General features: G+C 31.1%; 15 protein-coding genes across 21 annotated transcripts; 14 read left to right on the forward strand and 1 right to left on the reverse strand.

The window, feature by feature from the left end:
* The first annotated feature begins 13594 nt into the window (after nt 1-13594).
* Nucleotides 13595-18206, forward strand: LOC114182489 (glycosyltransferase BC10-like). Its single transcript, XM_028069364.1, has 2 exons — nt 13595-14436; nt 17477-18206. Exons 1-2 carry the CDS (start codon nt 13708-13710, stop codon nt 18116-18118), a joined length of 1371 nt encoding a protein of 456 aa, XP_027925165.1. The 5' UTR covers nt 13595-13707; the 3' UTR covers nt 18119-18206.
* A 1024-nt stretch (nt 18207-19230) lies between these two features.
* Nucleotides 19231-23037, forward strand: LOC114181428 (probable U3 small nucleolar RNA-associated protein 11). The gene is made up of 9 exons (XM_028067880.1): nt 19231-19519; nt 19656-19842; nt 19915-20005; nt 20083-20174; nt 20271-20364; nt 20468-20547; nt 21584-21667; nt 22482-22581; nt 22673-23037. Exons 2-9 carry the CDS (start codon nt 19787-19789, stop codon nt 22763-22765), a joined length of 690 nt encoding a protein of 229 aa, XP_027923681.1. The 5' UTR covers nt 19231-19519; nt 19656-19786; the 3' UTR covers nt 22766-23037.
* A 9736-nt stretch (nt 23038-32773) lies between these two features.
* LOC114181401 (protein SAR DEFICIENT 1-like) lies at nt 32774-36941 on the forward strand. The gene is made up of 7 exons (XM_028067849.1): nt 32774-32969; nt 33132-33207; nt 33305-33857; nt 35199-35359; nt 35455-35652; nt 35769-35868; nt 36244-36941. Exons 1-7 carry the CDS (start codon nt 32869-32871, stop codon nt 36492-36494), a joined length of 1440 nt encoding a protein of 479 aa, XP_027923650.1. The 5' UTR covers nt 32774-32868; the 3' UTR covers nt 36495-36941.
* A 4600-nt stretch (nt 36942-41541) lies between these two features.
* LOC114182010 lies at nt 41542-46509 on the forward strand. The gene is made up of 4 exons (XM_028068749.1): nt 41542-41857; nt 41974-42256; nt 46191-46346; nt 46503-46509. The coding sequence occupies exons 1-4, from the start codon at nt 41542-41544 to the stop codon at nt 46507-46509; spliced, it is 762 nt and encodes a 253-aa protein (XP_027924550.1).
* A 1327-nt stretch (nt 46510-47836) lies between these two features.
* LOC114180346 (LEAF RUST 10 DISEASE-RESISTANCE LOCUS RECEPTOR-LIKE PROTEIN KINASE-like 2.5) lies at nt 47837-48766 on the forward strand. The gene has a single exon (XM_028066642.1). The coding sequence runs from the start codon at nt 47852-47854 to the stop codon at nt 48764-48766; it is 915 nt and encodes a 304-aa protein (XP_027922443.1). The 5' UTR covers nt 47837-47851.
* A 6219-nt stretch (nt 48767-54985) lies between these two features.
* On the forward strand, nt 54986-62013 carry LOC114182243 (26S proteasome non-ATPase regulatory subunit 13 homolog A-like). The gene is made up of 6 exons (XM_028069063.1): nt 54986-55235; nt 57775-58221; nt 59602-59682; nt 59786-59982; nt 60084-60183; nt 61510-62013. Exons 1-6 carry the CDS (start codon nt 55086-55088, stop codon nt 61693-61695), a joined length of 1161 nt encoding a protein of 386 aa, XP_027924864.1. The 5' UTR covers nt 54986-55085; the 3' UTR covers nt 61696-62013.
* Nucleotides 62014-65057: 3044 nt separating this feature from the next.
* On the forward strand, nt 65058-73581 carry LOC114181923 (LEAF RUST 10 DISEASE-RESISTANCE LOCUS RECEPTOR-LIKE PROTEIN KINASE-like 2.4). Its single transcript, XM_028068599.1, has 3 exons — nt 65058-66024; nt 72095-72130; nt 72251-73581. Exons 1-3 carry the CDS (start codon nt 65250-65252, stop codon nt 73348-73350), a joined length of 1911 nt encoding a protein of 636 aa, XP_027924400.1. The 5' UTR covers nt 65058-65249; the 3' UTR covers nt 73351-73581.
* A 1147-nt stretch (nt 73582-74728) lies between these two features.
* Nucleotides 74729-77293, forward strand: LOC114181927 (LEAF RUST 10 DISEASE-RESISTANCE LOCUS RECEPTOR-LIKE PROTEIN KINASE-like 2.5). The gene is made up of 3 exons (XM_028068604.1): nt 74729-74917; nt 75642-75674; nt 76129-77293. The coding sequence occupies exons 1-3, from the start codon at nt 74746-74748 to the stop codon at nt 77235-77237; spliced, it is 1314 nt and encodes a 437-aa protein (XP_027924405.1). The 5' UTR covers nt 74729-74745; the 3' UTR covers nt 77238-77293.
* A 7748-nt stretch (nt 77294-85041) lies between these two features.
* Nucleotides 85042-91210, forward strand: LOC114181925 (LEAF RUST 10 DISEASE-RESISTANCE LOCUS RECEPTOR-LIKE PROTEIN KINASE-like 2.5). Of its 3 annotated transcripts, none has more exons than XM_028068603.1 (5): nt 85042-85186; nt 87527-87562; nt 88995-90099; nt 90194-90268; nt 91119-91210. In XM_028068603.1, exons 3-5 carry the CDS (start codon nt 89012-89014, stop codon nt 91123-91125), a joined length of 1170 nt encoding a protein of 389 aa, XP_027924404.1. In that variant the 5' UTR covers nt 85042-85186; nt 87527-87562; nt 88995-89011; the 3' UTR covers nt 91126-91210. The 3 variants fall into 3 exon arrangements, with proteins under 3 accessions (XP_027924404.1, XP_027924402.1, XP_027924403.1); XM_028068601.1 differs by lacking the exon at nt 85042-85186 and adding an exon at nt 85199-86346; XM_028068602.1 differs by lacking the exon at nt 85042-85186 and adding an exon at nt 85201-86199.
* A 4199-nt stretch (nt 91211-95409) lies between these two features.
* On the forward strand, nt 95410-98910 carry LOC114181921 (LEAF RUST 10 DISEASE-RESISTANCE LOCUS RECEPTOR-LIKE PROTEIN KINASE-like 2.5). 2 transcript variants are annotated; one of them, XM_028068597.1, is made up of 4 exons: nt 95410-96253; nt 97242-97289; nt 97412-98533; nt 98640-98910. In XM_028068597.1, exons 1-3 carry the CDS (start codon nt 95470-95472, stop codon nt 98509-98511), a joined length of 1932 nt encoding a protein of 643 aa, XP_027924398.1. In that variant the 5' UTR covers nt 95410-95469; the 3' UTR covers nt 98512-98533; nt 98640-98910. The 2 variants fall into 2 exon arrangements, with proteins under 2 accessions (XP_027924398.1, XP_027924397.1); XM_028068596.1 differs by having other exon boundaries at nt 97412-98728.
* A 3984-nt stretch (nt 98911-102894) lies between these two features.
* LOC114181924 (LEAF RUST 10 DISEASE-RESISTANCE LOCUS RECEPTOR-LIKE PROTEIN KINASE-like 2.5) lies at nt 102895-109610 on the forward strand. Its single transcript, XM_028068600.1, has 6 exons — nt 102895-103027; nt 103142-103207; nt 103934-104044; nt 105761-106000; nt 106504-106566; nt 108361-109610. The coding sequence occupies exons 1-6, from the start codon at nt 102904-102906 to the stop codon at nt 109443-109445; spliced, it is 1689 nt and encodes a 562-aa protein (XP_027924401.1). The 5' UTR covers nt 102895-102903; the 3' UTR covers nt 109446-109610.
* Nucleotides 109611-112650: 3040 nt separating this feature from the next.
* LOC114181928 (LEAF RUST 10 DISEASE-RESISTANCE LOCUS RECEPTOR-LIKE PROTEIN KINASE-like 2.5) lies at nt 112651-114206 on the forward strand. Its single transcript, XM_028068605.1, has 2 exons — nt 112651-112689; nt 112821-114206. The coding sequence occupies exon 2, from the start codon at nt 113000-113002 to the stop codon at nt 113897-113899; it is 900 nt and encodes a 299-aa protein (XP_027924406.1). The 5' UTR covers nt 112651-112689; nt 112821-112999; the 3' UTR covers nt 113900-114206.
* Nucleotides 114207-115084: 878 nt separating this feature from the next.
* Nucleotides 115085-129542, reverse strand: LOC114181919 (LEAF RUST 10 DISEASE-RESISTANCE LOCUS RECEPTOR-LIKE PROTEIN KINASE-like 1.2). Of its 4 annotated transcripts, none has more exons than XM_028068594.1 (3): nt 128757-129542; nt 116334-116639; nt 115085-116242 (listed from the first exon to the last, which is right to left on the reverse strand). In XM_028068594.1, the coding sequence occupies exons 1-3, from the start codon at nt 129496-129498 to the stop codon at nt 115317-115319; spliced, it is 1974 nt and encodes a 657-aa protein (XP_027924395.1). In that variant the 5' UTR covers nt 129499-129542; the 3' UTR covers nt 115085-115316. The 4 variants fall into 4 exon arrangements, with proteins under 4 accessions (XP_027924395.1, XP_027924396.1, XP_027924393.1 ...); XM_028068595.1 differs by lacking the exon at nt 128757-129542 and adding an exon at nt 125181-125857; XM_028068592.1 differs by lacking the exon at nt 128757-129542 and adding an exon at nt 121097-122076.
* A 4301-nt stretch (nt 129543-133843) lies between these two features.
* LOC114181918 (leucine-rich repeat receptor-like protein kinase PEPR1) lies at nt 133844-137574 on the forward strand. Its single transcript, XM_028068591.1, has 5 exons — nt 133844-134128; nt 134965-135169; nt 135324-136136; nt 136265-136357; nt 136459-137574. The coding sequence occupies exons 1-5, from the start codon at nt 133919-133921 to the stop codon at nt 137265-137267; spliced, it is 2130 nt and encodes a 709-aa protein (XP_027924392.1). The 5' UTR covers nt 133844-133918; the 3' UTR covers nt 137268-137574.
* Nucleotides 137575-138621: 1047 nt separating this feature from the next.
* Nucleotides 138622-142430, forward strand: LOC114181922 (probable receptor-like protein kinase At5g20050). The gene is made up of 5 exons (XM_028068598.1): nt 138622-139006; nt 139647-139950; nt 140125-140946; nt 141036-141128; nt 141471-142430. Exons 2-5 carry the CDS (start codon nt 139761-139763, stop codon nt 142277-142279), a joined length of 1914 nt encoding a protein of 637 aa, XP_027924399.1. The 5' UTR covers nt 138622-139006; nt 139647-139760; the 3' UTR covers nt 142280-142430.
* Nucleotides 142431-143232: the final 802 nt, after the last annotated feature.

Below are 143232 nucleotides of genomic sequence, written 5' to 3' on the forward strand. Positions count from 1 at the left end.
GATTGTATAAATAAGTCAATTTAATTCATATGGGTTGAGTTAAAATAAAATTGGCTCAAAAGACTTATTTTTTTTGGATCAAAAATTTTGTAATATGACTCAACTTACTATAAGTTGATAGGTTAGAGAGTTGGCAACATTTTATCTTTTAAATTTTTTTATATATTTGTTGTAATACAATGAAAGTAAACTAACTAAATCTCCTTTTTTTTTATAATGATAAAATCAAAATGTTCATTTAATTGTCCAAATATTATTATGAAGATAATAAGTTAAAAATTAAAATATCAAAACGTATGTAACTTGACAAACAAATAAATTAAACATCAACATTATTCAAACATTATTAAATATTATAGTAATAAAAAGATCAAATTGTGAACATATAATTAGAAGTAGTAAATAATTATAATAAAAAACTTCTAAAATTGTAAAAGAAAAATAATAAAATGTTGTTGTTGGTAGGTTACGGATTAATCCACCTTCACGGTTCGAATTTATTAACCCATGAGTTAAGTGAGTGAGATTAAGTTCAAGCCACATTTAAATAAAAAATTAAAACTTTTTCAACCCAACTTGACTCGAACTTGTGTAATGAGGTGAGTCGACTCATGGGTCAAAAACCATTTTAATATTTTTGGTTGAAAATTTCATATCAACTACATATAAAATAAATTTACAAAATACGAGTGGTACAAATCTAACCTTAAAATGATCTTATAAAATTTAGTTAAATTGAAAATCTATTTTTTTAATAAATAAAAAATTTTAACCTAATAATAAATTTTCAAAAAAAATATTTAATAACGTAAAAACAGTATAACGTTTTATACATAAAATAATTACGTGGGTTGATTCTCAATAACTTATCCAAATTATAGATTAAAGTAATCGTTCAAACTCTATAAACACTTAAAAAAGTGTTTTGATGATTAGTGGAACTCAAACTCACATTACATAGAATATGAGTCAGTAGTCACTTCAAATGGGATAGAAGAATTGTGAGTAAGTTGAGATGAATATATCCTAAACACGAAACTCCAATTCATATTTTTACATCAGGTGACCTAACTTTAGAGAAAGTGCCCATAGGTATCTAATCTAATCATATAAATTAAGTTATGAAATAAACCAAATCATTAAAGGACCCATTATTTAGTTATACAAATAAACAAAGAAATAAATTACTTTATTTTATGAGTTTCAGGTGGGTCAGTGTGATTTAACTAAACCTCGATTTTGTAACCCAAAGTGAAACCATGAAACCTTTTTCTTCATCAAATAATCATTCATCAATTTGGGAAGGACTAAAATATTAGTCGCCACGATTCAAACGAAAGTGCTTTTTTTTAAGTGCGCAACACAGATTCTGAATATAATTTTTACAATAGTTGACAATTTAAGTGGGTGTAAACGAAACTCAACCATACTAAATTCAATCCTTATATATCGTAAAATGATTTTACTTTTAGTTAAATAAAGATATTTTAACACATTCTTTCATGTTCAAAATATAGTATCTTTATGCCAAGTACATCAAACATGTTTTTAATATATAAAAGTTAAAAGCTCTCTAAAGGCTTGATTAATGATTTGTTACTAATATTTAGATTTATAATTTATTTTGATTTGTATACAATTAAGTTTTAATATTTGTTGAACATAATTAATTTAGTTATTTTTTGTAAATCAGTATTCATGTAGTTTGAAAATGTCATGTGTAAAATTTGGAGTAATATTATATTTTGAAAGTGTTACATTTTAAAATATGAAAAATATTCAAATTTTTATATGTGGTACTTTTAAACTGTTCTATAAATATAAGAATCAAAGTGAAGTCTTAACTTATAAACTAAATTACTAATTAATTTTATTAAAGTGATTTAAAAATATAATTTTATTTCAACTTAATAAAATGTTTTTTAGGGTAGAGTTGTGATTAATATGTTGAACATCAAAGTTGACACTATTTTAAGACTTTAATAATCTTAAATTTGGAATATTAGTTCTAGAAAAACTTAGGTCAATTATTCTTGTTGCAATATTATGTTTAATTATTGATATTCTCTTTCAAAAACATTTTAGTTTTTTTTTAAATGAATATGAAAGGAATATTGAAAGGGATATTTAAAAAAATTAAAATGATCTTATTATTAAATAAAAGTTCTTTAAAAAGAACTTATTTGAAGAAGATAGATTACCAAAAATTATTTCATTTAAGATGGTAATTGTAATTTGCACAAAAAAATTTATATTAATTTAAACATATGAAGAATGGACATATAAATCTCTCTGAACCACACTCCGTTAATAATTCTGGAATATTTATTCTACTCTAATACAATACACAGTGTGAGCAATTCAAATATAAACTCAAGAATCTTATAGTAATTAAAGATGAACAATATAAAAACAAAAATTATACTAGAGAAAGTTTTAGATAACATTTAAAGTCTTTTACATATGAGTTAGCTCGACATTTATAAAGAATTATCTTAAAATATAGATTTTAAGTTTAAAGTTAACTTTACAAAACTACTTGTATGTATATATTTTTTTAGAGTGTGACTAAATATTTAAGATGGCTAGAAAATAAATAACATAATAGATTCAACAAATAATAAATTTTTATAAGATAAAATAATTTGTAATTTAAGTTTTGTATATATTTATATAATGTAATTTGACTTTATATCTCTAATCAGTGTGAAATCTTAAATACATTTCTTATAATGGTTCAAAAAATTTGAAATGTCTAAAATAAACTTAAAAAATGATGTATTCTTATTTATTAATAAAATAATTTATGTAAAAATATACCATTATTTGGTTTTATTTAAAATTTATTTTTTGAATTTTTTTATACAAATCTATTAAACTAATACTAAAAACATTTCTTTTAGGTCTTTTTAGATTACATCCCTTATACCGATAAATAAATATATATATATATATATATATATATATTTTATTTAACATGAAATTAAACATAATTTCATATCAACTTGACCCGTGAATAATATAATATATCTAACAAATAACAAATTTTATTAAGATAGATTTATAACGATTATCAAAAAGTGAACTTTATAACTTAATACAAAATTGAATTATAAATAAGATTTACAAATACTTATTATACAAATTTATCTTGAATCGATACGAAATTGCCTGCCATCTTCACTTTCATATTATCTACCGACTCACCAAACATAACATCATGCAACTACTTATCTATAGAATTTTTCAAAATCCAATAAGTATAATCCACGTATGGACAAAAACAAGAACCGTACAGATAATTATTGACGCAATTCAACGCTTTCTTTTTTTTTTTTCAACCTTTTGATGTTTCAATCAAAGAAATGCAAATGGTGATGGTCTGAGATGTTTTCCATTTGAGTTTGTCCCTGCTTCTGGACCTAACCACAAAGTTGCAACCCCTTTATGGATAACATGATTTATGATCAATGCACCGAAAGAACTTTGAAGTAAGTGTGCACCTCATCGATGCATGCAATTCCACTACAAGATGGAACAAGTCTTCTTCTCTCTCCAAATATATGGAAGATGAATCCATTTTACACTTACACTGAGTTCTACTATATACATTTTTGGTCTCTCGTATTGTTGCTAATGCAGAGATAAACCCACTAATTTGCGACATGGCTCATATCTTCAACTACAGTTAGCAACTTTCTCACACAGATTTATAAAGCAATTATGAATGGACAACTATAATATGACTCTCATTTTTTGACTTTCATCTATTATTTATTGACGTAACTTAATGTGAATCATTGATTAATATATCATTATCTTCTTTTAAAAGAATTAATAATTCACACTAAATTACGTCAGAAAATACAAAATGAAAGTTAAAATATAATTTTCTATTACGAATATGCTTTGTGGATTCTTTAGGATGAGAGATGTATGTCTCTTTAGTGTGCTGAGTGTGACTAGATAGGATAATTTTATCATCTCTTCCATATATATTATCTTTCTTTTTATTCCACTTTGAGTCTTGTTTTTCAAAGGGAAAGAAGCAGGAAATAAAGTAACAAAACAACGTACATGAACAGAGTACACCAATATTGGCACCGAATGTTAAGTAGTCAAACTACACATCTTATACTAAAAGGTTCAACAATTTCAAGTCCATTAAACTTCACACATTTATGCTGGTAGAGAGAAAAAAAAAATAAGTGTAAGAGAAAAAAAATAAGAGGGTGAGATATTATTCGAAAGAAAAAATTATTTGAATAAAAAAATGAAAATAAAAGTTATTTATTTATTTTGATAATGATGATAAGTATTATACATTTATTGCTATTAATTTAATAAATTATCATTAAAGTAATAAAAAGATATTTATAATCAATTATGAAAGTCTCGTTAATTAAAAAAAATAAATAAAAGAATATAATTGGTCATAGAAAGTTGAAATAGCCTTTTTTTCCTTATTGATTATATACATGACATAATTGATTATAGGATTAAAAAATAAAAGTAACGAGGTTAATTACACTTCACATATTACATATTAATTTGGTTGATTTGGTCCAAACCGGATCTCATATGTTTGAATATCTTAACTAATTAAGTTAACTCAACTCAATCCAACTTATATTGACTATACTTTACCCTTTTTGATTTAGCTTCCACTACTCGCTTAGATCTCACTTAAATTGTCCTAACTTAATTGAATATGGATTTGTCGCAATTTAGTTTAACAGTCTTGATTTGATTTAGATAAATGTGGATCCAACCGAGCTTAACATAACTTAAGTCCAAAACAACATAACATGTTAAGAACTCAATTGGACTAACTTTATATGAGTGTGACTTAATCTAACTTAACTTAAGTCTAACATAACTCAAACTCTGAGCTAAATCTTACTTAACCTAAACTAATTTAACTTAAATTTAACCTGAAGTTTTCAAAATGAGTTAAGCGATAGTGCAACTTGCATGACATATAAATCATGCCAAGCTAATCTTTCAAAGGGTGGCATAAACAAAAATATGTTTCTTAGCTTTGCCTATTTAGCTCAATGCATATATGGGTCAAGGTCAAATTTGTCCATAGACTAGTTGACTAACCCATTTATTTTAAAAAGTATACTAAATTGCACTTACAAAATATATTATTAAACATGATTTTTTATTTAATTATACATGTATGAGGGGTTTGAGAGGTAAATATAGTATTGAATAATGATTTTGACCGATCTCAACAAATACTTCAACCATATATATATATATATATATATATATATACTTTAATTAAAACTGCTAATTTTATATTAATATAAACTCTTATATGCTCTTCTGAATTTTTGTTTGTTTTAATTAAATATGGTATAAATGTTAGAATATATTAATATTAATATAATTGTTTCAAGTAATATTTAGATTATAAGATGCATATTCTTGTATAATACATCTTATTATTTAATATTAAAACTTAGGCTTTTGAACAATGATATATTATATATTTTTTTTATGGATAAGTCGTAACTTTTTTTAAAAATATTGATTAGGCTAAAAATATAATATACATACAGATAATTATGAATTATGTTTAAAAATATAAAACTTTTTTCACTTTTACTTTAAACGAATCAGATATGGATTTCTCAAGATCACGTTTAGGTTGTTATTTCATTAATAAAAAAATTATTCATGAAGTTCGACCTTAATTTGAAAATGATTCCGGATCGAAACTTGATTATTATATAACTTTTACACTTTCAAAATTATTGTTTTTAGTCTCTATTTTTAGACGGTTTTAAAAATAACAAACGGCATGCTACATATTATTTATTTACTTTTTATAAAATAAAAAAATAACATCGACTAAGCCGACACTTTTCACAAAAATTAAAAAAGAAATGTTTTTCGTATTTGAAATTTGAACTTAATTTGAAAATTATCTCTGGTCAAAATTTGATCCCTATTTATTCAAAATCACTGTTAATAAATAAATAATAATAATAATATTACTATTAATAATAATTATAATATTATTATTTATTTTATATTAATAATAATAAAAATATATAATAATAATAATTATTATTATCATTAATATATAATAATAATATTTTTATTATATATTAACATTGATTTTGAATATAATCGCAAGTTTCGATGAGAAATCAATTTCCAATTAAGTTTAAATTTCAAAAATAAAAAAAATATTTTTAATTTTTATGAAAAGTTGACGCTAATTTTTTATTCTATAAAATAAATTAAATAATACGTGATATACCGTTTATTATTTTTAATGCCGCTTGGAAATAAAAATAAAAAAATAATAATTTTGAAAATACTGAAAAAAAAACTAAATTTGACGATAAACCATTTCCAGATCAAATCAAACTTCGGGAGAAAAACATGTTTTTCCCAATAAAATAAGATCAAAGTTCCATTTAATATATGTTTTTTCATTAAAGTCTCCGAATCTATTCACACGTGAGATTGTCCACCCAACTTTTTCCAGCTTGTGATTGGTTCTTTATTCTGTGCTCTGTTTTTGGATGCTTCCCTGTATCTCTAACACCTGAAGCACGTTCTATTTCCAGAGCCTCATTCATTTACTACAACTACATATAACTTTTACAATTTTGTTACCCGATTAGATTAACGGTTGAAAAAAAAAAAAAACTCTTAAAATTTCTGTATTTCTGTGCATTTCAATAGAAAAACTTTAATATTTTAATATCCTAATCGATGCCCTTAATCCAATGCGTAATCTCAGTTTTGACTTGAATGCTTTACCAACCCATTAAACTTAATTTCTCTAAAACATATCCTTTTGTTTTGCCCCTTTTAACGAGTGGATGCTAAAGTCAAATGCATGGGAAAAAAAAAAAAAACCTTCACTCATACCAGTGAATGAAGACATTTTGATAGTATTTTAGGATTTATGATTTAGAATTTATGACCAAATAAAATCTTTCTATGGTGTTATGTGAGTTTTTAACGTTTTATTATGATTTAGATATAGCGTACACTTATAGATTAAATTGTGAAATTTTCTGTAAGGGTATTGGAATATTGTATTATACATCCAAAAAATTATATTGTAACATTTTTTAAAAAAAATTGAGAGACTTTAAACTTTTTTATTAATAGAGATTTTAATATAAAAATTCACACTTAAAAAGAGGAAATGGCAATGATGAAGCCCAGCCCAATGCAAAAGCCCAAATCTGTATACTGATGATGATACTTTATCATGACCATAATTTAGTTCTAATTAATGGTGGTTAACGAATACAATTTCTTGCTAATTTATTTAGTTTCTTTGTGCGTGCGGCACATTAAGAAGTGCTTGAAACAATGAATAATGATATTCGAAAAAAAAAACCAATAAAAATATAATAATAATAATAATAATAATAATAATAATATAAACAATGAGTTTCAATAAATAAAGCAATTCAAAATTGTTAAATTATACATTTTTTATAAATTTTATTTAAATACTTACCATATACAAAAATATTATTTAAATATTAAAAAATTGTATTAATGATTTTTCTTAGTTTGTATTTTGTTGATCTTACTTTTTTTAAAAAGCTTGTTAATATTTTTCAATTGATTTAATAAAATTATTTTTTGTCGAATAATATTTTTTTCATTTTATATAAATTACAATTATTTAACTCTGATATAATAATGTTGATCATTATTTGTGTTGATTTTTCGTTGAACTTTTTTTAATTGACATTGTAAAAATTAAAGCCAATTAAGATGAATATTTTTGCAATTTGAAAAAAATATTATGACAGATTATTAATAGAAAAAATAATATTCGTAACTATAATAAAAAAATGATTGCAAACATCAATAAATAGAAATAATTGTGATGAACGTGTATTGATTATCGATAATAATTCAACACATCGTAAACAGAACTAAAGTTCAAGTATTAGAACAAACATTTTATCAATCACAATCCTTACATAAAACTTAATATATTATTATCATGCCACCTTTATGTTTTTAAATTAAAACCTACTGACTCACTTTAAAAATCTGATAGAATAATAATGTTTCCTAACTATCCAATTGCTATGAGGTGCTTAAAAAGATGAAAATTATGGACAAAAGTGAGAGAAAAAAAAAACAGGTCTAAGGAGAAAATGAATGAGACTTTTCAATATTCAAATAATTTTATATTTACGAAAAACTTAAGTTTTTAAATATGGAGAAATTTAACTTTTTTAAAAATAATCAATAAATAATTCAATGAATTTAATTTAATATAGTTAAAATAAAAGTACAGAGAAATAAAATATTAATTTTCTTCTTCAATTCTTATTTATTTTCACAATTAATTCTGGATTTTAATAAATTTATCTTTCTTCTATTTTATAATAAATCGTTACCCTTTGAAACTCGCATTTTTTTTTAATTTGATACTTCTATCTCGTGTACTTCCCTCGTTTCTTTTTAAACGTTACATTTTAACATATTTTTATTTTCATTTAACTGTATTTCTAAAATTAAAGATAATATTAATTTGTTTTCAAAATTTATTTTCAAATATTTATCTAGTTTTTTAAATGCTAACCGGTGTAACAGTGATTAAAGAATCATTAATTTGTATAATTTTTTAGAAGAAGGAGCGAATGAATTTAAGTGAATAGAAGTGAAATAGTTTTTTTTTTTTTTTTCACTAATTTTCTCAAATTTGCTTGTATGACATGAGATCGTTCCGTTAATCATTATTTTCACTCGGCGTCAAAATCACCCGGTAATCTATCTTATATTTTTCTTTCAAATAGAAAATTAATTCAAATGAACAAAGCATAAAAGATTACGAAATATTATCACGAGAAGAAAAGTTAAACATTAATGCACTATGTAAAAAAATACATTATCATCAACTAATAATAATAGTTATTAATATATATATTTGATATAAATATTTCTTTGAATATTTTTCATTTTCAATTTTATTCTTTAAATAGCTGTTATTTTAGACTAAACTAACTATATTTGTTTTTCTTTTAGTAATTGTTAATTTAGATTTATTTAATTTTTATACTATCAAATTAATATTTTTTTTCTCTTAATTTCATATTGAGTTAATGTTTGTGAAATATAATTATTATTCTTGTTGCAATAATTACTTTCTAATTTATATTAATTAAGATATTTATTATTATATTAATAGGAGTTAATTTTTATTTAAATTATTTATTGTTATTGTTGTTATTTCTCATTTAATATTGAGAGGTACGTTAAGATTAATGTTGGGACCATTATTTTTTTATCGGTGTAAAGGGTTCAATATTATGTTGGTATTTTAATTTTTAATAAAAATTAAAATTAATCAATTTTTAAAATTTTAATCTAATTTAATAATTTAATTTTAAAATTGTGTGTATTTGATTTTTTTAATTAAATTTTATTAAGTTTAGTTAATGTTTTAAATGCATTTTTTTACAATATTTGAGTTGAAATTTGGGTCTAATTTAATAATTTAGTTTTAAAATGTATGTATTTAATTTTTTAATTAAATTTTATTAAGTTTATTTCATGTTTTAAATAGTTTTTTAACAATATCTGAGTTGTTTATATTGTTTGACATATTTTTACTACAATATTAACTAAAAATCATGTTTAAAACGTCAAATCAATTAAAAAAATTTGGTCAAAATAATTAAAAAACATGTTTGAAACGTCAAATTAACCTAAAAAAATTTGGTCAAAATAATTAATATTTGGATTTCTAATTTTCTACACTATTAATTTAATTTATTTTTTCGCTTTGCATTTTCCGGCTGGCTTAATTTTATTGAAATATAATTATTATTCTTGTTGTACTAATTACTTTACGATTAATATTAATTAAGATATTTATTATTATATTAATAGGAGTTAATCTTTATTTAAATTGTTTGTTGTTATTTCTCATTTAACCTTGAGATGTACGTTTAGATTAATGTCAGGACCATTAATCTTTTATTGGTGTAAATGTTAAATATTATGTTTTTTCTTTAACTTTTAATAAAATTGAAATTAGTCAACTTTTGAAGTTTAATCTAATTTAATTATTTAATTTTAAAATATGTATATTTAATTATTTTAATTAAATTTTATTAAATTTATTTCATATTTTAAATATATATTTTTTATAATTTTTAATTATTTATACCATTTGATATATTTTTATTTTAATATTAACTAAAAAATTTGTTTAAAATATTAAATAAATTTAATAAAATTTAATTAAAATCGTTAAATTAATCTAAAATTTCAAAAAATAAAAATTAATTTCAATATTTAATAAAAATTAAAACTAAAAACATACTTGATCTTTTTTAATATATTTGATGTTGTCACTTTTTTTTATATATATATTCTCGATTATTATTCTTTTCATCATTGGCATGGATGTTATTTTTGTGGATAGTTTCCTAAGATTTTCTTTTCATAATTGATTGAAAAATCTTTCGATCACCACACTAATTGGGATTATTTTTTGTCAGTATCAATTGAAAAGTTTTTTTATCTGACATTAACCTAAAAGTCAATGAAAAAACTCATCATCAGCATCGTAAAAGTTATATTAATCGATGCCAATCTAAATAATTATGGTGGAAATCAACTTATAATAATTTTATTGACATCAATAAAGAAAAAAATTTATTCAGTTGGTATTTTTTTAACAAATTTAGAAAAAGAATAACATACACCAAAATCAACTTTAAAAAGATGATCAGTAGTAATGTTTTTTTTTTTATATATATTAACAACTATTTGAGGTTTAAATAATTGATTTTTTTTTAATAATTTTTTTTTTTGCATTTAATAGTAATTAAGCTACTCTACAAAACAAATAGTAAATTTGAAATAATTTATTCAAACAAATTATTTGAAAAAAAAAATTCAAATTTATTTAAACGTATTAAAAATGACGAAATTTCCTACTCAAACAACAGGTAAATGATTTTTTATTAAATGATACAATTCTTTTATTATATGGATCAACTTTTTGAATGAATGAATTTTTCAGAGATAAAAATGAATTAAGAAAATTATTTTATGTAGTCCAATAAATTCAAGTTTTTATCTAATTATTTCTTTGATCTTCAAATTAAAAAAGCTCATTCTTTAGTGTTTCAATTTTGTAAAAGTATTATTTTTAGTTCGTAGGATTAATTAGACAACTTTTTTTACTTAAATTTAATTGATTGACATAATTTCTTTGAAATTCAGTAAATGTTTAAATGAGTTAGTCCTCTAAATTAAATAAGGAGCACAAATTCCTTTAGTCATCCAATTAAAAAAAATATATTTTTTTAGTCCTTCAATTCTCTGAAATTCTATACATGGTTAGTGGGCTTGGACGATGGTAGTGAAATTTCCTTTATAACATTAATCAAATTATTTAATAGAATCAAGCCTCATTGCACTACTTCATGACACTCTTCTACCATTTATATGTTATTATATAGTTGCTGCTGCAAAGTAAGTGGTGTTGTCACTTGGAGTCCCTCTAACTTGTTTTTAGAATTTAGGATTTAAGGTTGAGTTATCACTTTTTGTTCGATATATAATTAAGAATGAGATTAGTTTAAGAGATGAACATCTTTAATTTTGGAATACTGAAATGGGTTAAATATGCGCATCTTTAACTTTCAAATGAAAATTGAAAGTAGTCCAGTTTCGAAATTTTATTTCAATTTAGTCATCCAACCTTATAAACATGACTCTAGTCTTTTAATACAATTATGTTAAGTTTATTTCACGTTCTAAATGTGTTTAGCATTTGAGTTGTTTACACTTTTTGAAAAATTTACACTTCAATGTTAGCTCAAAAACATGTTTGAAATGTTAAAATAAACTTAATAAAATTTAGTTAAAAAGATTAGATTCACGCATTTATAAAGATGAAAGACTAAATTGGTTCAAGTTTCGAATACAGACTAATTCCTATTTTCACTAAAAGTTAAGAGACCAAAAACATATTTAATCCTTCTAAAATTAATGGTTATGTGTTAAGATGTAGACTTTTAGCCTAATTTAATTTTACAAAATCGCTTTGTAAGATGATGTTTGTATATATTGTGAATTAACTTCTCGATGTGAGATTTTCAACACATTTTTCTCACTATGATACATATATATCTATATATCTTATGCGTGAGACTAAACATTAATGAGTGATCTGATTATGATCGAATAGTGGGTGAAATAATAGACCTAACAAACAACAAATTTCGTTGTGATAGATTTTAACTCATGATTTTAATATCATGATAAGAATTGGACACCTAACTTAACCTTACAAAGCCAGTTTATAAAATGATTTTTGTGTTCATTCATATATATTGTGAAGTGAACTTATCTCTGGTCGATACGAGACTTTCACCATCAAAATCAATTGTTAATCATTCTTTTGATTTTAGTGATGAAAGGTGAGAATTAAAAAAAAAAAGCTTAATAAATTTTTAAAAAAGCAGGTTACTTAATTAAATTAATGTGTTAAATGATTATTGAAGTATTGTTTACCCATCTTCAATGCCATTAATGTGGATTAATTCCATGGATTAAAATTATCATTATGAAAATAAAAAAGCCACACAAATTAAAATTTGTAATCAAATGCACAAAATGAACTGTCCACATATTAAATGTTTTTAATAAATTCTTGAAAAATCATCAATGTCATTTAATCCCAATGACTAAAAATACTATGAATAACAAAATGAAAAATAAATATATAAAAAAAAACGTAAAATTGAGGATTGGTGGAGAAAAAAAAACTCCTAATTTAGAACTAAAATATAATAAAAGTTTTCTAGGTGAATTTCAAATAAATAAAAACAATACTTTAATGTAAGCTTTATATAAAAATATATTTTTTAGAATTGCAAAAATAATATGTATAGAATATTATTATTTTAACATCAAATTTTTACATATACTTCACATCTAATATTTTTTTACTCTTCGATTTCTATCTTTCTTTATAAATATAAAACTTATATTTTTAATGATAAAAATATCCCTAAATTTTGGTTGTCAACAGATTAAAAAAACATTTTTTAATCTGTATATCTCTTTATAACTCATATTAAAATAATACTTTATTAATAAGTAACAGGCAAATGATGTCATAATCAAAACTAACATTTATCACATCTATGATTTTGTCACCTCCATTTCAACCCCATTGAAATATAAAATAAAAAATTCCTTTTTTTTTTTACTGACAAAGCAAAGAACGAGTTAATTATAAACATTCAGTGACTAGTGCATTCATTTTCATTTTCACATAAGCATAATAATATTTGATGGCAACTCATATATACCTAATATGCTTATTTATCAAAGCATTAAATTAATATTTTCTGAGAAACAAACTTGAATGCATGTTTCATAACTGTTACTTGTATTCAGCCAAATAAAACGTTCCCTTTGTTTATCCCATAATTTATTGTTCCATTGCGTGTACAGTGCATACCCATTCACAATCTGTGAAAAAGAATACACCTTTTCTGCCCCCACCTCATGTAAACTACAGAATATATATAGGTATTGTTTTTGGATCAATTTAAGTATCTCTTTGAGTTCAGAATCAAGCATCATGAATTCTCTCTCTCTGTATAAAAACTCAACACACCATAACAGTGTTTAGAAGCTAATCTGCTTATTCTATCTCATTCTGAATCTCTCATCATGACAATGAAGAATAAAGAGCAACAAGGCAAAGGTGAAGGTTCATTTCTGAAACTCTTTCTTGCTCAACTAGACCTTCTCAACTTCTTTGCTCATGCTCTAGTTTTTGGTACTGGTTTACTCATTGGAATCACTCTCACTTTCTTTCTCAACAATTTCTCCTTTGTCAACTTTCAAATTCAACAATCCAATACCCTCAAACTGCCACCGTCACCACCACCATCACCACCACCACCGCCTCCGCCACCGCCACCGCCACCTCCGATCTCCTCCAACATCTCATCACCAATATCAGCAGCCACCCAGAAAGATAACCAAACCGTACCTTCTTCAAAAAACAACACCTCATCTTCACCCCAGAATAAGGATAACAAAACCGTACCTTCTTCTGATTCGTCCTCGGTGAACAACGCAACAAAGGTGATGAATTTCACCAGAATTGGGTTGAGTGAGTTCTTGAAGCCCCCCATGGCCATGCATGATATGAATGATGAAGAATTGTTGTGGAAAGCTTCCATGGTTCCCATGATTCAGAATCTCCCGTTCAAACAGACTCCAAAGGTTGCATTCATGTTTCTGACAAAAGGGCCTGTGATGTTGGCTCCTCTGTGGGAGAGATTCTTCAAAGGAAATGAAGGATTGTATTCTATCTATGTCCATTCCCACCCTTCCTTCAATGAAACAGTGCCTCCAAGCTCTGTCTTTCATGGCCGCAATATCCCTAGTAAGGTCAGTTTCTGCATTTTACCTCTTATCATTCTTAACACATGAAAAGTTATTACCTATTTCTCTGTTTTTTTTTTTTAAATATTTTTTTACTACGATAACTTTCTCTTAAGTTAGGTGTCATCTTTCAAGTGATTTTTCATTTTTTTTTTCATTTTTAATATTTCAAAATCACTTAAAAAATGATACCTCATGTTATAAAAGAAAGTTGTCAAAATTTAATTGTGAAAATATTATTGTTTTTTTTCTTTTTTTTCTCTCTCAGAGTCTCTTCACATTTCATCTGAATAAATTGACAAAGAATTGATAAAGGGAAATAATATACTTTAATTGGATGTTATAATTAGGAGTGTTTAATATTTTTTTAATACTTGTATTGAATTTTATAGTGTGATTACCTTAAAACAAGCAAGATTAATTCACCAATGTATCAAGATTGGCATGAACGTTTCTTTTATCTTTCTTATTTTCCCTTTTTAATTCATTTCATTTAAAATTCCGCGTTTTCCAGCTATGTTCGAGTTTTGAAATTAGCAAAAAAATTAAATAATTAATCAATTTTCACATCCTAAAAGGGTTCTTAAATCATGTTTACCATTTATGCTAGAAGTTGTCCTATTATTGATTTTGCCCCAAAAGAAGAAAAAAGGTGCAACTTTTCCACTGCTAATTTTTCAGTTTCATTTACCATATTACCTTTTCCAATTCCATTGATGTCCTTTAGGACTTTTTAAGTGCTCAATTGCCGAGTTAATAAAATTAAAAATGAATTATAATTATAATTTTTTTTATCTTTTAATTTATATTAAATTTGTTCTTATGTTTTAGAGAATTTAAATCATATTGCTATATATTTGAATTAATTATACTAATAATTTAAATATACTGAAGATTCAAAAGTACAACAATTTTTTTTTTCTTGAAAATTTTACTCAGAGTAATACACTTTTTTATTTTTAATTATAATTAAAAATATCACTCTTTTTTCCTCCCTTTTCCACTCTAACCTTGTTCTATATTTGTAGTTACGTGAAGCCCAAACTCTGTATTGGATAGAGTTTTTATTAGATTATTTGATCTAGCCTAGTCTAGATTGAATTGGATTAAGTTAGGAAACCTTAGTCTATCGAATTTGATTTAATTAGAAAGAATACAACTAAATCCTTTTATATGGAGTGTGTGACGATTATCAAACAAAATAAATATTAATAGAATATGTATTTTCAAGTTTCAGCTTGCATTAAAAAAAGTACAGAATAAATACTACTTGAATATATAGTTTAAAGTTTCATCTTCTATGAAAATTATATAAACATGAGTAATTGTCCACACAAATGTGTTATTATCTTGGCAATATTATTTGCATGGAGTTATAAGGAGTGAATTTTAAGTCTAACTCAACTCTACAAAACTATATAAACATGAGAAACTTCTCATGTTGCGTGTGTATATATATATATATATATATATATATATATATATATATATATATATATATATATATATATATATATATCGAGCGTGAGACTAGATATTAATAAATGGTTTGATAAAGACCTGATAGCGGGTGGAATAACATGTTTAACAAACAATAAATTTTTTTATAACAAGTGACACAATAGGTCAAACAGAAGTTAGATTCCTTAACACGAACAAATATCAAATCTTACTAGGTTAGACTTTAACTATGACTCTAATACTATGTTAAGAAGTGAATTTTAAACCTAATTCAAAAAATCGGTTTGTTAGGTGAGTTTTACATCCATTTATATATTTTTAAATCGTCTTATCTTTAGTCAATGTAAGACTTTAAAATATTACTTCACTTCATCTTTTAAGGAAATATACAGCATTATGCATGATTTGCTACAAATTATTTTAGGAAACTGCTAACTTGTGAAACACTTGTTCGCATGAACATGAACAATTTGTAATGTGTAATTAAGTTTCCATAGTTGCACACGTTCTTATGAATTTTCTGCAACATTGCTTGTCAGAAGAGTTTTGACGAAAGAACAACTCCAGCTAAAAGGCTGAAAAAGATCACTTCCAATGCCTTCAAATAAGATCTTTTGATGGCCTATAGTAGACTGACACAGCTTATGCTTTTTTCAATGACATTATTTTTTCCAATGAACTTCAATGTTTTAGTTAATATAATCTTTAACAATTCCAGTTTCTTTCGTTGTTAGCTAGTTATCCATTAGAATTCCATGTTTTTTGTCTGCATTATATATGGAGGTAAATAAATTTTACAAAACAGAACAATGTATAAGGTGTATTGAATCTATTGAATGTCCATTTTTGTTTCTACTTTTTGGTTGCTTCCAGAATTGGACAGTCAATACAAACTGGTCATACTTTTCTTTGATTCCACTCCTTTTGTACTTGCATGAAAAATTCTATTCTTCTCTATTTCCAGAACCAATTTATTCAAACTTTTCACAATTCCTTTCTTCATGTACCTAGTCTCTAGCATGAGAAAACGAATCCATGGACAGAATAAATGCATCTTTTTGCCATGTCATTTATGTTTAAACAATATAACACAACATGAACAACTTTAGAATCCAGCAGGTTTCCAAAAGTTAGAAATGGCAACATTTATACACTCTTTTAATTTCAAAATTAAATTAATTTCAACTTTTAAAACCGACTTGTAAAGCGAGATATGTAGTTATCGTAAAATCATCTTATTTCTAGTTGACATTAAATGTCTAATAGACTCTCTTACGCTTAGACATAAAATCAATAGTGCTCTGATACCGACTTAAATAGTAAGTGATATGATAGATTCAATAGACATAAAATCATCAGTGGTATGGTCTGATAGTATATTAAATAATAAAACAATAAATCTTGTTAAAATAAGTTTAGAGTTTAGGGTTTATGGTTTAGTATTTGACCACATTTTAAGAGGTTTTAAGAGGTTGACGTTAAATCTAAACTTAATCTTATAAATCTGACTTGTAAATAAAATTTGCATCCAGTTATATACGATAAACTGATATATGATATTGTGTTGGGACAATTATATATGCAGGAAGTAAGGTGGGGTGAGAACAGCATGATTGAAGCAGAGAGAAGGCTATTAGGCAATGCACTCCTTGATTTCTCGAACCAACGTTTTGTGCTACTCTCAGAGTCATGCATTCCTCTGTTTAACTTCAACACCATCTACACTTACCTGATGAACTCAACCAAGATCTTTGTGGAGGCCTATGATCAGCCCGGTGAAGTGGGCCGTGGCAGGTACAGGTCCAAAATGAGGCCCGAGATCAGTCTCTCCCAATGGAGAAAAGGGTCTCAATGGTTCCAAATAGACCGTTTTCTGGCCCTTCAAATAGTCTCAGACCATCACTACTTCCCAGTCTTCTTAAAGTACTGCAACCCTAATTGCTACAGCGATGAACACTACTTGCCCACATTTGTTAGCATCAAGTTCTGGAAGAGCAACTCCAACAGGACCTTGACATGGGTTGATTGGACAAAGGGTGGTGCTCATCCTACAAGGTATTACAGAAATGATGTCAACAATGAGTTTTTGAACAAGCTCAGGTTTGGAACATCATGCGAGTACAATGGTCACACCACAAATATTTGTCATTTGTTTGCAAGGAAATTCACCACTCATGCTTTGGATAGATTGCTCAGATTTGCTCCGAAGCTCATGCAGTTCAATTGATCTCTCTCTCTCTCTCTCCATATTCTTCTTTTTTTGCTTCTTCATACCCATTTCTGTGTTTTCTTATATATATATTTTTTGGGTTCAACATATACAGAATCACATTCAATTGTTAACTTCAGGGGTACCAAGAATCTCACCCTTTCTTTTCGCATACTAGTTTGCAGTAAAACCATTGAATTATTGATTTTATATGCTACTACAAATAAATATTGGCAAGTTTTACAAATTTACAAATTTACAAATTCGACACATGATATCAATACGTATATGTATAATGTATAATATGAAAATTGGGTTAAATATGTTTTTGGTCCTTCATGTTTCAGCGAAATTTGGAATTAGTCCCTCATCAAAACTTTTGATCAATTTAGTCCTTCATCTTTCAAAATGCGTGAATTTAGTCTTTTTAACCAAATTTTGTTAAGTTTATTTGACATTTCAAGCACATTTCATGATAGTATTTAAATTATTTACATTGTTTGACACATTTTTGCTTCAATGTTAACTTAAATACTATCATGAAATGCGTTTGAAACATCAGATAAACTTAACAAAATTTGGTTAAAAGGACTAAATTCACACATTTTGAGAGATGAAGGACTAAATTGGTATAAAGTTTTGATGAGGGACTAATTCCAAAATTCACTGAAATTTGAGGGACCAAAAACATATTTAACCCTTATATTAATTTATTAAATTAAATGTTAGATCTCTGATCGAATATATAATAAATATAAAGTTTAATTAGTAGATGATATCCACTTTTATTAGATATGTCAATTTGCTATCCATTTTTAGAAAAATGTCAATTAAGTCCCACTTTATGAAAAGAAGTCTCAATTAAATTTTTGATGAAAAATAATTATTATTGTCGTTAACTATATTAATATTTAAAATTACTTACAGGTATTGATAATTATAAAAAAATTTAGTGATAAAAATGATCAACAAAAAAATAACTATAATATTGTTATGAAAAGATAGTCATCGAGACACTTTTTAAAAAATCTCGAAAATAAATTTCAGAATTTCTAAATGCAAAAAGAAAAATGACAGGGGTGTAGGAAGTAATTTCCAAATTAAAATCATTTGGCCCGGGTGTTGACAAAAAAAAAAGGGACGCGCATCAGCCCTTCTCTTCTCTGACTCGTCACTCATCTCTCAGCCCTCGCGCAACAGTGGTGGAAGCAGGCCCCGGCGTGACTCACGGCGGCGACAGCAGCGACCAACCCTTCTCTCTCATCACATCTCCCTCATCTGAACTAAAGGACGCATTTCGGAACAAATCATCAGTGGTGGAAGAAGGCGCCGGCGTGACCCGCGGAGGAAGAACGCTAGTGGCGACGGAGTAGAAACCCACGGCGGCGGCGAGCAACCCTTCAGTCAGTGGCGCAAGAGGTTCGTTCAATCGCGTGGAATTTTCTCCCTTTTTCATCTGTTTACCTTCACATTGATTGTGTTCATTTGTTGTGTTGATTTCGGTATATGTGTTTTGTTTTGCTGATTTGGGTATTCATTTGGTCGTGTTCTGCAGATTTGGCTTGGTGCTCTGCTGTGTTGGAACTGCAGTCTATATTATAGTATTGTGAAATTGGAAGTCTGAATTGAACTGCAGTGTATAGTATTGTCAAATTGAACTGCAGCGTATATCATAGTTTGGCAAACATGTCCTCACTCCGAAACTCCATTCCCAGTCGTGCTCACAAAGAGCGTTCTCAACCGTGAGTCTCTTCTTTCTCCCAGTGGCTATTCATTCAATCACCCACTTCTAAATTTATTTTTTGATTCATTAGGTCAGCGAGGAAAAAATTCGGCTTGCTCGAAAAGCATAAGGACTATGTCCAACGTGCTAAAGCATTCCACAAGAAAGAGGACACTTTACGGGTAGAATTTCACTATCTCTTCACCAAATTCTCATTCCTTCCGCTTTAATTATTTTTTAATTTTTATTTGTTTTACAGAAACTAAGGGAAAAAGCGGCTAATAGAAATGAAGATGAGTTTTACTTCAAGATGGTTAGAACAAAAACAGTTGATGGAGTTCACAGACCAGAGTAATTGATGACTTGCTACATGGCCTTTTCGATTTTTTTGTGTTTTGTTGGTGCTGTTGTTGTGGTTGTGTTATATTTGCTTGTTGACTTGTGTAGGAGTGAAGCAAATAAGTACACTCAGGAAGAGCTTATGCTTATGAAGACGCAGGATATGGGTTACATTCTTCAGAAGGTTCAGAGTGAGAAAAAGGTGAGGGCTTTACTTTGAATTGTTCTCTTGTTTTTAATGGGGTTTTGTGCGAAATATTGTGACAATGGAGGTTTAACTGGGAAAGTTTTGGTCTTCCTTGCAGAAAATTGAAAGGCAAACTGCCTCGCTTCACTCTATTGATAATCAACCTGCAAACAAACATGTTTTCTTTGCTGAGGACAGGTACGAGTTTCTAAGCTATCATTTTGTGACCAGCATGGATTAATTTTTTAAAATGTTAATATGTTTTATTTTATTGGTGTACTTAGTTGTTGTGAAAGTTCTTATTTAGTTATGCAAAATTTAAAGGGTGATGTTTTCATCTTGTATAAAGCCCCTGATTTGCAACTTACTACTTGTTTCTGAGATGATAAAGTATGTTCAATATGACATTATGGCTATGATAAAAAAAATTGGTATGCAAAATTTAAAGGGTGATGTTTTTATCTTGTATTAAGCTCTGATCATAACTTCCTACGTGCTTCTGAGATGGTAAAGTATGTTCAATATGACATTATGGCTATGATAAAAAAAATTGGTTAGCAGATATTGTGACCGTGCGTGTAAATGTTTTTTGTTTATATATGTATATATGTATGTGTCTATATATATATATATATATATATATATATATATCATAAATTAGGATAAGTAGCTTAACATAAAACTATGTTTGTGGAAAACAGAGAAGAGAGGTAAAAATGATTTTATTTACTTATCAGAGTGCTATATAGGTACTTATACAGATTACGGTAACTATTTTTAACTGCTTTTCCTAACTTAGTTTCTGACACAGCACATTCAGTTGTAATTACATGATATATGTTACTTGTATACTAGCCACACTACACTCTTGTAAAGCTTATTCAGATAAAGCTAAATAGAGTTTATAAGATGTTCCTTTCCTAGCCCCACATTTTCATTTTTCAACCATTTTTAATATGTATGATTAACCATAAGATAAACCCAAACAAGCTTCATAGAAGTTTTTCCAAATGGTCCCATAGTCATGTTTTCAAGATATCTTCTTTCGGTAGTAAACTCATTTACTTTTCTCCAGCTATGTTGTGCCATTTTTGATTTATTGATTAACATACTACTTTTCTGCCTCTATTCCCATTCCCTTTCTTGCTCTTTATATTGTTATACTGTAGATGCCATCCTCATTCCACAAATTTATTCTGAGTTGCTAACTTTTTTAATTCTTGTCCATGTATAGGGAAGAGGCTAAAGAGTTACAATCAAGATATTCAAAAAGTGAAATTCCTTTTTCTATCGATCATATTCCTGCTGGCATTAAGAGGTACATCCGTACATTTGGCTTTAAAGGCTAAAATAAATTCCTTGTTGTTTTGACATCTTGTATGAGATTAAACATCTTTTGTTAAATGATATGCTTGACAATCTTTGATCAATTCTTTTATTGTTTTGTATGATGTGTTGTGGTAGATTACCAAAAGTTGATAAATGACTTGTCTCTACTGAAACTTTTTTCAGAATCTGTTGTGTGAAATTATTATTTGTTCTCTTCAATGTGCTTTAAGATTGTTAATTTTATTAAGTATCTTAATTTTGTTAAGTATTTTAATGCCGACAACATTAAGATGTTTTTGTAGTAATGTGGGTTCTGAGTCTTGGCAATCACGCCCTGGTCAGGACTAAGCTTGAGGATTTGATCATGAGTGACAAGTTCATTGTTTATTTATTTGCATGCCTTTCATTTTATTGAGAATTGGTCTTTGGGTAGGAATGATTCACATAATTTAACCCAAAATAGAGAGATGAATAACAATTATGGTCAGATTGATTGCTATTAGTTCTCTTGTATTTGGCTATATTAAATTGTTTGTGTTGGGTTAAATATGTTGTAAACCAGCTCACGAGTTGTTTTATAACGTATTAAAGATCTCGGCTAGAGATATGACCAAATTATAATATATATGTGGGTATACTTCCATTTTATCAAATCCGTTTTGTGATGTTGGATTAAGCTTAAATTCCAATTTTTTAAGATATTGTTACTTCTAGTCTGTTGTACCACCGTTACTTCCCCTTGTTCTCTTTGTTTGATTTGTAGTACCATATCAGTTTGATAATAAGTTACTTTTGTTATACAGGAAAACAGATCGGTCTTATAAAGAGTTGGAAGCAAGGAAGGATAGACTTAGCCAAATAGAGAAAATCTACATGGACATGGCAATGAAGAAAGAGTTGCAGGTATTGATATTTTGCATAGCTTATTGTGTGCACCTTTTTTTAATTCTTAGAAAGGTAGAATGCTCAGAAAGGATATTCCATCTATGAACAGAAAAATGGTAGGAAACGCAAACTAACTGAAGATGAGATTGTCTGTCCAACTAGTCAACCAGTATACAAGTGGCGTGTTGAAAGAAAGCGGTGATTTTCATTTCTTTTTTGCCTTTTTACTATTTAGCACAATGAAGAAGGAGATTTTACATGTAGAGGAAGCAACAACGTTCCTAGTAGCAGAATAGAATGTCATAGATGATTACAATTCGTTGATCATGTAACCATTTTCTTTACTCTTTTGAGTATTCTTCTTTGATGTTGTGGCGACTAAATTGTCATGTTATTGTGCAACTGTTCCATGTAACTGTCATAGTACCTTTCAGAAAAATAAATGAAATAAAGTAAATAAAAATGGAATTTATATTTCTTTATTCAGTTTTGTAGTCTTCAATCTTTACAATTCTATATTACTTAGCTACGATTATATTCTTCTAACTATCATTTTATTTTTACATTTTGACCATTAAAAGCAAGTACTTCAAAGAACATTTAAAGTCAAATAATTGCGTTTCCACTGACTATATATATACCTGGTCCAATAACTGTTGTGTCTATCTTCGTATTTTATTTGACTTATGTTTTGAAGTAACATTTTACTTTACTTTAATTAGAACTATTTCTTTAATAACCTAGTAACATTAATATCCTAAAATTAACTATTTGTTTATAAATTTGACTTTCACAGTACATTTGAATCAAAGTAATCAAATTAAACAAACTACTTAAATGCTTGTTACTACCTAATTATGTAATTTATTATTGATGGTTTGACATTTTCTTTCTCAGATAGATGTGATCTGACACGCAGGTAAATCTTTCAAAATAATTTTTAAGCATAATTTCATACAACAAAAGATTAATTATTTCCTCAAATTATAACCATGCTAATTTAATTTTGAATTTAATTATTTTTTTTCAATTTCTCGTAAGTTGTAAACGAATTACCAATATTATAAATTAAATTTCAAAAAGAGAAAAATTAAATTTTCAAATTTAATTTAAGACTCAAACAAGTATATTTGACCTTACGTAAATTAACGTAACGTGTCAACGTAGGCCAACCAATAAATGCATAAAATTAATGACGAAAATTAATAACGAAATTAATTATTTTTTTATAAACAAATAAACTGAATGGAGTTGAATTTAAGTTTAGCGATTGTATAATTTTTTATCAGGTATGAAGTATCAATTTAAGTATTTTCAATAACGTGAAGTCAATGGTATTTCATAAAACTAAAAAAGAAAGATATTTTTCATCAGAGTTGGAAAAAAACTCATTGAATTTATATCATTTGTTAATCGAGCCAGGCAAATTGAACCTTTCATGACACTAATTTAGGTTTTCTTATTATTGATCTTCTTTAAAAATTATTACATTGGTATATTTTTTTAAAATTATTAAATTAGTGTAATTATATTAATAGAAGGTAATTTTATTTTATATATACGATTTTATTTTATTTTCTTCTTATGCTGATTTTATAGTAGGCTTAAGTATACTTTGAATTTTGAATCTTCACAGAATTAGAGAATTTTAATTTTATTTAGGTAAAATATTTTGTTTTTTTGAAATAATTTTATAATAAAATGTAAGAGTTTTTTTTAGTGATTTATAATATTTTTTTCTTCTTGATTTTGATCCCCAAGAATTTGTAGACATTAATTTCCAATTCTTAATATTTCTTTCAAGATAGATAAATTATACTATTTTAAAAAATTTTAAAACTTTTTTAGGAATCACATGTCAACATCATACAACAATATTAACATTAATTTCTCATTTGGAATAGCTTTTTGTTCAAAACAATTAGGTAATCAATTTAGTGTAATATAATACCAAAGAGATTAATAATTTTTAATTTCAGAGACTAGAAAAGCATATCAAATCCTTTGTATTGACCATTTCTAGCAACTATAGTTATAATTGTAAACCATTCCAAACGTAGAAATCACACTACAAGTTTTTACAAGGGTTTTAAAACCTATGCATACATTTTGAAGTAACTTGAGAGCAAAATTTATAAAATTCAATTTAAATGGAGTTTGAACATGTTTACGACCAAACTTATACACTAATGATCAAATTTTATGAATTCTAGTTCACACATAATTGATTTGACAAAGTATACTCAAGTGTTTAATAAATGGTCAAACCCTCAATTAATTATATGTTCCATAAATGGTCAAACCCTAAATGAAATTATTCTTACACATTAATTATCAATCACATAAGAAAATGAATTATAATAATGATTGAAGAAAAACACTAATGCCGCGTTACGTACATGTAGCTTTATTGCAACATATTCAACAAGTCCAAACACGATGACTAAGACATTGATTAATACATAAGTTTGACAGTGTTTTAGAGACCATAATAGACCACAAAAGTTTTACAACGTTACGAAGAAAGTACTTGAAAGTATCTTCAAATTCCTTTGAGCAATTTGTAGCACATCAACGTCAATGGTCGTTTGCGACAAATTCTTCCGCACCATGCTGCTTCATATTTTCTGCGAAACCTTCCAGAAGACGTGTTTGTCACCGCGTAATTACCCTAGAATTTAGAAATCGAATTTATCGAAGATTCTTTATGTTTTTTTTTTTCTAGTCAAATTGAAAGACACTTATAACTGCATAATTTTGTGTGTCTTATGCATGTTCTTTTGACAAACTTTAATGGCCGGCAGCTTGTTTTATTCCGTGAGATTTGATTGGGAAGTTGAAGCTCCATAGAGTGGTGGACGTGGAAAGGAGGAAGGAGCCACCAATCTTCCTATTTTCCAAAAACAAATATATATATCAACTTTTACAATTTAAATTTTTTATGATAGAAAAAAAAATTGATATTTTATAGATAAATCATTTTCGGTGAAAGATATGGTGGACTACTTTAGCAGATTTTTTCTTTATAATATTTTTCATCAATAATATCTTTATAAATTAAAATTCCATTTAAAGAGATTGAGTTTAGTATCAAAGTGTTATGTTTAATTTAATATTATTAAAATATTATATTGATTTGAATCTGTCACGTTTCTATTTAACGTGGACCATATTTGACTTGACATGATCTTGGCCCAATCTGATTCAACTCTCACTAGGTTCAATAGAGGATAAATCCAACTCAACCTAACAATGTGTTCGAATCGACTTGACCTTATACAGTCCTGACTCAAATTGCCTTACCTTATTGAATTTTGCTTTGGCTCTACCTCAATCTGACTTGACGCTAACCCAATGTGGGCCCGAACATCTAAAGCAAACATGAATCCAATTTGACATAGCTCAATCTAACCAAACATGTTTCAATCTCACATAGGTTTAACATAATTTAAACTAGGTCACACTAGCCCTAACCTAGGCCCTTAACAACTCAGCCTGACCTGGACCCTGCCTAACACAAACTCAGTAGGGAAACTAATAATTGACATTATCATGTTTTATGTTTTGTTAATTTTTATCTTTTTTTGTTATTTTATTATTATCTTTTCAGGTATTTAACTGTTATTTAATAAATTTGGAAAAGATAAATATTTGGTTTATATTGTGTAAATAAACGGAGATCTCATATATTTAAGAAGATTATCATTAGAATTAGTGAAAATTACTAAATATTAAAAGAATATCTCAACAAAATTAATTATCGACCAAATTTATTATTTAAATTACAAATCAAAATATTTGAAGAATATATCAAAGATATAGAATACCTGAAGATTAAAAGATATATATTCAAGATATTCAATTAAAAAATCATGTACAAAGTTGCAGGCATCCAATTAAAAAAAAATATAATTAAGGGACTTGACAAAAGTCAAAACCAACAACCCTTCAAGCATAAAAGAAACCCCTTTTGAGAAAAAAAAAACCCTTTGGGGGAGAGAGGGAAAGAAGGTAGATGCGCATTCTGAAGACTAGAGCCATTCATCTTCATCATTATTCTAGTATCCAGAATGTTAAAGAGTAGTTATCTCTCTTGTTAATGGGGTTGGGTGTGATGTATTCTAACTCTTTGTGAATTTCACTATTTAATATATTCCTTTTCCATAAAAACAAAAGAAAAATAAATAAAATTGATTCGTTGTCGGGACTTGAACCCAAGTCTTTTGGGTGAGAGCCAAATTTTTATTTTTTCACTTCTGTTTTTTGTTTTGCCTTGGTTCTACACAATCTGACTTGACGCCAACCCAATGGAGGCCTAAACATCTCAACCAAACACAAACCAATTTAACATAGCTCAACCTAACCAAACTTGTCTTAGTCTCACCTAGGTTTAACTTAATTTAAACTAGGTCACACTAGCCCTAACCTAGGCACCCAACAACTCAGTCTGACTTGGAACTTGCCTAACACAAACTTAGTAGGGGAACCATTCAACTTAGTCAAACATGGGTCTGCCCCACCTTAGCTTGATATCGACTTGATTCTCGCTTACCTCAAGTGATAACGTTATTTTTTACCTTTTATTGGTATTAAGTTTTGTAAATAAAATCAACTTTTCCATAACTTTTATCTTGTTTAATCCTCAAATTTATCTTGTTTTTCCATTGTTTATATTTTAGTTGTTTTATGATTTTTTACCTCTAATATCTATTTTGAGTGTATGAAATAAGTCAATAGAAAATAATTTTAGTGAATGAAAAAAAGCTAAAACTAAAGGAAGTGTGATTGGACAAGAAAGAACGATTTTTAGAAAAATACATTCGCTAGGGAGAATTGAAATCGCACCAACGCTACAAACATGAAGAAGGAACTCACCTAGAGGGTTATATTGCCATGGAACGCACTCAAACGACAAAGAAACCACCATTGGGACCAGGCTAAGTCATTAGGCGAGCTGGCTGTGCACTAAGTGAAAATGACCATCTAAACTTACAATAATTCAGTTGCTACGCGAAAATATGACTCATCCAACGCGTTACAAGTTAGAGAATATCAATTTTTAGGCCTTGTTGGACGAGAAGGAAGCCGCTAGGTGAGAATGTCGACTCTGATACACGAATTTGGGTATTTAATCATATTTCTACGAGAGTTTTAGTATATTCCTTATTTTGCACAAAAAGAAACACATTGGATGTTGAGAGAGGCTCTTGGAGGCTGCTAAGGGTGTTGGGAAGCTCTCCCACTCTTTCTTGGGTCTCCTCCTTCATCCATGGTGATTTTTCCCTTTTGGGGTTAGAGAGAGGAAAAATGGTTACGATTTGGAGATGGAGACACGAATGACGTAATTGAAGCACGAAACAGGTGCCATGAACCTTGGGAGAGGAATTGCTATTACTTTAGGGGTCTAATTTCTTTCCTGTTCTTCAATTTTGTAAAACCCTAGGTTCTCCCTAAAAATCATTCTTTCTTGTCTAGTCATGCTTCCTTGAATTCTAACTTATTTTCATCCACTAAAATTGCTTCTTACTGACTATTTTCATACACTTGAAATAGAGATTAGAGGTAAACAAACATAAAATAACTAAAATACAAAACAATGCAAAAACAATTCACTAGTGCAGAATCGTGTTTTTACATCGCCTTATAGGCCTCAGTTATTGCGGAACCGAAGCCTATAAGGACGCGGTGGTATTTTTGAAATTTTTCGAACTCTTTTGCCTCGGGTCCCAATCCAATCGAAGCCTATAAGGGCTTTTATGCTTCGGTTATCACTCAACCGAGGCCTATAACATGTCAGAGTTCACCAAATTTTCAAAATTGCCATCGACAGCAGAGGGTTTGGCCTCAGGTGGAATAGGACCGAGGCCTATTCCACTTTATGCCTCGGTTATTAATTGAACTGAGGCCATATCCCTTATTTAGGGTTCCAAATTCGCGAATCCAACACTGTTCATCTTCATCCTAAACTCGAAGTTGTTGTCCCTCTCTGCGCGAACTCCACCACACTCCATCGCACCATTGCACTACTGTCCACCACAGCCACCACTGTTCTCCGACGAAGGTTGTCACTGATCTGTGCCACTTTGTTGCGACGTTGTGGTTATACGTCAACGGTGCAGGAAGGTGGGTTTGTTCCAGAAAGTTTGTGTTCGTGGCGGAGAAGAATGAGGTCCTACGCAGTTCAGGGGTTGTTGCCGCAATGGTCTAATGCGGTTGCTCCGATGAAGGTTCGAAGGTGCTGCTGTGGAGGAACTCTGGTTCGTTCCAGTGCTTCACTCGTGCTTTGGGGTTTCATGTTGGTGGCAAATGACTCGCGTTCTTCTGTTAGGCACGATCTGGATTGCTTTTGCGTTGAAGATGGAGGCAGCGTAGTGATCTCTCACGATTAGGGTTTCGAATGGTGGTGAGGTTTGTTGCGGTGGAGTTTGTGGCGAAATGGTGGTGAGGTTCGTTTGCGGCGAATGGTGGTGAGGTTCACTACGGTGAATCTCTAAAAATTTAGGGACTCTATGGCCTCGGTTTCTAGGATAACCGAAGCATAAACATGGATCTATGGCTTCGGGTCATACCCGAGGCCAAAAACCTTCACCTTTTGGCCTCGCCCCAATATGCTTCGGTTCGGAAACCGATGCAGAACATAAAAAATAACCGCTGCCAAAAGTCCTTCCTACACTGGTGATTCGACTTGGGCTTTGCCCAATTTAGTCTAACTTGGGCATAACTTAAGCCTCATTGACTATATCTGATTTTGTCTTAACTTTATTTGACTTGAAGTGAGCTTGTGTGGGCTATGCTTGAGGTGAACTACTTGATTCGACTCAATCTAAGTCTGGATTGACTTAGCTTGTTGTGCACCCAAGCTAACTCAATCGAGTTTTGTACCAACCTAACTTAGTATGATGTGGTTTGGCATAATCGACCTAATCAAGACTGATAAAGGTTTGGCCTAATCGAACTTGGACTTGGATTAGTTTTAAACCGATCTAACTTAACATGTGTATATCTCGGTCAAACTTAACATATTTAGCCTAAGTTATTGGTCCAATAAAACTTTATATAAACTGAACCCATCCGGTCCACCTTGCATAACTTTGGTCTAATCAAACGTAGCTACCGAGGGTTTGATTTAACCTTACATTTCATGATTTTTCTCACCTTTACCTAAATAAGTGTAAATAAAAGATTAAAAGGATGATAATCACATATCAATTTTATCAATTTTATACATAACACTTTGTTGAATTATTTGAAAGTTAAATTTACTTAAAATTTTTCTTTCCGATGCAAATCTTAAACATTTATATTTTGAAAACGTTTCATTCATCTGTATCAAAATTTCACGTTCCGTTCTTTAAATCTAAGCAACATTAATTTTGTTTACTTAAATTAAAAAAAAAAAAAAACTTTCATGAATTCATGATACTTACGACAAATCAAAAATAATTTATCGATTGATCTAAAACGATTTGTTGAATAGTTTCATTCATTTGTAAAAATTAATACATGTAACCTTATTTTATAAAATAATTTCAATCATTATGATTTAAAAATGATAGAGAAATATAAGCATTTAAATTGACGTATAGAGATTGATGGGTCAGTTGCATATCAACTTCGTTTTAAGTAAAGGACAAGGATTTAGGTTGCTAACGTCCATGATATTAAGTCACAGATGCTTCATTTAGACATAGAACATGATTTTCCATTTTTGCGGCATCAAAATCTGCATTCATATTTTATGTCTCATTATTTCTTGCTAGTTTGAGAACTTGTCAACATTTTCATGGTCCATGTGTTAGATTTCAACAATTATATTGGTCATTGCTGCTCGTACGGTGTATGGATTCAAAGCTGATAAATAAAAGAGATAAGCAATCACAAATATATTTAGGGATTAAAGGAGGTTACAACACTCCCCAAATTTTATCTCTAATAATTATATATATAAATACAGTAAATACTTGAGAGAGAATTTTCTCATTAAAGTTTTTTAGTATTATGTAGTCCCATTTAAGCATAACTAGCGAACACACAAGCGCGAGAGCACCTGTGTTCGTGTCTGCATTTTTTAAAATCAATAATATTTATTTTTAAAATATATATAATAAATTTTAAAATATTTGTTAAATAAAATAACTGTTAAAGAAATGTTTTTAGAATAACGGTCAAAATAAAAAAATTTAAAAAAAATGGTTAAAAAAAATAATTTTTAAAATAATAATTAAGGGTAAAATTGGAAAATGAAAAGTGAATACAAAAAGAGGAATCCCTTTTATATTTTACTAGCGTAACACAGGCCGTGTGTATACATTTTTTAAATATGCGTAATATTATATTAGTTGGTGATAATATTATAATGTTATTAAGTTAATATATATATATATATATATATATTAAAATTATATTTATTAAAAATAAACTGAAATATATCAGAACAAATAAAAGAATAACCATTGATAAATAAAGAAGAAGAGAAGAAGCAGAGACATCTGATTTTATAAAAAATTTGCAAAAGTAACGGTCAATTTTTAAAAATTTAATAAATTATTATATTTAAAGGGTAAAATCGGTATTTTGAAAAGTGGACACAAAAAGAGGAATCTCCGTTATATATTGTTATATATTATAGATTATAGATGACACTGTAATGTAACTGTCACGTCATATGGTTACAGTAAAATTTAATCTATAAACTTAATTAAAAAAATTTAAAATTTTGAAGACATAATATACCATATATTAGAGACTTGATTGAAAAATTCTAACTTTATCCGAGAGACTCAAAATATAATTAAGTTTATAATTTATTGGACTATGATACTTTGATAATTTGTTTTTTACAAAGTTTGACACTTTACTTATCAACACACACTAAATTTTTTTCTTCACTTTCCAAATCATATCAAACATTTATTTCATCCATTAAGATATTAACACATGTACATTGTCAAAAATTTGTTAGCAAAACTTTTGTTATAAATAATTTTCCTAATTTATAACTCACACACCGCGGTAGATGAATTATAATCATCATACTAAAATGTCTTTGAGTGTTTGCTATTATATAATTTATTTAGTTAGGTAGGAATAATATTATTTTTAGTGACCAAGAACAATTTCTCAATTTTTTTAATGTTTTGGTATGCTTATGTGTGTTCTTTAAATTAGTGAACTTTACATTTGTATATGGGTTCTGGTATCCATGTATACCTATTGTATTTAATTGATGAAAAGAAACCAAGGTATTAATTAAACTAAGCAGAAATAATTCATGAATATGGCAAGTTGAGTATGAATTATAATATTTGACATAAAACCAGATGTTCTAATATTGATGCATGGGGCCGCCATGATTTATAGCTAGAAAGAAGAACGTACATCACATCGAGTTAACTATAGAAACTGTTCTGGAAGTTGAAAACATACAGGACTTGAGTCCATTCAAAAGAAAGTTCAATTTTGTCTTCAAATAAAACAAACTCTGACAAGAACAATCTCTGCATTTTGCTGCAGTTCAAGTAAATTACAAGTGAATTTCTTGGTTTTTGTTTTCCTACGTGATTTTCCTCGCACAACGCGGTACACCCACAACACGCACACCATCGTCGATCCTTCCCAGAAACATGTCGTGTACCAAACCAGTACTAATACCCTTCTGTTCAAAGCAAAAGCCAAAAACACACCACAAGAAAACAAATTATATAAACAAAACAACAGATTTCAATAAATGATGAATTAATTATAGCTTTAGTTACAAATACTGTTTTAGGTCAAGTCTGAATATAAATTAATTTTTATAATTTTTCTAAAAGTAAAAGTTTTAATTTATACGCATAAAGTAATTGTAAAGAGTAATTTATTGAAACAAATTTGTGTATATAAGAATCAAATGATGAATGCCACGTCTTCAATCTTGTTTTTCTAATATTAATTCCTTAGAGAGAGGAGGCCCATGGTGACTTGCCCCATAGCTTGAGAGAAGTGAAAGAGATTGGTTGACTTTTTATGGCCCTTGAGATCTTGAATCTTTACGGCGAAATGGTTACATTACATCATATGTACGTACCATAGTAGACTACAACGTTTTGTTCGGGCTAAGTGCTACCCTGTTTCCTCCAATATTCCATGAAGCTTCGCTGTTGCTTTATGTTTATTGTTATAATAATAACAACACGCAATTATGGTATAAAAAGCGAAGGAACCTCTTTCTTTTGCCCTCCCCCGCTTCATTGCTTCCATTAACCACAAACACACCAACCAGTTTCACTCTCGATTAAGTCGATCTCATCAGATTCTTCACCAAAAATGGCTGCGAAAAGATTGTTCAATGATTCTGAACGAGACCCTGATGAGCCAGACGACAAACGGATAAGAAATAACACTGCTGCTACACCTTCTTTTTCTTCGTATGTACTATTTATACAGTTCATATATAAAGTATATCTAGCTAGCTAGGGTTTATTTGATCATGCTTGAATCTACTTGCTCTTTTCTCTACTCTACTTGATCCTTTTATGAGGCTCACTTTGTCTTATTTCTTAACTTCACTTTTCACTCTTCTCATGCAGTGTAATAGGAGAAGTGGTCATGATAAAGAGCTTTGAGAATCTTTTCACTGCATTGGAACCTGTGCTTAAAAGAGTGGTAGGTCATCAAGCTTCTCAATAAGTTCTTGGTTACTTTGATTCAGTCTCTGCAAGAAAATTGCCTTAATTTGTGTATTTGTTTTGTCCTTTGTCAGGTGGGTGAGGAAGTTGAGCGAGTTATGAGACAGTGGTCACGCTCCTTTACAAGGTCTCCATCGTTGAGACTCCAAGCAATGGAGCAGCCATCAAGCCTGCATCTATGCTTCAGCAAGAGGCTTTTCCTTCCAATTTTCACAGGTAGCAGGATTCTTGACGTTGATGAGAACCTCATCAACATAGTTCTGATGGACAGAAGCAACAATAACCAAATGGTCCCCACAAGTCTCCCTCATGCCATCAAGCTCGAGATTCTTGTTATAGATGGAGATTTTTCTCCTTCTGAAAACGAGGATTGGACGAGTGATGAATTTAACAGACACATAGTGAAGGAGAGACATGGGAAGCGACCTTTACTTGCAGGAGAATTGAACTTGATCATGCGAGATGGAATTGCACCAACTGGGGACATGGAATTCACAGATAACTCTAGCTGGATTCGCTGCAGAAAGTTCAGAGTTGCAGTGAGGGTAGCACCAGGGAGTAACCAAGGACTTCGAATCCGTGAAGGAATCACTGAAGCATTTGTTGTCAAGGATCACCGTGGAGAATGTAAGTTATGCATCAACTTTTATCTATCAAGTATCTTGTTTATACTCTTTCTACTCTGAAAATTCATTTGCTTGCCTTTCTTTCAAAACTTTCTCTTTCATTACTTGTCACTATGCATTTTTGTCATTCATTGTAACCAACTTTGGTGACGTTTTATTTTGTATTTTGTAAGATTATTATTAAAATTAGTGTGGATCACGATGACGAACTTTAGTCTATTATAAATATCAGATGTTCTTGTCACACTCACATTAATTTTAATGAACCTAGCTTGGTGCTTGATAAGCTTTGACCGTTGGTTCCTATAATATATTCGTAGTTCATATGAGCTACAACTACTATTGCTAAATCAGTTGGTGTTGTGTCACATAATTATTAGTCTGCAATATTGTACTTCATTTCTTCGACTCAAATAGGTTGTTGATAACTACTAGTCTGAAAGGAAAGTCTATTTCTCAGAGGAAAAGTCTCTTGATTCAATCACTTTTGTCTCGATTATCAGAATAGTCTATGACAAGAAATTTTAGTCTCTAGTGATATGTGCCTTAGAAATGACAAAACTGACTTTGACAGATCTCGTATCAAAAAACAAAATTGTCGTATACCATAAATTACATTACAGCATTTAATGATAACAGTATCAATCCAGAAGCTTAGTGCATGAACAAATCATATTATCAGCATACCAAAACTGATGTTAACCCTGTGTAAGAATTTGTAGTAACATATTTACACATATAATTACTAAAATCCTAATAGTGTATTGGTATGAAAGAACTCAAGATCAAGTTGATTGAGGTTCTATGTTTATTAATGTCACTCTAAAATAGTAACAGAGACATATTGGTTGTACCAAGTTATGGTCAGTCCAGTACTTAATTTTCTACTGTTTTGTTTGGACTTTGTTTTTGGACAACCCAAAAGTGACCTTTGGTCAAATACAAAGCTAAAAGCCTTGTGCAGCATGCAAAATAATAGTAGCTAGATTCTCAAGGGTCCCACCATTAGTGTGAAATCAAAAACACGTTATTGATTTCAAAATAATTGTGACGTATAAATATCTTCTAATTTTGTTTTCTGATGCGGATTATACCGATACTGATACCGATTTCTAGTCTCTATTTTGCAAATTGATGGTTATAAATGAGTCTCAAGTCAATGGTTTCAACTTTTAGGAGAAACCAGTCAAGCACGAGCCTAGTGGTTAATTTCTTTCATTTTTTTTGTATCGATCTAAAAAGCTTCTGCTAGTCCTGAAAGAAATTTATCATTCATATTTTATGTTAAGAAAACTGTCTCTTATAGTTCTATATACCTAACTTTGTTTTTATACTTTTGAAGTGTACAAAAAACACCACCCTCCAATGCTCGATGACGAAGTGTGGCGTCTGGAAAAGATAGGTAAAGATGGAGCTTTCAACAGAAAGTTGTCTTCGCAGGGCATAAAGACAGTTCAAGAATTTCTTAAACTAGCAGTTGTTGACACTCTCAAGCTAAGAAATGTATATATCTTTGCATCATATAACCTTTCAATAGTCACGGAGATTTTTCATTCATGAAATTTATTATTTTTTGTTCAATGTTTCTGCAAAACCAGATTTTGGGCGTGGGGATGTCAGACAAAATGTGGGAAGTGACAATGAAGCATGCAATGACCTGTGACATAGGAAGCAAGTTGTACATTTATCGTGGACCACACTTTACTATTTTACTGGATCCAATATGCAGATTAATTAAAGCAGATATCAATGGACAGACATTTTCCAACAGAGATCAAATCTCCCATTTGAACAAGGTACAATGAATCATCTAGGTCTCAATTTGTCCCCTTAATTTATATCTGGTTACACCCTTATGTTACATTATTCTCCTCGAATTCACTTCAGTGGATGTTGTTTTTGACAACTGCAGACCTATATAGACAAATTGGTGAAAGAAGCATATGCGAGATGGCCTAACTTGGAGGTGATAGATGCGGTTCTGAACGATAACATTGCTGTGTTAACTCAAGGTATATATATAGCTTCCTTTAACCTATTGTGAACTATATATAAGAGAAATGCTAGCAATTAATACTTCCTAAGAAATCTGACAGAATTTCTTTATGAACTTTTAGCTTTTATTTATTGAGATCTTTCTAGAATTTAAAAACTTGAACACATTTAGTAGCAGAATTTTTAGTTTAAGAACATAAATAGATTCCACAGGTAATAAACAAATTTGGATTCTCTGCTATGTTATTTTGTATTGATCTTCTGCTGTGTTTTTTGAAAATACACTTATGGATATTTATCAGTAAAAATTCTAAACTCTAGACTCGTAATAAACCTACATTTAGCAGCATTACCAGTAGTAACTGATGTTTTTGTGAACATAATAACTGTAGGTGATGAAACTGCTGTCTCAGTAGCCACATATGATCAGAATGAGTATTACAGTGGCCAATCTGCTAGCTATGTTGCAAATAACAACGCACAAATGGGAAGCTGTGAGTGGTCACTGAATCAAGGCTACAACACATTGGCGTTTGCTAATGGTTTTCCTTTTAATTTCTCAGCAACACAAACAGAAGGAGACATGACAGCTTCAGGTTCAAGCTCTGTGGATGTTGATGGTGCCACAACAAGGCAAAACTAGGTGCGTCAAAAGTTGCAGCACATATGTACATTATATATATAATATGTAGGCACCTACTTACTTACAATTATGTATAAGATCTTTATGTAATTCATGATGCTTATACATGCTTGTAAGTAGTGATTCCTGAATGATGTGTCCAAGTAAAAAGAAAAAAAAAATGAAGGTATAAGTAGCATCAATGGTAAAGTATTTTGAGTTTCTGCTGCATACATACATATGTATGTATGCAAATGTATATAGTATATACTATATAGGGTCTAGTATAAGCAATGAGGAGGAATGAAATCTGGCTTAGGATCATGTGAATGATTGGCATGGCTGCTACCTCCTGGATATGTTGTGTTTCTCTGTTACCAGATGTTAGCGATCACAAAGCAGTATGATGTGTTGTAAAATAACATCTATAATACTTGTTTGCTTTTATAGTTTTCCGAATTTTGGTTTTGGTTTGGATGTCTTGTTTTTTCTTTTTAATCTAAAATTGTTTTGGTACAATAATAGTTTTATATTATTTAGGATTCGAAGTTAATGATAAGTTAGATATACTTTTTCTTTAAAGATTTTTTTATACATATAATATTTAACTATGTTATTATTAATGTGGAACTCAAATTCATGTTTAGATTATTTTAACATTACTGAAAATTCATATTAGATTAATTTAAACCTACTTCATAATAATTGGATTAGAAATTGAAATAGAAAAGGAAAAGAACCGGAAATGTTTTATGAACGTGTTAAAATTGACTTCCAAAGATTACTGTCTCAAGTGTTATAATTTTATCACTTTCAGAAGCTAAATTTTGAAAAGAAATTACAATGAAATTTCCTTATAAAAATATTATGTAAATAACAAATGTTGTGGTTTATATGCACATTTCCTCACTTTTTAAGTAATGTCACATATTTAAACTTCGTATATGAAGAAAAATCCTGGCAAAAAATTATATTTTTCCATCATTTTCAACAAAGACAATATTGTCTTCTTCAATAATATATTTGATTGTGACATCTCATTTAATAGATAATTCTAATAAGCGAAGCATCACATAATTATAATAAAATCAGAGCATAAAAAAGAAGTATATAGGTGTTAACTATTACAGTCATCCATGATATACTTAGAAGAAAAGTTAGGACGCAAAACAGATGCCCATAACAAAATATGAAAAAGAAACCACAGGAAAAAGCTAAGACAATTGTTCTTCAAAAGGAGCTCTAAAACGAGCTAACACCAAACTGGACCAACTAAACAGCCTTGCTCCCACCATCACTGCGATCACCAGAGGTTCTCTCATCTGCTCACATCCATAAAATGATGATCATTGCAAAAGGAGAAAGCCACATACAAAACACACAAGCAAACTAAAGAGTAAGCTAGTGTAAAAAAATAATTTTGACATGTTATAGCAAGCAAATACTTAAAACACATCATACACATACAACAAGATAGGCATTCAACATGTGATAGCAAACAAACAAGACACTATGACTCAATTATCCAGATAGATATGCACTTGTGGTAGCCTCTACTGCTCTGCAGAGTCATTGTCAATGGGTTTCATCCTACCATACACAAGATTAGCCTTCAAACATCTAATGCCATTATCCTGCCAAAGATTAGGGTCTCCCGCTACTCTCACCACTTGAATAAGTCTGCTCTACGTGAGACTAACTGATTCTTTAGAGTTTCGGGATGCAATCCTTACTTGAATCCTTATCTTAATTATATACACTACACACTACCATGAGATCTCTCTATGAGACTCATGGAATTACATCTATCTCACCAGATTCATGTTCCTCATGCCATAACCATAACTTTGATCTCAAACATCCAAATCTCATGCCAAAACACCACTAACCAGCCAATCCATGACTTATTTCATACCAAGCATACCAATTTCAGTTCATAAAAATTCAAATAACACATGCATATTCACATACTTCATGCTTTAAAAGGGAAAATTCAACCAATTATGCAACCAACAACCCAAACATAAAAGAGAACAACGTTAGAGCGTGTCCCTACACCAGCCTCGCTCAAGCTAGGAGCCCTCGCTCAGGCGAGAGAAGTTGCCTTGTTCAAGCTACAGACTTTGGCTTAGGTGAGACTACAAACAAAGGGCCTGGAAGGTTTCGTGAGCTCTCGCTTAGGCGGGGCCTTCTCGCCTGAGCGAGATGGTTTGTCGCTCAAAAATGAAGTTCTCTCGCCTGAGCAAGTACTCAAACAAAAACCTGGACAAGCTTCTGCTATTCTCGCCTAGGCGAGACGAGCTCGCTTGGGCGAAAATATCAATTCTCTCCGACTATTCCACGCATGCAACACCAGAAACAACCAAACACATCCATATAGTTCATTCATACACGAGTACATGCATTTTTCAATCATTTTAAGCATACTAGATAGAGATTAGCAAATGGAACAGTAACCCAAGGGAACGAAATAGGGCTTGGAGCAACTAAGGGAGCTGGAAACAAACACACCCACCAACGTTGGTACAAAAAAAACTGAAATTACCGACGAAATTTTATCGACGGATATATTTTTGTCGGTAAATTTGAATTACCGACGGATTTTACCGACGGATTCTTAAATTTTAATTACCGACGGACAAATCTGCCGGTAACACAAATTTTATTTACCGACAGAAAAATCCGTCAATAATTCAAATTTTCTTTACCGACAAATTTATCGACGGATTTTTCCGTCGGTAAAAGAAGCGGGAAATTTCCCACCCAAATTTGAATTACTGATGGATTTTTCCGTCAGTAAATCCGTCGATACTTACATAACTCAAAATTTGTCGATAAAATTCGTCGATAATTTAATTTTTTTTATCGACAAATTTACCAACGGATTTATCCGTCGGTAAAAGAAGCGGGAATTTTCCCGCCCAAATCTCACCTTATATGAAGACGGGAAGAAGAAGAAAAGAAGAAAAAGAAGGAGAAGAAAAAGAAGAAGAAGAAAAGAAGGAGAAGAAGAAGAAAGAGAAAGAGAAAGAGAAGAAGAAGGAGAAGAAGGAGAAGGAGAAAAAGAAGAAGGAGAAGGAGAAAGAGGAGAAGAAGAAGAAGAAGAAGAGGAGGAAGAAGAGGAAAAAGGAGAAGAAGAAGAGGAAGAAGGAGAAGAAGAAGAAGAAAGAGGAAAAAGAAGAAGACGACGGCGGTGGCGGCGGCGATGATGGTAGCGACGACGACGGTGGCAGCGACCATAAATAAAAACGAAAAAAAAATTTAAAGAGGGAGGAGAAAGAAGATGAACAGTGCAACAAATTTACCGACGGATTTTTTGGTAATTACCGACGGATTTTTCGATCGATAATTACCGACGGATTTTTTGGTCGATAATTACCGAAGGATTTTTCCGTCGGTAATTACCGACAGATTTACTAACGGATTTTTCCATCGGTAATTACCGGCAGATTTATCGACGCAACATGATTTTCGTCGGTAAAATTTTACCGACAAGCATTTTAATGACAGATTTTTGACCGTTGATAATGTTGATTTAGCGATGGATTTTAACCGTCGATAATATCAATTTTTCTTGTACCAGAGTAAGGTGTTAGGGAGGACCCAAGACAGAAGTTTAACTTAACCGGAGAACTAATCAGCTTGGCTAGCTCGTAAGGAGAGGAGCCTATGCCCTAACAAAGCTCTTTACTGGAGAAAAGAGAGAGTGAGGGGGAGGAGCAATTTTGAAAAAAATAAATAAAGTGAGAGTGAGTGGGACGGGGGGAGTCTCAAGGTCCCTAATGGACTGGTTTTGGGCCCACGAAAAGACCAGGCCTGAAACCTCTTTAGGGCAAAAAAATGGAGCTTACATTGATATTTTTATAATCATATGTGAAAAAAAAGTTTATTAAGAAAGATATAATTGATCATGTAATTGGTGTTCTGAGCTTTAAATTGATTCTAAAAATTAAATAAAATTTCTAAAAGTTAAATTTTAAAAATATAAAAAATTTTAATATATAAAAAGTTATAAATAAAATAACGAAATTAATTGTTATTTTTGCAGAAAAAAAGTATTACAAAGAAGAAGAGTGTAATGAAAATGTATTTTAAAAACCTAGACAGTACAATATTAATGTTTACTTAAAACACAACGAGGATAAATATTTATTTTAAATTTATTTGAAATATAAATCAACCACTTCTCACGGTAACAAAACTTACAATAACCATAATAGAATAATTATTAGCAATTTTATATTTCTAGACATCTACTCAACAAAAATTTGCTTTGGTGAATGTTACGTTTACATGACTTTGAGAAAAGATAGGGTTCTTGACTGCACATTTTTCCAAGTCTTTCTGCTTTCGATTCTCTAATGGTCCCTACAAGTATGTCATTAGGCAAAATAACACGTTCCCTGTTTTCTGTTCTAATTTTTCTTCTTTTTTCTCTATTGGTTTATTTAATATACATGAAAAGCGTTGAGGAAAAAGATGCATTTTTTTACTTTGTTAGAGAAAAAAAAATTAAAAGAATGATACTGAAGTCTACAATTAAGAAAAAAATCATTATCCTTCTATTTAAATTTCAAACCCTTTTTGTTCTCTCTCACTTTCTCTCCACTACCAGAATATGTAAGTCTGGAGTCGTATTGTTTGTGATAAATTATGCGTATAGATCAGCTGGTTAAAAATTTACAGGCTTTGCTTTTAGTAACACTTCAAAAAACTTTAGAACCCTTGATATTATAATGCTTGTTCTATGAAATGGTGTTAATGTGTTGTGAACGTGAGATTTGGAAGTACCGAATAACATGATTTTCATTAACACTTTAAGTGTAAGGTACTCTTTGCTCTCACTAGGCACTGTCGCAGTTGCAGGCAAAAAATGGAACAAAAAGATGAAATTCATTATTATAGGTAATAAATTTTTCTTATACTTCTGCTGGCTCTTTTAATACTTATAACGAAATGTATCTGCTAACAGGTGTTACAGGTGCAGCAGTTGCAATTGTGTTGATATGTATAGCAATTTTCTGTCTAAGGCAAATAGTATGATGTAACAAACATGAAGTCCTTGACGATGGATCACCATGTCCTTTCACTCCTCACCATCTCTATCTTCTTCTTCTTAGCTATCTCTCCACAATCCCACTGCCAAGAAGAAGGAACCGATTGTAGCAGACCATACACATGCGGAAACGTGTCCAACATTTACTACCCTTTCTGGGGTCAGAACCGACCCAGTTACTGCGCCAGCAGTAAGCAGTTAAAGCTCAACTGTGAAGAAGATAACCAAACAAAATTTCAATTTGAGTCGCAGAATTTCACAGTGCTAAGGATCGATACATTGCATGACACCATGAGGTTGGTTCGAACAGACATTGTCTATGACGATTGTTCCTCGAACTTAACTAACACAGTAACACTTCTTTAAACTCCACGATCTTTGAATACCCCGAAACCATGCACAACATAACCGTATTCTACGGCTGTCCCTCTGGATTTTCCTTAGGTGGGAAGAACTTTACGTGCAAGAATGATAGAACTGAGTTTGGTTTTTATGCTGAGATGACAGAAGAGTTGTCGGCGAAGTTTCCTGAGCTTGAGAGATGCGAGCGCCGTATCCATGTGCTGATTTTCAGAGAATTTTGGGTGGAGTCTGATGGTGGAATAGACTCACTCCAAGAAGCTGCTTCTCATGGGTTTGACGTTTACTATAGTGGTGGTGGTGGATTGTGCAGATCTATGGACACTCCTGAGAATGCTTTGCATTGCGTGCTTCCCATTCCTAGTATGTTTTCTTTTCCCTATTATATATATTTAATGTCTTGTGGTGAAAACACTTTCTCACTCACATGCGCACATATTTTTTATTGATTTTTCTGTGCTGTCTTTTTAAATATTTTTTTAATATATTTTAAAATGTCAAAATTAGTATAATTAGTGTATTATGAAGACATAATAAAAAAATAACAAAAAAAATCAATAAAGAACCCAAATTCCATTATTCCTTAACATTTCTTAAACTTTTTTATTATCTCTAAATTTAATTGATAAATAAGTTTAGTGCCGACGATCAAACAATATTAACGATTTTCTAATAACGATTTTCTAATATAACAAAGAATGATGTCCCATGTGTATATTACATGAAACATGTGTCCATGTAAAAATATTTTTACAAATTTTGATAATGTCAACGTAGCACATCTCATTGGATAAAAGAAAAGTTTTGTGTGATTTTGAAAAGTTTTGAAATTTGTTTCTTATTATTTTAAATGTTATCTTTTAAGTAATTTTAGGATGGATATAAAAAAATAAAAAAAATAAAAAAAAAATAGAAAATTACTTAAAAAGTGCAATCTTAAATTATAAAAAAATTGTCAAAATTTAATTTATAAAAAATTATTTTTTTAAGAGAGAAATAAATGTTTGATGTGACTTAACAAACATAATTTGCAAAGTTTGTCAATTTTTTTTAAACTATCATTGTCCGTCCATCTTTTAACATGTCACATTTGTAAGAGTACTACGTTAATTCACTAATAAAATTAAAGATAAAAATAATAAGCTTCGACATAAAAAGAAAATCCTATAAAATTAAAAAATTAAAACAATATTCAAGCTTTAAAAAACTCATAAATATTTTATATTTTATTATATATAAAAAAATAAGATGCCTTATTGTTTACAAAATAATCATCAAAAATTTGTCCAATAAATTTAATTCAGTTTAAATATCTTAAATAATAGTTAAAATTAAAAAAAAAGTATACATATAAATATATAAAATAATAAAACTTATTACAAAAATTAAATTTTAATTTAATAAAATAAAATAGAATGATATATATATATATATAAATAATGTGTAAAATATTTTTCTTAGTGAAGTTAAAATTATCTAATATTAATTAGGAAACATATATTTCATTATAATCTTAAAAGTTAGAATATGATAAATTATTTTCAAATTTTAAACTTAAAAATAAGTAGATCGATGTGCAGAACAAAAAATAGATTTATTTTTTTTTAAATTAATAAGAGCGAAGCTTTTGTGAAGATGAAAACAAAAAAATTTAAACTTTGACTGCTAAAATGTTAATTGTTCAATTAGATGAATATTTTTTAAGATTTAAAGAATTACAAATAATAAATTTAATATTAATTCTTTGAGATGTGATGTAATAGAACATCGCAAATATGAAAATATCTCATGAGTAAAAAATAATTATTAAAAATGGTGTCTTTGAAAAATAATTAACCAGTTTACACGCACCATATTTTTCTAATTAGACGAGACAATTTCTATTGGGATGAGATGCAAATGGTGTAATGTGCATTCCACCGTCATTGACATGGTATTTAGGCTTTAGTTGCGGAAACTTTGGTAGATAATTTTGTCGTGTTAGAGAAAACATTGGGGTTAATTTGGTCTCTTGACCCAGATTAGAAAAAATTCAGTGACTTTTTAGGTGTTTGGAAAAAAAGACTAACTAAATAGTAAAATAATTAAAATAATTCTAAATCCTCCTCCAACATTATTGTAATTGATTCGTATATTAAATACTTTTACGTTTGCCAGATACTAAACATAAGGTAATATTATCATAATTCAGAATGTGATTAGTCGATACAGTATAAATTAGTATTTTATTATAATATAATATTTTATTAAAAATAATATTATATATGTAACTCTTAAGAAAATGTAATATCTATAGCTACATATATAAGCATGATTTTCTCTTGTACATATTCTATAAATTTTAAATTTATCTTTTATAATATTGTTAACTGACTTTTTAGTAGTAATTGCTATTAGAATGTCAAAATGCCCTATGCTTCATCCGCCAACACATCAACCCAATAAGGGATAGGTAAGGTTACAATTTTTAACTTATTAGTCGATTTTGCCTTAGCTTATCTAATTTGTTAAATTGACGGACAAAAGCGGGTCCGGTGTTCCATTTTGTTATATATATATATATATATATATATATATATATATATATATATATATATATATATATATATATATATATATATATATATTATATATATATATATATATATATATATTATTACTTTTATTTTTTAAATAAAAATTAAAAAGATTAATTTTTATATTATATTTTTTAAAAATGTAAATATATAATATTGTTATAATTTAAATTATTAATTATAAAAAAATAATCTAATATATAAATATAATAATTATTTTAAAATTTTAGAAAATATATATTATTAAAAATGCTTTAAATATTTATTTATAATTATATATACAAACAAAATCTAAAAAATTAAAATTAAAAATAAAAAATGGCAGGTCAGGCATGTTGCAACTTTTGATTGTTTTGATGTGACATATTAGCTTGATCCGATCTATTTTTATAGTCCAAAATGAGTTGTGTTGACATCTTTTATCACCTCTAACTACTATATTAATTTTTTTTAATTTGTCACTAGTTTCATTTTCTTTTCTCCTTTTTATTATTTCATCTAGTTTCTACGCTAATATTTAGTTACTTTTAGTTATTACTTTTAATTTTTTTGTTAAAATTTAAAGGGAAAAATATGTTTTTTTCTCAAGTTTGACCTAAATTTAAAAATAGTCCCTGATTGAAACTTGATCATTGTTTGATTCCTGCACTTTCAAAATTATTGTTTTTAGTCCATATTTTTGGATAATGCTAAAAATAATAATTGGCATGCACATGTTATTTAAATTTTTTTACAAAAAAAGAACTAGTGTCAGCTTAGCCGTTTTTTCCCTTTTTAGGTTAAATTTGAAGGATCAAAAATATATTTTTTTCTTTTTTACATTCTAAAATATAATTTCTATATTTTCAATCTATATTCTAAAATATAATATTTATATTTTAAATTAAACGTTTTAAAATATAAATAAAAAAATTATTTTAAATTGTAAAATTTAAAATGTTTTTGTTTAATAGAAAATGACCAACGCATCAATGGAGTGAGAAGAAAGGGAGGGAGGGATCACTGAATCGATGGGAAAAGAAGAAAGAGGAAGTGGGATATCGGTGGAGGAGAGGAAGGAAGGAAAGGGGTATCGCAACGGTATGGACAAATAGGTCATTCCACAAGTTTATAGGGTGGATAATGAAATCTATGGAGGTGCATGAAGGAGTGTTCCTTGGTCGTTTATAAAAAAAATGACTATAATTATTATTTCTATTTTATCCTTTAAAATAAATAATTTATTTACTTTTTAAAAAATAAAAATTATATTTACATATTTTCAATAAAATTATTTTGAGATTATTCTCTTTTTTTTTCTCCATTCATCAACCGTTATTTTCTCTTCTTTTCTCCATTCATTCCATTTTGCTCTTAATAAATATAAATTTATTTTGTACATTAATTTAATGATATTATAATATTATCATCTACTAATATAATATCATACATATTTAAAAATAAATATACAGAAACTCAAGAACACTTGTTTTGACACTAGTATATATAAAGTCTCTTAAAAAATGATTTTTTATGAATTTTGACGAAAAATTTGTCGGGAAAATATTACAAAAAATTGAAAAATTTACACAGTACAAATTTAAGGATATAAGTATTGAGTAATTATCTTTGGAGGATTTGATAGTTGGCATTAAGTTGTATATTATATGTGTAGCAATAGTTCAATCATCTATTTGTTATTCATTCTATGCACTCTAAACGATGGGATTTATGGTATGGACTCAGCACCGTCGCAAACTCCAACGCCAATGCCAACACCAATACCAACACCATCGCCACCTTCAACGCCAATGTCAACACCATCACCCCCACCACCTTCAACGGCAATGCCAACACCAACACCATCATCACCTCTTACTCCTTCTCCGTCAAACACCCCAGGTAAATCTTATGATGCTACTAGTATGTGCTCATCTCTCATGTGATTTAAATTAGTTTAACTAAAGTATTACTCTTTTCATTGCATTTTCATTGAGAATAACATTTTTCAATAAGATTATTAACAATGTTCTTATGCCCTCCTCTCCTTGGTTACAGGCAATAAGTGGAACAAAGAAAGGAAACTCATTATAGGTAATAAACACAATATCTTTTTATTTCCCCTTTCACTAGTTCTTTAATATTCAAAACATGTTTTATTCCACATGCTTAATGTTTAATAGTCAAGTTGATGCCTTTCTCTCTTTCTTTTATGAGTCTGAAATGAATACTTAGGGTTTAGGGTTTTCTCTAATTTTGAAATGAATACTTTCAATTTGCCACATTATAGGACACTATAATTTAGAAGTAGAAAAAAAATATAGGTGCTTTGAGGGTGTTTTCCAATCAAAATTAGAACTTAACCTTAAGAAATACAAAACTTGATCATTAATTAAGACATCAAAATTTTCATTCTAACTAATTTTTCTCTAACTTAATGTTGTTGGTATCTATGTCTAGGAGTTGGCAAACTAAGAAATGATTTTAATGTTTCAAAGATTATCGGTGTTGGTGATGTTTGTCTACAAACCAACATGGAAGTGCAGTTATGACTTAGAGGAGTCAAACATGTTCTAGATATTCGTTTTAATATGATATCGATGCATTTGTTTAATGATAGTTGTTATGATAATCACTTTGATCCTAAAAATTGGAAACTCGCTAAAGGTAACTTGGTTATGGATAAAGGGGAGAAAAACTCTAAATTGTAACTAATGCTTTGGTTGCTAAAGACAATGTGACTGCTATACATATATGGATGTATCTTTGTGGCATCGAAGGCTTGGCCATATAAGTGAGAAATGATTTAATTGCTTAGCTAAAAAATGTATAGTTGGATAAATGTTCCCATTGTATTTTACTATTTCTATTTATTGTTGTTGCTTTTTATAGATTCTCAATTTAAGGAAAATTATATCCGTTCCATTATCTGATATGTTGGTGGTGTTGTTGTTCTCAAATAAACGTTCAAACTGGTATACCTTTCTCCCATAAATAACTATGAGCAACATATATCACTAAAACATGTATAATTGTCTAATATAGTAACTACCCAATAAAATAGTTACATCCATACATAAAAAATACATATATATGAAAAAATAATTGTCTCTAACTTAATTTTTTTTTTCTTATTTCGAGGCTTAGTTTCATTGTACTGGCCTATCAGAAATAATATATCAAATGTTCATTTATGCTCATACTGCATCAATCTGCCAACAGGTGCTACAGGTGCAGCGATTGTTGGATTGTTGATATGTTTAGCCATTTTGTGTTTAATATACAAGCTATCATTGTGGCAAGGACATTTTGGGTTGACTACAAAAAGTAACCAAAACATTGAAGCATTCCTTAAAAACCATGCCGCTCTAACTATACAAAGGTATAGGTTATCAGAAGTCAAGAAAATGACAACCAACTTCAAAGTTAAACTAGGACAAGGTGGTTTTGGTACCGTGTATCAAGGCAAGCTATCCAATGGTATTCTTGTAGCTATAAAGATGTTGAACGAAACAAAAAAGAATGATGAAGAATTTATCAACGAGGTTGCCAGCATAAGTAGAACTTCTCATGTTAATATTGTCACTCTTCTTGGATTCTGTCTGGAAGGTCGCAAGAGAGTCCTCATTTACGAATTCATGTCCAATGGCTCCCTTGAGAAGTTCATTTTTAGAAAAGGCCCCGAAAGCATTGCACCCTTGAGTTGGGATATTGTTTTTCAAATTTCAATGGGTGTAGCTCAAGGGTTAGAATACTTGCACAAAGGATGCAAAACTCGAATTTTACATTTTGACATAAAACCTCATAACATCCTTTTGGATGAAAAGTTTTGTCCTAAGATATCTGATTTTGGGTTAGCAAAACTTTGTCCTAGAAATGAAAGCATCATTTCTATGTCCGAAGCCAGAGGAACAATGGGGTATGCAGCTCCAGAAGTGTTGAACACACATTTTGCAGGAGTTTCACACAAGTCTGATGTTTATAGTTTTGGAATGATGTTGTTAGAAATGGTAGGAGGAAGGAAGAACATTAATGGTGAAGCCAGCCACACTAGTGAGATATATTTTCCGAATTGGATACATAAGAGACTTCAGATGTGCACTGATTTAAGACAATATGAAGGGATAGTCCCTGAAGAGAATGAAATAGCAAAGAGATTGACCATAGTTGGTCTATGGTGCATTCAAACCTTTCCATATGACAGACCTACAATGAGAAGAGTAATTGACATGTTGGAAAGCAGCATAAATTCCCTGGAAATGCCACCAAAACCTTTGTTTTCATCTCCTACCAGATCAGTATCAGGATCTTCTTGCTCTTAATGAAATTAACTTCATTCGATATCTGATAAATCTTATGATTATTTTCATACTGTTGAACGGATCAGCCTTTACTTTTGTACTTTCGAAAATCTTGAGAATCATGTTGATTTCATGAGACAAATGTTAATAATTGAATGCAAAATAAAAGCAAGACACCGGAACCAGTTAATTTAGTGTACTTTATATTATGCATACTGTGTACAATGATGGTGGAAGTATGATTAAGTTTGATTAAATATTTCCAACTCGGAACAATGTGGCTTAAAACAATGAAAAGGGGTGCTAAATAAATGATGCTTCTATGGCTTCACAGATGAAATAGTATATCATGAATATATCAAATCAAAAATAAAATAGTATAAAGAACACAAGTAATAAAAAAAGTTAAAATAGAAAATAATTTAACGTTAGTTGCTCCTTTTCTTATTTCATATATGAAAACGAGATATTATTTTTTTTAACAATGATATTAATTTTTTTTTGTTCACATCCTTTAATTTATAAGGTGGCTTAGTGTAAACCGTTGATTGATGTATTATTATCTTTTCATTTAAAAGAATCAATGACTCACACTAAGCCATATCATCAGGAAATAAAAGATGAGAGTAAAAAAATTGAGTCACAGTGAAAATTTTCTTATTTTTTTAAATAATCTTCAAAAAATGATTTTATGAAACAATTTCTTTTATTCAAAACAGAGAAAATAATTTTCAAAAAATAAGAGTACTGTTAGTCGTCAACAGATTCTCTTTCTTGAGATATAAATTTAATGAAATAAACACATAATGAAGGAAGGATGAGAAAATAATGAAAGAAGATAGGCTTAAATACCTTTTTGGTTCTCATTTTCGTAGTGTTTGTTGCGGATAGTTCTTATTTTGACAGAATGTTTAAAATGATCTTCATCTCTACCGAATGTTTAAAATGGTCCTCATTTTCGCAATTCATGTTTTATTTGGTCCTTTTCTGTAACGCCCTTAAATCATTAACGGAGCATTGTACAGGTGACACAGTTTATATTAGGGTGTGTTATGTACTGTACAGGTGACTAATTAACGTTAATTTTTCAATTTAGGGGAAATTTTACAATTAGAGAAATTTTTTCATCTTTGTCTTTCTTGAGCTCGGATTTGCAGAGGAAACAGCTAATACTTGCCATTTCATCATTGGATTGCAGTTGCGCTCTTCATCTCAATTTTCCAATTAATCATCATCAACGAGGTAAGTGGGTTTAGAGTTTTCTGGGTTGTGTTTGCTCGTGGGTTAGGGTTTTCGTAATTCTATTTTTGGGTTTATTTGTCTTTCGATTCCAGATGCCCAAACTGCTGAGAATGCACCAACTGCTGAAACTGCTGAGAATGCACCAACGGTTGAAACTCAAACAACTCAACCACCAAGGAATGAAGTGGAGAGTCAAGCAACACCATTACCAACACTAGAAAAACCATCTCAGCAGTTTAGGATGAAATTACAGATTAGGAGGAGGAGGCCATGATAGCAGCTACAAACGTCTTAGTTATTTTTTGGAATTTCTTATGTAGAATTCATTATTGATGTACTGCATTTTGACTTTCCTTAAACTTCGTTCAGTCTCACTTTTGCCAAACATTGATGTAGTGCATTTTGATCAGGATGAATTAACGTTATGAATTTAACTTCTTCCAGACTTAGATCAATTTAATTTTTCCCAAGCTTAGATCAATATCACTTACTTCAATATGCTCTGATTAAGATGTCATTTTGAACATGTTGGGACTAATATCAACATAATCAAACTAATTCATTTCTTCATTTAACAATAGTACAAAATAGATTGGACTTTAAAAGATTACACACAATAACAGTATGAATAATACAATAACAACACAAGTGAACCCTATCACTAATTGCAGCCTCTTCTCAGCAACCTTCAATGACTTCTCCACATCATTAATTTGCCTCATTTGTGTCATGATGATGACATCCTTTTCATCAACACCACCATTTGAAAAAGTTGCAGCCCACATTATTGGAACCACCACTCTGTAAATCAATAAACCAAAAGTTAAAACCAATTTATTATTAACACAAAAATAAAAACAGATTGTACCCAAAATTTTCTACCAATATTCTTTGGAGTTCTGGCCATCCTCAAAGCTGTCATCTATCCGCAGCTACAACTCGGGATTAATCCATTTCTCGTTGAACCACCAACAGTGCACGAAGATTGAGACAGTAACATACCTATATAATGGGATTGTAGGAAGAAGAAGATTGCAGCAACACCAATTGGGAATGGAGGAACAAGATTGCAAAAACTCACCAACTGCCCAAACATTCCTTACCAAAACCCTATCTCACTTATTTATCCCCAAATACACACTTGTACAATACACGTAACACACCCTAATACAAATCGTGCCACATGTACAATGTTCCGTTAATGATTTAAACGGCGTTACAGAAAAGAACCAAATAAAACACGAATTGCAAAAATGAGGACCATTTTAAACATTCTGTCAAAATGAGGACCATCGGCAACAAACACTATGAAAATGAGAATCAAAAAGGTATTTAAGCTAAAAAGATATAATCCATAAAAAAAATAATAAATGACAGATTAATATATTAAAATGTCAATGAATACTTATGCATAAAACCTGTGGATTTGACCTAGTGGATGAAGATTATGTAAATAACAATTGTTGTGGTTTATATAAATACTTACCTCACTTTTAAGTTATGTCGCATATTTAAACTTTGTAGATGAAGAAAAATCGTGGCCAAAATTGATACTTGCATAATTTTCCACAGACAATATTGTCTTCTTCACTGAGAAATTCAATCCAGCTATACAAATTCTTTCTATTGGTTTATTTAATATGCATGAAAAACATTGAGAAAAAATGATGCATTTTCTTTTTTACTTTCTTAAAGAAAAAAAATGTAAAAGAAGGGGATTAAAGTCTACAAAAATAAATAAATAAAAATCACTTGCCCTTTTATTTAAATTCCAAACTTTTTTTGTTCTCTCTCACTTTCTCTTCATTAAATATGTAAGAATCGACTCGATTCAAAAAAGTCCGAAAGATAAACGCGTAATATTAGATAAATAAAATTGAATAAAATAAATAATTATAACCATATTCTAATAACGAATTGAAATTTTATGAATATTCAATTTAATTCAAATTTATATTTTAATATTTCTAAATTTGTAAATACGTTTTAAATTTTAAATTTTATTTTTAATATGATATTATTTTGTTAAAATTTAGTAGTAAATAATATAAATTCATAGTCTAGTATAATAATCATTATTATAATTATACAAGTATTTTTTTAAGTTAAAAATTTACTGTTTTTATGTCATTTATTTAAAACAAAAAGTATTATTTTTATTAAAAAATTAATTTAGTATAAATTAGCAATCCTAAAAAATCTGACTGAATTAATTGGGCTAACTCAAAAAATTAAAAGGTCAAATATAAATTTTAAAATATTGGATTATACTGTTAAAATTGGATTTGAATTGGATTAGACCTACCAATGTTCACCCATATTTTGGCAGTGGTTATTTTTGTCATTTTGCCCCGGTTCTAGAACCGAGGCATATTAGGACGAGACCAAAAAGGTTAGCATTTTGCTTCGGGTCTCAACCGAAGCAGAAGCTCCATATTCTGCCTCGGTTCTGCTGAGAACCGAGGCCATATGTGCTTCTCTGCCCATCTTCTCCACCAGAAACCCTAGGTAGTCACCATGGTTACACCACAACTCCGTCAACCACCGCCAGATCTGAAACTCAAAACGAAAGATCTGTAACCACTGCAGTCTTCTCCTTCATCGTAAGAGCAATTTTTGAATCGTGCAACCTCCATGTTCTTCATACACAAAAATGTGAACATCACACTTACATAAATGCAAACAAAAATCAACAATCTGCAGCAAATCACAAACCCTAAATCGCGTCTCCTCCTCTAAATCGCGAAACCACCTCCTTCGCAATGACAAGTTTCTTCACGCTGCCGCCACTACACGTCTCGCCACCATCAACGACAGATCTCCATCCACGCACAACACCAATCTACCATGCACCTGTAACACAACGAACTGATGCCCACTTCGCGAGCCCCAAATCGCACTTCGCCAAGCCAAAACACGAATGAGCCAAACGTCTAGTAGTTGTGAGTGGTTGGAGTGCAACAGCAGCAGTGGAGGTGGGTGGCTGAGAGAGAGAACGTGCACGCGAGGAAGAAGAGGAAAAAAGTGATTCGCGATTTTTGAACCCTAATGAACCTTTTGGCCTCAGTTCAATTTTTAACCGAGGCAGAAAACCGGTTTTTGGCAGCGGTTCAATTCCACCCGAGGCAGAAAACCGGTTTTTGGCAGCGGTTCAATTCCAATCGAGGCCAAAAATATTAGCCAACTTTTACGCTTCGAGTCTTCAAAATCGAGGCATATTAGAACCGAGGCACCGGTTTTCTAATGAACCGAGGCATAAAAGTTGAAAAAAATTACAAAATTGGCACCGCGCCATTTTATGCTTCGGTTGAGCGACAACCGAGGCCTATAACGCAAGTTAAAAGGCCAAAACTGCACTAGTAGGTATCTTTAAATTTTACCCTACGAAAGAGAGCACTATTTTCATGTTAGATCAAAAGAGAGAACAATAGGTATCTTTAAATTTTAAGTTGTAAAAATAATATTATTAGGTTAATGATCGCATAGGAAGCATTATTTATTTAATTTGGATTAAATATATTTTTAGCGAGTCAGTCCTGACCTAAATTTGGCCAAATTCAGTCGAGCTGGTCATGACCAAAATTTGGTCGAGTCGGCACTAGCCCAAATTTAGCTGTATTCGATCAAGTAAGTCGTGAATGAAATTTGACTATATTCAACTTAGTCAGCTATGATCAAAAATTGGCCATATTTAGTCAAGTCGGTCCCGACCGACAAATTTAGTGGAGTCAACCCTGAAATTTTGTCGAGTCGACCTTGGCCCAAATTTGGTCATGTCGTCCCCAACTGAAATTTGTTCCAAATCATCTAAGTTCATCCCATGCTGAAATTTGGCCTCGATAAAAAATCTGTCAAATTCTATGGTGTCAGCTCTATCGAAAATCTAATCCACATCCATTTTGGATCCAAATAATGGATGTGGATCCAAATTTGTGTCCATAGGGCTGACACCAAAGAATTTGACAGATTTGGCCGAATACTTCCAAATTTTGTCGAGGACCAACTGGGTCAAATCTCGATCGAGACCGACTTGACAGAATTTGGCCTAATTTGGCCAAATTTTGTACAAGGTCATTCCAACTCAATCAAATACGACTAATTTGGGCTAGTCCGTCTCAACCTTTAGCCTAACCTAACAAAAAATATAAAGTGAAAATTTGAATTGGATATTTTGGATTATCCATTTTGAAAATCTAGATTTCGAGAATACATATCCAATTCATATAATATATAAAATGTAGATTAGATTGATATCTAGATCTAATAAAATGGATTTTAAATGAATTGGATTTTTAATATAATGAATATTAAATGGATTTGATCATATAAAAAATGGATTGGATCATAAAAATTAGATTTTTTGTCCACCCTTAATGATTTTATTTAGTATTTCAATTTGCTTTAGTTTTTAAGAAAATGGTTAGTATTTGGTTCATTGATAATGAATAACAAAATCAATTTTTTTTCAAAGTTAAAACAACAATTATAATACAAATGTAAGAAATATAAAACTGTTTTGAATTATCAGTGTATGTTTCTTTATTTGTAACCCAAATTAATTTACACAACACAACTCTTCGATGTTTAAGTGACTATTACACAGTTGTTGATGATAGCTTGCATAGTTTCAAAGTAATTGTGTAGTTTTCTAGTACGAAGAGAGGAGGTTCCTTCCTCGTTGCTTCTCTTTGATTATAATGTCCATCAGTTTTTTTTTTTTCTTTTATTTCAATTGATGATTCAACGAGTAAAAGAGTTTATTGGTCCAATTTTTATACAATTTAGTTAATTTTAAATAGAAATAACGGTTGATATTAATCTATTTTATAAATTCAAATAATTGATATATGAATGTATAAAAGTAAAATATGCTGTCAAAATGTCACAATTGATTATGTGTAAATTGCAACAACAACTTATTGGTTAAATTATAAAAAAAAAAGGATTTATTTCTTTGAAAAGAATATAAGAAAATAAGAAAAGGAAAAGTAAATGTTAAATTTAAAAATACAGAAGAATATAAATCCAGAAGAAATAAGAGACAAACTACAGAGGTTTTCTATTTCGTATTTTGGGGTTCTTTCTCGCGTGAATCGCCATGGCTGCTCTGCAATACTTGGAATCGTTGCGCAATTCGCAACCTGAGCTCGCCGATTGGTACAATTCGCTAGCGGATCTGTATCAGAAGAAGCTTTGGCATCAGCTCACCCTCAAACTCGAGCAGTTTGTCGCACTCGCTGTTTTTCAGGTTCCACTCCTCTTCTTTGCACTCAAGCTGGAGTGTTTTAGGTTTGTTTTGTTTCGGCAATTGTTGGTTTAGGGTTTTAATTTGTTTATTTTTTGTTTCATTGTTGGTGTGAGTTCGATTTGGGAGTTAGGGGGGATGTGGTCTCGAGAGAGTGATTGTGCTGCTGTTAGGGTATTTTTTTGGGAGTTTGTTTATATTTTGGAACGTTTGGTTTTCGTTTGGGATCCGAAGACTTTGGGTGGGAAATGTGGGTGGGGTTGTTAATGGATTGTATTTAGGCTTTTGCTTGAAAGTACATATTTGGGCTCCTGATTTGGAGTTGGGTTTTACAGTTTGAATTGTTTGGATTTGGAGGGGAGTCATGAGTGAAGATTTTTAGCGACCTGGTATATTATTATATAACGTTTGGAACATGTGTGATACGGTTACCAATAGATGCCAAGATACTATGAACTAAAGAGCTCAAAGAATCTCAAATTGAAGGAAGTTCTATAATAGAAAGAACCTCGAGACTTTCTTGATATAGAGAAAAACAGAGAAGAAGAATTACAGTTTTCTATCAAAAGCAAGAGAGCTTTCACTTATGTTCACACTAACTATATATAGAGTTACTTAACTAGTAGTTAGCTGTCATCAACTAACTAATTTGGCTATAACTACTCAACTAACTACTAAAAATACAGACTCTAACAATGTACCCCCCTTAAGAAAATCCTTCTCAAGGATTACAAAAATGTGGAAATTTTCTTGGAAGATCAAAGTAATATTTCCAAGTTGCGTCTTCAGGATGATTTTTCCTCTGCACCAGTACTTTTGTCACTGCCTGTCCTCTCTTTTTGACAAAGGTTCCGTCAAGTATGGCTTCTGGTTCCTTTGCATACGAAATATCAGTAATATGGCTAGACAAAACTGAGGAATTTGTAGCATCACCAATGTATTTCTTTGGCTGATAAGCATGGTATACACTGTGCATTTGGAAAGTGCTTGGTAATTGTAACTTGTAAGCACTGCCCTGACGTTATCAATCACAGGAAAAGGACCATAGTACTTAGGAGCCAATTTTTCATCAATTCTAGTTGCTGCTGAGCCTTGCCTACAGGAATGAAGTTTCTAATAAATTTAATCTCCTACTTGAAACTGTCTGTCAACATTATGTGTATTGGCCAATTGCTTCATTCTGTCTTGAGCTCTCCTGAAATGAAACTTATGAACTCTTAGCATCTCTTCCCTTTTTGTAAGATTTCCGTCTAATTGCGTGGGGGGTTTTGTGACAAATCTTTGGGTCATTAATCTGTCCAACTTTGAGCGGGGATTCTTGCCTTTTATTCATAGTACGGAGGTTGCTAACTGATTGATGTTGATATTGGTGGGGGGATAGTGAACAATCTGCCTTACAAACATGGTAGATGTCTTCGCGGGGTATGGTGGAAGCATGGATATGGTTGAAGAAAAATATAGTATATTCATATTGGTAAAGATAAGAAATAAAAAAAATGTAGAAATTAAACAGAGGTTGTAGGGTAGTCACCAGAGATGGCAGTCAGTCTCTGGTTGGTAGTTGGAGATGGCTGTGAGAGTTGCTGGGGTGGTTCCGTATTGTACAACTCTGGTGCTGTGGTGGTCCATCTCTGGTGTGGTCGTGGTTGCCATAAATGGATGTAATTAGTTGCTGGGTGCAAGGGTATTGTGGTGCTGATCCATCTCAGGTGCAGTGGTTGCTGGAGATGCATGTGAGTGGCTTGGATGGTTGTCAAGCTTCGTGCAATTTTGCAACATAGTCCAGACGCCTTTCTTTTCTTTTGGTTTAAGGTTTTCGAACTAGTGGGCTGTTTCACTAATTGTTTGGGCGGTGGCTTGGGTTAGGTTGTGGGCCTTATCTTTTAAAAAATAGTTTTTGGGTGGGTCATGCAGTCCACCTGTATTCTATACATTTACAAGGTTTTCAATCTCTTTTAGGAATGGTTTGGGTTGGGTTGCACGGACCAGGCCATTCTTTTATTGTTTTAGAGTTTCAGATTGTTTTTGGGCTGGGTGTCATGACCCAACTCATTCATCTCTTTATTCTTGACAGGCATTTTGCCATGCCATTTCAGATGCCATGTCTGCCTTGCGTTTTGTGGCTGCCACAACTCACCATAAAAACCATCCACCCCATTGCCATTTCCTGGTGCCTGAGTGATTTCCGCATAGCGCTTCCATGGCCACTATTTAACAACATTGGTTGTTGGATATCCCAAAGTAGAACTTCCCTGACCACTTTATCGTCCAGTAATGCCTCTACTTAACTATTGCATATGATATTATGTTTGATTCCATTATGTTAGTCATGTCACTCATTCTTCTATTCAACTATTAACTATTATGTTTGATTTCGTTTTATTATTTATTATGTTGTACAGTTTGTGGATATTGCTATTTCCTTTTTGCTTCTAATATAATTTTTCTCTACCTTTATTGAATAAAATTCACTTTCTGGTGTGTATTCTTATCATTATTCATGTTTTTTTTTATTATAATTAGTTATTGCAAAAATTTTCAGGCCGGTGATGCTTTGATTCAATTATATCACAATTTCATCACAGACTTCGAGACTAAAATCAACCTTCTGAAGCTTGCACATTTTGCTGTTATAGTTTCTCGGCAGTATTCTGAAAAAGAAGCAGCGATTGGTTATCTTGAAGCAGTCATTGAGAAACTGCAAGCCACTAGAGAGCAGCGCATAGAAGAACCTATTCTTTACATTAAGATGCAAATAGCAATATTCAAGCTTGAGCAAGGTGACCAGAAGGAAAGCAAGAGACTCCTGGAAGATGGGAAGACTACACTTGACAGCATGACAGATATTGATCCATCTGTATATGCTAACTATTACTGGGTATCATCTCAATATCACAAGACCCGCCAGGAATTTGCAGAGTTCTACAAAAGTGCCCTTCTCTATTTGGCATACACATCAGTGGAGTCTCTATCAGAATCATTCAAGCTGGTGTGTCATCACAATTGTTGCAAATTTCCTTTTATGTTGTCTAAAATTATGGCTATTTACTTACACTGGTTACTTTTGAATCAATTTATGATTTGTATTGCAAGGGGAGATAGAAAGCCAAAAAAATCCACCATATAAATAGAGCGGCTTATGGCAGAAGCCATGGCTGACAATGTGTTTACACACACACACACGCATGTACAGATTAAAAAAAAACTGTAAAAGTGACAAATATATTAAAAAAACATAAAACTAAAACTCACAACAGTTATCTAAGTCTCAATCTCATGATTGTCATCACATAACAATAGGGCAATACTAAAGACACAATTGACTCATTGCAAAATAAATTCTCATCCCCTCTTCTAATCAATTTAATTGTTCTCCTTGTCATAAAAAGAGGCATCTCCTTCAGCTTCCACTCCTAACATTTCCAAGTTAATATTTGGCAATCTTCTAATTCTTCCTGCTCACTACTATTTTCTCCAATTGTTCGAGTAGAACCGCTTTGTAGTTTCTGAAGCTCCTCCTTTTCTTTTTATAGAAACTCTTTCTGATGATGTTCCATCTTGACCCTCTCCATTTGCAAATTGCATCCTTTTGTTTATTCATCAAACTCCTTATCTACTAATAGTGGATGGCGATGGCTGCCCAAACTTTTTGAATTAGGCAACACTGGTTGTGACTGTTGCATCTATGACAATTCTTTCTGAATTATGGAAATAGTATTTTCACTCAAACAAAATCCGTAGGGGAGGGGAAGAAGGAAGATGACAATGGTAAGGAGCTTGATAATCGGTGATGCTTTCCAAAAGCATATGGCTAGTAGGACTGTTTATTAATTTACAGGGGGTGAGAATGACAATGAGTGTAGTTTTCTGCACATCCAACTGTGGGTATTATGGAGTGATATTCTCTTGAATCACATTTTGCTCCTATAGTTACTTATGTATATGTGTGTATGTGGCTATATATGTATATATGACACGGGAGCACAAAGCTCATGGCAGCTGAAGTCCAGTTTTATGTTGCCCTGTGGTAATTGAAGCTAGTTGATGTGTCTAACCGTTCTTTATTTATGTAATATTTATCTATTATCTATTAAAATTTTAGCTTATTTTACTTTTATTTTGCAAATGTCATTGTGTCATCTTTAGAAAGAATAATGTGGAGGAGTTTGAAGATAAATCGATGCATTTTTTTTTGTTATAAAATTGAATCTTCATCTGAGGTTTATGAATACATATAGGTGAACTGTGTTCTCTATAAGGTATAAGGAGAGGTTAAGGCAGAGTTCATTGTGTTCTATCTCATTTATGGGTTTGTTTCTATTTGTTTGCAGATTTTATATGAATTAATGTTCTCTTTTTTATTTTATAGGATTTAGCATTCGATTTGTCCCTCTCTGCGCTTCTTGGGGACAACATCTACAACTTCGGAGAGCTACTTGCCCATCCAATAGTGAGTAATTACGTAAAAAATTTTGGAGCACCTTTTTCTGAAAATTCTGTTTCATCTATCTTTTTACTATGTTGGTTCACACAGCCTGTAATATGTTAAACAGATCAAGAGTCTTCTAGGGACAAAAGTGGAATGGCTTTACTATATTCTGCAGGCATTCAATTCCGGTGATTTAGTACAATATCAAGAATTGTGTCGGGTGCATAATGCTGCTTTAAGAGCCCAACCAGCGCTGGTTCAAAATGAACAGAAGTTGTTGGAAAAGATCAACATTCTCTGTCTGATGGAGATTATATTCAGGTGTATAGTTAATTACATTACATTGTTGTTACCTGTTGAGGTGTATTTAATAACCCTTTTTGTTTTCATTCCCAATTCAAATTGATTGCCATTGCTTGCAGTCGGCCTTCAGAAGATCGAACTATTCCCTTGAGTGTAATTGCTGAGCGTACAAAACTTTCCATAGAGAATGTGGAACATCTCCTAATGAAGAGCTTATCTGTAAGTTGTATAGGAAGTTCTTAGGAAAACATTGTAGAAAATGTTTGGTTTTCTTTGCAACCATTTAAAGTAGTACACTTTCAAGTGATGCATTTTTGCAGATGTGAAATAGCTTATGGTGTTCTCTTCTTATCCTTTTTATTGGTGTATATTATTTTCTATCATGACTTGACCTATAATGACAACTAATCATCGTGTTTTAAGTTTATATTCTGTATGGGAGTGGAGATATAAACTATAATCTATAGTTGTGGTTGTTGACATGTCCCTACGCAGTTGAAGAATTGTGTTGTGTTCATTATTACTTATAAAATGTATAGTTGATTATTTTGAGTTTTAGTTATTACGGTGTGATACATAAGCAACCCCTAGTGATGTATTTTTTCTATGCTGAAATTACCTCTTATCTTGAGGTAGTTTTTTTAAAGTGAGTGGTATGACCTCCCTGTTCAAACATGTTCAGAAGAGCTTTTGATGCTTGATTTCATTTAAGGAATACGTAACTTCTTGCCATATTGTTGGTTGTAGGTTGCGAAGTAAATATTCTGTTGACTTTTATTGTCTATTGGACAACTCATTGTAGTTATCATTTGCAATTAACTCTATTTTTGTCACCTGAAAATTAACCACAACCCATTGCTAAGAAGTGGGTTAAAATGGGACAATTGGTTGGTTTGGAGAGTTTAATTGACTTAAAGTGACGAAATATATTTGGTTAAAATTTTGTTGAGCATTTTCATCTTTTACTACGGTTTATAAATCTTGGGAAGTTTGCACGGAATACGTTATTTATCTGATGTTAGAAGTTTGAGAGATTATTTGCCACATATTAAAGTCCAAAGGGTTTGTCCCAGGTTGAAAGTTGAAATACTTTTTTGGCTGTCTGGAATTGGTGTTCCGTTAAAGCCAAAGCCACCTTTAGTCTTGCTTTCATCTTGTCCTTTCATTACCCCCTGAAGCTGCTTTAGACGTGGGATCTTTTTCCACATTCAAATAAATTTGTTGTTTTTACTTGTATATCTACACCTTTTCAGTGATTAAGCAGAAGGTCTTGTTTAATATTGTGGCTGTGGTTTAGAAATACTTATATTGCTCCATAACTGAATGTTTATTACGAGTACCCTAAGACATCATTCTGAATGTATTTACAGCATTATGTAATTTGTTTCAAAGAATTTTTGGTTGTCCATGAACTGTTCCAAGCAAAGCAATCGGAAGTTTCTTTACTGTAATGTCTGCATTTGAGAACTTCATTATTATCATATAGAGCTTCGGCAAATAACGTTTTAAAACCTAAAGCTTGAAAGTGAATTTCTTTATTTGCAGGTTCATCTAATTGAGGGTATAATTGATCAAGTTGAGGGCACAGTGCACGTTTCCTGGGTGCAACCAAGAGTTCTGGGTATTCAACAGATCAAATCCTTACGGGATAGACTTGACAGTTGGACAGGGAAAGTACACACTGCATTGTTGTCCATCGAGGCAGAAACACCCGATCTAATCGGATCGTGAATTTTCTTCTATTTATTTTCTGCCCTTTGTAACAATTTCTTAGGTTAAAGAGAACACATCCTTAGGCGACACAAGATGAGGAGACTTCCAAGTGACATGGTGCCTGGGTTTGTCTGCTGCTTTCTGAGTGATTGTACTTGGCTTAGAAATTGTTGGTTCTATGCTTACAAACTTACAGACATGGTAACTCGTCTCCACCCAGGCTGTTTTTACGCATTAGTGTGATGACAAACTGTATCTGGAATTTTCTTTGATACGTCCATTTTTATTGACTTTTTAGAATTATTTTTCATTGAACAGTCCCAAGCATTCACCTTCGTTCTTTTGCCCAATTTTATTGCTATTAGCTAATCTTTTGTCTATTATTCTAACTTCCGTTATTTGTGCGAGGCTGTTTTTTTATAATAGCAATAAAATGATGAATTGACACGATTGGTGATGAAGATGCTAAACAACACTTTGATGAACATACCTTTTTTCTTGTAGTATGAACCATATGTTACTAGAAATTCTCATGGAAACATTTGGTTGAACTGCTTTGCGGTATGAAAAACAATATTCGTCAAAGAAAGATTGAATTCGTAGAGGTTTTACGATTTCATTTCAAATGTGATAATTACGTTGATAAGTTAAACATGAAGTATTAACCTTAAGAAATATCAATCAAATCTATAATAGAGAACACAAATAGAAGAAATGAAAATTGAAGCATTGAATAAAAGATTATTAAAAGTCGGTGGAAATATGTTTAGATTTGGATGGAGTGAAAGAGGAAGCCATGGAAAGGATCTTGAAGAAAATCTATGGAGAAGACGAGAGAATTGCGCAGAAAACGGTGACTAAATAAAATGGTAAATTCTTAATGTAACGCCCTTTTAGATTTTTTATTTAAAGGAGGTTGGGAATAAATTCTGGTTTTTAAGTCATTTGAAATCTAGAACGTAAAAACGTAATATTTTGTTGTTAGATGAACTCCCTAAAAAGAGAATTGAGGTCAGTCAATGGTGGTGGGAATAAAAAGAAATGTGCAAGAGAGTTTATTTGAAAGAATGGTTCTTAAATTCATAATATTTTCCGTTTAAGAAGCCTCTCTCGAGGTATAATAGTGAGTAAAAATTATGAGAATGGAAAAATGTTAAAATTGCTTGAGATTACAAAGTGTTGAAAAAAGAAAGAAAAGCTCAAGATAGATCAAAATGTTAAGTATGGCTGGAAAAGAATATATGAATCTCAAAATGTTTAAAAAGAAGACAATTTCAAAGAATTTTGATTTTGAGAAACAGTTATCAAATGAAACAGATCGAGATTTGTTTTGAAATCACTTTTCTAAACATTTGTAATACAAAACACTTTTGTAAACACGCTCTGAAGCAAATGAGAATGAAGGAAATAATTTTGTCTTTTTATGTATTTCTTGATCTTTATTTCTTTAAAGTTTTTTCTTGCCTACCAGACTTTTTAGTTATACTAGCCAAAATACACACGCATTATCACATTTACATTTTTATTATATTGAAAAATATATTAATTTTATAATTTTTACAGTTTTATTCTTATCATGAATAATTAATTATAAAATAGAAAAGTAATATATATATATATATATATATATATATATATATATAATTCTGTAAAAGTAGTATTAAAAAATTCTGTAAACATTATTTAGAACAACTTAAAGATATAAAACTAATTATCTTAATGTCGCCCTGTTTTATTTTAACAAGTGAAAAAGAGATATTATTTTTCAAAACAAATTTTAAAAATGAATCTTAAAGAATTTTAAAAATAAAAACAGAAATAGATTTAAAAAAGAATGCTCTTTGTCTGCATTTTTTTTCTTTAGCTGCCACAGGAATATTATGAAAGTAAATACGAACAGTGCTATTTTGTAAAATCCCCTTAGCCTATCTTTGTAAAAGGCTAAAAGTAGAAGCAGCTTCATTTCCTTATATCTGAAGAGTAGTACATTATGAGTTCTTTCTAATAAAACAGGAAAAAGATTAAAATATAGTGTTTAGTCTTAGTGATTATTCAATCCGTTCACTAGGTTTGTTTGTCTTCAGGAGTCTTACATCTAATTATTACCAGTATAATTTTATCTTAATATCTCAAATAAACCTTTAATACTGACTTTTATAATCTAGACTAATCAGGTGGAATTTTAAATTTTAAATTCTGCATGTACAGTGACTTTACTCTATTTTATATCTTTTATATCAAAATTTCAGACTTTTCAAAGTTTGGTTCCATATCCTCAACACCATCATTTATTTTAATAGCCATCAACGTGGTTAGGAACTTCAATTAGTTTGACTTATGAAGAGATTGTTGTTGTTTTGTGCTTCATCTTTTTCATCACTAACAAACTAGGCCTCTCACAAGTTCTATCATGCCTCTTCCCCTGGTTTCACCTCCTTCTACCATCATCATCAACACCCTTTTCTTCTTCTCACTCTTATTCCCAATTTATGCATCTAGTGATGCTGAAGGGTACACAGCATGTGAGCCATTTAGCTGTGGGAAAATCAACAATATTAGCTACCCATTTTGGGGTAAGGACCAGCCAGGGTACTGTGGGCATCCAAAGTTCAAGCTTGATTGCCAACAAGACAACGTGACAATTGACATCATGTCACAGACATTCCAAGTCATTGACATGAATCAAACATCTAAGGTTTTGAAGATTGCAAGGTTGGATTTATTGGCTGACCCTTGTACTAATGATTATGTGAATGTGAAGTTGGATCCTGATTTCTTTAACTACACTTCTAATGATGATGCGTACACTTTGGATGATCTATTACTTACATCCATATATTTATCCGATCAACATGGTGATTCTTTGTCAAAATAAGAGACATTCGAACAACAATACCAATGACAACAAATTTATTTGTCATTCCTAAATAACACAAACTTTTTATGCATAACCTCTTCTCTCGATGTTCAACATTAATGTAGTTCTATACCTACATCTATACCCTCTTGCCTACATTCATAATAATTTTCATCTTTTTAACTTTGCCACAGTGACGCTTTCTATACTCTATGTGTAACCTCATACAACTATGGAATCAAAGACGTGAATTATGAATCACGGCAATCAAAAGTACTTTATAATCATCCCATTCAGTTTTGGTTGCAAAATTTCACATGATATTAATCCTGTTAGGATTTCAAGTATTTAACATCTCACGTTTAATAGAAATGAATAACATGAATTATATATGAAAAAAGTTCACAGGTTAGAGTTAGAAGTGTGAGAAGAAAAAACTCATATATTGAGAATAAATCATTAAATTCTTATTTTTAATGTGATAAATTATTGAAATAACCATTGACTTTAAAAGGGAAAAAAACAAAAAAAAAAAACAGAAGTAACCAAGAGAGTTTCTTCCCTAATTCTTTGAATTAGGAAGAGGTGGGGAGTAAAGAAAGTAAGAGGAAAGAAGGAGGTAGTTACGTGGGAGGAGTGTGTGTGTGTGTGCGTGTCAATAGGTTTGATTTATGAGAGAGGGTTGGGAGGGAAGTGAGAAGAAGTGTGTGTGAGAATGGACGATAAGCATAGTCACCTTCTTGCCTTCGCACTCACCGTCTCTTGCTTCTTCTCCATCGCTTTGCCACACTCCCATTCTCAACCATCGCCTTGTGCTGAGCAGTCATACCGGTGCAACATAAGCGTGTCCGCCATCTTCGATCCTCCCTGGGAACAGATTCCAGCCTCTCAATGTAACGGCGCCGACACATCATCCCTGCTCAGCTGCCATGTTTTTTATGATAATGTTCCAATTGAATCTCAAAATTTCACAGTGAAGGATATCAACAACACCGCTCACACCATGAAAGTCATGCTAACACCCCCTGTAACCGATGTCTGTTCTCCTCACTTTTTGAACTTCGATTACCAGACCTTCAACAACGCTCTGCTCCAGTATAACGCGTCAGTGCATGACATCACCATATTTGTTAATTGTCATGGAATCTCAAATTTCCCTTCAAAGCGCAACTTTACGTGCGATGATTTTCTGTATTATTTTGAGGAGGGGACGGAAGAGGAGATGCTCAACAGGTACCCACAGCTTGAGGTTTGCAAGGGACGTTTGTTCGTGGCTGCTGCCGCTCCTCTGGATCGTTATGATGATAGTGATGACGGAGCTAGAGTTCTGGAACAAGCTCTCAATCATGCGTTTCAGGTCAACTATGGTATTATTCCTGATGGTTGCACAAGATGCAGCCAAAGTGAGGGAACTTGCTGGGCATATGATCATGATGAACATGTAGTTTCATGCAAGTATTGCCCAAATGAATACTGTTCTCCCAAAAGAAGTAAGTCTTCTATCCTCGCCCTTTAATCTACTGTTATCATTTAACAACCACACATTTTTTATTCAACAATGAAGTTTGTTTTTCAAGTGTTTTAACCCCACCAACTCCGGAAGAAATTTCTGTGCTATATTGCAACTTAATATTAAAATTTATAAGTGTTTGTTTATGAAATTATAGATATATAATTTTCTGTCTTAGGATAAATCATATATCTTTTTGCAAGTCACTTTAGTTATAACCTTTGTTTTTCTAATGCATCTGCCTCTACCAGTAATCATTAAGAAGATGATTTTATTTATTTATTATTAGTAAGAGGCTTAATTACGATTTACTCTCGATGAATTTAGAAACTTTCTCTCTGATAAATTTGTATTATTTATTGAGTCTTTAAATATTTTTATTTTTTAATTCTTTTATGGAATTCCCACGATTATCTTGCACTCTCGTCTTCTCAAATATCGTGATATAACATTTTGTAATAAAAAATCGTGATGACAAGATTCTTCTTAAATATTCAATGTATTCGACTGAAATTGTTTTTAAATTTAATTAAAATAACAAAATTATAAAATTAAAAATACAAAATACAAAAATAAAAAATATGTAACTATAAAATTATGAAATAAAAATTATAAAAATAAAAAAAAATTCATAATTAAGAAATTATAAAATATTCAAATATAAATGTTTACAATTATAAAACTATAAAATTATAAAATTATAAAATTTTGAAGTTATAAAATTCTCGAATTGTAAATTTTTATTTTTTTAAGTTTATAATTTTATATTTCATAATTTTGTAGCTATATATTCAATATTTTTATAATTTAATTTATAATTTTAATTAAATTTAAAAATAATTTTTTGTTAAATACAGTAAATATTTGAAAAAAAATATAAACATCACAGTATCTTAATAAAATACAATATTGCAACACATTCAAGAAAGGTGACGATGCAAGATAACACTCACATCATAGACGTAAGGAAAATATTTAACTGTCAAGGACTCAATTAAAAAATTTTAAAATATTAAGGACTCAGTAAATTACAAACAATTATTAATGACTTAATTAAAAAATTTTTAAATTTATCGAGAAGATTCAAAACATAATTAAGTCAAAATATAATTAAGTCTATTATTAATATATTTTAAAATAAAAGTTGAAATTTATCTAAATAGGAAAATATATGACTTGTAAACTAAATATTATCACACAAGTCATTATGATTATATTTGTGATTTTAATTTTCGAGTAGGGAAAGGAAAATTTAATCCCCTAAATTTTAACATTTTCTATAAATTCAGACCTCAAAATCCGTTTATTATTATTAATACTATTATTACTATTATTACAACAATTATTACTTTTTAACTCAATTTTCAAAATATTATTAACAAAAAAATTTACTTAGTCTTAAAAGATAATTACAACACAATTAAAAATGTAGGTGTTTGTTAAAAAAAATTAAGAATTAATTGAAACAAAATTAAAATTCAGAATATATACATTTATATACGGGATAAAGTTTTAGATTATATTTTATGATATTTTTATCTACAAAGAAACTAAATTTCAAAAACTTAAATGTTTTTTTTCCTTCTCTGAATAAGCTCTGGTTTCTCGGCTTATTTATTTATTTTTCTACAAAATCAGTGCTGAAACGACATCATCCACTTATTCTGGTTTTCTCCCTCAGCCATAAAAACATTACTTGATTTTAATATATTTCTCTTTACAATTTACATATTCTTCGTATATTTTTAGCATACACATATTTACTCAAAAGTAACTGGGAGGTTTTGGGTACTTGCTCTTGTTGACCAGTCTTTCAAGTTGACTGCACATTATTCCAAGTCTTTGCTGTGTTTTTCTGTCTTGGTCCCTACAATTACTATTAGGTGGTTGTTGTGTCTTCTTTCACTTGACCGAGTCAACAAGAAAATGTTCAATTACTAAGTGCAGTGAAAACATATAAAAGATAATCAATTACGTTAAAAGTTATATAATCTGAATGATTTGATAAAAATAATTTAAGAATCGGGTTGAATATATTTTGGTGTTATAATTTTCGGTAAAAGTTAGAATTAATTTTTTTTTTCAAAATTTTTTGTCTAATTTAATCTTAAATTTTAAAAATGCATGAATTTAATATTTTTAACTATTTTTTTTAAATTTATTTAATATTTCAAACACATCTCATTTTTTATCAATAAATAAATAAATATATTAATAATAAACTTGGAGTGCTTTAACTCTTTTGACAAAAAAAAACTAGTTCATGAACAACAAATCCAAAGAATTTAGTATATAGCTTTAGCTACCAAGATCATGTTCATCTTCTTATAAATTTTAACAAAGAGCTTTATATAGCTTTATGTATTATTCTATACATACAGATAAAGTCAATAGATGAAGGTATTCCTTTACTCATTCATGTTCTATTTAACCTTCTAGCACAACATATCAACCTATCACGAGTTACATACACTCCTCTTGCATATTAAACATGCATGTAGAGAGGTAGTAGGTCCAATGAATTCCCTGGTAAACTTGTCCCTACACCTACTCATGATAGTTTGTTAGTTAACATTGAAGTGAAAATGTGTCAAATGATATAAACAATTTAAATATTATGATGAAACGCGTTTGAAACATCAAATAAATTTAACAAAATTTGATTAAAATGAGTAAATTCACGCATTTCTAAAATAGGAAACTAAATTTGGCCAAAATTTTGAAAAAGACTAATTTCAATTTTCACTTAAAGTTAAGAGAGCAAAAACATATTTAATCCAAAAAAAATGACAAAGAAGTATGTCTCATCGTTAAAACATACACATATACATATATTACTCCACCTTCTTTCTCCTCCTCAGGAAAATAATTCATCAATTATCACTTTTCGATTTTTTGGTCCTCAATTTTATTTGAACTTTTTTAAAAAAAAAATAGTTATTGGTTTTCCCAATTTTGTCCTTTAGATTTTTAAAGACATCCAATTTGGTCCTTTAGTTCTTTAAAAACATTCAATTTGGTCATTTTGGCTACTCATTGGTCTTTTAATTTTCAACCAACCATATGCTATTTCTCTTCTCCATCCACCAAGATCTTAGGTTCTTTCTTCTTAGACCACCATTCATGGTCAAGCAAAAGCCAACGAGTAGTCAAATTGAAAAAAAAATACTAGTGCAATTTTGGCTTTCTAACTCGGTTTTTATGCCTCAATTACAGAGGAAACGAAACATATAGGAAACAAAACATATAAACATGCAGTGACAATTTTGAAATTTACACAACTCGGTTATCCTAATAACTAAAACAGAAACCTCCATTCTGTCTCGATTGACAAAGATCCGAAGCCTAATACCGGTCAAAATTTTCAAAATTCCTCCTATTTTGAAGTTTTCAATTTGAATGAAAAAGGTTATGCCTTGGTTCTCGAGGACCTGAGGCATAAATTGGTTATTTGCTTCGATTTTATGTGAACTCGAGGCAGATAAGTTGGTTTAATCACAAAAAAATTATCTTTTTTTAATTTTTTTCTGCACTAAATGGCCTCAATTAGAGATGTCAACGGGGCATGTAGGGTGTAGGTAATAGCTTCACCATACCCTACCCGCTGGATAAATATACGCCCCGTACCCGTACCTATATTCGTCGAGTATTTGTTATGCGGGTACCCGCATAATTTTTTAATATTCACGGATATACACGGGTACCCGCGAGTATTTACAAAAAAATAAAAATAAATATTTAACAACATATTTTAATCATAAATTCAAATAAATACAGTACATAACATTCATAAATTTTAAACAAAGTCCAAATAACTCATTTAAATAGTGTTGAATGACAGTTTACAAAGAAATGATTTTTTTTAAAACTAATAGATAAAAAAATAATTCATTCAAAATCAATATGTTAATATTTTAATTACTTTTTTAATTTAAATTAGAGTATAGCGGGTACGGGTATCCCCGGGTACAGATTCTATGATACCCACCCCGTTAACATGCATATATTAAAAATACTCATACCCGTTACCTGCGAGTATCCCTTTCCTACCCGTTATAGGTTTTATCTGTGGATACCCGCTGATATGGATGTTTTTGACATCCCTAACCTCAATTGTGTTTCAACCAAGGCAAAATTGGGGTTTATGCCCCGATTTTACTTTTAACCGAGGCTAAATGGGGATTTATGCCCCAATTTTCAATTTAACCAAGGCAGAATGAGGTTTATGCATCGATTTTGAATTTAACCGAGGCAGAAGGGTTAGGTTAAAAAACTCCAAATCAGAAACATATTGCATTGTTCGTCTGCGAGACACTTCTTCGTTTTCTCTACACGTAACGACGAGACCACCACCACCACACCACGTTTTCCTTTCCGCCTCCACATCCACCCGTTGCGCCTCCACTGCCATTGCGTGATGATGAGAACCGCAGTTGTGCCACCACATTTGTCCGTGCATTGTGTGGTATATTTTGCATTTTTGTTTTTCTATTTGAATCCTTTTTTTTGCATATTTTTGTCCATTTTTTGTTACATTTTTGTTGTAGTGTACTAAGGTGATGATTGGTTTGTACATGTTCTTGTATGTTATCGAATTGTCCTACAAGGTATGATATTATTCTTCTTATTCTTGTTGGGATATGCTATGTCTTCAAGATTGGAATGTCCTTACCAAGTTTATAATTCACCACGGGGAGCGGGTACTTGCAATTATTCTGACACTCAAGTCAGTGATAGAGAAGTGTGACACTTTTAGTCATAACAAAGAGATCAAGATGTCTTTTGCCTAAGACTTAACTACCTTTTTATACTGACCTTTCATTAATTACCTTTAAAAGCGTTAGTGTTTATATTCCTTTATAAATGACAATAAATAGTATCTTGTAACAACTGCAATGTTAAGTGAGTTAATTGTCAATTAATGCATTGTTTGCCAAGTCCTTCCTCCACCCAATCTGGTTGGGACACACTCAACCTCGCAAGTAACGTCCCATATGACCGAGAACTACTCGGCCCTATAAGCCCCCTAGGCCTTAAATGAGCAGTTCAGCTTTACAAAGCATGCTAAGGACATGGTTGAACACTACTCAACCCTATAAACATTCCAAGCCTCTAGTAATCAACATGGTCAAGCACTACTCGGCCTTATGAGCACTACTTGCCCTTGTAAGCCTTCCAAGCTTCCAATAAATAACATGATCGAGTATTATTTGGCCTTATAAGCCTTCTAAGCTTCCAATAAGTAACATGGTTGAGTACTATTCAGCCTTATAAGTCTTTTGGGCTTCCAATAAGCAACATGACCAAGCATTATTCGGCCTTATACTATATCATACATATTCTTTAATTTTCAACTTAAATTTAAGATTATGATGATTTGTGAGTTGTTAGTGTTGTTAATTAGTTTTGGGATTGGTGTTTTATTCTCTTATGTATGTAATTGGTTTGAATTTGCTTTGCTTTAGTTCGTAAAGATTTGGCCGATGGAGATTATATTTTGATAGAAATTGGGTTTGTAATTTTTTACAGATATTTTCATTCTTGAACTTTGCTTGCTTTTCCAAATTATGCATGAAAGGTCATCCTTTTTTATCTCGCTTGGATATGACTCAAGCCTTAAATCAAAGCCAAATGATCAAAATAATTGCAGTCAAAACTCTTTCCTGCACAGATGAAAGGACCAAATTTAATATTTTTAAAAATTTAAAAAACTAAATTGAAAAAATCAATAATTAGATTTTTTTTAAATTCAAATGAAATTAGAGAACCAAATTAAGAATTAAACAAAAGATTTAAGATGTAGTATAACAATGAGAAAATTAAATACTACGGTAGAAAAATAGTTTAGATTGGACCCCAAATGCTTCTTTCCTCTGTCATAAATTTTAAGATCGTACAAGTGAAGTAGAAAGATATTATAACCTCTTCTAGAAGGTAAGTGGTTGTAAAAGTAGATCAAATGTTTTCTTTTTATCTAAATAATATTTCAACAAAATTTTTACCAACATTAGAAATCTGATGAATTCTTCTCTTCTCATCTACTTTTGCAGGAAATTGGGATCAAAAGAGGAAACTCATTATTTTAGGTAATATATCTAAATTTCTTATTATGATTTCCCATTCACTAGTTCCTTGAAGATTAGAGAATGAAAAAATTCCTCATAAGTAAATGTTCATTAATGTCTCTATAATGTATCTGCTAACAGGTGTTACAGGTTCAGCATTTGCAGCAATGTTGATATTAATTTCAATTTTGTGTGTAAGATACAAGTCACCAACCTGGCAAGCAAAATTTGGCTTGACTTCAAAAAGTAATCAAAATATTGAAACATTCCTTAAAAGTCATGGCCCTTTAGCTCTGGAAAGGTATAAACTATCAGATGTCAAGAAAATGACCAACAACTTCAAAGAGAAGTTGGGACAAGGTGGTTTCGGTGCGGTGTACAAAGGAAAGTTATCCAATGGTAGAATTGTGGCTGTAAAGATGCTGAGTGTATCCAAAACAAATGGTGAAGAATTTATGAATGAGGTTGCTAGCATTAGTAGAACTTCTCATGTTAACGTCGTCTCTCTTCTTGGATTCTGTTTGAGAGGTCGCAAGAGAGTTCTTGTATATGAATTTATGTCCAATGGTTCCCTTGACAAATTCATTTACCAAACAAGAGATGAAACACTTTCAGCCTTGAGTTGGGATGTCATATATAAAATTGCAAGGGACATAGCTCGAGGGTTAGAATACTTGCATAAGGGATGCAACACTCGAATTTTTCACTTTGACATAAAACCACATAACATTCTTTTGGATGAGAACTTCTGCGCAAAGATATCTGATTTTGGGTTGGCAAAACTGTGTCCTAGGAATGAAAGTATTGTTTCCTTGTCTGATGTTAGAGGAACAATTGGGTATGTAGCTCCGGAGATGTGGAGTAGAAATCTTGGAAGAGTTTCGCATAAGTCTGATGTTTATAGTTATGGAATGGTGCTGCTAGAAATGGTGGGAGGAAGGAAGAACATCAATGGTGAAGCAAGTAATACAAGTGAGATATACTTCCCACACTGGGCTTACAATAAGCTTGAGATGGACAATGATTTGAGACCAGATATGGAGATGTCAACAGAAGAAAATGAGATTGCAAAGAGGTTGGCAATGGTGGGTTTATGGTGCACTCAAAGGTTTCCTAATGATAGACCTACAATGAGCAGAGTGATTGATATGTTGGAAGGCAACATGGATTCGATTCAAATCCCACCCAAACCTGTGCTTTCTTCTCCTACTAGATCGCTGCCACAATATTCTATTTCCTGAAATTAAGTACACTATAATTGCTATATTTTCCAACTTATACTTTAAAATGAATCACTTTGTATATTTGTTGGCTCTTTTCCATCATCTAGAAAAACAAGCAGAATCTCATGTGACTGTTACAACAGGGTGTGAAAACTAGCCACCGATTGATTGAATAAACTCTTCCGTGTGTATCATTTACCTTTCATGATGTGTCATATTATTGAAATTGAAACAGTCATTGTTGACATAGATTTAAGTATTTATTTTCAGAAATTATGATTTATGATATAGAATTGTAGTTAATATAATTATGATGGCCTGAAACAAAGTCAATTGTTGCTGACTTTTGTAACCCATTAAATTTTTCCATTCAACAAATTCATACATTTTCATTTTTATTGAGGACATGTATATGTGTATTTTAACTTTTGCTGGTATCTGATACTATGTGCAGACACATAAAGGATTATATCATGTCTTTTAGAAAAAAAGATTCTATCACAGTAATTGACCAACCAAACATCAATACAACATTATCTACCCTATAACATGTTTACCAATGCTTCTACTGCATCTGCTAACAAGTTTTACAGGTGCAACAGTTGCAGGATTGTTTGGAAAGGAGACTTAAGGTTGACTACAAAGAGTAACAAAGGAAAACTATCTGAAAATAGTCATCTGGTTGTTAAGACATTGAATATATCCATAAAAACGGTGAAGAGGTTATGAATGAAGCTGGCAAGCTCTTACAGAACTTGTCATATTCGGGTTCTGTTTGTCATTTATGAATTCATGCCAATGATTCCTTTACTCTAAACCAGAAACTTACAAACAATAACTTTTGTAAATTTTTTATCTTATATCCTCACCTCATTCATATTCATTCGATATGAAACTCTTGATTTTATACTTGAATTTCTCATGAAAACTAGATAATATTTTTTCTTGGATGATAATCTTTGTACCAAAATATCAGATTTTGGAGTAGTCAAACTATGTCCAAGAAATGAAAACCTTTTTTCTGTCAGATGGTAGAGAAACAATGGCTCCACAAGTGTTGAATAGACTTTTATTTACTTATTTCAGTGGCTATTCTCTGATTACCACTGTAGGTTTTATCTTAATATCTCGAATAAACCCTTTTAATATTGACTTCTGTAAACTAGATTAATGAGGTGAAACTTTCATTTTATGATTTTGCTTCACATTTACACTATTTAATATCTTTTATTTCAAAATTGAAGAGTGAGAGTTTTCAAAGTTTGGTTCCATATCCTCAACACAATCATTTATTTTAATAGCCATCAATGTAGTTAGGAACTTCACAGTTAGTTTGACTTATAAAGATTCGATTGTTGTTTCGTGCTTCATCTTTTTCATCACTAACAAACTAAGCCTCTCACAAGTTCTATTATGCCTCCTTCTACCATCATCATCATCACCACCCTTTTCTTCTTATCACTCTTCTTCCCAACATATGCATCTAGTGATGCTGCAAGGTCTCCAGCACCAACACCTACACTAATACCCTTTTTCCCTCACTATTATTTAAAACTGTCTCCACCAGACTCTCCACATGCTCCCAGTATGTTTTCTTTCTTCTCTTCTTTTCATTGAGTACTCCTACTATAATCTTATTCTTTAGGATGCTGAAAAATCATATCTTCATAAATACCACAAACAAACAAGTGAAAAATCATTTTCTAGTTAGCAGCATTCCTTCCTCCCAAATCCACCATAACCTTATCATCTTCATAGCAGTAGCTAGTTGTTTAATGCAGTATATTTGTAGTTCCACTTAAATAACGTTTTAGAACCCAAATAAATACAGGTCTAGTGTTTAAACGAAGATAAAGCAGGTGTTGCTTTAAAGATTTGATCAATAGTGAACAGTACAAATTCAAGGTGGCAATTATAATTGTAAATTTATAATGAAAATAACTGTTTTTGTAATTCAAATTTGTTATACAAATTTACTGAATAATCTCTGGGAGGTTTGGATGAGAAAAACGTTGTTGACCTGATAAGTTTGAGAAAAGCAAGAGTTGCTGACTGCATAATTTTCCAAGTCATTCTGAGATGGTTCCTTTTTCACACCTTCACTTCCTTTCTCCAGCTTTGACCATGTCAATAACCAAACTAACATCATCCCTCAACTTTTCTCTGCAACTCTTTATTGCTTTCTTTTTGTGCTAACAGATTAAAAGAAATCACGTCACATTAATCATTCTACTTTCAATATATGTCATTATTCTTTGTATAATATATCCCTTTAACTACTCCCCTTCTACTTTTCCTCGATGTTGTAGGTAAATCAAGTTATTTGAGGAAACTCATCATAGGTAATAATCAAATTTCCTTTCATACCTATTGTTCGTTATGCTTCATACGCACACACTCTCACACACATATACCAATCTTAAAAATCTAGGGGTTTCGAAAAAGCTTTTGTGAAAGCTTTGGAAAAAATAAATATGTTTTCCATTTTCCCAGTTAAAGTTGATGAATATGCTACTTTATATAAGATTTTGATAATGAATTAAGCCTTACATCTTGTTTGGAAAATAACGTTTGAAATTAACAAATACAAAATTAACTATTGTTTTTTTTTTTCTTCTCATCATATCTAAATAGTTGAGTTTCCCAATATTGGAAATTAGTTTCATTTTTCTAATTCTTATTTCCTTGGGTTTTACTTTTTATACTCGTTTTAAACTAGTAAGTATTAATTTCTGAAAGGGAGTTTAAATGTTTCCTAATTTTCCTAAGTCTTCTAATATATATATCTATTAACAGCTCTTACCGGAGTAACAATGGGAGTATTCGTGGTATGCCTCATAATAGGCTGTAGAAAATATATGTCATCAACAGGAAAGTTAAAATTTCAAATGACTAATGAGCAAGATATTGAAGTATTTTTAGAAGATCATGGAACTCTAGCACAAAAGAAATACAGATTTTCAGAAGTCAAGAAGATGACCAACAACTTCACAGTTAAACTGGGTGAAGGTGGGTTTGGTGTTGTATACAAAGGAGAGTTATGCAATGGTTACCATGTGGCTGTAAAAATATTAAGGGCATCGAAAGGAAATGGCAAAGACTTTATGAATGAGGTTGCCAGCATCAGTAGAACTTCTCATGTTAATATTGTCCAACTTATTGGATTCTGTTTGGAAGGAAAGAAGAAAGCCCTTATTTATGAATTCATGCCTAATGGTTCCCTTGACAAGTTTATCAGTTCTAAGGGACTAGAAAGCACTCCATCCTTGAGTTGGGATAATCTGTTGAAAATTGCAAAAGGGATAGCCAGAGGACTAGAATACTTGCACAAGGGATGCAACACTAGAATTTTACACTTTGACATAAAACCACATAACATTCTTTTGGATGAGAACTTTTGTCCCAAGATATCAGATTTTGGGCTTGCAAAACTTTGTCCTGGGAAAGAGAGCATTATTTCCGTTTCAGATGCTAGAGGAACAATAGGATATGTAGCTCCAGAAGTGTGCAACAAGCATTTTGGTGGAGTTTCACAAAAATCTGATGTGTATAGTTATGGAATGATGCTTCTAGAAATAGTGGGAGTGAGGAAGAATGTTAATGGAGAAGCCACTCAAACAAGTGAATACTTCCCAGATTGGATATACCGGAAGCTTGAGCAAGAGCAAGAATTGAGAAGTGATGGTGTGATAGGCACAGAAGAAAAAGAGATAGAAAGGAGAATGATTGCAGTTAGTTTGTGGTGCATTCAAACGTTTCCGAAGGATAGACCTACTATGAGTACAGTAATAGATATGTTAGAAGGCAATGCGGATTCTCAAGAAATTCCCCCAAAACCTGTTCTTTCTTCTCCCATACCTGCATTGGTGGCAGAATGGACCACTAGTTCCTTGCAGTCCGAGTAGATCTTAAAAGTTATTTTTTTCAAAAGATCACTCAACATAATTATGTTGTTGTACAATGTCTCAAATCAACATTTAGTATTGGAATCAACTAGAATATTAATTTCATCTTCATATGTATCAGAATGTTTATAAATTAGCATGAAATTTTGAATTTATATATATTCAGTGCGGTCAGGGAACACCTGCAACTGGACCAAACCACTCTTGCCCCATTCTCTGATTTTCCATGTCCACCTCACGAACTTACCAATCTACACTTCCTATTTATTTTTTCAGGATTTTGTCAGACAGTGTTTGTCTAGATAAATGAAATCTGAAGCTTCATAGCAGTTGCTAGTTGGTTAATGCAGTATATTTCTAATTCCACTTAAATAATGTTTTGGAAACTACTTTCATTGTGTCGTAGACGTGGAGGACCCAAAAAATACAGGTCTAGTGTTTAAATAAAGATAAAGCAGGTGTTGCTTTAATGATATGGATCAACAGTAAACAGTACAAATTCAAAGTGGCTGTTATAATTATAATAAAAATAACTATTAATAATTCAAATTTGTAACACAGATTTAGTGAATAATTGTAAATTATTCTCTGGGAGGTTTGGATGAGAATTACGTTGTTAACCTGATGATGAGTTTGAGAAAAACAAGAGTTGCTGACTCCACATTTTTCAAAGTCAAGCTGAGATTGCTCCTTCTTCGCACCTTCATTTTCCTACAACTGCTCTTCAGTAGGTGTGAAAATGTTTGTTCTTGGTCAATGACCTATACATGTTCGGTTGGTTCTTAAGTGGATATTTACCAAAGTCCCACATTGAATAATATAAAGAAGAGAAGAGTAGCAGAAAAATACTATAAAAGTAAAGAGTTGGTTTTCGAGTTGTCACCACAACTCAATAGGTCTCTTGGGTGTATGGAGGACTTGGGTAGTTGTGTGTCATGGGAAGATTTACAATTTTTGCCAGAAAAATTGCACTAGGAATAGGGATGGCAACGGGGCGGGTACGGGTATCATGATCCCATCCCCATCCCCATAATAAAAATTCATCCCCAAACCCAACGGGTATACAACTTTTGACCCATCCCCACCGGGTAACGGGTATTTTCTTATACCCATACCCATACCCATTTTTTTATTGTTCCATATATCAATTAAATATTTTTTATAAAAAAAATTTAAAAATCACACCAACGGAATCATGATACTATCAAAATATTTAATATTAAAATAACATACTCTTTTTGATTTTCATGATGTCAAATATTAAGAAAAATATTATAATAGTATAAATCTCAAATTAAAGTATCAAATAACAACTAAATAAAATTCAAATAATTATATAAAAGCTAAAAAATTACACATTACTAAAATTTTATAATAACCAAAATATTTATTAATTTTACAAATGATCAGTGGTTTCATTTGCATTCGATCCACCTACACATAGAAAAAAAATGAAAAATTAGATATGATATAATAATTGAAATTGAAAATTTTAATTACTAGAATATAATGTACCTTCTTCATCAGATTCATTTTCACTCATGAGAACATCTTTTCCTTTTAATTTTTTAACACCTACAAACACCAAATGTAGAATATTAGATGAGAATTCACAAAAAATACTAACAAAAAATATTAATAAATTTGAGTAACTTACCTAGATGGTTTGAGTTCCATATCCAACTTCTTGTACACATCAAAGCCTCTATAGTAATATGATGAAGTCGACTACGGTGAGAAGTTAATATCTGACCACCAGTACTAAAAGCAGATTCAGAAGCTACAGTTGTTATTGGAATAGCTAAAACATCCCTTGCAATTGCTTGAAGGGTTGGAAACTTTAACCCATTTGTTTTCCACCATGATAGGATATCAAATTCTTGTGTAACCGGCAAATTATCTTCTTCCAAGTAATAATCCAACTCTGTTTTCATAACTGTAGTTCTAGATTTTTTCTTTTTTGCCATAAACTCTAAAAATTCATTCGCATCATTATCAACATCCTTTCCCAACTCCAATGATGTAGCTCTATAAGAAGAAGTTTCATTCTTTTTTGATTGATATTCCAAAACCAAATCATAGCACATTTGACGAATCCTACTAAGTTTCAGATCAAAATCATTACCATACAATTTATAAAAATAATATTCTAACATGTCCATCTTGTACCTTGGATCTAAAACTGAAGCAATTGCCAATATATCATGAATAACACTCCAGTAACTTTCAAATTTCTTTAACATTTGTATTGCCATATTTTGAATGGTTATCTCAGGAGATTTAACCCAATCATTTATTGCAATCTTGATCTCACAAATCTTTGGGAAAAAGATGTTGGCAGTTGGGTATTTGGAGCCAGAAATGATTTCTGTGATGTCATTAAATAATTTTAGCCTTCGACAAACATCCTTTGCAAATTCCCACTGCATATCAGTTGGCAAAGAAGTGTATTGAGCTTCACGTTGCTTTAACCTAAAAAACACATCCTTATAACATATGGCAATATCAAGCATCTTGTAAGTAGAATTCCATCTAGTTGGGCAATCCAAACTTAACTTTTTAGTGAAAGAAATTCGCAATTGTCTAGCTGTTTCCTCAAATTTTTCCATTCTTTTAGGAGTTGCTGTCCAATATGCTACACTTTCTCGAATTTTTTCCACCCCTTCTTTTAGGACGGCTAACCCTTCTTTCACAATCAAATTAAGGATATGTGCTGAACAATGCATATGAAGCAAAGACCCTTTCTTAATGAGTGTGTCCAACTTCAACTTATCCTTAATTTTTTCAATCATGCTATCATTTGTGCTTTGTTCCATTCTTTGTTTCTCCACCAAGCAGTTTCTTGCAATAGTTACATTTAGCTTTGTATTTTTCATCAACTTTTATCTTTTCAAAGTGTTCCCACACAACACTTTTCAATTTCCCTTTCTCAGGCTCTACTTGTGTTGTTGAATGTATTTCATCATGAACTTCTGAAGGTGTTTGCGTAGATGGATTCAATGGAGATTGACTGTCATTATTGGAACTTTGAAAGGGAGTTGGTTGTTGTGAACACTGTGGTGGACTTGGTACCTGCAAATCTTGATCTCCTGTGCTCATTTTCTCTAGAAACTAACATACGTAACAAAAAAAAATCAAACAAAGTAAAAAGGTTAATTTCTTTTTTAACAAAATATAAAAGGAAAACCAATAATCAAGTTTAAAAATATTTCAAATATTTTTTATACTATTAAAAATTTATATTATACCACTTAAACGAAATAGCACAAATAACAAAATTAAATTAATAATAATTCAAATTTAAACATAGATTCTTCATCTTTTGATCTTGAATTAAATTAAGGATTTATGCAATTGAGCACTTAAAATTGAGAATTAAACATTATCATGAAACAAAAAATAAATAATAAATAAAATTATCATAAAGGAGTAAAGATAATTAAATGTGTGACCCAAATTTGAGAATATCCATTTGAACATAACATAACGGAAAAAAAATGTATAATTAAGATTATGATAAAAGGAAAAGTACCTTGAAGATCTGCTTAAACCTTAAAGAACAAGCCAAACAAGTAAAAGAGAGTAAAAAAGTGTATAACCAAAGTAACAAAAAGAAGAGCTACAAAATAAGAGTCAAACATTTTCATGAAAATAAATAAATAAATAAAGATAATCAAATATGTAACCTAAAAATTATTTCATAGAATGAAATTGAGGAACACCTATTTGAACATAACCATGTACAGAGAGTAAAAATTATGTAATAAGAAGAAGAAAAATTACCTTCAAAATTAAATCTTGAAAAACAAACCAGACAATTGAGAGAGTAAACAAAGTGTATAACAAAAAACAAAGAGAATGAGAAATATGTTATATATATATATATATATATATATATATATATATATATTATATTATATTATATTATATTATATATTATATTACTATGTATATATATATATTATATGTGTGGATATCTTATGTTTATATATATATATAATTATTTATATATATATTATATTATATTATATATTATATTATTATTATTATTATTATTATTATTATTATTATTATGTATATATATTATATGTGTGGATATCTTATGTTTATATATATATATATATATATATATATATATATATATATTTTTATAGATATATATTTATTTTAAGTATATATTATATTATATTATATAATAATATAAATATAATAATATATATTATATTATTATGTATATATATTATATGTATATGCGTAGATATTTTATGCTTTTTTATATATATATATATATATATATATATATATATTTCTTTTAAATTTTTATAAATTTGTAATGTTATAAATTTGTTTATAAAAGATCTCACTAGTTAAATGATTAATTTTTTTTATACGTATATATTATATTATTATGTATATATATTATATTATATTATATTATATTATATTATATTATATTATATTATATTACATGTATATGTGTAAATATATATATATATATATATATATATATATATATATATATATAAAAGTATATTTTATTTATATGTATATATACTATATTATATTATATTATATTATATTATATTATATTTTATGTGTAAATATATTATTTATTTATATATATTTTTTAGATTATTTAATAAATTATAAATAGTTTAGTAATTTAAGCGGGGACGGGTATTTGGGCGGGTATATATATATCCCCATCCTCATCCCCATCCCCAATTGAAAATTTCGGGTATTACCCATACCCATATCCATGCCCAGTCAAAGCGGGGATTCCCCGTCAAAACGGGGACGGGTTCGGGTGATACCCACGGGCACGAGTTTATTTGCCATCTCTAACTAGGAAGGTTTTGCAATTTTGGTCCACAAAAAATTATGGTCCACAAAAAATTACACTATGAAGGGTTTGCAGTTTTGGTCACAAAAAATTGCACTATGAAGGGTTTGCAATTTTACTTTGATAATACTTCTTGTTGTATTGTGGATGTAGGTCATGAGGTGCCAAACCACGTTAAATTTCTTGTGTACTTTTATTTATTTATTTTTCTGCTCTTATTTATGGGTGCTTGATGAGATTATTTTTTAGTGCATGATTTGCCGACATGTTCCTTTTGTCATTCGAGACATCGATCGAGGAATGACTTCTTAACGTAAAGTTTCCATCTTCAAAAAGAACCATGTCCTTTCACATGTGAATAAAAAAGAATTACAATGGCAGGAGGATTTCCAAAAGTCTCATTTACCATGTTTTTGTAACGTGTTAAATGAGTGTAAAAATGTGTCATATAATGGAGGCGAAAAGAATAATGCTTCTATAGCTTTGATTTATGTGAGAATGGATGAAAAGCATGATCACGTCCACAGCACGCCCCTTGTGTTTGCACTCACCTCCTGCTGGTTGCTGCTGTGCATCGTTTTGGCACACTCTCAACCATCACCGCCACCGCCTTGCGCTGAGCAGTCATACGAGTGCACCGAAAACGTGTCCACCATCTTGGATCCTTTCTGGGGACAGAATCCACCCTCTCAATGTAACGGCGGCGATGCATCATCTCACCTCATCTGCTATGGTGTCTATGAATCTAAAAATGTCACAGTGAAGGATATCAACCACACCACTCATACCATGAAAGTGATGCTAAGACCCCCTGTCAACCATGTCTGTTCTCCTGACCTTTTCGGCAGTTACGACAACTTCAACAACACTCTGTTCCTGTATAACGCGCCACTGCATAAAATCATCATATTCGAACATTGTCCTAGAATCCCAGATTTCCCTTCAAAGCGCAACTTTACGTGCGGGGATGTTCTGTATTATTTTAAGGAGGGACACAAGGAAAATGAATTGATGGTCAAATACCCAATGCTTGAATATTGCAAGGGACGTTTGAACGTGGCTACTGCCGCTCCTCTGGATGGTTATGATGATAGTGATGACGGAGCTGGAGTTCTGGAACAAGCTCTCAATCATGCTTTTGAGGTCTCCTATGGTGTTCTTCCTGGTTGCAGAAGATGCAGCAAAAGTGACGGTAGTTGCTGGACATATGATTACAATGCACAAGTAATTTCATGCAAATACTATTGCCCAAATCAACACTGCTCTCCTCCCAAAAGTACTAGTAAGTCTTTTATCCTCTTTTTTCCATTTTCCCTCATTTCCTCTCACATCTCACAAATCATTGCCACAAAATCCCCAAAAGCTTGTGCTTTGGCATTGTTGGTAGTATATCAATTGTTCTTACTCTGGTTCATGCACCCAAAGACTCGTGTTTGAAAATAATTTGAAAGAGTTTCTTCTAATTAATCTTTAATCCAACAAAAACGCGTTCAAAGACTTAACACAAGCTTATTTATAATTTATCTTCCACACAATCAAAAAATCAAGACATCAATTATGTAAAATCAATTGTACGAAAATTAAATAATGAATGGAGAGATGATGTTAAAAATGAATAAACAAATTTAGGAATTAAAAAAAAAAACAAATGAGGAGATTTGCATAACATGTTAGATGATCACTATATTCCCTTGTAGGGCAATCAAACTTTGAACCGTAAATACTCAAAATTTTAGAAAATCCAATTCTCCTCCTGAAACTTTATCCTTATTTTTTTCTTGAACCCTTTTTCCTTTATTCCTTCTCAACCTCTTATACAATGTCATCACTGATCTCTTAAAGTCTTTCTAGCCTTCATCTCTTTTGAATATTCACGTCAATCGGTACCAGGTTGGCGTTTTACCGATGAAAAAAAAATTATTTCACATTATTTAACGACTATTTAATAATTTATATAAAAATAAAATAGTTTTAACAAAAATTAACTTTTATATATTTTTTTTAAAAGTAAATAATCATGAGAGATAATGTCAAAAGATAATAAAAAAAATCAAATTACCAGTCTCTTTTACCAAATTGGGTTACAGTGGCCTAACACCACAGTAAATGTATTTTCCTTCTTTTATGGTACGATACATACATGAACATAATTTTCTGCTTTCTTCTACGTTTGATATTTTTGAAGTATCAAAATTGCGAAGCAGACTTTGATTTCTCCACTTATTCTTGTTTTTCCTAATAATCACCCACTATTTTGGTTTCCCCCATAGTAGTCACAAAATATTAATCAATTTTAAAATATTAGTCTTTAGTGATTTTATAGCTTTTAGTCATAACATAACCAATATCATAATATCATGACTATATCTCTAAATTGTTACGTGTTCAAATGGAGCTATATACGTACGGTTGCATTCAGACATGAAAACAATATCAAGGTAGTCTGGGTTGCGGGTTGGTTCCAAGTCGAATCGATGTAGAATTGATTTTTTATAACAAAATTAATACGTGTTTAATTATCAAAATTAATTAAAAGTTAAAAAATTACGTTAAATGAAAATCAATTAATTCTTATTTTTATATTGGAGAGTTGATTTAATGGAATCAATTTTTCAACGCTGAATCAAACTGGATTGAACAACTACATTAATGTGCATTTCATAAATTGTTTTTCTAATTTGTTTTGTAGGGATTGAAGTTATGGTTCCAAAGGACAAAAATATTGATTTATATCATAATGTTTAAAAACTTCTAACTTAGAATTGATTGATTAATTAAATAATGTATTATTGCATGTATATGAAATTCATGAATGATTGATATATATGTATTGTTTATTTATTTATCTATCTACCTGCTGTGTCATGATGTCACCATTGCCAGGGATGATGCGGTTTTCCATTTGTGTTGATGCTCTTATTATATAACTACAAAAACTGAAATCTGCAATCTTCCATGGGAAAGTACTTTTACCTACTTTCCTTTGTGGACGTTCAACTTTTGACTAGTAATAACGTGGTATGGACAAGCCCACCATGAAACTACAAAAACACCTTCAACAAGTTCTCAAAACTGCTATTCACTTGTTTAGGAAAGCAAAGATAAGGTGTTCACCTACTTCCTTGTGTTTGTAAACGAGCCAATAACTGGTTATCTATTGCTTGAACTTTTGTTTTGTTTTCATCTATTTTTTCAAGCTTCAATCATAACCCATTATAAAATAGTAGCATGTTTTCGTGTAAGAATTTCCACAGTACACACCTACCAACGACTTTGAAGTTTCTTCTAAATGCCTGCCTTAGATTCCACATTATTACTCTTCTCTTCTCTCCTCTTCATTCTTTTCAAATCCCCATAACCAAATGATCCTTCCAATCTCCTTCCATTACCTTAAGCCTCAACTATGTTTTATTACCACAATCTTCTTTTTGGCTACCACTGTTCTATCTTCTAATCCAAAATTTAAGGCCTGCACACCAAAAAGTTGTGGAAATGGCCCATCCATTAGGTATCCTTTCTGGATTTCTTATGAACAGGAATCATTTTGCGGCTATCCCCACTTTGAGATCACTTGCATGGACGAAAATCCAATTCTCAGAACTCCTAGTTATGATTTTCTAGTGAAAGATATATCTTATTCTAACTCCTCTTTTACTGTGGCCAACATGGCTGCCTATGAGGACAATTGTCCTGTTCCCTTATATAATTACACCTTTCATCAAACTCCTTTTACCTACAGTTCAGAAAATTGGAATCTCTCTTTCTTCTACAACTGTACCACAGAACCCATAGATTACCCCACTTACAAAGTAGATTGTGCTTGAAATGCTTCACATTATTCTTTTGCGGTTTTTCATAGGGAGGCACTAGAGAACAAAAACTATTCCTTGAATGAGTGTCAGTTTATGGTTAATGCGCCATTTAGCATGAATGCTTCTGTTAATTTCACTGGCTCATTGAGAATGAATTACATTGAGATTTTGAAGATGGGGTTTCTTTTGAATTGGACTGCACCTGATTGCGAGTACTGTGAGAAAAGTGGTGGACGTTGTGGATTTGATGGCAATCAGTTTCTCTGTTTCTGCAAGGATAAGTCCTACTTAAAAAGTTGTGGTAGTGGTAATAATATATTTCGAAATACTCTGATCATTTTTTTGGCTGTTCATTCAGATCTCTGTGGCGCTTCTGCTCCTTTCATGTTTTATTTCCCCATTCCCTCTTTTGGGTGCAGACGCAATTTCAATTCTACAATGCCATTCCAAATAAGTATACCAGAAATTTCTGTGCTATATTGCAACCTAATATTCAATCATTCAATAAAGTAGTGTTTGTTTATGAAATTATGGATATATAATTTTCAATCTTAGGATAAATCATATATCTTCATGCAAGTGACTTTAGCTATAATTTTTAGTCAGCCTTTTTGTTCTCTTTTTTTCTTTTCATGCCTCTACCAGTAATCATTAAGAAGAGGGATTTTTTTCACTACTAATATATTTTAAAATAAACATTGAAACTTATCTAAGATAAGAAAAAAAAAAAAAAAACTGGGAGGTTTCAGTTAGTTGCTATCTTAACCATACTTGGAGGTTGACTGCACATTTTTCTAAGTCTTTGCTGTGTTTTTCTCTCTTGGTTCCTACAATTATTAGGTGGTTGTTTCTGCCTTGTTTCACTTGACCGATTCAACAAGAAAAATGTTTAATTATTAAGTGCAGTGAAAATATATATAATCTGAATGATTTGATAAAAAAAAGTTGACAAAGAAGAATGTCTCATCATCCTTAAAATTAGTTTTCCTTCTTTCCTCATTTAACAAAATTACATATATCACTCCATCTTCTTTCTCCTCTTCTGGAAAATAATTCATTAGTTATCACTTCTTGATTTTGTGTTATTTTCGTTTGCAAATATGCGTTTGTAATGTGTTTATAAATTGTCAAGTCAGGAATTGGTTCTGTTTAAGCACCAGATTTTAAAACAAGACTTGAAGATGATGCATCTCTTTGTATTAGAATTGTCATAATCAAAGTGTTTTGATTTGTCCTAGGAAAGTAAGACCTCAACTTGATAGAATGATTCCCTAGGATTTAGTTCTTTAGTTTGAACAGAAGTTTATAATCTAGAATAAGCATTCGAATACTGTAAAATGATTGTAAGTTTTAATGTTGAAATCCAAGATTTAGAATGTACTGTGACAATGAGAAAATTATGCACAAAGGTAGAAAAATCATTTAGATTGGACCCAAATGATTCTGTTCCTCTGTCATAAATTTTAAGATTGAACTGTAAAGTGAAGTAGAAAGATATTGTAATTCCTCTTCGAAAAGGTAAGTGAATATAAAGGTAGATCGAATGTTTTCTTTTTATCTGAACAAATATTTGAACAAAATTTTCACCAATATTAGGAATCTGATGAATTCTTTTTTCACATCTACTTTTGTAGGGAATCGGGACCAAAAGAGGATAATAATTATTTTAGGTAATAAATCTAAATTTCTTTTCATACTTTCCCATTCAATAGTTCCTTGAATATTTATGACAAATATATACTATTGTCTTGTGCTTTTCTCTTATCTCTTCACAATTATATAGTCATAATTATTGAAACAAAATATTTACGTGTATCTCTGGTGAATTTAAATTATTGCTTAATAGTTTCCATTAAATATTTATTATCGATCTCTAAGAAATTTTCATAGGGTTTGAATAATTAAAGTTTGTTTATATTTAAGTACACTAACCATAACTCTTTCTTTTTATATTTATATTTGAGATTAGAAGAAGAAGAATAGAAAATGAAAACATTTCTCATAAGTATATATGTTCACTGTTATCCCATTGTATGTGTTACATGTTCAACAATCGTAGAAGTGTTGATATTAATTTCAAGTCTCTGTGTAAGATAGAAGTTGTCATGGAATTGTTCGTTCCTTAGGACAAAACAAGATCACAAATCTGAAAAATCGAGTCAAGTCGGACAAAAAGTCGAAATGAATGAATTCTGAAGGTTGAGTTGAGCCTGCCTAAATTGAAGGACTAGGTGAAAGTCAAGTATAGCCTGTCGAGATTGAAGGTCGAGTCAAAATAGTTCGGATCGAAATGACTTTACCTTCGGGTCAAGTCTAGAAAGCACGGGCCAAAGGTCGAGTTGAACTTGTTCGGGCTAAAGGTGGAGTTGAGGATGCTCTAAGCCGAGTTGACTCTGGTTGAAGAATGAGCTAGGTCAGCCTTGGCCAAATGTTGTAGAGTTGGCCTTGGTCGAAAGTTAAGACGAGATGACTCTGAACCGAGACGGTGCGGATCGAAAGTCGAGCCTAGCCGCCTGTGTCACAGGTCAAGCCAAGTCAATCCGGGTCAAAGGTCGAGTCAAGTTAGCTCAGGCTAAGTTTGACCCAAGTCGGTCCTAGCCAAAGATTAAATAAAGTCGACCGGCGCTAAATGTCTAGTTGAATTGGCCAAGACGTAAGGTTTAAACCAATCTACCCACGAGCATAATCTATTCGAATCGGCTAAAGTCAAATCGATTGAGATTGTGTCGAGGTCGAATCAATTCAAATTGACCTAGGTCGAGTCCGTTGAGGTCAAGATAAGTTAACTAAGACTCAAAGGTAGAGTTGAGTTCACCGTAAAATATAAATTAAATTGTTTTATCCAAATAAGAAAATTGAAATGTAAAATATTTCTATTACTTCATCCAAACTAATTATTTAAGAAATTCTATTCAATTACAAATAATTCAATTATTAGGAATTTCGATTTATTGTTGAAATTTTTCGTCCAAGGTAAGTATTCTAATTCTTATTTCTTTAGGTTTTGTTTTTCATACTCATTTTAAACTAATTAACATTAATTTCTAGAAGGGAGTTCAAATGTTTCTTTACTCCTAATTCCTCTTATACATCTGTTTACAGGTCTTGCAAGTGCAGCAATGGGAATGTTTATGATATGCCTCATAATAAACTGTAGAAAATGTATGTCATCAATAAGAAAGGTAAAATTTCGGATGACTAATGAGAAAGATATTGAAGTATTTTTGAAAGATCATGGAACTCTTGGACAAAAGAAATACAAATTTTCAGAAGTCAAGAAAATGACCAACAACTTCACACTTAAACTGGGTGAAGGTGGGTTTGGTGTTGTGTACAAAGGAGAGTTATGCAATGGTTACCGTGTGGCTGTAAAGATATTAAGGGCATCCAAAGGAAATGGAAAAGACTTTATGAATGAGGTTGCCAGCATCAGTAGAACTTCTCATGTTAATATTGTCCAACTTATTGGATTCTGTTTGGAAGGAAAGAAGAAAGCCCTTATTTATGAATTCATGCCTAATGGTTCCCTCGACAAGTTTATCGGTAATAAGGGACTAGAAAGCACTCCATCTTTGAGTTGGGATAATCTGTTGCAAATTGCAAAAGGGATAGCCAGAGGATTAGAGTACTTGCACAAGGGATGCAACACTCGTATTTTACATTTTGACATAAAACCACACAACATTCTTTTAGACGAGAACTTTTGTCCCAAGATATCAGATTTTGGGCTTGCAAAACTTTGTCCTGGTAAAGAGAGCACTATTTCCGTTTCAGATGCCAGAGGAACAATAGGATATGTAGCTCCAGAAATATGCAACAAGCATTTCGGTGGAGTTTCACAAAAATCTGATGTGTATAGCTATGGAATGATGCTGCTAGAAATAGTGGGAGTGAGGAACAATGTTAATGGAGAAGCCACTCAAACAAGTGAATACTTCCCGGATTGGATATACCGGAAGCTTGAGCAAGAGAATGAATTGAGAAGTGATGGTGTGATAGGCACAGAAGAAAAAGAGATAGAAAGGAGAATGATTGCGGTTAGTTTGTGGTGCATTCAAACGTTTCCAAAGGATAGACCAACTATGAGTAAAGTAATAGATATGTTAGAAGGCAACATAAATTCTGAAGAAATACCCCCAAAACCTGTTCTTTCTTCTCCCACAACTACATTGGTGGCAGAATGGACCACTAGTTCTTTGCAGTCTGGGTAGTTTACCTCTTATTTTTTTTAAAATAATCACTGAACATAATTATTTTGTAGTTTTAATGTCTCAAATGAATGTTTAATATTACCGGTGCAGCATAAGCGTGTGCGCCATTTCTGTGAACAGATTCTACCGTCAATGTAACTGTGGCAACCCATCATACCTGCTCAGGTGACATGCTCCTTATGATAGTAATGTTCCAGTTGAATCTCACCCAAAAACCAAAACAGAGTGGAATAACATTTTGTAAAGAATTTAAAAGAGGTTTCCTTATTAAAAATTATGAGCATAAGAGTATTTTATATATATCTTCCTTCTCTTGTTTTCATTAATTACTCCTACTATAATCTTATTTTTTTGGACGGTGAGAATCATATCTTTATAAATACCAGAATTGAAAAATCACGTTAAGGATGCGAAAGGCCGCAGAGTTATAAACACCAGCTTCTTAATAAGCGTAAATAAAATCATATCTGAAAGGTGGAATCAAACAAGTTATTCATCCACTCTGGCTTAGGTAGGCAGGTAGAGTTTCACATTCTAGATTCGGAATGGAATTAATAATTTGGTTTGCTTGTTAGGAAGAGCAGTTTGGTCAGAATAGTTCCGTTTCATTTTTTTCCTTCATTCTGTTCACAATTTTTATTGTATAGGTCGAACTATTGAAGTCTGCGTTATTGAGACGCAGACCAATATTTTTGTGCTAATACACACTACTTTAAAAAGAAATTAAAAAGAAAAAAAAAATCGAAGTGGTGTAGTTAAGTACAACTTCAAAGAATTTATAAAGTGGAAAATGTAGAAAACATACTTCATATAGTGGAATATCTCCTTACAGTAATTTTTGCAAGGGACATATCTCGGGGGTTAGAATACTTGCATAAGGGATGCAACACTCGAATTTTTCACTTTGACATAAAACCACATAACATTCTTCTGGATGAGAACTTTTGTGCAAAGATATCTGATTTTGGGTTGACAAAACTGTGTCTTAGGAATGAAAGTATTGTTTCCTTGTCAGATGCTAGAGGAAAAATGGTGTATTGATGAAGGATTGACCCCAACCAAAGATGGAGGCACATGCTTAAGAAGACTAAGCATGTTTAGAAAGGAAGTTCATTAATCCTTCATCCCTTTCATTTGTGTTTGTTATTTTTGATTGCCTAAGTTGACTTAGTTGAATCAACTTTAGTTGACTTGTTGACCTTTGACTAGGTTTGACTTGTTGACTATAGTTTACTTGAATTAAGCCAACATGCTAATATATGTTTATTTGCTTTGTAGGTTAATTAGGAGTAAGAAAGCAATGCTAGGTGGCGCATGGTGATTGGGGAGCATAAATGATGTGGATGAGAGAGTAAAGCAAAGGCATAAAGCATAAAGTAGAAGGCATAAAACAAGTGTACCTATACCTATGTACCTTTGGTCTCCTTTCTTTTTAGCACACTTTGGCCACTTTTTGGAGACATATGAGACACATTCTTTGTCTCCTTTTGTGCTAGAACGAAATTAGCCTTGCACACACCATAGTTGGCTCTTTTGTCTCTCATTTTTGTAACCTTATTTGACCTAGTTTCTAGAAGCTAGGGTTAGGTTTTTGTAGAGACATCCTTAGGTATCTTTTATTTGCTTAGAGGCCCCTAAACTCTTCTATATAAGGGGTGCTCCTAGACATGTAAAAGAGTTGAACATTTTGAAGTAAAAACACTCTTGTGTCTCAACCATTTGTGAGAGTTTCCTCCCTTGGGAGTGAATATTTTTAAGCCTTATCTTGCATAGCAAGTGGCGGCACACATCCACTCATCTTCAAGGTTTCCATGGCTTCTAGCCTAGTCTTGTAGTGGCGTGCTTCTCACATTTTTACCATTTCTTTCCTTTCCATTTTATGTTTTCTTCTTCCTTTAATTGTTCTTGGTTTTCTATGGTTTATGTGCTTTCCATTTCCTTTTTGTTTGAATCAATCCATCATCTTCTTCTCTTGAGCTTTGTGAAAGGAACCTTCACATCTAGATAGCTTGCTATCTTAATGTCCAGTGGAGATTTCACTTAGCTTTCTTAATCAACTCACACCATATTCAAAATTCTAAAAGGGAACAAGATATCCTTCATCAGGTATGTAGCTCCAGAAATGTGGAGTAAAAATTTTGGAAGAGTTTCATACAAGTCTGATGTTTATAGTTATGGAATGATGCTGCTGGAGATGGTAGGAGGAAGGAAGAACATCAATGGTGAAGCAAGTAATACAAGTGAGATATACTTCCCACACTGGGCTTACACTAAGCTTGAGTTGGATGATGATTTGAGACCAGATATGGAGATGACAAGAGAAGAAAATGAGATTGCAAAGAGGTTGGCGATGGTGGGTTTATGGTGCACTCAAACGTTTTCCTAATGATAGACCAACAATGAGCAGAGTGATTGATATGTTGGAAGGTAGCATGGATTCCATACAAATCCCACCCAAACCTTTGCTTTCTTCTCCCACTAGATCACTGTCAGAACATTCCATCTCCTAAAATTAAGCACACTACATATTTGGTAAATTTCCCAACTTATATTGTAGAATGAATTGCCCTGATGAATTGCTCTATATAATTGTTAGCTTTTTCCTATCATCTAGAAAAACTAGTTGAATCTCATGTGACAATTACAACAGGATACGAAAACTAGTCACCAGTACAAATTCTGAACTCTTCATGTGTTGCTTTGATTTATGACTATGTGATGGTATTATTTTAATTACAATTATGTAAAAATGTTTTAAACTTTAAACTGTAAAAATAAACTTACATCAATTTAAATGAGATGGCAATGTGTACTGTGTCACATCAATGACGAATAGGTCGAACTAGTCCACATAATCCATAAAAAAAAAAGTATCATATTTTCATCTCTAATTTAGACACGTTAATTCTTACTATTTATTAATAATTGTTAATAAACACTTGTAGTATTTTTTTTAAATCAAATTATTAAAATAAAGTTATTAGTGAACGAAATATTAATAATTGAAGAATTGTTTAAAATTTAATTTCATATATTTCTATTTTTTATATTTTTATTTGAAATTATAAAGTTGAAATTATTTCTAAAAAAAATATTTTTTTAAAATTTATATTTTGATACAATTCTTTTGAATTTACTTTTTAGAAAAACTAAATTCATTCCCATTAATATTTTAGTAAGTAATTTAATTTGAATTATGCTTCATAATTTTTGTTATAAGCTTATTTGAAAGATTATATATATATATATATATATATATATATATATATATATAATACTTTTTCAGATGTATCCAATAAACAATAGACTGAATAATAGAACAAATATTTTAAACAAGAAACAAGAGGAGTAACATATAAATTAGGTATCACAACATAGATTAGATTATGTGGATCGGCTTGTACGATTGCAATAAAAAGTGATAGATGGATTGAGTATGATGAATCGCTTAGGTTTGTTAAGCATAACCCGTAATCCATTTGGACCATCAATAGGCTGGCCGGTGGTCTGTATAACTTACATTAACGTAAATTTCTAAAATTCAGCAACAATAGAAATATATCATGTGTTTCTTCTAATCAACTTACTCATTTGTATTTTTTCTCCATTTAATCAAAAGTATCTCGTTTATTCGTATCGTGTCTATAGAAAAATAGTTGTCTCATTCAAATTTCTTTCCTTTTTTTAATGCAAGTCAAAATTATTTCTATTTTTAAAATATTTATACTTTAAAATTAAAAGTTATAAAATTGTAATATTACTTAGTTTAAAAGATAGACTTATAAATTCTTTTACTAATTTAATTAAATAAAAATGAAGTTATTAATATTTTTCTCCTTATTACTCTTTTTACGAGTCTTCCATAAATTTTTTTGAAGTCTTTCTTGAATATACTTGTTTTAATGGACAAAACAATGTGTTGAGATTAAAGATGACAAAACGGACTAGTCTAACCTATTTTGATCAAGTCCACCCGTGACTCGTTAAAATTAGATCGAATATATTTTTATATTCATTGTATCATCTAACTAATTCAATTTATTTTTATCATATCAAACCAATACATCACAAACTTTTTATTTCTTTTTTTTTTTTTCAATCTAAACGACTTCATTTCTTAATCCGTGATCATCATCTTCCCTTTGTTAGCGACAATTAATAATAAGCTTTCAAGGGCCTGCATATATAGTGATACCTGTGCCTTGGTGATTTCATATCAAAACTTGGAATTTTGGTGGAAATAAATGTGATAGCAATTGTTACCTAAACAAGTCACATTACCCTTTTATAATTGAAAAAGAAAAAAAAAAATAAGTATAAGACATTGAGCCTTCACCCCAAACAACTACATGCATCGCCTTCTCCCATATTTATTTGGATGCTCCACTCTTTGTGTGTAATTAATTGGGTGGGACATTCTAAAAAACTTACTATCAAGTTGAGAAGAACTTAAGTTTATTGAAAAAATATCAAAGTTAGGTTTTTTTAGAAATATAATTCAAAGTTTTAGTAGATAATAAATTAATTGGAAAATAATTCAAAAAGTTAGGATTTTTTAGAAATATAATTCAAGTTTAGAAAAAAAAACCTACTATCAAGTTGAGAAGAACTTAAGTATATTAAAAAATATATTAAACACGGAAAAAAACAATTTGATGAAAACATTGAGAATGAAATTATAAAATTTCTTAAAAACTATTTAAAATTGATTTATATATATATATATATATATATATATATATATATATATATATATATATTACATAAAATTACCACACTTCATAATATATTTGAACAATTTAAAATATGTGAGGATATTTTTGTTTTTTATTTAATGATAAATAATTAAAGTCATTAGATCGTAGATTTTTAAAAGAAAAAAGCTTAAAGCTTGAAAAATCTTTAAAACATTTAATTTGTTGGATATCGATAAATTTGATTTATTTTCAAAATTAAAGAAATTTTAAGTTTGAAAAATAATAAATCATTTAACATTCTTAGTTATATAAAAAATAATTTTTTTAAATAAACATATAATTTATAAATAATATTAACAATTCTAGTGTAAGATTTTTTCAAAGCTAAAAAATAATAAAAATTTATTTAAAATTAATAATGTCTAAAAAATTAAATGAATTGTTTGTATTATTTATTAAAAAAATATTAAATAAAATTAATTATGATAATTAATAAATAATTATACATAAAAAAATTAGAAAAAGAAATTTTAAATAAAATATCTAATTTTTTTTAAGTTTGTCCTCGTAAACTCTTGAGTAGCCCGGTTTGGTGGGAGGAGAATAGTGTTTCTATAGCTTTGATTTATGTAAGGGAGGGATGGGAGGGAAGTGTGAACAAGTGTGAGAATGGATGGTAAGCATAATCTCGTTCTTGCGTTCGCGGTCACCGTGTCTTGGTTGTTGTCCATCGGTTTGCCACCGTCCCACTCTCAAACACCGCCACCACAGCTTTGTGGTGAGCAGTCATATCTGTGCAGAAAAAACATTTCCGCCATCTTCGATCCTCCCTGGGAACAGATTCCAGCCTCTCAATGTAACGGCGCCGACCCATCATCCCTGCTCAGCTGCCATGCTCCTTATGATAGTATTAAGGTTCCAACTGAATCTCAAAATTTCACAGTGAAGGATATCGACAGCGCCACTCGCACCATGAAACTCATGCTAAGACCCCCTGTCAATCATGTCTGTTCTCCAAACTTTTTTCACAGCTACCAGTACTTCAACAACACTCTGCTCCTGTATAACGCGCCTGTGCATCAAATCACCATATTTGAACATTGTTCTACAATCATATTCGTAGATTTCCCTTCAATGCGCAACTTTACGTGCGGGGATGTTCTCTATTATTTTGTGGAGGGATACCCATACGGAGACCTTGAATCAGGTTGCAAGGGACGTTTGCAGGTGCCTGCTGTCGCTCCTCTGGATCGTTATTATGATACTGATGACGGAGCTTCAGTTCTGGAACAAGCTCTCAATGAAACGTTTATGGTCTACTACGGTATTCCTGATGGTTGCAGAAGATGCGGTCAGAGTGACGGAAGTTGCTGGCCATATGTTGATGATGAACATGTAGTTTCGTGCAAATACTATTGCCCAAATCAACACTGTTCTTCTCCCAAAACTAGTGGTATGTCTTTTCTTTCTCTTATCTCTTAAGTGACTTTCATTTTTAACTTTCATCCTTTACAAATATTGATTTTTTTAAACAAACAATAATATATTAATGAGTGACCATATTAAACCACTCAAAGAATTAAAAAAAAATTCACTATTAAATTTTCACAATTTTTTCTTATAAGTGTTATTTTTTAAATAATTTTTCATTTTTCTATTTTCAATATTTTAAAATCATTTAAAATATGTCATGTAGTAAGAGAAAATGATTAAAATTTAATAATCAAAACATCTGATAAAAAAAATCATAATAGTCATTTTACTTTTCTCTTTTTCCGTATCTTTTCATATCTTAGGTATCATTGCCCAAATGAAGAGTGTTCTCTCTCCCCAAATCATCCACTTATTCCGATTTTCCCATCAAAGTTTCAAAATATTATTTGATCTTAAAATTACCCTTTAGAATTTACGTAACAGGCACTTCTAACTCCTCTGTGTTAATAGATTTTTTTGAGTAAATTTTTTTTCGCATACAAAATACAAGCGCTTAAACCAAAGTAAATATAAGTATTAATTAATAAAAATTAATATGCTATATATAAGGAGAATAATTATTAGTTCATATATTTTGAGCTTACACATATTCACTAAAAAATAACTGGGAGGTTTATTTCAGTTACTTGCTTTCGTTTACCAGACTTGGAGGTTGACTGCACATTTTTCCAAGTCTTTGCTGTGCTTTGGTCCCTTACAATTTATTAGGTGGTTGCTTTCAGTCTTGTTTCACTTGACCGAATCAACAAAAAATATATTTAATTATTAACTGCAGCGAAAATATATAAAACACTACTAAAATGGCATCGGGAAGTAGAAAGATATTGTAACCTCTTCCAAAAGGTAAGTGATTGTAAAATTAGATTGAATGTTTTTCTTTTATCTTAACATTATTTCAACAAAATTTTCTCCAATAATAAGAATCTGATGAATTCCTCTTTTCGCAGGTACTTCTTCGGGAAATTGGGACCAAAGGAGGAAACTCATTATTTTAGGTAATAAATCTAAATTTCATTTTAATTATACTTTCCCATTCACCAGTTCCTTAAAGATTAGAGTATGAAAACATTCCTCATAAGTAAATGTTCACCGTTGTCCCTATTGTATGTGCTAACAGGTGTTATAGGTTCAACAATTGCAATAGTGTTGATATCAATTTCAATTATGTATGTAAGATACAAGTCACCAAACTGGCGAGCAAATTTTGGCTTGGCTTCAAAAAGTAATCAAAATATTGAAGCATTTCTTAAAATTCACGGCCAATTAGCTCTTAAAAGATATAAATTATCATATGTCAAGAAAATAACCAACAACTTCAAAGAGAAGTTGGGACAAGGAGGCTTTGGTGCGGTGTACAAAGGAAAGTTATTCTGTGGTAGTCTTGTGGCTGTAAAGATGTTGAGTATGTTCAAGAAAGATGGTGAAGAATTTATGAATGAGGTTGCTAGCATCAGTAGAACTTCTCATATTAACGTCGTCTCTCTTCTTGGATTCTGTTTGGAAGGTCACAAGAGAGCTCTCATCTATGAATTCATGTCCAATGGTTCTCTTGACAAATTCATTTACAAAACAAGAGATGAAACACTTTCGTCCTTGAGTTGGGATATTATATATAAAATTGCAAAGGACATAGCTCGAGGGTTAGAATACTTGCATAAGGGATGCAACACTCGAATTTTTCACTTTGACATAAAACCACATAACATTCTTCTGGACGAGAACTTTTGTGCAAAGATAGCTGATTTTGGGTTGGCAAAACTGTGTCCTAGGAATGAAAGTATTGTTTCCTTGTCAGATGCTAGAGGAACAATGGGGTATGTAGCTCCAGAAATGTGGAGTAGAAATTTTGGAAGAGTTTCGCATAAGTCTGATGTTTATAGTTACGGAATGATGCTGCTGGAGATGGTGGGAGGGAGGAAGAACATCAATGGTGAAGCAAGTCACACAAGTGAGGTATACTTCCCACATTGGGCATACAATAAGCTTGAGTTGGAGAGTGATTTGAGACCAGATATGGAGATGACAACAGAAGAAAATGAGATTGCAAAGAGGTTGGCGATGGTGGGTTTATGGTGCACTCAAACGTTTCCTAATGAGAGACCAACAATGAGCAGAGTGATTGATATGTTGGAAGGTAGCATGGATTCCCTACAAATCCCACCCAAACCTTTGTTGTCTTCTCCCACAAGATCACTGTCAGAACATTCCATCTCCTGAAATTAAGCACACTGCATATTTGGTAAATTTCTCGACTTATACTCTAAAATGAATTGCTTTTGTATAATTGTTAGCTTTTTCCGATCATCTGGAAAAACAAGTTGAATATCATGTGACTGTTACAACAGGGTGTGAAAACTGGCCACCAGAACAAAATGTGAACTCGTCATATGTTGCTTTCATTTTATGACAATGAGATGGTATTATTTTAATTATACAATTATGTAAAAATGTTTTAAAGTTTAAATTGTAAAATTAAACTTACATCGAACGGGATGACAATGTGTAGTGTGTCACGTCAATGTAAATGGGATGACATGCTAATTATCATATTTTCATCCCTAATTTAGACAGAAATTTATTGTCTTATATTTTATTTCTTTGCTTTGTGCTAAAATTTCTAAGTCATCTCTTTTGTATGCATTTAGGATGGATTAATTATTATAGTTTTCTTTTGGTAACTTAGACAATGTTCTTTCTTATCATTTTGTGTTCATAATTTAACTTTAACATGATTATTTGTTGGAGATGTTAATATTATGTTTACTTAACTTATTTTAATTTTATTATTAATGATAGATTCATTTAATTAACTAAGATGTGAAACCATTAAAATAATATTATTATTACAATATTTGTATATTTTTAATTTATTAATAATATTTTACATATGCAAGCTTATCCACAATCCCGTGAGTCATGAGATGCACCAACAAAATTGAATTCTAATCTAGCGAAGATTGGGACGAACCAAAACGAAATAAATCAATTCCATTACAGTTCCTAAATTTAAATAAGATAGTTTATTATTTTACTAGAAATAAGATATAAGTTTTTTATATTACCTAAGAATTTATATGATTGAACATGTGCAATTGAAAATCACATATTTTTATGTGAAAAAAATAAATAGTGGATAAAAATATAAAAATTGAGTAAATCAGACATAAAAACTATTCAGTTTGTTGTAAATGATAATATACAATTAAAACATAACCGTACAAATGTTTATGAAAAGAGAAAAAAAATTGAGATGTGAGTGAGTCTCGTGTATATTTAATAAAATGAATTTTAAATGACATAAATTAATTTTTTTTCCCATCCTTACTTAGTATTTTCATTGAAGAAGACAGCAACAGTTACCTAACAAGCAATACTACTCTTTTATTACAATTTTCCAAATGAACCATTTCTTCATATGTGATTGGCTATTCCAAATAAATAAGTGACTCCATTACTTTCTCCAATATAAATTTGGATGGTCAAATGTTGGGGCAACATCTACTTGGGTCATTGTAAATCAACACTGAAACTTATAATTACTTTAGACACAAAAAATAAAGTATGGAAGACATATATTGAAGTAAGCTTAGAGCTTATGAGAAGACAATTATAAATAACACCTTTCTTTTTAATTTTCATTCTGTATGTTTGACAAATATATATCTCAATGGTCCTGTGTTTGAGGTGGAACTTCAGATTTACGTTCCTCGTAAGGGTGACTTTTCAAGCTTTGGGGAATAATATAACACGTGTAATTTTATCATCAGCAACCGTTCATACAGCTACTTCACACCAATGCAGGAAGGAGATTTGGCAACGATTAATTTTGTCACTTTGCACCGATTTCAGAACTAAAGCATATTAGGACGAGATTAAATGGGTCAACTTTTGGCCTCGGGTATGAACCAAAGTAAAAATCCCACATTCTGCCTTAGTTCTTATGAGAACCGAAGCCATATGGTGTGATACCTAGGTTCTTCCACCACCTTCAAACCACCATGGAAGCCACCGTCCATCTTCGATTCACCGAAAACCACCACACCACTAGGAACCTCCGCCACTCGCACCTTCACGCATCAATGAGTCCACTATCGTCTCCCAATAGTCACCGAAGACAAAACCACCAACGTTCACCACAAATTTGCGCCATGAACAACAACATTGTGGATTGTAGCAGTGTTCACGAGGAAGGAGACCCAACGATACGACGTGGCGGTGCGAGGTAGACAAAGTAGCAGTTCTATGGTGGCGTGAGTGGCTGGAGCGCTGCAGTAGTAGGCACGAGGTGCGACAAGAGAAATCGCAGGCACGAGGAAGAAGAAGAAGAAGAGAAAAAAAGGGATTCACATTTTTGAACCCTAACAAAACTTATGGCCTCAGTTCAATTTTTAACTAAGGCAAAAAACCTTTTTTGACACTTATTCAATTTCACCAAACATCAACCTAGTGGCAATTTTGAAAATTTGGCCAACTTTTTTGCCTCGGTTCAACTTTTAACCGAGGCAGAAACCCCTTTTTGGCACCAGTTCAATTTCACCCGAAGTCAAATATCACCCTAGTGACATTTTTGAAATACTGATAAACTTTTTGGCACCGATTTTCTTATAACTGAAGCAAAAAGGCGTTTTTTGTTTCGAATATATTCTAAATCGAAGCATGAAACTTTGAAAAAATTACAAAAGTGTCATCATGCTATTTTATGCTTCGATCAAACCACAACCAAGATCTATAACACGAGTTATATATATATATATATATATATATATATATATATATATATATATATATATATATATATATATATATATAAAACTGGTGGTTCAAGTATATTTTATCATTCTTTCTTCTAACTTAGATCATTGAAGCTCTCACAACGATGACATTGCTTTTTAAGTAAATATTGTAATTAAAATGAATTCACTATTTTGAAAGTTAAATCTATAATCCATCTGCAATCAAAGGACACTTACATACATAATCTAAGGTCACGTCTTATAGCTTTTTATGAATCCAAAATTAACACATGTGTACCTAACCTCAAAATTCTTTCAGATAGAGGAAGTTATCCCTTTCAGTAAAATGAACAGTTTAGTGCCTGAGGAAAGAATAAATAACAAAAAACTCACACTACCTCATAGATTTTGACTTTTTTTTTTTTTAAGAAAGGGGAGGATTATAGTATTTAGACTTCTATTTATATAGGTTTAGAGACCAGCATCATGCATGTCATAACATATCTTAAAATTGATCATGAAATTGAATGAAGAGAGGGAAGAATGATTTTGTGGAAAAGTTACTACTTTTGGAGCATCATAACTGGGCATTGAAAAGGGGTTTTATCTTACACAAGCCTCATTTATTTAGGGTTAGATTCCTGGATGTATATGAAACTAATTAAACTAAGTTTCCAAAAAAAAAATATATATCTCTCAGTTATTAACTCATAACTCTGCTACTATACTTGATTTAACAGAGATCAAGTTAACCTTTGTGCAAAGTGGAACTTATTTGTGATTAGTCAGTAAAGGATATCAACGTTCATTTGTACTTAAAACAGAAACAGAGCAATACTCTGTTGTAATTGTATTCTCAAAAGATTGGTAAAGTAGATTCACGTCCACATGAAAAACCCAATTGAAAAGGAAAAAGGTTTTTTTACAATACTATAACTCTTTACAGGAATAAAATTAACAAAAATAAACTTTTGTATTTTTAAAGAAAAAGAAAACGTAGAAGCCAGTGAAAGATAATATAAATGGATAAATAGATGTAAAAAAGTTTGTAGGTTCAAAATACTATTCTCTATTTCAAAAGAAAAACGTTTTGAAAAGAATTTATTGTTTCAGTTTCTATTTGCTTGCATACATTGAATTATCAAAATAAGTTTCTAAAACAGTGTTTATGCCTGATAAAATTAGACGATCAAAAAGTGTAATTCAGAGGTATAAAGTATTTTTTTGAAAATGTAGTTATTGTAAAAGATATTTTCAATTGGATCTAATTAAAAAAAAAGAGTATTTATGTCAAAAATGTTTTTTTGAATATAATTTTATCTTTTCAAAAATTAAATGTGATGAAAAAAAAACGAGATTAATTAATAATGATTCATTTTTGTAATAAAAATAATTCTAACCCAAATTTATATAATAATAATAATAATAATATCTTGGGAGAAGGTCGTCAATTACGATTGTTAACCTAGCCAGAAAAAAAAATAAAAGAAAACTTGAGTTTGATATTTTGTTTACATCTGAAGAAAATTCAGGATACCTTCTAATTTGATCATTGACTGGTTAAAACGTAGATAATGGATCGAATCGAATCCGTAAGTTAGGAACTTTTGACAGAATTTATTTTATTTATAATGAAGAAGTAGCTGTATAATTATCACGGTGTTAATGAAATCGGAAATAGTTAATAACGATTTGACTTGGTCGGGAAAAAGCCAAGAGTGTGGCCCTTCTTTCTCGGGTTCTTTCCAGCTGGAGAGAAATTTTCATATCTTTCAACTTTTTCACACATCAAAATGTAGACATTATTGGATCTTTTCGAATTCTGTGACCGAGGAATCTCCCATTAAAACGTAAGATAGGTACTTAGCTCTTTCCTATGTTTGCAAATGCATTGAAACTAAACATGTTCCGCAGACTCACTCTCTTCTTTCTGTTCTCTGCAACACTTCTTCTTCCAACTGCATGTCATGTGAACTGCAACGCTTCGTCTATGCTTCTGGGTAAGTACACATATATCAGAAGAAATTAATCGTACATTGATAGACATAGGTTTTTCTTTTCCTTGATTCAACTAGACTAAATTAAAAGCATGTTATGGATGGTACTGGTTGCAGGTCAAAACCATTCAAAAATCGTAAACAAAGTTGGTGATGTCTTCACGGGGTGTGATGATAGAAAAAGTGAGTACCTTTATATATTTTACGCAATTTTAATTATGCATCTTCAGTGTTTATTCTTTTCTAAATACATAAAGTATACACATTTTACCTCTATAATATGGTCAAAGAAAGGGTCATGTAGTAATGTTAATGAGTCCCAGCCGACAACTGAACAGAGTGTTGATTCATTGTTTCACAAAATTTTCTATATATATAAGATTGAGAAGTGGAATATTTCTCTAAAGTTAGTGAAGGTGCAGAACAAAAAGTAGAATTAAGTAATGAAGGCAGGGTGAAAGAGGGAGGAGAGTCGTGAAGAAAATAGCGTGGGTATGGTAGAAGAGGTCACAAACAATTAAATTGATTCAATTTAAATAAGAGTAAACTATATTTAACTTTTTTAGAGATAGTTAAATGAGTAAACAGTGTATGCATAAGTAATTTTTTTTTTTTTCATTTGTTCTAATAGCTAACGACAATGTATAAATTAAATTAACAGAGAGAAGAGCAACATTTTAAGAATTTAATAAAATAATATGGAATTTAAATATTTCTTAAAATAGTCATATATATGTTTTGTTCTTTAAATAATAAATTTTAAAATGAAGTTGAAAAGTATAAAAAATACTTAATGTAAAAAATATTACAAGACCAGAAAATTAAAATTAAAACTAAAATTCTTTTAAATTTTACCCATAAAAAGTGTGTTTAAATTTATTAATAGATATGACTGTTGATGATAAACAGATTACAGCAGCAGCAGGTTCATGGGTAATAATTCTGCCTACGTGGCACGCATACTTAATGACGTGTCACAACATGTTAGTATTAATAGCACTACTACTACTACCACCGTGGGTAAGTATTCGTCCTTTCATATTCATTGTATTATATTAATATTTAGTCAAAAATACATTATATTAATATTAATATTTAACGATGTCTTTGTAAACGACGTTGGTGCAAGTATTTACACTTTAAAAATTAACAAATTTCTCAAAATTATCTTTAAGCATTTAAGCTTATCAATTATTAATTTATCAACTACTAATCAAAAGAACAAAACTCTATATGCTTTTGATAGCGAATTTGTGAATTTAAGTTTTTCTCTCGTTTTAGTTTTTGATAAAAATTTATGTAAGATTATATTTGACACATTACTTTAATTAGTTCGTAACCTTTTTATTAGCCAAAAGAGTATTTAACCTATTACTAGTAGTCATGTTTGATAAACAATTTTTCTTTTGACTAGTTTATAATATAGGTTAAAATACTCCTTTCATCCATGTTTTTGTTGAAAAATCTCAAATAGGTCCTAAGATTTTTTTTAGTCTCAATTAGGTCCATATTTTTGAAAATGTGTAACAATTAGCCCATTCCGTTAGTATGATGTTAACGGTGTTAAGGATATGCCACGTGTCAGCTCCACATTTTTTTCATTTTTTTTTAAATTTTTTTTAATTTTTTTTTAAAATTTTTTTATTTTCTTTTTGAAAATTATTCATGCCACGTGTCACGTCAATATTGTGCCACGTGTCACGTCAGTAAGATGACACGTGTCAAATTATTGTCTGAATCTCAAATTGGTCCATATATTTGTTATTTTTATTACATTTCAGTCCATTTTTTTAAAATTTTTTAAATATATTTATTTTAACCTTTTACAAAATTGTTTTAAAATTTTATATTTAAATTTATAAAATTGTTATTTTTAAACCAACTCTAACATTTGTATATAAATTATTTAAAACAATTTTGTAACAAGTTAAAATAAATATTTTAAAATTTTAAAACAAAATATAAAATAAACTTAATATTATTAAAATTGTTTAATAAAGTTATCATTATAAAATTTATATAAAAGTTAAATTTGATCTCAATTTGGAGAAGATGAAATTGAAAATTAAAAAAAAATGGACTAAAATATAATTAAAATAACAAATATATGGACCAAATTGAGATTCAAACAATGACTTGACACGTGTCACCTTACTGACTTGACACGTGGCACAATATTGATGTGACACGTGACATGAATAATTTAAAAAAAATTAATTAAAAAAAATTTAAAAAATTTAAAAAATTTAAAAAAAATTTAAAAAAAATTAAAAAAATTTAAAAATTCAAAATTCAAAATTCAAAAAAATGAGGAGCTGACACGTGGCATGTCCTTACCACCGTTAACATCATACTAACGGGATGAGCCTAATTGTTACACATTTTCAAAAATATGGACCTAATTGAGACTAAAAAAAAATCTTAGGACTTATTTGAGATTTTTCAACAAAAATATGGACCAAGGAAGTATTTTAACCTATAATATATTTTTAGAATTACCCTAAAAATGATATTTTAAAACAGTAACTTTCAACCGAACAGAAATAAAATAAATTGGGTAACTTTATAAGAGGAAATCAATGAATAATCTGAGTAGTTAAACTATCATCTTTCCTTTTATTTTTGTTGTTGTCTATTCTAAATATATATTTATATGTATATCTTCAACAATTATTTGTTGAAGAAAATGATATAAGTGTATTAATTAATAATTTTGAAACATAAACTGCTGAATAGTTTGCAACAATACAAGTTGTGTTACCAACGAAACAACACACACATCATCGTCACCGTCGCCAGTGCGGTTTTCATCACCGCCGCCGCCGCAGTTTTCATCACCACCGCCGCCACTGCGGTTTTCATCACCACCACCGCCACTGCGGTTTTCATCACCACCACCGCCACGTTCACGGCGATCACCACCAATTTCATTATCACCGGCACCAGCATTAGCACCAACGTTTTCTGGTGGTTCAGGTATATTTTATCATTCATTCTTCTAACTTAGATCATTGACTTACAACGATGACATTGCCTTTTAAGTAAATATTGTATTAAAATGAATTCCTTCGATAGTGGAGGAAAGAAAGGTATTTTTCTAAATGAATTTGAAATATTTTATAAAAAATTAGGTTCATTTCATTAATAAAATTTAAAAAGTTAAGATAGTAGTTGAATAAATTAAAATTGGACTATTTAAATTTTATTAAAAAAATAAGAATGACTTTTCTTTTGTACTTTTAAATTTTATGTGATTGGGATTTGTACTTTTTTGTTAACTCAATTTTTATTGGAATTAATGTTATCAATTTGACTAACTAAAAATGAAACATTATCAGTTTAGTCGGAGTATCATAATTTTTATTTTTTTTTATAAATGTTAGTAAAAATTTCACTTAAATTAAGTCCATCATATTTATTTTTTTAGTTTCACTGCTTATTTTATTTTTATTTTTTACTGTCACTGCTTATTGTCGCAGATTATACATATAACACAAATAACCACCGGGGCACAAGGATAATTATAATTATTATTATCATAGGTAATAGATCCACTATCCTTTTATATCTTTCATTTGTTTTATTTAACCCCAACAAAATGGGTTTATGTCTTCATTATAATGAAAAGTCCAAAAAGGAAAGGTGAGCAATGAAAAAGATGGAGATCCAAGGAGAAGGTAAAATCGTCCAAAAATCATAACAATCCCAAAAGGTCTTCAAAATATATTTTTCTCGTTAGAATTACCAAAAAACTCTAGAAGAAGTAAGAAGAAATAGCCAGAAAAAGCAACCAGAAGAAGTAACAAGAAGAAAGAATAAACAAGTTAAAATTGTTAAATCGAAAGTATTATCTAGATATTTGATAAATTATCAACCAACTATATTTGTCAAATAGTTTTAAAAATAATTATATATCTTCAAATATTTTTAGATATTCATAACCAGTATAAAGACAAATGATGTTTATGATTATTTTAAAGATATTTGAGAAATTTCAGCAACCGAAAATATAAAGTTCAAGTTCAATCAAATCTTATATAAAGACACATAGGGGAAACATAAAAAACAAGTGAAACTTCAGAGTTTAGGAACTCTTAGAGAGACCTAATTTCGTCCTCTCTCTTCACCTTCTCTTTTTTATTTTGATGTTATTTTTATTCCATGGAGGGTTAAGCTTTTAAAGTTGGTTTCATTATAATCTTATTTTGTATTCTGAAGTTAAATTAAAATAGTTTCCTTGTTCTTTTGATTATTATTGTGGTTTTCATTTATTGGTCATTTTCTTCTTAATCAAATAGAAAATATTGATTTTAAATCTATATACATGCTAATCATATGAGTTGTAGGATTTTTAAATTCAAATGAGAGTTTACTTAGATTTTATTTAAAAACTTTCATGTAATTAGAAAAGTTTTTATCAATAATTGAAACTTTATTATGATTAAAGGTAGTTTCTTTAACTAAAACTAATCAAGATTTTACTATATCTAATTATGTCCATTCCTTTGTTTTCTCAACAAATAAAAAACTTAATTATTCAAAGTAAAATCTTGACTAATTTTAACTAAAGTGATTACCTTTAATCAAAGTAAAGTCTCAATTATTGATAAAAATTTATTTAATCACATGAAAGTTTCTAAATAAAATTAAAGTAAAGTGTCAATTAATTTTAACTCATATGATTAACATGCATATAGATTTAAAATCATTATTTTCTATTTGATTAAGAAGCAAAAGACATAGATAAGTGAAAACCACAACAATAATAAAAAGAATAAGAAAATTATTTTAATTTAATCTCATAATTTACGATGAAATTATAGTGGAACCAACCTTAAAAGCTTAGTCCTCCATGGAATCAAAATAAAAGAAGAGTGTGGACAAAGAGGACGAACTTAGGCCTCCTTAAGGGTTTCTAAACCCTAAAGTTTCGAGCTTTTTTTTTTTCTGCTTTCCCTTTATCTTTATATAGGACTTGATTGGACTTGAAATTTATCTTTAAAAATATCTTTAAATTTCTAAAATATCTTTTAAATAATCATAAGTATCATTTATCTTTATAGTAGTTATGAATATCTAAAAATACTTGAAGAAATATAGTCATTTTTAAAACTATTTGACAAATATAGTTGGTTGATAATTTCTGATATAATTAAATAAATTAATCACTTAAAGATATATGATAAATTATCACCATTAGTATTTGCACTAATTTTCCAAATTAACTATTTGCAATCTCCTCTAGTTATCTTTTAAATAATGTTAATTTCATATAAAAGATGAGCATGTTATAAAAATATATCTATGGTTTCTTAATATCCTATATTTCTTAACAGGTGTTGTAAGTGCGGTAATTGGAGTATTTTTCTTCATACTATGTTGTCTTAGACGTAAGTCTTTAACTCGACCAATCAAATTTTGTTTTACCACAAACAATGATTCAAATGTTCAAGAATTTTTAAGAAATCATGGAGCTATAGCACAAAAAAGATACAAATTTTCAGAAGTGCAGAAAATGACTAATTCATTCAAAGTTAAAATTGGTCAAGGTGGTTTTGGTACAGTATACGAAGGTAAGCTGCTCACAGGTATCCCGGTGGCTGTAAAATTATTGAATGCATCCAAAAGAAATGATGAAGAGTTTATCAATGAGGTTGTCAGCATCAGTAAAACATCTCATGTTAATATTGTCACACTTCTTGGATTTTGTTTGGAAGGCTCCAAAAAGGCTCTCATATATGAGTTTATGGCTAATGGTTCCTTGGATAAGTTTATCTACAAAAGAGAGCAAGAACCAGAAACAATTACATCTTTGACCTGGGAGGATTTATATCAAATTGCAATAGGAATAGCTCGAGGGTTGGAGTACTTGCACAGGGGCTGCAGTACTAAAATTCTACATTTTGACATAAAGCCGCATAATATTCTTTTGGATGAGAATTTTTGTCCTAAAATATCAGATTTTGGACTAGCAAAGTTGTGTCCCAGGAATGAAAGCATTATTTCTATTTCTGGTACAAGAGGAACAATGGGATATTTAGCTCCTGAAATGACCAATAGACATTTTGGTGGAATTTCACAAAAGTCTGATGTGTATAGTTATGGAATGATGCTACTAGAGATGGTAGGAGGAAGGAGGAACATTAATCCTAAAGCTGATCATACAAGTGAGATATACTTCCCACATTTTGCATACAGAAGACTTGATGTGGATAATGATGTGAGACCATATGAAGTGATGAATGCAGAAGAAGATGAGATTGCAAAGAGAATGAGTGTAGTGGGCTTATGGTGCATTCAATCACTTCCAAATGATAGACCTACAATGAGCAGAGTTGTAGACATGTTGGAAGGTAACGTAAATTCCTTGGAAATGCCTCCAAAACCTTTGTTTTCCTCTCCTACTAGATCAGAAACATAATGAAGTTAATATAATTGTATTTGTGTAAAATCTTTCTAGTTATATTCTAAAAAGGATCACTCAACACATTTGTTTAGTATACTTTTATGTGTTTGTTAAATTGCCACTAATTAATTGTTGAAGCTAGATCAATTGTGCATAATAGCTTTCTTGTGACAAGCTAAATTGGAGGGGATATATGATAAATTGATATGAGAATTATTTCTTCAACTATTTTTCTTTTCCTCTAATCAATTTTATTTATCTTGATGAATTTTATTTATCCTAGTTATTTTTCTTCATAATCAATAGCTTTTCCCTATGTGAATTTCAAATGTATGTGATGTGAGAGTTTTAAATAATAATATTTGAAACAAATAAAAAAAGAATGTAAAATATTTAATTTAGAAAAAAGAAGTTGACTCAATAAAAAAATTAATAACTCTTATAAACATGGTTTAAATACTCTTTTAATTTATTCAAAAAATCAACTTCTTATATCTACTTTTAAAATGGTTGAATTTAACCTATTTATTTTTGTTTAAAGGATTACTATTATCATTTCCCCTAAATCAAGTTGGTGGAACCTTTCTATGTCACGGTTAAAAACTGTAACTAAATAATTATAACAACTAAACGGTCACCTTACAATTAATTAAATTTCAACAACATATACGGAATAATTATAATTAATAATCATTAAAATTTAATTATCTATTTTCACTTTAACATTCTTACACGAACACTAATTTTATTATTATTATTATTATTATTATTATAATATATTGTGACATCCCATTTTAAATAGAAAAATTCTACTAAATAAAACATCACATAAATATAATGTAAATTAGAACACGAGATGTATAGTATAAAGGATTTTACAGTCATCCATAATATACTGAAGGGGAAGCCAAAAACACTACACGATACCATGAAAACAGAATTCAAAATGAAACAGTTGTCCCCAAGGTTGCTCATAGAGCAAGGGAACCATAAAACAAAAATAGTTCTTCAAAAGTGAGCTCAACAGTGAGCCACATCCAAACACAAGGTCTAACTACACGACGACATCTCCACCCCCTGACGACCAGCAAGGGTTTCCATATCTGCTAATGTATGTTCCAAGACTAGGACCTCCTGCCACTCTCACCACATCAATCATTCTACTCTACATGAGCGTGAACATTTATTAGAGTTCAGGATACCTTCCTTTATCTAAACATCTCCTTTATCAAGGTATATACTAACCACATCATCATCAAGAGTTTTCCTTGAAACTCTTTTATCAACCACATTTCACACGCCATCTCAAGCATTATTATCTCATACCAAAGCACCACCAACCATCCAATTCATGTTTCATTTCACACTCCATACAACAAAATCTCATTTTCATTTAATCTCATACAAAATATGTTGTCCTTTCTACTTCCATGGCTCAGCTCCAGTACTATGACTCAACTACATACTTGATATTTTCTTTTATATTCACTGCAAAACATTAAAATATCATTATAATTCATAAAACTCCAATTCTCGATACCTCAATCTGTATCTTAAGATAGTGCCAAGTTTAAACTAAAAATCTAGATGGATTATGTAATAATAATTACATCTAACTGAAAAAAAAGGTACATTCATTTGTAATTAACATCAGTATTTAGTATTATTTGAAATAGAAAATTAACCTTCCGAATAAGTCATCGGAAAATTAAGAAGTGTACTATATTCTTATTAATTTAATGAAGTCTTTGTTAAGAATCAACCATTCTAAAATTTATGTTATTGGAAAAACCTGTGAATAATTTATAGTACAATAGACCCAGAAAGGAATGTGCTTGTAAGCATGGTCACATAACACGACGAACAATTGATTTATAAGAAAATGACAATAAGGTTTGAAATTAGGGTAGTGGTTATATAGGTTAAAGTTATTATTTATAAGAAAATGACAATATGCTTTCTTAATATCCTATATTTCTTAACAGGTGTTGTGATCGTTGTAATTGGAGGATGTATCTTCATACTTTGTTGTTTTAGACGTAAGTTTTCAACCTGATTGATCAAATTTTTGTTTTATGACAAATAATGATTCAAAAAATGTTTTATTAGAAAATATCTGCATGTTATAAAAAGATATATCTATAGTTTCTTAATATCTTATATTTCTTAAGAGTGTGACTATTATAATTGGAGGATGTATCTTCATATTTTGTTGTTTTAGACGTAAGTCTTCAATCCAATTGGTCAAATTTTGTTTTACCACAAACAATGATTCAAACGATGTTTCATAGAGAAGATCTCCATGTTATAAAAAAATATCTATGGCTTCTTAATATCTTATATTTCTTAAGAGTGTGAGTGTTGTAATTGGAGGATGTTTCTTCATACTTTATTGTTTTAGACATATGTATTTTTCATAGAAAAGATCTACATGTTACAAAAGGTATCTATGGTTTCTTAATATCCTATATTTCTTAACAAGTGTTGTGAGTGTTTTAATTGGAGGATATTTCTTCATACTTTTTTGTTTTAGATTTAAGTCTTCAACTCGACTGATTAAATTTTGTTTTACCACAAACAATGTTTCATAAAAAGATCTGTATGTTATAAAAAAATATTTAGGGTTTCATGATATCTTATATGTCTTAACAGGTGTTGTGAATGTTATAATTGGGGGATATTTCTTCATACTTCCGTATTTTAAATGTAAGTCTTCAATCTAACTACTCAAATTTTCTTTTGCCACAAACAATGATTAAAACAATGCTTCATAGAAAAATGTATGCTTGTTATAAAAAGATATATATGTTTTCTTAATATCTTATATTTCTTAATAGGTGTTGTGAATGCTGTAATTGAAGGATGTTTCTTCATACTTCCTTATTTTAGACGTAAGTCTTCAACCTAACTGGTCAAATTTTGTTTTACCACAAACAATGATTAAAACAACAGTTCATAGAAACGATCTGTTTGTTATAAAAAGATGTCTATGGTTTCTTAATATCATATATTTCTTAACAGGGGTTGTGAGTGCTGTAATTGGAGGATGGTTCTTCACACTTCCTTATTTTAGACGTAAGTCTTCAACCCAACTGGTCAAACTTTGTTTTAGAACAAATAATGATTCAAACAACGGTTCATAAAAAATATCTGTTTGTTATAAAAATATGTCTATTGTTTCTTAATATCATATATTTTGTAACAGGAGTTGTGAGTGCTGTAATTGGAGGATGGTTCTTCATACTTCCTTATTTTAGACGTAAGTCTTCAGTCCAATTGGTCAAATTTTGTTTTAGCACAAAAAACTATTCAAATATTTTTTTCATAGAAAATATCTACTTATTGTAAAAATATTTTTATGATTTCTTAATATCCTATATTTCTTAATAGGTGTTGTGAGTTCTTTAATCGGAGGATGTTTCTTCATACTTTGTTATTTTATACGTAAGTCTTCAACCCGACTAGTCAATTTTCTTTTTCCCCAAAACAATGATTCAAAAATTGAAGCATTCTTAAGAAATCATGGAGCTATAGCACAGGAAAGATACAAATTTTCAGAAGTGAAGAAAATGACTAATTCATTCAAAGTTAAACTTGGCCAAGGTGGTTTTGGTACAGTATACAAAGGAAAACTACTAACGGGTGGTCCTGTGGCTGTAAAATTACTGAATGCATCCAGAAGAAATGGTGAAGAATTCATCAATGAAGTTGCCAGCATTAGTAGAACATCTCATGTTAATATTGTCACGCTTCTTGGATTTTGTTTGGAAGGACCAAAAAAGGCTCTCATTTATGAGTTTATGGCTAATGGTTCTTTGGATAAGTTCATCTACAAAAGAGGGTCAGAAACAATTGCCTCTTTGACCTGGGAGAATTTATATCAAATTGCAATAGGAATAGCTCGAGGGTTGGAGTACTTGCACAGAGGCTGCAACACCAAAATTCTACATTTTGACATAAAGCCGCATAATATTCTTTTGGATGAGAATTTTTGTCCTAAAATATCAGATTTTGGACTAGCAAAGTTGTGTCCCAGGGATGAAAGCATTATTTCTGTCTCTGATCCAAGAGGAACACTGGGGTATTTAGCTCCAGAAATGGTCAATAAACATTTTGGTGGAGTTTCACAAAAATCTGATGTGTATAGTTATGGAATGTTGGTACTAGAAATGGTAGGAGGAAGGAGGAACATTAATCCTGAAGCTAGTCACACAAGTGAGATATACTTTCCACATTTGGCATACAAAAGACTTGAGGTTGATAATGAAATCAGACCGTACGAAGTGATGAACACAGAAGAAGATGAGATTGCAAAGAGAATGAGTGTAGTGGGTTTGTGGTGCATTCAATCACTCCCAAATGATAGACCTACAATGACTAGAGTTGTAGACATGTTGGAAGGTAACATGAACTCCTTGGAAATGCCTCCAAAACCTTTGTTTTCTTCTCCTACTCGATCAGAAACATAATGAAGTTAATATAATTGTATTTGTGTAAAATCTTTCTAGTTATATTGTAAAGAGGATCACTCAACACATTTGTTTAGTATACTTTTATGTGTTTGTTGAATTGCCACTGAAATAATTGCAGAAGCTAGATCAATTGTGCATGATAGCTTTCGTGTGTGTCTGATAAATTCACATGAGAATTATTTCTTCAACTACTTTTCTTTTCCTATGATGAAGTCTATTTATCTTATGAATTTTATTTATCCTTTGTTCATTCTGTTATTTCTCTTCACAATCAATAGCTTTCTTCTATGTGAATTTTCAAGTGTCTGTGACTAAAATTAGAGTTTTAAAGAATAATATTTGAAACAAATAAAAAAAATGTAAAATATTTAATTTAGAAATGTTTAGATAAAACGTTTGACAATGATTTATTTATTTTTAACGTTACGCTTGAGGATTTCAACTTTGGAATTCTTGGAGACGAGCATCCTAAGTAATTGATTAATTTTTAAACTTAAATAAAATTTAGAAATTTAATAGATTATTCATTTTTATTTTGAATATTTAATAAATTATTTTTTAAATTAAGTAATTAATTAATTCTAAACATTTATGAAAAAATATTTATGTATATTTTACTGCAAATATTATGTTTTTTAATTTATCTTTGAAATATTTTTGAATTTTTCTTTTGACTTCTTTCTTTTTTTTATTTTACCCTGATAATTGATACATTTTTTCTCATATAATATTGCACATTAAATAGGTAACAAAAATGAGTGGTGTATAAAATCATTAAATATTAATTAGTTTAAATATAAAAAATAATTAATCATTATATTAAATTAGACATTATTATTTTATAAACTAAAGTTATTTATATAAAAAAAATTCTATTACTAATAGAAATTTATGATTGACTACTATTAAAATCTAAATTAGTCTCAAATATTAGTTATCAAATTTTGAGAAATAATGTTATATATCATTTTAGACACTAATTCACGTAAAAATCGTATAATATATGTTTAAAATTATTAAAGATCGTAGTTTAAAATATTCATTATTTAAAATAAAAAATACTCATATATTAATTCCAATAGGTCTAATTTTGACATGTTTCTCCATGTAGGAGGGACATTTATAGTTTTCATAGACTCGAATGAAAAATGGTGCTATAGGTGTAGGGAATACATTTTTAACTAAACCAAAACAATTTAATTATATATAGCTATATTTATTTAAAAAGATGAAATTTCATACCCAAAGCAGCTTTGCAATCTATATTTACATCTCAATCTTAAAACTTATCCTCATTAGAAGATGACAAAATGAAGACTGTAACAGGGTGGATGCTGCCAGTGTGATGTTAATAACTCTGCTGACATAAACTTGGACAACGTTAATCAGATCAAAGTGAGAAAAAAAGGTCCTCTTATCCACTAGTATTCGGTGTTGTTGTCTTGCTCATAGCATTAGAATCAGGTGATGGTGGAGGAGGGTCATCCTTCAGCAACACAACAACATCAGAAGTGCTTGAGATATCCATTACCTCAGGCTGGCTTTTGCTCTTCCCATCACTCTGTATATCCTTCAGAGTCTCCGCCACTTCTTCCATGGAAGGCCTCATCTCTTTGGAACTCTGCAAGCACTGAAATGCTAACTCAGCCACAGCACTGATCATTTTCCTTGCCTTGAAATCTGATTCAAAACCAATGTTTGGATCCACAAGCTCTTGCAGTGTCTGATTGTGAATCTTGTTAATGGCCATGTTGGCCAAATTGATCTCATGTCTATGCCTTGTGATATCAACAGCAGGAAGGGATGATATCAGTTCAACCAGCACCACTCCAAAACTGTAGACATCACTTTTGTTAGTAAGCTGGTAACACTCGTGGTACTCTGGATCCACATAACCTGGAGTTCCTTGTGGAGCTGTTGAAACATGTGTGACATGGTGTGGGAAAAGACGCGAGAGTCCAAAATCTGCCACTTTGACACGGAAGTTGCTGTCAAGAAGAATGTTGTTGGTTTTAACATCTCTGTGGATGATGTCTCTGAGATGAAGAAATTTCAGTGCACTTGCAGTTTCCACAGCAATATTCATTCTGATATGCCAAGGGAGTGTTCCGGGTTTAGATCGTTGACCATGAAGATGGTCTGCAACAGTTCCATTGGGAATGTACTCATATACAAGGAGAAGTTCACGACTGTGGCGAGAGGTGCATCCGTATAACTTCACGAGATTTGGATGATCTATGCGAGTTAGGATTTTGATTTCGTTCATGAACTGTGCAACTCTCCTGTAGTTGTTCTCATACAACCTCTTCACTGCAACAGAACGGCCATCTCGCAGTTTGCCTAGACAAGAAACATAAGAAAGAAGCAACCTTTGTTAATGTTCATTCAAGGAGCAAAAACGACAGATATAGTATAATCTGCATGTTCTTACCAAAATACACTGTCCCAAAGCCTCCTTCTCCTAGTTCTTTAGATGGGTCAAAGTAATTTGTGGCCTCTTCTAGTTCTTCATAGGAGAAGAGATGAACTCCAGGTATAATGCTTTGGGTGAAGCTTTGACTTCCCTTCTCAGTGTCTTTTGAAGATGGATCAGAAGAGAGGCTCCGAGATTGTATATATGACATTACATAACTATTCTTCCTTCTACGAAGACAAATATAGACGCAAATGCCCAATATAAGTCCCACCACACCAGAACAAACACCTATAATGATTTTCCGATGCCAATTCAATTTGTCTGCAAGAGATACAAGGGAAAGCAAAGATGGGTTAGCATTGTGGCAATTCAAGGACGATAATATAGTAAACATAAACACACAAACACATACATATAATTTCACCAAATGCCTCAAGAAGAAAGTACGCGCTAAGGGTTATGGTATGATAAAATTGCATAACATCCTTATGAGAGGCAAAATGGGAATTACCATAAAGTGTATGCTGCATTAGTATCAGACAACTTAGAAGTTAGCCATACAGTACTTGTTTAACGGTTCAAATTTATGATGACTACTTGTTTCTAACTGAGTATAGAACCTGGTCCGTTTTCTTAAAATCCGAGTATAAAGAATACTCAATTTCAGTACATTTTCTGCATATAATGCTTGACATGATAAAGATATCATCACATTGAGATAATGACATGACTATACGTAGCTGAGTCTTTTCATTAGACAGTTAATAATTATATCAAAAGAATTGCACAGCTGATTTGGTTACTGAATCTACAACATACAAATAGTTCTCGTGGCTATTAGTGTGGCTAGACACATTTATGTAAACCAAATACATATATAAATTGTGAAACCATCATCATCTGATCTATGAAGATACTGTAGCCAAAGTTCTGGCATACTTATTTGGCTAGCATATTCTGAAATGGCATTGTAGAATTGAAATTGCATCTATACCCAAAAGAGGGAAATGGGGAAATAAAACGTGAAAGGAGTAGAAGCGTCACACATATCTGAATAAACAACAAAAAAAATGATCAGAATATTTCGAAATATATTATTACCACTACCACAACTTTTTACGTAGGACTTATCCTTGCAGAAACAGAGAAACTGATTGCCATCAAATCCACAACGCCCACCACTTTTCTCACAGTACTTGCAATCAGGTGCAGTCCAATTCAAAAGAAACCCCATCTTCAAAATCTCAATGTAATTCATTCTCAATAAGCCAGTGAAATTAACGGAAGCATTCATGCTAAATGGCGCATTAACCATAAACTGACACCTATTCAAGGAATAGTTTTTGTGCTCTAGTGCCTCCTCATGAAAAACCGCAAAAGAATAATGTGAAGCATTTCTAGCACAATCTACTTTGTAAGTGGGGTAATCTATGGGTTCTGTGGTACAGTTGTAGAAGAAAGAGAGATTCCAATTTTCTGAACTGTAGGTAAAGGGAGTTTGATGAAAGCTGTAATTATATAAGGGAACAGGACAATTGTCCTCATAGGCAGCCATGTTGCCCACAGTAAAAGAGGAGTTAGAATAAGAGATATCTTTGACTAGAAAATCATAACTAGGAGTTCTGAGAATTGGATTTTTGTCCATGCAAGTGATCTCAAAGTGGGGATAGCCACAAAATGATTCCTGTTCATAAGAAATCCAGAAGGGATACCTAATGGATGGGCCATTTCCACAACTTTTTGGTGTGCAGGCCTTAAATTTTGGATTAGAAGATAGAACAGTGGTAGCAAAGAAGAAGATTGTGGTAATAATACATAGTTGAGGCTTAATGTAATGGATGGAGATTGGAAGGATCATTTGGTTATGGGGATTTGAAAAGAATGAAGAGGAGAGAAGAGAAGAGTAATAGTGTGGAATCTAAGGCAGGCATTTAGAAGAAACTTCAAAGTCGTTGGTAGGTGTGTACTGTGGAAATTCTTACACGAAAACATGCTACTATTTTATAATGGGTTATGATTGAAGCTTGAAAATATAGATGAAAACAAAACAAAAGTTCAAGCAATAGATAACCAGTTATTGGCTCGTTTATAAACACAAGGAAGTAGGTGAACACCTTATCTTTGCTTTCCTAAACAAGTGAATAGCAGTTTTGAGAACTTGTTGAGGGTGTTTTTGTAGTTTCATGGTGGGCTTGTCCATACCACATTATTACTAGTCAAAAGTTGAACATCCACAAAGGAAAGTAGGTGAAGTACTTTCCCATGGAAGATTGCAGGCTTCATTTTTCTGTAGTTATATAATAAGCATCAACACAAATGGAATACCACTGAGGATGAAAACCACATCATCCCCAGTAATGGTGACATCACTATGACATTGCAAATAGAAAAATAAATCAACAAGCTATACATATATTAATCATTCATGAATTCCATATAATTAATCAACCAATTCTAAGTTAGAGGGTTTCAAACTTTATAGTATAAATCAACATCTGTGTCCTATGATTAGAACAAATTAGAAAAGCAACTATGGAATGAACAGTAATGTAGTTGTTATATCTACATAGATATCTGAATGCAACCGTATGTATACAGCTCCATTTGAATAGATAACAATTTCGAGATATAGTCATGTATGCAAATATTGCACTAGGGGGAAACCGAAATAGTGGATGATTTTATCTGTACAACCATATTTTAGGAAAAATAAGAATAAGTGGAGAAATCAAAGTCTACTTCGCAATTTTGATACTTTAAAAATCTCAAAAGAAGAAAGCAGAAAATGATGTCCATGACAGTGAAAGACGTGTTGGACCACAAAAGAAGGAAATGATCTTCATTTGCACACAACAACTCTGTTCAATAAAGGTTTTTGTTGACGAATATACAATTACTTCATAACTAATTATAATAATATTGATATCTAAGTTAATAAATAATTTTTAAATTTTATATTATCAAATTATTATTATAATAAATGTATCAAATAGTTATATATGTAATAAAAAATTTCAAAATATTATTATTCACTTAGTTTTCAAATCATCACTTATCCGATATGAGCTGCTAAATTAGAAACTATATTATTAATGAAAAAGTTTTCCTCTTCTTAATGATTGGTGTTACATGCACATGCATTCGTAAAATCAAAGTAAAAGAAGGAAAAGTAGAAAAAGGATGGATCATACTTTCTTGTCGTGTATAATGTTAAGGATGGGTCCCAATAATTTTAGACCACCAAAAAAAAAAACGAGAACTAAAAGTAAGACCACAAAATATAGCTAATGTGACTGCCAAGTGTTTTACAGCCAAAAAACAACACAGATATATATATCATTTATGCTTAGAATGTGAAATATATATCCGTAATAATTTCATAATAGATCAAATTTTGCCCCTCTTAAAAGGATACACAGGAAATTTTGTCTTGAGTTATTCTCTTTTCCATGTCCTTTGTTAATAATTATATATCTTACAATAATATATGCACTATATGCATGGCAGTATAATATGTCTGAAATTATTGGGCAAACAATTTTTAGACACATGAACAATCAGAATTGTGAAATAAAAACTATAAGTGAACTATTAAAAAATCATTAACGTGGTAAAAAGAATTACAGTTAAAAACAAATTTAGGCATACAAATAGAGCCAAACAGGGACTGTAATTCATAGAGAAACTACTTCATAATATTATTCAATGATTAAAAATGAAAAATTCAGGAAACGGTACTAAAAGTCAAAGTTGATACATGTTTAGAGGGGGTGATTGAATTGACGCGTATGGGAAAAGGAAGAAAAAATGAGAATGGAAAAAGAAAGTAATAAATAGCTGGAGAGAAAATAGAGAGATGATTTTAATTTGGTTATTGACGGAGTCAAAGCTAGAGGATGGAAATGAAGCTGTGAAGAAGGAACCACACATGACTTGGAAAAATGTGAAGTCAGCAACTCTTGTTTTTGTCATGGTCATCAGGTCAACAACGTTATTCTCATCGAAATCCCCAGATATTATTCAGTAAATTGGAATCATTGATAATTATTTTCATTATAATATGATGGCTAACTTCAATCTTTACCAGTACTGTTTATTAGTAATGCATATCTATGAAGCAACACGTCTTTTGTTTATTTGTTTATTTACCAGTACTGTTTATTTGTTTATTAAAGTACTTATTTTATTGAAAAAAAAAATCATCAAGGTCTTTACAATCCAAAACATAACTCGAGTGGAATTAGAAACATACTACATACACCAACTGGATATTGCTATGATGCATCACCTATTTTTTTTCTTCTAAACAAACACTGCTAGACTAAATCTTGTTAGTCAAAATTTATACTTATGCATGTAAAATACTCTTATAATGTTTAATTAAAAAGAAATCTATTAAATTCTTTTCATAAGTGTCCCAGAATACTGATAAAAAGAATCCAATTGAAATTGATGTTATTCCACTCTGTTTTTGTTCTTGGGTGTATGAAGCCGAGTTAGAACAATTGATATACCAACAATGCCAAAGCCCCAGCTTTAGTAGGGAAAGAAAGCGTGGAGGAAGGATATAAGTCATTGTAAAAGAAATTTGATAATTTGTCAAGAAAAAAGAAAAAGGAAGTGATGATTGGTAAGTGGGTGGTGGAGATGGAAGATGAGAGGATGGGGTTGGTCCAGTTGCATATGTTCCCAGACTGCACTCAATTTGTTGTGCTAATTTGGTCCTAATTGTTGGATAAAACAGAGGGAAAGCGGAAAAAAGAGGATAGAAGACTTACCTCCTTTGGGAGAACAGTTTTGATTTGGGCAATAGTAGTTGCATGAAACTACATGTTCACCATAATAATCATCTCTCCAACAACTTTCGTCACTTTCTCTGCAGCAACCATCAGGAACACCATAGTAGACCTCAAAAGCATGACTGAGAGCTTGTTCCAGAACTCTAGCTCCGTCATCACTATCATCATAACCATCCAGAGGAGCGGCAGCAGCCACCTCCCGATGTCCCGTGCAATCCTTAAGCTGTGGGTATCTGTGGAGCATCTCCGTTTTCGTGTATCCCTCCTCAAAATAATACACATCATCCACGCACGTAAAGTTGCGTTTTGAAGGGAAATTTGGGATTCCAAGACAATTTTCAAATATGATTATTTTATGCACGGACGCGTTATACTGGAGCAGAGTGTTGTTGAAGGTCTGGTAATCGAAGTTCAAAAAGTGAGGAGAACAGACATCGGTTACAGGGGGTGTTAGCATGACTTTCATGGTGTGAGCGGTGTTGTTGATATCCTTCACTGTGAAATTTTGAGATTCAATAGGAACATTATCATAAGGAGCATGGCAGCTGAGCAGGGATGATGTGTCGGCGCCGTTACATTGAGAGGCTGGAATCTGTTTCCAGGGAGGATCGAAGATGGCGGACACGCTTATGTTGCACCGGTATGACTGCTCAGCACAAGGCGATGGTTGAGAATGGGAGTGTGGCAAAGCGATGGAGAAGAAGCAAGAGACGGTGAGTGCGAAGGCAAGAACGTGACTATGCTTATCGTCCATTCTCACACACACTTCTTCTCACTTCCCTCCCAACCCTCTCATAAATCAAACCTATAGAACCACTTTTCTTCTCACCACCGTACCCTACCAATTATGCACACACACACACACTCCTCCCACGAAACTACCTCCTTCTTTCCTCTCACTTCCCCCCCAAAGACGACCCAGTCTCCCTATCTCCCTAATTGAAAGAATTAGGGAACAAACCCTGTTCGTTACTTTTGTTTTTGTTTTTTTCCCTTATAGGTCAATGCTTATTGGAATATTTTGCAGTCAATTTTTTTTTATCACATTTCTCTATAAATTTGTATAGTATCAAGTTAATATTTTCTGTTCCAAACAGTATGAATTACACATCAGCCACGCGTAACTTTTGTCTTTTATACTTTAGTTCTAACCTAAGTTTGGAAATTAGGTTATTCTTCACAAATTCATCTGTAGTAAGTATTTAGTTATCATTATCTTCTTCTAGGCCTGTCTTATTTTCCCAAATTTCTAACATCTCATTAAATGCATCAGATGCTGATTTCATTTTGAAGCAGTCTGGTGCATGTGAAAGGGCATGGTTCTTTTTGATGATGGAAACTTTTTACGTTAAGAAGTCATTTCTCAACCAATCTCTCAAATCCCAACCATTATGCACGCAATGAAGAAAAGGAACATTTGTACGCCTATTATAGGAAAATGGGGATGAGAACAGAGCATTTCCTCAAATTGAGACTATCATGCTGCTTCACTTTTCATAGTCAACCTCAAGGCTCAAAACCCTTAATTTTCAAGTCACTCTTCATAGTTCCTCAAGTCCACCCCCATGTAGGTGTTTGCAACTAAGACTTTTCAGTTGTTATTCAATGTTTCTGCATCTTTTTTTAGTTTGCTTGTAAGTTTGTTTGTGTTCACAAAGATCTAATTCTAATTGTGGGCTCAAAATGTCTACTTAGCGCTAGTTTTCTGTTTGCTACTTGAGTCTTTAGTATATTAAGAAATCTGTTTTACTCATCTCTTCTCCCTCTTTCATGTTCTGCTTTTAACAGAAACTATTACAGGCACCATCAAAGCTTGCTTATCAGTATCAAACTTACACTTAAAATGAAATTGTTTTGGCCTATGAAAATCCCAGGGTCACAGACGTAGAATATGGTGATGTGCAGGGTAGATAAATCATCATGGTTCATGATATTAGTCCGCAGCATTTTTCATGCAATGGAGCATTGGATTAATATCAAGCATAGCGAAATTTTGAGAGCTAACTTGAATAGGATGATTATCAAGGCACCTGTCCTTGAAGGCCTCATAATCACTGTCACAATTACGAGGTTAGCTTCATCCCCATAATTGATAAGATAACTGTGATGTCTTTGATTCCATGGTTGTATGAGAGGTTACACATGGAGTATAGAAAGGGGCATTGTGGCAAAGTTAACAAGAAGAGAGTCACTATGGATGTAAGCAAGGTGGGATAGATATAGGTGTAGGGAAGAGTTACATGTTGCAGAAATATGTGTGGTTGTTAGTGAAGTAGCTGCATGAGTTGGTAGTGATGGACACAACACATTGTATACTATTCTTCAAAAATATGTTGCAGAAATTTATTTTTTTTTGCTGCACAAATTCGCTAAATATGGCCTACTCTATTTACTCATGTCATCTTTTTTCCAAATACCTAACGTTTTAAACTTGTGATTGGTGACTACTACAATGACCAACCATTCTAACTTTGCTTGTTTGTATAAATAGAAACGTATCCAACGTGTGAAAGGATGGGGTTGTTCTTTATAATGGAAACATCATCTTTATTCTTTTAAACAAAAGCAAAGCTCTTTTAAGTTCTTTCTCGACCCATCTCTAAAGTCTAAACCTTTATATTCAATAAAGGGCTATGACCATTGACCTAGAGTGGACCTTATATTCATAATCAAGACTCTAGCAATTCAAGGAAATTGAGAATGAGAACAGAGGAAAGAGGGGTATAGGAATGTTGCGAGCTAAATCATAATAAGTTTATGGCTCTAGGAATACTCAAATATATTCCAAAACCTAAATGGTTGAAGTGTCTAAATGAATATTTATTCCTGCAGGGCATGTTTAGGGAGAGGATCTAAATCAAACAAGTGTTTTGACTAAGGATTTATGGAAGGTGATATATATGTAGGTGTAGAAATACATTAGTATTCATCATAAAGGGAAGAGTTACATGTTATTCTTGTCAGTTAAAGAGCTGCATTAGATGATGCAGACGAGAAAAAACATTGTATATTATTCTTCAGTTCTGGCAAAAAGTACTTTCTAAGGAAAATACCTATGAATATTGCGTGAGAAACCAAAAGATGACTAAAACTCAAACCACGTACAAAAAAACATATGAATCTTGAAAAGTCACCCTTATGAGGGTTGAAAATCCTAAGTTCCACCTCAAACAGAGGATAGGATCATTGAGATATAACTTGCCAAACATACAAAATGAAAGTTAAAAAGAAAGGTGTTATTTATAATTTCCTCCGTATAAGCTCTAAGCTTATTTCAATATCTTCCATACTTTAACTTTTGTATCTTAACAAATTATTAACTTCAGTGCTGATCTACAATGCCCCACTTCTGTGTTGGTGATGCCCCCCAAATGGATCATCCAAATTTATATGGGACAAAAGCAATGGAGTCACTTATTTGGAATCAAGGCAATCACCAGTGAAGAAGAAGTGGTTCGATTGGAAATTTATAATAAAAAAGGTAGTACAGCTTGTTAGGTGACTGTTGCTGTCATCTTTCCATGAAAATTCCATGTTGTAAAAACTTATACTCGTTATTATCACTTTGCTATATAAAAGTCAACATAAGCCAAACACGCCCTTAGGGAACCGAAACATGACATTATAAAATTTGACACGTTATCTCATAACGCAGTCTTCAATAGTTCCATCTATATTATAAAAATTTTGAACAGAATGAAGGGAAAAAAAAATCAAAGGGAACTATTCAGACCAAACAACTCTTCCTAACACGCAAACCAAATTAACAGATCCATTCCATGTCTAGAGTGTGAAACTCCACCTGCCTAAACCAGAGTGGATGAATATCTTGTTTGATTCCACGTTCCAGATATGATTTTATTACGCTTATTTAGAAGCTATGGTATTTATAACTCTGCGGTCTTCAACATCCTAAACGCGAATTTTCAGTTCTCAACTTGTTTCTTAACAAGCATGTAGGATATTTGGATCCTCAGAAAAGGTTGAATGCCATGCCACCATCCAAAAGAACAAGATTATAGTAGGAATACTTAATCTAAACAAGAGAAGGAAGAAAACATACTCGGAGCATGTGGAGACTCTGGAGACTCTGGAGAATAAGGGGGTAACTGTGACTTTGCTGGTGTTACTCTAGGTGTTGATTCTGGAGACCTTGCTGGGATTTGTTTACAAAACTCAGCATCAGATTGGTGATTAGGACAGAGACACTTAAATCCACTCATAGATGCATTGTATCCACATCTCCCACCAGATCTTGTGCAACCATCACATTGATTTTCATTCACACCACTCCATCCAACCTCAAATCCACTTGCTAAAACATTTCCCACAACCGAATCAACCTTCACAGCCTCTCTTAGAACAGAAATATTGATGCTATTCTTGCACCCCAAACCCAAACTATTGAAATTAACCACTTCAGTACTCGGCACAAAAAATGCAGGAAGACCACCATCTACGGGGCAATTAAATGCTATTGCTCCTCCAATATTCACACTAGACGTATATCCAAGAGAACCAAGAGAACCGCAATTATATAACAAAGTGTACTCATCATCATTAGAAGTGTACTTAAAGAAATCAGGATCCAACTTCACATTCACATAATCATTAGTACAAGGGTCAGCCAATAAATCCAACCTTGCAATCTTCAAAACCTTAGATGTTTGATTCATGTCAATGACTTGGAATGTCTGTGACATGATGTCAATTGTCACGTTGCCTTGTTGGCAATCAAGCTTGAACTTTGGATGCCCACAGTACCCTGGCTGCTCCTTACCCCAAAATGGGTAGCTAATATTGTTGATTTTCCCACAGATAAAAGGTTCACATGCTGTGTACTCTTCAGCATCACTAGATGCATAAGTTGGGAATAAGAGTGAGAAGAAGAAAAGGGTGTTTATGAGGGAAGAAAGAGGTGGAACAAGAGGATAAGGCATCACAGAAATCTGAGAAAGGCTTTAATTTGCAGAAGAACAATGTCAGAGGCCTTGTTTGTTGGTGAGGCAAATGATTAAGTACACAACAACAACCTATATATCTTAGTCAAACTAAATGACGTATAACTAGCATGGTGTCTTTCATAAAAATGGTGTTGACAAGTTGTTGGTAAAACATTAACAGGAAACACTCCGAGCCTCAAATTTTGATTGTGTAAACATGTTAACCAGTAAGATTTATTCACTGTCTGCGGTGTCTTTGTCACGTCAGTGATGTCATGTTTAGATTTTATTTTTATGAACTTTATTCAATGCATAAGACTAACTTCACCCAGGGGAATGATAAACCAGGAGAAAAGTACAAGATATAGAATAAAACAAGACTTGGATACATGTCTGTAAAATGGTTTTAGTGTAATTTTCTATCTAGAAATACAGTTTTGTCTTTGATAATCTGTATTATTAAAATCATTATCAAAGGTTAGAAAATCTTAAAATAGAAATTGTGCTACAAGCTATATACAGTGAAGGTGGGAAGAAAAATTGCTCTATACAAGGTTGAACTGACCAAGAACAAATAATAATATGTGCTTTGCTGGAAAAATGTTGTCAAAAATATTATATTAATTGAAGTTAAGACTAAAACACTCTACCTAACCCTTTTTAATATTTTTAATCTTTCCCCTTTATTAAAAGAAAACCATTTACTACCACTGCATTTGGGATAAAGTTATAACCGAATGAGTCTCTCCTTCTACTTTTTCCCTTTTGATGCTAAGAGTTTATTTAATACATGTTCATAGTATGTTCTGAAAGAACAGATTTTTTTTTTTATGGAAAGGAATTAAGAAATACTAATCCAGAGTTAGGTAAAGAGGATTAAAATATAGCAGTGTTTATGACTAAATAATTATTCTGTAGTTCTCATTTAACAGATATGGTTGTCCTCTGACTAGTCAAACCACAAAAAATAAAAACTTATTTTATATAGTATTTTTTTTTTTACATTGCAAGTTGTAACTGTGGAATATTCATGGCTTGTGGTTTCTTAACTGGTTAGCCATAGTAGATGGGTAGCCCAATAGTCCTGGAAACAATTGAGCCCAAGCCCAAATACAGTTCCTTGTTCGTTCCCAACCCATATACCCAAATCAAGTCCATTTTCTTACTAGCTATAAGATTAGTAAATTGGAATACAGAGTTACTATTGATGATAAACAAGTCAATTTAAAAATAATTTATCACTCAATTAATAAATCAAATTAAAAAATTTTCTTGGCTGATAATTTTTAAATAATGTAATTAATTATGTATTATCTTCTAAAAATCATAACTAATTTTAATAATGTCGATGGGGCAAATGTTTAGTCAGTTTGGAGTCACAGTTTTCAAACTCAAATTCAAAGTTTAGAATATATCCCAAATATCAATTCTCTGTTGGAATAATTAATATTACAGTTTAAGAAAACATGTAAACATTTTTTGGTGTAATGGTCTCATTAAAATAATTATTATAAAAATCTACAATCTTATTATAACATCATCTCGAATTGAATAACAATATAAAAAAGTATACTAATTTAAAATAAACGGTTATTTTTGTATAGAACTTTGTTTATGTTGATTACTTTGGACTTATTATAGAGGTTAATTTTACAACAGACGTTAATTTAGGAGAAGTTTTTTGCCAGCTATTAAATAACTAAAACAGTAATTTTTCTCAGTGTGTTGGTTCCTATGCTTTTCACAGATATTTCATCAAATATCTCAAACTTTTTATATATATATGATAACAAAATTGTCACATAATTTAAAGAAAATATCATCAAGTAGTTGCAGATAAATGTATCAAAGTCATATAAACAATATGTCTCTTCCATTTCTGGCTTCAGAAATTGTGATATGAATCTTGGCATTACTTTGTTGTTATAAAAGTGAATCATATTTGTTAACAAATTAAATAAAGTAAAGAAAAAGAAAGAGAAAGAAGTAACAGAGAAAGAGATATATTGTTAGGAAATCGTATTTGAAATTAAACTGGGAATCGTGAGAGTTGACATGAATGAGAGAGTTGCTGAGAAACACTCTTGAAGTAGTGATGGCAAAGGGAAGTGTGGGGAGAGTGAGAGTTTTGAAGGGAAAAAAGACTCTTTTATTTGTTTTTGACTACTAAATTTTGATTAACTCAACTCCATAAAATCCGTATGTTAAGAAGTGATCTTTAAGCAATTCAATTCCACAAAATCAACTTATAAAGTAAAAATTGCACCTAATTATATATTATGAATTTATTTTATCTCTACCAAATGTGAAATTTCCGACGAACACGGACTTTGTCCTATTATAATATCATTTTGAATTGACAAATTTTATACTCAATCTGTGGTCGACTAAAATTACAAAAAGATGGGCCAACTAACAGAAAGAAGAAATAAAATCATGAAATATTTTAAACAGATGAAGTAGTAAAAACAAACCTGGATACGTATTCTAAGTTATACACTAAACTAACAAAACCAAAAATATATCAGATAAACATCCACGCAATATAACCAACAAGTTGTAAGTATAATAATGTTTTAAATCTTAAAATAAACAAAATAAAGTGAGTGTATCATCTATTAAGCAAGCAGATTTGTGAAGATGTAATCATGTGAATTTGATGAATAAAAGAATCTGCAATTTGTTTCAAAGTGTACCTTTTTTGCAACTTTTGGCAACAGTTCTACCATCTCTGCATAAGCAACTTGATTGCTTGGTGTTATGATCAAATCTGCAATAGCCTTTAGACTCCTCACACGCTGCACAATCCTTAGCACTCACCCAATCAAGCACAAACCCTTTCTTCATGGCATCACCAAAACCAGTGATCAAATTAGTAACATCAATCTCTTCTTGCTTCACTGTCACCACAACATGCTCCTCACACTGCCTCACCCAACCGTATCCACTCTTAACTTCATCACCAGCCAGAAACACATAAGACTTATTCCTATCATGTTGCTGCATGCACCCTATGTGCTCAACAGATGAAGGGTAAGAACTGCAGTTGAAGTAGAAACTCAGATTCAAATCTAATGAACTGAAAGACAAAGGAAGGTTTTGTAGGGAAACATTGTGTCGTGCCCTAGGACATGGTTGGTCCAACACATCTATGTCAAGAAGTGTAATTGAAAACTCATCATAGTTTATATCTGCGACTTGGTATGTGTCACTTGGAAAACTAATGATGGCATGGTCCTCCGAGCACTCAATACCAAACTCAGGGTAGCCACAAAACTCTCGAACGTTGGTGTTGGACTTCTTCCAAAAAGGGTAACTAATGTTGATGTTACCACAGTTAGAAGGAGCACACACTGTTGATGTGTTACTATTAGTTTGAGCATGACATGACACTATAAGGATGAACACTGCAAAGAGGGAGTAATAGGGTTTTGGCATGGCTTATAGGACTGAGAAACGTAAAGCTAAGGAATTGGTTATGAATGAGATGACGATAGTTGAATATATAGCCGTAGATTTTCTTCATGTGATGAACCAGTCAAAGTAAATTTTCTTAACAGTCAAATTCTTCATTTAGAAATGGAAAACGATTGGTGTGCTCATGTGTCAGTGGGAAAAGAATCTACAGGAGCAAGATGACGTACATCATAAAACTTTTTCTACCTTGTATGAATAGCTTTATGCATCTTCCAAATATCTACTTGTTCTTTTTAGTGATTATTTTTTATGTCAGTGTTAGAAGTGTATTCATCTTGTACGCGAGACTAAATTAGTAGTGGGTCTGTTAGTGACCCGATAACAGGTAGACAAAATGTCTAAGAAAGTACGCGATGATAAATTTTAACTTGGTTTTGATATCAAGTTAGAAGTGAGTTTTAAGCCTAACTCAACCCTACAAAACTTACGTGTAAGGTGAGGTTTGCACCACACTTATATATTATAAAAGAACAATAATATTTTAACTATTAAATTTTAACAATTTTTTCTTACAACATGAGTTGTCATCTTCTAAGTGGTTTTAAAATATTGAGAATGAAAAAATGGAAATTTAGTGAATCACTTTACTATTTAAGATGGTAAGAGAAAATTGTCAAAATTTAATAATTTAAAAATCATTTTTCATTATAAAATTTTCTTATTATTAGTCGATACGGAACTTTCACGAGTGAGCTATTTGTAATAGAATTTCCCTTCATAAGAGGGTGGTTTGATGCATTACAGTTCATAAGAGTCTTGGACTTGACGCCCAAGTTTCAACTTAAGATGAAATATAGCTGAAATTGTACTACAAATTTGGTGAATGATGACTGGTTCCACGAAGTTCAATGGATTATTTTTGAACTTTGAAGTCCTTTGGGGGTCAGAAAAATGTTTGAGAAATGAATATTAAAAGCATGTTGATGAATATTAAATTGAGAAACGCGTGGCTGGCACGTTCCTTTAATATTATAAAGGTTCTACATTGCATCTGTTCATGGCTTTTTAGCCAAGTGGAATTATATGTATTCATTTCATGGGGATGTCACGTTTCTGTCACAAGAAAGAGGGACAGTAATAATAGCAAATATATTCATAATTATTATAGTAAAATAGGCTTAAATACAATTTTTTGCCACTTTTTTTCCAAAAAAATTAGCATCTTAACATTTAATTCTATATGAATTCGATTCTTGATTTTTTTTTATACAATTTTAATAATTTAAATTTCAGTTATCCCTAACTTTTGAAATTTTAAAAAACAAAATTTTGGATTTTATAAAATATTTAGAGAAACTATCAAAACTTTGCCATTTGCAGTCAATGGTATTTAATTAATTAATCATTCTGTGGGCGAGTAACATAAACCGTCTTTCAGTACATTTATTAAATTATTAATACAAAATAATAATATAATAATATTAATAGCTTTATTGTGTCTTACAGCTCACTACTTGTTTTATTTCTGGTGGGCTTACTCTGCTTTATTTTTTATTCTTGAGCTTTGAGATAGACTTGACCCAAGGATTAGAAATATAAATAAACTGAATTAATTGAGTTGTTTGAATTTAACTTCATAAAAATTTCATCGATATTTTATTAGTTAAGTTAAAAAATTCAAAACTGAAAATAAGTTAATTATTTGAATTAATCAAATTCAAGTTTTACAAGCATAACATTATTGGTCCGTCAATATATAACTTATTCTTTTAAAATTGTATATGGTGAATATCTTAATTACTTTTATTATTCATATATAAATTATCACGTAAATATGTGTAACTTTGGGTTAAAATCTGGTTTTTTAGTTTCTTTTATGAATTTTCTATTTACTGAATACTGAATTAAAAAGGTATAGTAGTATAAAATATTTGAATTTCAGATATTGTTTTATTGTTGTTTGTAGATTAACACCTATATTTGTATATAATATTTATGATTTAAATATTTCATAAACTTAGATATTTTATTTGAGATTTTTTCTAAATTTTATTTTATTGAATATCTTAAATATTTTTTATTTTTGTCTAAATATTTACCATTTGATTTTATTATCAACATGATGACGTGATTGTTTGTTATTTCTCTTTGATATCAATTCTATTTTTTTCTCTTTGATATCAATTCTATTTTTAATATCTTCTAACTTGTCGATAAGCTTGTTCTTCCAGAAAAAAAAAATATCATTGATAAGTTTTCTTTAGGTTTAACTAACTTATTTTATTCTTTTTACACACTCAGTTTTTTTTTTAGTTTTTACAACTATAAAAAAAGACTTAAATACTTTTTGGTCTTCATTTTCGTAATGTTTGTTAGGGATGGTTCTCATTTTGACAGAATGTTTAAAATGGTCCTCATTTTGATCGAATGTTTAAAATGATACTCATTTTCGCAATTTATGTTTTATTTGGATTTTTTCTGTAACGCCGTTTAAATCATTAACAGAGGATTGTACAGGTGATACGGTTTGTACTAGGGTGTGTTACATGTACTATATATATGGCTAATTAACGTTAATTCTTCAAATTAGGAGAAATTTTGTAATTAGGAAAATTTCTTCATCTTTCTTCATCGACATTTTTTTAGCTCGACGGAAATTTTCTTCTTTTCCTAAAGATTTTCTGAAATAGAAATAGAGAACGAAGTAACTAGAAAAAAAAACATAGATTATTAGAATATTGCACTTCTAGAGGGATCATCTAAAAAGCAAGATATTTGAAACCTATTCATACAAAAAGGCTGACATAGATGTTATGGGTCAATTTTTTTTATTGTCCATCTCTTCATTTCGTAAAGGAGCCGAATGAAACAAAAGTGTAACACACCCTACTAAAAAACCGTGTCATCTGTACAATGCTCCGTTAATGATTTAAACGGTGTTACAGAGAAAAGGACCAAATAAAACATAAATTGTGAGAATGAGGACCATTTTAAACATTCGGTAGAAATGAGAACCATTTGAAACATTCTGTCAAAATGAGGACCATCCACAACAAATACTACAAGAATAATGAACAAAAAGGTATTTAAGTCTAAAAAGAAAAAGTGTTGACTATATTCTTTCGTTGATACATCTAACACTTTAAAACTCTCGGTAGGAGTTAATAATGAAATAAAAGTTTGGAGAACAAAGGAACATGAAAGAAGCAAAGTTAGTCAAGCCAAAATATAGTCCTTTGCTTAATCAAACTTATTCCTTACTTAGTTAGGATTAATTTCATACTTAATCGGTATTCTTCTTACTTAGTCAAACCATATATCGTATAACAAACCACTCTTTCAAATTTGGTGTTTCAGAAGATAAATACATTCCGAAATATTCATTTTGAAAACATATTTTTTTGTTTTAGATTAGATATTTTAGAAACTATTTCTGTATTTCAGAAGGTCTTCTGAAAATACTTTTTAGAATACCTAATTCAAAAAGTATAAAAAAAAATCCAGAATGAATATTTTAGAAATTATTTTCAGATTTGGAAATTGTCTTTCGGAACACCTGTCTCAGAATGTTTTTTATAATCTAGAAAGATTGTTCGGGAAGGTAACTCTGAATCCAAAAATACTTCTGAAACAACTATTCTTGAGTATTAAATTTTTTTCGAAACAGATGTCTTAGAAAAATATTTTCATATCTAAAAGTATTTTCCAAAAATTTTGTTTAGTCTGGATTCGAAAATATCTTTCGAAACAGTCATTCCGGAATATATAAAAATTTTCCAAAATAAATGTTTTATAAGGCATTTTGAGATACTTCTCAAAGTGCTCATTCCAGAATAACTATTTTTTTACCTTCTGATTAAGTATCTTAAAATTTATTTCTAGATCCAGAAAATCTTTCAAAATATATAATCCGGAATTGTTAATAAAGAGGAGGTTAAGTAATGTTTATTATAGTTTTAATGAAAGGTAGTTTGGGAATTTTGTATTTTATAGGGTGCAGGAAGAAAAAAGAATGAGATGCGGAAAGAAACACCCAACCAAGACATATTACGTACATTGGGCTTCACCTACACTCCAATACATAATTATTTTTCTTAAAATTTATGAAAATAAAAAAAAGTTGTTCCATAATTTTTTTAACTCAAGTTTTCGTAAAGGGAAATAAAAGACAGGCTATTCAATATATTTTTACTAAATTCAAAAATACCTTTTCATATATATATATATATATATAAGTCTCGTGTTAATCGTATGTACTAAAAGTCTCATTTATGTGCAAAACTAAGACATAACATGTTTTAAACTAACAGAGGAGAATACAATATGTTTTAAGAGAAAAACAAACTACATGATTTCATTATCATTTTCCAGACTTGAAGGTAATGTACTCAAAATATCTTATCGTAAGAAAATAGACAGTTCAGAGACTTTTCCACGTTTTATGAAGACTATTCGTGTTCTGCAGTTTCCTTCTTCCTTCTTCCTTCCTTTTTCTCATCTTTGTACACATATTTCATTTTCACTGCTGTTGTTTACGCTTACATGTTCCTCTCAGTGGACAAGTAGAACTTTGCATGTCACTAAGGTTGCTTTGCATGCTGTGGTGCTCACTGCATCACTTCATCTCACTGGCAGAGCACTCTTGGAAAAGGTTAATTCATTCAACTCTTTCTTGAACTTGCTTGTGTTACACTTGGTAAGAACTAAGAAACCTTGTCTTGGTACTGCATACTCCATAATTGTGATGAATTCTTTTGCAGGGATGATACTTTTCAAAGTCAACGGAAGAATCTACAAAAAGCTACTTAAACATGAGAGTATTAGGTATAGGGAAATCAAATTTATCTTCTGTTTTCTACATAATGTTTACAAGGAATGAATTCCTTACTAGTAACGAGCAGTTTACTACTGTAGGGACTCAACCTAAATATTCATGACTTGGAATGGAAATTTTGCCTGAAGTGATTGTTTTCTGATTATATGATAGATGCTCTCCTTGGCCACAGTAATAGGTATAGGTAAATTTATCTTCTTCTGATGGTGTGTGTGTAAAAAAAATTCTCCTTTTTGGCAAACTTGACCATAATAATGATATTACAATTCTGCGCTTTGATGAAAGATAAGCAGTTTTACTTCATTATTAATGACAGTTTATTAGAATGCCCTGTTGGTGTTTTTGTGTGGATTAAGTATATTACCACTTTAATGCATGTTTTACTTCAGCCAATAAACCTTTTCTTCATCAATGTGTTCATTTGAATGTTCTGCTTGTGTTTTCTGATGGATTAAGTGTATTGTTAGTCCCTCTAATTATGGCCTCGTTAATTTGTCTTTTTAGTTACCAAGAATTGTTCCTCCACACCTAGTTTAAGTCATTGACTTAAATATGTTTCTTGCCACACCTTGTAGAACAAAAATTAGACTTTATAGAATTCAATGTACAAAGTAATTTGCTATTCTGATGAGCCTGTTTTTTCTCACACTCAGCATTCCAATGGCCCTCTGAGGTTTTTTAATTGCCTTATGAGAATGAGGTGTAATCTCTTTGAGGGCTGCTTCACCAGCTCTTCTGACACATTTCCAAAGCAGAGTAAATGGAAAATCTTGCCCTACAAGAAACTTGCAAAAGTCACAGATAACTTCGATCAATCTCATTGTCTTGGAAAAAGAGGCTTTGCCACTGAATATTACGGTAAGTGACTATGACTAAGCTATGGCCATTTACATGAACAATGTAAATACAAAAGAAGAAAACTTAGACACAATTGCTCGAGTCATTTTGGCGTGGTAATCCACATAATGAAAATTTGCACTAAAGTTTCTTCTGTTCATTTCCCTTGTTCTAGGAAAACTTGCGGATGGGCGTGAGATTACAATCCAGTGCTTCAACGAAGACAAGCACCACATTCTGCAACAGTTTATCAATGAAACTACTATCCTAAATTACTTGCCTCACAAAAATATTGTGTCAATTTATGGATGTGCTTCTCATCACGAGAAATCTATGCTAGTCCATGAATACTTATCCAATGGAAATCTTGCTGCTCATCTTAAAACTGAAGACGAAAACAGCAAAATTTCTTGGCTGACACGATTTGATGTAGCCATTGATATTGCAAATGCATTGGACTATCTTCACTGTTATGGCATCATCCACCGAAATGTGAAGTCCAGTAACATTCTCCTAGATGTGCACTTTTCTGCTAAACTTGCAAACCTTCATTTATCATGCAAACTTCCAGATGGAGTTCCTGTCTATGCCGCCCATGTTACCAATGATATAATTGGAACATGTGGTTACATCGACCCAGATTATTTGACAAAAGGCCAGCTTAGTGTAAAAAACGATGTTTATAGCTTTGGGGTGGTGTTGTGTGAGCTTCTATCATCAAAGCTGGCAAAATACTGGGTTCTGAAAGAGGAGGACGATCTTGCTACACTTTTAAGAACAAAAATTGAAAAGCAAGCTGTGGTGGAGCTCTTGGATCCAACACTTGACTTCCAATCTAACCTTAAGATCAAGAGAATGATGACTGCTACAGCTGAGCTTGCACTTTTGTGCATGCAATGTCCACAAGAATTAAGGCCAAGCATGGAACAGGTGCTAGAGATTCTCAAAGGTATAAAGCAAGGGAGACACGAACCAAACACAACAAAAGGTATAATAAAGTCCTTTTTTGTCTAGTTTCCTTACTCATGCTTTTCTAGCTTCTGTGTTTTTTTGGTGTCAACAGACTGAGGATAAGATAAAAGCTTTTATTCATGTGTGATAATCCATACATCTCAGCTTTGAAAATCTTCCACCATGGTGAACTTGAAGAAGCTACAAACAATTTTGATACTTGCCTTGGAAAGGGAGGCTATGGCACCGTGTACTATGGTGAGAGCCTAATCAATCCACGTATTTTAAATCAGTGTCCCTGCAAGTAATGTGCAATGCATATATCTGTGATTTTTTCTGATAGTGTGCCATTGTATTAGGAAAACTTAAGGATGGAAGAGAGGTTGCAATAAAATGTTTCCATGAAGAGAGTGAGACAGAAAAGATCATTGAGCAATTCATGAAAGAAACTGAGGTTTTGGTTTGGTTGCACCATAAAAATCTGGTTTTACTTTATGGCCGGACTTCTCGCCATAGCAACAAGCACATGCTAGTGTATGAATACATCTCCAATGGCACTCTTTCTAAACATCTTCATGACTCTTCCTGTGGTAAACTACCATGGCATACTAGATTGAACATTGCCATCGAAACTGCAACTGCATTGGTATATCTGCATGACTCAGGTATCATCCACCGAGATGTGAAAGGGAGTAACATTCTGTTGGATGAAAATTTTACTGTTAAAGTTGCAGATTTTGGATTCTCACGGTATCTCCCAGATTATGCAACGCACGTTTCCACTATTCCAGTAGGAACTCGTGCTTACATAGATCCTGACTACTATGAATCTGGAAGGGTCTGTGACAAAAGTGATGTCTATAGTTTTGGGGTGGTTTTGTTTGAACTTATATCTTCCAACTCGCCAAGTTTAATTGAAGGCACAGATTACGTTACTCTTGCACAGTTTGCAAAGAGAAAAATATTGAACAAGGAATTGAACGCGGTAGTGGATCCAAGCTTTTGGTTTGGTGTTGACAGAAACATGATGGAAATGATAACAGCAGTGGCAGAGTTAGCATTTCAGTGTGTGCAGTGTCCCAAGGTACTTAGACCATCCATGAAACAGGTGCTGGAGACCCTTGAGGGCATTAGAAAAGGAACATGGGGATTCAACCAGATAACATAGTCTTTGTTCCTTCTGCCAACAAGCTTGATTCCTCCAAACCATTCCTTTGGTTTTTGGTCCAGTAATTGGATTTTGGTTGAATAGATATAGAGTTTTTTTACCTTAGTATAGTAATTTGAGGTTGGCCATGCATCTTGCAAATGATGTGCATGAAAAGGAGGTTTTGATTCAGGGTGTGTATGCTCTTGTTTGATTACTTTTTCTGAGGCACATTGAACATTGTTCAATGTTTACTGTAGTTTCAACATGTATATATTCTCATATATATTACACTTTCAATCATCTTTTCCTTCATTCGTTGCCATAATCTGAAGGTATTCATGCAGAGCCATATTCTTCATGCACATTTGTTGTTGCCAGGAAAAAAAAAAACTATCACCATTAAAATGTTCAGGTTTACTACACAAAGACTGATATAACAGACAGACTCTTTAAATAGATGGTTATATCTCTAAGATTGTAAGAACAGAAAAAAGAAAATATAGCAAGAAATAGGATTAGGAATGCAAACTAATAGTGGTACTTGATAAACAATACAATGAAGAACGAACAAGAACAAAAGGGCTAATATTCAATTATTTTCAACAGGGAAAATTGCAAGCAAAACAGAGTAGGATAATTAAAATCTTATGTATGTGCATGCAATAGATTAATGGAAAGTTGTGGAAGAAGATTATATTGTTCATGTGTTTCCTAAAAATCTCATCATGACAAAGATTAAAAACTTGGATGAAAGAAAAACAAAAATTGCAAAGACAAAATGATGCTTGTCTGTTAGTGTTTGACAAATATCTACAATAGAATTATGATTATCAAGACACCCAAAGAAGTAAAACCAATGCTTATGAATGATAGATTTCAAATTTATATCAAAGGATAGATTTTTCTGTGTTTATTTTGATACAATGGTACAAAGAATTTTGTTTTTGTCAATTGAAAATGATATTTTATTAGAAAATTGTCTATTTCCTTGACGCGGTATCAATGCATCACGGATAACAGCAAACAATATATTTTTGAAAACATTTTTCTTTGCTCGTTTTATTAATTAAAAATTATTTAAACCTATAAAATTATAAGTAAAGTTTATCTAATAAAATATAAAATCAAACTTTGTTATTGTTAATGATAAAAAAGAATGCGTTAAAAATTTATATAACCAGTATTTTTTTTCTTTCATAGTATTATGAATGCAATTGAATTGAGTTTTTTTAAATAAGATTTTAATTTTTGTGAACAAAAATTATAATAACAATACTTTATCAAATTTTTCGAAAAAAATATAATTACATAATATAAAACCGACAAATACTTCAGTCAAAAAAGTGGTAGCAGCAAAGTCGTCCTTAATAAATGCATGTTCAGATATCAGAAAATGTTGTGTTGCAGTTCCTGTTTCCTTCCTTGCATTTTCTGCAGCTTCTCTGTTCATTACTTTCCGATGCCCCCTTTTGTTGATCTTTAACTGAACCTCAATACCAATTAAAAATTCACTTTCCATTACTCTTGATCCTAAAGTTCTCAACTTCATAGAACAACACTAATTCAATAAGGACCTTATTACGTTGGAGGAATTCTTTTTCTAAATTACTTGTTAGTGGCTAAGTTGAGACTTTCTGAACCACTACACCTGAATCAGTACCTCAGTAGCAGATCATTCTCTGAAAGGGGTATACAATTTATTCTCCAACACTGTTGGGGGCACCTTGTCTTTCTTGGGATTGTTTGTTCTACACTAGGTAAGAACTAAGAAACCTAGTCTCTGTTTTACATATAATATTCACAAGGATATGCATAAAAACCATCTGTACATGAGAATAGTATGTATAGGAAAACTCGTATTTATGTAATTCTTTCTTTTTATTACTGTTTACAAGGAATAAATTTTGGATACCATTCAAATTCAGGTATCATCACTAACCACGTGGATCAATTAGTACAAGGTTGTTATAGCTTGATCAAGTATCTTAAACCCAAGTCATCACTATGCAACTATGTTGAACAAAGAGAGAAAGATGTTTTATTGCTTATAGTAGTCTTGTCTGGTTGAAGTACGGTTTTCTTCTTCAGAAAATTAGTGTAGTTTCTGCCAGAAATATTAGGAAGGAACATATGCAGAAAAGTTATTGTTGAGCATTTTGGGAGAATTTAACACCAATGAGTTGTTAGCAAACCCATGTGAGAGATCTGACACTAATTTCTATTCAAAACCTTAAAAATTATATTTATAGGTCTTCTTCTTTCTTCTTTATATATATAATGCTCAACTTTTATATTTCCATTTAATGTTGAAACTTGATTGGATTTTCTAATAGGAACAACCCTTTTTATTTTAGTTGATGCTCACATTTTTCATCTTCTTTGATCTTATTTGAACAGGAATTAGACGTCATAGAGTTTAACATGCAGAGAAATTTTTACTTCTGATCAGTCACCTTTTACCTCACTCACCATCAGCATCCCAACGACCCTGCAACTTTTGGTTATTACCTCATGAGATTTAGGTGTGATCTCTTTCAGTGCTGCTTCGCTAGCACATCTTCTGACACATTTCCAAAGCGCAGTAATTTGAAGTGGCCAATCTTTCCCTACAAGGAAATTGAAAAAGCCACAAATAATTTTGATCAATCTCGTTATCTTGGAAATGGAGAAAGAAAGAAAGGCTTTATCACTGAGTACTATGGTAAGAGACTGTGCCATAACCTTCTATATAGAGGGGTTTTGGACAATTTGCTGTGACCGGAACAAGTATCAATGTATAACTTCATTTTTTATTAACATGAAAAACAGTTAAAGGACTATATCTCATGATTTTGCTCAAAACATTTCTTATGATTATCTATATCAATTGTTTTAGGAACACTTGAGGATGGACGTGAGATTACAATCCAGCGCTTTGAAAAAGACAAGTGCTACATATTGCAAAAGTTTATCAATGAAACTGTTCTTCTAAGTTACTTACCTCACAAAAATATTGTGTCAATTTATGGATGTACTTCTCAGCATGTGGAACCTCTGATAGTGCATGAATACCTATCCAATGGAAATCTTGCTGCACATTTTCAAGGTGTAAAGGATGAAAACATTACACTACCTTGGCTTAAACGTTTGGATATAGCCATTGATATTGCAAATGCATTGGCATATCTCCACTATTACGGCATCATCCACCGCAATGTGAAATCCAGCAATATTCTCCTAGATTTAAACTTTTCTGCTAAACTTGGTAACCTTCATTTATCATGCAAACTTCCAGATGGAGTTCCTGTTGACGCCACCCATGTTACTAGTGACAGAGTAGGTTCAAGTGGTTACATAGACCCAGAGTATTTGACAAAAGGCCAGCTTAGTGTGAAAATTGATGTTTATAGCTTTGGGGTGGTGTTGTGTGAGCTCCTATCATCAAAGCTTGCAATATACCATATTCTCAACGAGGAGAGTAATCTCGGTATCCCTTTTAGCAGAAAAATTGAAAACAAAACTTTGGTGGAGCTCTTTGATCCAAGACTTGGGTTCCAATCAAACCTTAACATCAAGCAGTTGATGACTGCTACAGCTGAGCTTGCAGTTCTCTGCATGAAATGTCCACAAGAATCGCGGCCAAACATGGAAGAGGTGCTAGAGATTCTCAATGAAATGAAGCAAGGGAGATATGGAACAAACTCTCACTCAACTAAAGGTGCAATATCAAAACCATATTATATCCCTTTTTTGTTTACAGACTGAGGATAAAAGGTTTTATTAACGTCTATAATCCATACATTTCAGCTTTGAAAATCTTCCACCATGCTGAACTTGAAGAAGCCACTAACAATTTTGGCACTTGCCTTGGTAAGGGAGGATATGGCAGCGTATACTATGGTGAGAGGCTAATTAGTCCACATAATTGAAATCATAGTTCACAGTAAGAAATGTGCATAGAGAAGTTAGGTTATGCAGAGACAGTGTAAAACAGTTTTATATTGTCATCTAATCAGAAATCACCATATATAATAAGTTTGTTGGCTTCAATAATAAACATGTTAACATTTGTGTCAATGGTTATTTCTGATTAATTGACCATGTAAACACCTTTTACACTGACCGTGCATAATTATCAAAATCATGCATATATCTTTCTTTATTTGTTGCTTACAAAAATGTTTCACACCAGATTCACATTCATTAAACTCAAATAGATTTATCTTTATTCTGATGCACTAGGAAAACTTAAAGATGGACTAGAAGTTGCAATAAAATGTTTCCATGATGAGAATGAGACACAAGAGACCATTAAGCAATTCATGAAAGAATCTGACATCTTAGGTCTCTTGCACCACCAAAATCTGGTCTCACTTTATGGCCGCACTTCTCGCCATTGCAAGAAGCACATGCTAGTGTATGAGTACATCTCCAATGGCACTCTTTCCAAACATCTTTATAATCCTTTAAATGGAAAACTACCATGGGAAACTAGATTGAATATTGCCATTGAAACTGCAACTGCATTGGTATTTCTTCATGATTCAAGTATCATCCACCGTGATGTGAAAGGGAGTAACATTCTGTTGGATGAAAATTTTCGGGTTAAAGTTGCTGATTTTGGATTCTCTCGGTCTCTTCCAGATCATGTTACTCATGTTACAACTATTCCAGTGGGAACTCGTGCTTATATAGATCCTGACTACTATGTATCTGGAAGGGTGAGTAACAAGAGTGATGTGTATAGTTTTGGAGTGGTCTTGTTTGAACTCATATCATCAATCCACCCAAGTTTGGTTGCAGGCACAGATAATGAGACTCTTGCACAGTTTGCAAAGAGAAAAATCTTGAACAATGAATTAAACGAGATAGTTGATCCAAGCTTTTCTTGTGGTTCTGACAATAACATTTTGGAAACGATAACAGCAGTGGCAGAGTTAGCATTTCAGTGTGTGCAGTGTCCCAAGGAGTTCAGACCATCCATGAAACAGGTGCTGGAGACCCTTGAGGGCATAAGTAAAGGAAAATGGGGATTCAACCAGATGACATAGTCTTCATTCATAGACACTACAGATTGTTATATGATTCTGAGACCAGTGATTATCAATTAGACAGTAACTTATAACAAACCTGCTTTTGAGATTCACTTTAGATCATTGTTTCACTTTCACAATTGATTATTTGTATCCCACTATATAGGAATGTTGTTTTCTTCTCACTGTTCTGTTTTTTTTCTTTTTCTTTACTTGGTTATTTAACTGTAGTTACTTACACCATTTATACAAAGAATACAGAATTCCCTTTGTTCTTCTGAAAAACCTTGTCAATTCCTTTGCATCCTTTCTTCCAAAAGCATGATTCCTTTAATTTCAATAATGCACACATGATGCTAGATTAGACAGTAGAGTTTATGAAGAAAAACAAAAACTATGAAAGGTTTTTGAGGCATAAATAATTAGGATTCGTTTAAGGAATAATGAACATGAGAATGCAAATTTAGAGTTCAAAGAATAAGGGAGATGCACAAATGAGGCTTGGAAAATTGTGAAGATGGATATCAAAATAGAGTTCTGATTATCTTTTTTTCATGTAATGATATTGGTTGACAATAAAAAAGAAAGAAAAGAAAAGAAAATTACTTAGAAAATTGGAAACTGTAAATAACAAAAGCCTGTGGTCCGGAAGAAAAAACTTGTCTTATATTTATTAGTTTTTTAAAATGTATTTACTCATGGGCCATTTCTTTTTACACTCTGAGAGTTTCCATATGCACTCCATGAGATGCTCAAAAGACCAAATTGTCTACCTTCTAGTTGTCGCATATTTGTTGTTGTTGTCTCTTGTCGTTGTCACCATTGTCTGTGTTATGTTAAGGATGAATTCAAGAAAGAAACCTTTTTCTAATTGCATGATCCAAAATAATTTTCTTTTATACAAGAAAGAAACTTTTAATTTATGTTTTAGATGGTGCAATTTGGAAGACATTTTTTAATTATACAATCTA

This window comes from Vigna unguiculata, chromosome 4 (assembly GCF_004118075.2).
Source record: "Vigna unguiculata cultivar IT97K-499-35 chromosome 4, ASM411807v1, whole genome shotgun sequence".
NCBI classification, from domain to species: Eukaryota; Viridiplantae; Streptophyta; class Magnoliopsida; order Fabales; family Fabaceae; genus Vigna; species Vigna unguiculata.

What these genes read in the sequence shown, in the direction of transcription:
- LOC114182489 (XM_028069364.1), top strand. Translation starts at nt 13,708, where the DNA reads ATGACAATGAAGAATAAAGAGCAACAAGGCAAAGGTGAAGGTTCATTT. An exon ending in GCCGCAATATCCCTAGTAAG is followed by an intron (nt 14,437 to 17,476) that starts GTCAGTTTCTGC and finishes TTATATATGCAG; the next exon opens with GAAGTAAGGTGGGGTGAGAA.
- LOC114181428 (XM_028067880.1), top strand. Translation starts at nt 19,787, where the DNA reads ATGTCCTCACTCCGAAACTCCATTCCCAGTCGTGCTCACAAAGAGCGT. An exon ending in CACAAAGAGCGTTCTCAACC is followed by an intron (nt 19,843 to 19,914) that starts GTGAGTCTCTTC and finishes TTGATTCATTAG; the next exon opens with GTCAGCGAGGAAAAAATTCG. An exon ending in AGGTTCAGAGTGAGAAAAAG is followed by an intron (nt 20,365 to 20,467) that starts GTGAGGGCTTTA and finishes TCTTCCTTGCAG; the next exon opens with AAAATTGAAAGGCAAACTGC.
- LOC114181401 (XM_028067849.1), top strand. Translation starts at nt 32,869, where the DNA reads ATGGCTGCGAAAAGATTGTTCAATGATTCTGAACGAGACCCTGATGAG. An exon ending in CAAGGATCACCGTGGAGAAT is followed by an intron (nt 33,858 to 35,198) that starts GTAAGTTATGCA and finishes ATACTTTTGAAG; the next exon opens with TGTACAAAAAACACCACCCT. An exon ending in ACACTCTCAAGCTAAGAAAT is followed by an intron (nt 35,360 to 35,454) that starts GTATATATCTTT and finishes CTGCAAAACCAG; the next exon opens with ATTTTGGGCGTGGGGATGTC.
- LOC114182010 (XM_028068749.1), top strand. Translation starts at nt 41,542, where the DNA reads ATGGATCACCATGTCCTTTCACTCCTCACCATCTCTATCTTCTTCTTC. An exon ending in AGACATTGTCTATGACGATT is followed by an intron (nt 41,858 to 41,973) that starts GTTCCTCGAACT and finishes GATTTTCCTTAG; the next exon opens with GTGGGAAGAACTTTACGTGC. An exon ending in GTGCTTCCCATTCCTAGTAT is followed by an intron (nt 42,257 to 46,190) that starts GTTTTCTTTTCC and finishes GTATGGACTCAG; the next exon opens with CACCGTCGCAAACTCCAACG.
- LOC114180346 (XM_028066642.1), top strand. Translation starts at nt 47,852, where the DNA reads ATGACAACCAACTTCAAAGTTAAACTAGGACAAGGTGGTTTTGGTACC.
- LOC114182243 (XM_028069063.1), top strand. Translation starts at nt 55,086, where the DNA reads ATGGCTGCTCTGCAATACTTGGAATCGTTGCGCAATTCGCAACCTGAG. An exon ending in TCGCACTCGCTGTTTTTCAG is followed by an intron (nt 55,236 to 57,774) that starts GTTCCACTCCTC and finishes AAAAATTTTCAG; the next exon opens with GCCGGTGATGCTTTGATTCA. An exon ending in AGCTACTTGCCCATCCAATA is followed by an intron (nt 59,683 to 59,785) that starts GTGAGTAATTAC and finishes TATGTTAAACAG; the next exon opens with ATCAAGAGTCTTCTAGGGAC.
- LOC114181923 (XM_028068599.1), top strand. Translation starts at nt 65,250, where the DNA reads ATGGACGATAAGCATAGTCACCTTCTTGCCTTCGCACTCACCGTCTCT. An exon ending in ATACTGTTCTCCCAAAAGAA is followed by an intron (nt 66,025 to 72,094) that starts GTAAGTCTTCTA and finishes CTACTTTTGCAG; the next exon opens with GAAATTGGGATCAAAAGAGG. An exon ending in GAGGAAACTCATTATTTTAG is followed by an intron (nt 72,131 to 72,250) that starts GTAATATATCTA and finishes ATCTGCTAACAG; the next exon opens with GTGTTACAGGTTCAGCATTT.
- LOC114181927 (XM_028068604.1), top strand. Translation starts at nt 74,746, where the DNA reads ATGCCTCCTTCTACCATCATCATCATCACCACCCTTTTCTTCTTATCA. An exon ending in AGACTCTCCACATGCTCCCA is followed by an intron (nt 74,918 to 75,641) that starts GTATGTTTTCTT and finishes TCGATGTTGTAG; the next exon opens with GTAAATCAAGTTATTTGAGG. An exon ending in TTTGAGGAAACTCATCATAG is followed by an intron (nt 75,675 to 76,128) that starts GTAATAATCAAA and finishes ATCTATTAACAG; the next exon opens with CTCTTACCGGAGTAACAATG.
- LOC114181925 (XM_028068601.1), top strand. Translation starts at nt 85,986, where the DNA reads ATGGTTAATGCGCCATTTAGCATGAATGCTTCTGTTAATTTCACTGGC. An exon ending in GAGGATAATAATTATTTTAG is followed by an intron (nt 87,563 to 88,994) that starts GTAATAAATCTA and finishes ATCTGTTTACAG; the next exon opens with GTCTTGCAAGTGCAGCAATG. An exon ending in ACTAGTTCTTTGCAGTCTGG is followed by an intron (nt 90,100 to 90,193) that starts GTAGTTTACCTC and finishes TTACCGGTGCAG; the next exon opens with CATAAGCGTGTGCGCCATTT.
- LOC114181921 (XM_028068597.1), top strand. Translation starts at nt 95,470, where the DNA reads ATGGATGGTAAGCATAATCTCGTTCTTGCGTTCGCGGTCACCGTGTCT. An exon ending in TTCTTCTCCCAAAACTAGTG is followed by an intron (nt 96,254 to 97,241) that starts GTATGTCTTTTC and finishes CTCTTTTCGCAG; the next exon opens with GTACTTCTTCGGGAAATTGG. An exon ending in GAGGAAACTCATTATTTTAG is followed by an intron (nt 97,290 to 97,411) that starts GTAATAAATCTA and finishes ATGTGCTAACAG; the next exon opens with GTGTTATAGGTTCAACAATT.
- LOC114181924 (XM_028068600.1), top strand. Translation starts at nt 102,904, where the DNA reads ATGTTTGCAAATGCATTGAAACTAAACATGTTCCGCAGACTCACTCTC. An exon ending in CGCTTCGTCTATGCTTCTGG is followed by an intron (nt 103,028 to 103,141) that starts GTAAGTACACAT and finishes TACTGGTTGCAG; the next exon opens with GTCAAAACCATTCAAAAATC. An exon ending in AACGTTTTCTGGTGGTTCAG is followed by an intron (nt 106,001 to 106,503) that starts GTATATTTTATC and finishes TTATTGTCGCAG; the next exon opens with ATTATACATATAACACAAAT.
- LOC114181928 (XM_028068605.1), top strand. Translation starts at nt 113,000, where the DNA reads ATGACTAATTCATTCAAAGTTAAACTTGGCCAAGGTGGTTTTGGTACA.
- LOC114181919 (XM_028068592.1), bottom strand. Translation starts at nt 121,871, where the DNA reads ATGGACGATAAGCATAGTCACGTTCTTGCCTTCGCACTCACCGTCTCT. An exon ending in AAACTGTTCTCCCAAAGGAG is followed by an intron (nt 116,640 to 121,096) that starts GTAAGTCTTCTA and finishes TATCTCTTGCAG; the next exon opens with ACAAATTGAATTGGCATCGG. An exon ending in CTTTGGGACAGTGTATTTTG is followed by an intron (nt 116,243 to 116,333) that starts GTAAGAACATGC and finishes TTTCTTGTCTAG; the next exon opens with GCAAACTGCGAGATGGCCGT.
- LOC114181918 (XM_028068591.1), top strand. Translation starts at nt 133,919, where the DNA reads ATGAAGACTATTCGTGTTCTGCAGTTTCCTTCTTCCTTCTTCCTTCCT. An exon ending in CTTTGCCACTGAATATTACG is followed by an intron (nt 135,170 to 135,323) that starts GTAAGTGACTAT and finishes CCCTTGTTCTAG; the next exon opens with GAAAACTTGCGGATGGGCGT. An exon ending in CTATGGCACCGTGTACTATG is followed by an intron (nt 136,358 to 136,458) that starts GTGAGAGCCTAA and finishes CCATTGTATTAG; the next exon opens with GAAAACTTAAGGATGGAAGA.
- LOC114181922 (XM_028068598.1), top strand. Translation starts at nt 139,761, where the DNA reads ATGAGATTTAGGTGTGATCTCTTTCAGTGCTGCTTCGCTAGCACATCT. An exon ending in CTTTATCACTGAGTACTATG is followed by an intron (nt 139,951 to 140,124) that starts GTAAGAGACTGT and finishes CAATTGTTTTAG; the next exon opens with GAACACTTGAGGATGGACGT. An exon ending in AAACTCTCACTCAACTAAAG is followed by an intron (nt 140,947 to 141,035) that starts GTGCAATATCAA and finishes CATACATTTCAG; the next exon opens with CTTTGAAAATCTTCCACCAT.